This window comes from Ambystoma mexicanum, chromosome 1p, assembly GCF_040938575.1.
Source record: "Ambystoma mexicanum isolate Mex_15411 chromosome 1p, UKY_AmexF1_1, whole genome shotgun sequence".
In the NCBI taxonomy this organism is placed as follows: Eukaryota; Metazoa; Chordata; class Amphibia; order Caudata; family Ambystomatidae; genus Ambystoma; species Ambystoma mexicanum.
This window is the reverse complement of record NC_090921.1, coordinates 1,491,216,256-1,491,360,434: the sequence shown is the minus strand read 5'-3', so window position 1 is coordinate 1,491,360,434 and position 144,179 is coordinate 1,491,216,256. Positions and strand designations below refer to the sequence as shown.

General features: G+C 45.5%; 1 protein-coding gene across 1 annotated transcript; it reads left to right on the top strand.

Moving 5' to 3' along the window:
* Positions 1-43,096: 43,096 nt before the first annotated feature.
* Positions 43,097-128,412, top strand: LOC138456307 (tanabin-like). Its single transcript, XM_069607166.1, has 4 exons — positions 43,097-44,013; positions 76,263-76,387; positions 111,136-111,209; positions 120,826-128,412. Exons 1-4 carry the CDS (start codon positions 43,210-43,212, stop codon positions 126,648-126,650), a joined length of 6,828 nt encoding a protein of 2,275 aa, XP_069463267.1. The 5' UTR covers positions 43,097-43,209; the 3' UTR covers positions 126,651-128,412.
* Positions 128,413-144,179: the final 15,767 nt, after the last annotated feature.

The window sequence follows — 144,179 nt, the reverse complement described above, 5'->3', positions numbered from 1 at the left end:
ACTGGCAATATGTTGCAAGGCCTTTGCCAAAAACTGGGGCCCGCAAGGCTACTATGCTACGTACTCAACCCAATGCAGAGGGGTGATGACTCTCATTCACAAATCTGCACACTATACACATATAAAAGCCCATTTGGACCCAGCAGGGCAGTATGTATTGATACACAGGAAGATACAAAGCCAAGAGGTTTTGTTACTTAACACATACGGCCCCAACATTGATTACCCTGATTTCTAAGTAGAAATGTTAGGTCTGCTGGCACATTACCCTTTGGTCCCTCTCTTGTGGGGAGGCGATTTTAATACCATGATAGACCAGAGCCTCGATAGATCCAGCTCCAAACCCGGCAGCCGACCAAAGCAGCTCACATGCTCTATGAGGCCCTTGAGGAGGTAGGACTGGTAGACGCATGGAGGGCGCTTAATCTGAGGGTTGCGACAATATTCATACTATTCAACAGCACATGATTCACACTGCCTAATAGACATGTGGTTTATATCAAACTCACTGGTTACTCACTTAAAGGGTGCAGAGATACTGCCCAGAATATTCTCCAATCATTCCCCAGTAACGATGCAGTTGGTACTTGTTGAAGCACTAAATGTGAGAAGTGGTGGAGGATCAAACCATATTCATGGTTAGATCCCATTTTTAAGGCAGAAATGGAATGGCAAAGAGCATTGATGAGTACTTTGCTCTGAACACTGGCACCATGGATACAAAGGTGACTCTCTGGGAAGCCTTCAAGCCATATATACAAGGGGTAGCCCTTGCAATCGAAACTGGGATACTTAAGGGAATACAGAGAGATATACAATTAAGTGAGGCCCACCTGCGCAGGCTAGAGCAGGCATGCGAGACAAGCCCTGATAGTCAAATCCTAGGAAACATAAAAACGAATCTGGACCAGTTCTGGAAACATGCGGACAGGGAACTGAAATTCCTGGATAGCCTTAACCTGGCAAGGAAATATGGCGAAAGTGAACTGCCTGGCAGGCTGCTCACTAGTATGGTCCGGCAAGCTGAAGGTAGCCAAAACATCCCATCCATACGGAATGCATCGGGGGCGTTGATCCACACCACTGCAGGGGTGAGCCAAGAGTTTTACACAATTTACTCGGAGCTATATGCTAACTCTGATACTGAGACCCGGCAAGAAATAAATAAGTTTCTGGATGACCTCCCATTAACATCACTCTCAGAAAACACCAAGGTGGCCCTTGATAGCCCATTACCCCATAAGAGATATCCTGTGCCATAGAAGCGCTCCCAGCTGACAAGGCCCCCGGCACGGGTGGCATAACGATAGACTTTTATAAACTTTCCAAGTCACATCTTATCCCGGAGTTAATGGCAGTATGGTCGGAAGCCTGCTCAATAGAAATACTCCCTCCCACGCTACGTGAGGCAGTGGTTACAGTTCTGCTCAAGCCCGGCAAGCCACCTGCACAGTGCAGCTCTTACCGTCCCCTTTCCCTTATTAACTCGAACATTAAAATCTTTGCCACAGTATTGGCCTTGTGCCTGGCCCCCTATATGAAACATATTATCCACCCGGATCAATCAGGATTCGTCCCTGGTCGCTCCACGGCACTAAACCTAAGACGCCTCTTTGATATTCTGGCGCAAATAAATCCGAGGAACAGGCGGTTGCTGCTACCCTTCATATCCAAAAAGCTTTTGACTCTGTGTCTTGTCAGTTCATGTGGGCGGTATTAGCAAAATACAACTTTGGGCCAAGGTTAATTTCACAAGTAAAGCTATTATATACACAACCCGCAGCTAGAGTGAATGTGAATGGTACTCTATCCCCCAGATGAATATATGCGGTGTAACTCGGCAGGGCTGTCCACTGTCGCCCCTGCTGTTTGCCAAGGTTATGGAACCATTGGCAGATGCTATCCGTAGTAAGCATGTGCAAGGAGTCATCAGACTAATGGGAGAACCAAAAATGATTTCACCCTACGCAGATTATGCGTTGTTATTTGTATGGGACCCCGTTAGACATCTGATGCCAATTATGCATGATGTGCTTAATTTCGGAACTATGTGCAGACTCCAAGTCAATTGCACTATATCCAAACTATTCCCATTAACTGAGTCAACCAAGCCCCCTCCAGACCTAATGGGGTTCGCTTAGTCCTCGGTAGAAATAAAATACTTAGGAATAACCGTTATGCAACACAAGACCTCCCTGTACACCCGAAACATTGGAGAATACCTGCTCCAACTGCTAAATTGCGCACCTGGGCAAAAATTCCAATCATTATTGCGGATCGAGTCTCGCTTCTTAAAATGCTTGTACTCCCTAAATTGCTATATTACTTCCTCAATATACCACTATGTCCCGGAACTGCATTTTCCGAGGCAGTAGAAAAGGCAATTAATAGCTTCATGTGGCATGCCGGCGTGGTACGGCTCAAATGGGATACGCTGGCTATGCCATATGATAGAGGGGGCCTTGCCACCCCTAACTGCGAGAGGTATTGTGGCACCAACTGTGCGAGAGGTGGTAGCGCAAGCTCATTACGCTGCCTACTGGTTTGACGCAGACAAATTGAAAGGCACGCTGTAGGCAGCCGCAATGTGCGCTCGCTTATATTACCACCATACAATAAGGAAGGTGCAGATACTGATCCAGATACTGATCCAGTAATTGTAATGGCCCTATCATGGAACAAAATATGGATGATATTAAATAACCCCAGATCATAACATAGAGGCTTGCCTCTCTGGAATGTTTTCCCATCATTTCCCACGATAAATAAGGTTGACGCGCACCAATGGGCTATGGATGAAATGTGTTGATGGGCGATGTGTACGACATGGACTTCTTCATGGAATGTCGAGATTTAGTTAAGCCCCTGCGTAGGCAGACCTTACAGGGGCTGCAATGCGCTGGGCTTCGCTGGGCAATTAAGCACACATGGAATACATTTCCGGTACAACCCGCAGATGAACCACTAGTAGACACTATCTTGATGGGTACATCCATGGGTTAGGCGGTGGCTAGACTGTGTGATGTTCTGCAAAACCGAGGAGGCAAGCCCTGGATAAGCTTAGAGTGTCCTGGTCAAGGGATTTGGGGGAACACATTACGGATGAAGGCCTTTAACCCGAGGTTTTGGCTAATACAATTCAAAGTATTGCACCGGTTCCACTACACCCCTGCTAGGCTACACCACGTTTCACATATTCAACCCTCCTCATGTCCAAGATGCCACATGAATGAAGCAAACTATATTCACATGCTCTGGAAGTGTCCGAGGTTGGAAGAATACTGAGTTGGGCTTTGTGATACAATGTCAATTGTATTGAACACTACGCTGGACCCTACACCAGCCAACTGTTTGTTTCATCAACTCAAACATATACGAGGCGGTCTTCGCAAACTGACGGCCTTATGCCTGTTACTAGCAGTCCGCTGTATTTTATTGCTATGGCTCCATCCACTCTCTCTATCTGTTTCCCAGTGGCTTAGAGCAGTCACATGTGCATCAGATATGGAGGAACGTTGGTCCCATTACAACCAATTAACTGTATACCAAAAGACATACGGCCACTATTTCGTAGTTACCTAGTGTCCGTTCGTTCAGACGAGTGTAAAAGACATTGAAGACTCAACCACCAAAATATGACGATTACACTAAATGCTCAATGTCTGATATTTCTCTTTTTGTTCCCACAAACTGGATTCAATATTGATTGTACTATTGCTTCTGCATAATGTTCATCGATACCCAAGAAAGTATACATGCTCTGCTGTTGCTGCTGCTGTCTGTTGTACTTTTGTTGTAATGTCAAACACGCTCTTATAATAAAGGTGTAAAAAAAAACTGCGCATGACTCTACAATTGTTATCCTTCCTTAAACTTAACCATTTAAGGGGAGCATGATCAGTAATTAATCTGAACTTCTACCTGTTAAATAAATAGTATTTCAAGCATGGTTTAGCCCATTTGATGGCGAGGGCTCCCAATTCTAGAGTAGCATACTTCTTTTCCTGGGCAAACAGTTTCCAACTTAGAGGAGAGGATGTTCTATACCATCATGACTTTGAGATAATACAGCCCCAAGACCAATATGTGAGGCGTCAGTCTGTAAAATAAACGGTCTATTGAAGTCTGCCACCTTCAAAATAGGTTTGCTACACAAAATGTGTTTGAATCAATTTTAAGTTAATCAGTAAGAGGGCAGAAATGAAAGAGAAATTTGGAATTAATCTATAGTGGTAACCAACAGGGCCTAAAAAACCCATAGTGGAGGCCACCAGGGGACGTGCAGGTCATGGAAGCCTGAGTGCGCTCCGCTCCCATTGAGACCCAGAAAAAGTGTTCTAAGCCCCCGCTTTTTGACCCCCCCAGAGCAGGCAGCCCCTGGCCTGATGGTTCATGAAGTGATTCTGCAGAAGTATGTCCAACAATTATTGAAAATGGCCCAGCAGAAGTGAAGTTCTGTCCCGTGGCAGCAACGGACATTAAACGAAAGTGATTCCTCCAACTGGAGAGTCGAACAGAGGTAACAGTGTGCAGCCTTCCAGCCGGCCGGAGCCCTCTGCTGCACACCCTAGCTTGGTGGGGGAAGGAGCCAACTGACAGGTGAAGAAAAGGAAGGTGAGTACCCCCACCTGAAGACTCCCTTGTGCCCTTTAACATTGGAGTGGGCCCAGGCCAGAGGCCCCTGCCGCATCTGTGGTTCCCCCCTGGGGAGTGGTGGGTGTCAGTGGGCCCCAGAGCAGAGGTGAGTGTGTGGCTCCGCCTGGGCCTGTGCCTCCAGCTGACGCAACGGGCGCCGGCCAGATCACCGAGGGGGAGTCTACCCTCGTGTGCTCCCACTGTGTTTCCGGGGACTCGTGGGACCGGGTAGGATGGTGGATTTCAGCCCACCCTCAAGAGCCTGCAGCAGGTGGGGCAGATCACGATGCCTGCAATAAAGAGGCCCCCTGCTGCAGCCGAGGGGCCCTGGGAAGGCCCTCTCAAGTGTTCAGAAGTGTTTTAGGAGGGGGAAGACACAACAAGAGGCCTAGAACCTCCATGGTAAACGTAATCTGAACCAGCCAAGCAGGCAGTCACAAGCCCTCCATAGGCCATAGCAGTGAAAAGAGACAGCGGTTAAAAAGACCTTGGCCTGGCTTGTGTATTCTGCGGCTACCAGACCCATTGCTGCAAAGTACCGAAGGGGGGCTACCCTCGTGTGCTCCCACTGTTTTTCCGGGAACACGGTGGGACCGGGTAGGATGGCGGATTTAAGACCACCATCAAGAGCCTGCAGCAGGTGGGGCAGATAACGATGCCTGCAATAAAGAGGCCCCCTGCTGCAGCCAAGGGGCCCTGGGAAGGCCCTCTTAGGTGTTCAGAAGTGTTTTAGGAGGGTGAAGACACAACAGGAGGCCTAGAACCTCCATGGTAAACTTAAGATGATCCAGCCAAGCAGGCAGTCATAAGCCCTCCATAAGCCATAGCAGTGAAAAGAAACAGCGGTTAAAAGACCTTGGCCTGGCTTGTGTAATCTGCGGCTACCAGACCCATTGCTGCAAAGCCCAAAAAATATAAAAGTAGCCCCCCTTGGAGACGCAGCAACCTTAGCGAAGACCCCTAAAGTCTGTGACACCAGGAAAGTACCCGAGGACCCCCAGTTGGCCCCTAGAGGCGGTGAACAGGACCGCTACCAGGGCACACTGCAGGCGGTGGAGCTCACCCCACCACCATACGAGGGAGAAGAAGGGTTGCATGCAGAGCGGCGGGATGGCGAGGTGAGGGCCCCCTATGTAGAGGCATGTGTCCGCCTTCCTGCCCCCATGGAATGAAGAGGCAGTTCATCAATAAAGCGAAGAGCGGACGACAGACGCAGATTACGGCCCCCAGCATTTTGTTCCTGCTCTGAGGAGTATCCCACAACCACTGTGGTCCAATCGCCCAAAATTGACGATCCCGTCTGACAGGTGGCTGTCCCCCTGGCACCTAGGAGACCCTGTGGTGGGCCGGAAACTGCTTCTTGGAGAGCATCAACCCAAAGCTGAAGCTGCCCCAGTCTGGGGTGGGGACGTCTCTGCATACACTTAGGCAAGAATGCCATTCAGTATTGGCATATGGATGGGAGAGTGAAGCTGGTCGGCTTTGAATACACATTAAGGAAGAACGTGGGAGTGACCGCCTTGCCGGAAATCATGTCTTCCGGGGGAGACAAAGCCGCGGTAACCAAGAAAGATGTTGCAACACTAATGGAGGAGATTAGAAACATGAGGGTGGACATTGGAGGAAGGGTTGATAAAATCACCCAAAGGATTGATAAAATGGTAAGAGACTGGAGGAAGTGGAGCATAATCAATCCTCCTTGGACACCCTGGAGACCCAGCGCCCCAGACTCTTTAAAGTCAAATTCCTGGGATTCCACACCAGAGAGTTAATCCTCAAGAAATCCTGTGAGATTGGAGATTTGGCGTGGGGAGAAAATAAAATAATGATTTTTGCAGATCTAAGTAAGGATGTCTTAGAGAAGAGGACATGCTTCCACAAAGCAAAAGAAAAAGCAAGAAACAAGAATTTGAAATATTATATGTTTATCCGGCTATTATGTAATTGTTGTGGATGGCCAATTACACTCTTTTGTTGATTATAAACAAGCAGAAGCATTTTTGATGGTTCTGGACACTGAGCTAATGGAGTGTGGGATATTTTGACCCACTCAGCTGTGCTATGTTACATCACTTTGCTGCATTGGTGCAAGAAGCACAAAATGGCAGCGCTGACTCCTGTGCGCGCCAAGATTTCTAAACTGCATTTTTGTAACAACCAGAAAATGGCTGCACCACCCTGCCACCCACATTTCAGGTGTGGTGAAACAGAGTACTCACTGCAGAAATGTGCCAGTGTGCTCTGCAACATTTTACATGGAGCAAAGTGAAAGAGGCAGCATTACTTTGCTGTAAACCCAAAATGCCTCTTTATAGTGACACTTTCTCAATCTTAAAAGTGCTGCATGGTGCTAAATTCATCAATTTCTCATGAACCACTGTGATTAAAAAGGCCCTGCAATGCCCAGGATCATTCATTGTGTCCCAGAGGAACCGGGCCTCATTTGAATGACAGCTCCTGTAAAATGTATCCTTGAAAAATCAACCTGGCGCTTTCTTTTCATTTTACAAGGGAAACGCATCTATTTTCTTTGCAACAGTATCACGAATCAGCTGTCCAGAGAAAGACTCCAAATAGATGCCTATAACTGTATCCATGCTGCAAAACAACTCCAGCACTGAATAATAGAACTATAGCTGCAGAAAGTATATATTTGCTGGAGATGAAAACTGAATTTAAAGAAATAGTAAAATGTTCTTTTTCCTGACTGAAGGGGGAAAATCCCCTATTTAAAAGTACATTGTTTTGTAAAGGCCTGATTTCTTAGAAATGTAAAAGTATTTGTTAATGTTAAAAATACACCTATAAACTTTTTTAATTCTATAGGTTTAAAGTCAAGATTTAAAAGGAGAAAATCAAAGCTAAAACCCAGGCAAACTATATTTAAAAAAAACCTGCTCTGCCAGTTGCTAGCCCTGAGAAAGGGTGACAACTCATAACCTTCTGGCACACGGAAGGCTAATTGCTTGCTTGAAGGCTTTGAATACCCAGGACAAATGGACTTCCCAAGTCGCATCAGACATTCGTCTTTGCTCCAGGCTGAGACAATAGCAGGCTGAGACTCTCACCTGTCAAGTGTGAGGGGCAGTAAGCTTCAATCAAAAGAGAGGCCCGTCATCCTGCTTCAAAGGTATTGACATTCGCTTGCAAACTCGCCATCTCACTGATCTCCAGTCTCCAGTAACCAAAAGGTGCAGTCCAGTACAGTCCGATGACCAGAAAGGCCTAGATGATGCTGTTCTGCCATATTTGCCTAGCTGTCCTTGGTTAGACCCGATCCGTGGGATGACCAGAACCCTTGACGGTCCAAAATACTAAATTAAAGTGGACTGTAAGTATTAATAGGAATCATAGAAAACCATAGCATACCTTGCCTTACCATGTCTCATCCCAATCTCTAAACCACCCTATCCTTACCTTAATAACTTGTAACATTGTCAGAATCCTTATTGCAATTGTAACGCTTACCTCTGGGGCCCTGCCGGAGTGCCTGGTCCGGTCTGTTGGAGTTCTCTGGTCCGGTCTGTCGGCGGTCTCTAGCCCCTTGCTGCTGGCCAAAACAATCCTCTCTCTCTGCTCACTGCAGGTTGGCAACCCAGTGGTCAGAGAGATGGGAGTGGTCCGGATTAATGGGAAGATCCCAGGGCACTCTGTATGGCTAGTTCTTCTTCGGGATCTCCGGGTTAGTATGAGTCTATCCCAGTTCCTTCACTGGGTAGGCAGTTTAGCAATCCTGATCCAGTTCCTTCACTGGACCACGGCGGCCCAGGCCAGCTGTAGTGCACCAGTTTGCTTAGTCGCCTTGAGAGGTTCTTTGTGTATAAGCGCTAATCCGCACTGGGTAATGTCCCCTTGGAACCAGCGTGGGAGCGGTGTGCCAGCGTACCGGCTTCTGGGCAGAGGCTGGCTTAATGTCCAAGGAATGTCTAATGTTGTTCTTTTCCCCCCTTTCAGGTCGGCTCTGTTGTTGCCAGTGAGGACTGGAACCTTGCAGCTAGTGTTCCAGGAGCGGACGGAGGTGAGTACTGAGTTGAGGGGGGGGTTGGAGGGTGGCGTGGAATGTCTTGTACTTACCCCCTCCTTGTTCTTTGTTCTTGCCGGTGATACAGGAGCTCCAGAATGCTGCAGAAGAAGGTGCTGAACCGTCCGGAATGCAGCAGATGAAAAAGATGAGCCCCGCGGTGAAGACAAGCTGGCGAGTGATTCCAGATGCAGATGTCCAGGTTGCTGAGCCACTCCGAGTTGCGGCGGGATTCCAGGGAGCTCACACACAGCCGCGGTGTGAGTAAGGCAGTTCACTGGAAGCTGGAAACACATGGGGAACTGCTGGAAGAACCGGGTCCGTGACAAGCAAGCGTCACACTCATCCCCAGCCGGAGAAAACTCTATGCGCTGGGTGTAGCCCAGGGCGGGGATTATATACCCTGGGTCCACCCAGCACCACTAGACCACCAAGGATTCTTGAAAGGGAGGCTCCTCGGGGGCCATGTTTGATTCAGTTGAGCATCCTAACCTGGGGGCCATTTTGGAAGGGGCAGCTACCAGGAGATAACTGCTTCTTGTGCCATTCAGACACCTTTCTTGACCAGGTGCCACCAGTACTATCAGGGGAACCATGACAGCAATCCTGTCTTTGATTTATCTTGCTAAGCGCCATTTCTTTAGTCATTTTTATCTTGTGTATCTCTTAAATCATCCATCCTACTTCGAGTGATCCGACTGGTTCCACTGGAGAGGACGCTGGGGATCTGGTGTTGAAGGCATGAATCAACTATAGAGCTTACTGTGTCCCTCCTTGGTATTCTGGCCGGAATTCTCTAGCATAGAGTAAAATTATAGTAAATATTTTCTTGTCCAAACTGAGTTTCTTTTCTGTTTTCACTACCCGATTTTTCTAAAAACGGCTCTCATTCAATCTTGCATATCTTCCTCAGTTTAATAGCTAGAGACTTCCTTTCAGCACTGAATTATACCTAATACCTCAAGCTACATCCCAATCAGTGTATTTCGTTTGGTTAATTTTAGGGGGGAATCCACAATTTTGCAAAGTCTTACATGTGTGATTTTTATTTCAAATTATTTTCAACCTTCCATTCAGATTCAAAGTGTTTACTTTTGCTCAAACTATAGCTCATGATTTTGTAGTATCTTTCCAATGTTGCTCCCATAGAGATTTGCATTGATTTAAGGATTTTTACACACATTCATTGTTTTACCCAGCCATTTCCGAATGTCATTTTAAAATGTAAGATTTCAAATCTGTTTTTCTCTCTTGTTTGGGGAAGGAAGGTTGGATTCGAATTCTGTTTTCTATTCCTTATTCCTGATTACCTGCTGCCTCCTTATATCTATTTAGAATTGTTTATTTGTGGGTTGAGGAATATTGCAGGGGGAAATCCTAACTTAAGTGCTATCTTTCAAAACAAGCCAAAAGTGTTCTTTCCTCTGGTGTTTTCCTTCTGTGTTGCTAAAGAGTGAATTTAAGTGCATTACATACCTTCCTATCTGTTATTGTCACCACATTGGTGATTGCTGCTTCCTATTAAAAAGTATATGTTTGATTTGAATTTTAAATAAATAAACAAATAAATAAATACATAAATATTACCTTTACCAACCAGCCTGATTCCTGGTCCATCGTGACCTGGGGTATTTGAGAAGGGGTGTGATATGAGTGGTATATCACTCAAAATATTGAACCTATAGATATAATAAAATAAGCATTTCAGCTGTGTGCTGCATACTAGGCTGAGACCAGGGAGTATCGCCTGATTGAAATACTTATCAGATTTGGGGTTTGTGCCGTGATTTTGAGTTTGAGTTACCACCCGTGACAGTGCAGCACAACGGACTAACCTGCAGGGTAGAGACACTTTGCTTGGTTGGTGTACTGTGCTACACTGTACGAGCGCCTCCCAAAACAAATACTCCAAGACCAGGCCGGTCTGTAAAAGTAAATATAAATCAACCCCGAAATAATTAATAAAGAAATTGCTATTTCCAAAATTGCGATTCCTGTAGAAATTAGTATGGCTAGGGAGCACCGCCTGCACAAACTTTTTGTCAGGGGTGAGTGGCCAGAATAGAATGAACATGTCTGGCTGCAGGAAATCACAGAACAGGTCACTGCCATGAACCTGGATACATGGCAGGACAAGGGCCCATTACACCAAGCTCTCAGTGAATTGTACATGGCCCCAAAAGTTAAAGAGGAGCAAAGCAAAATTGCCAGATTTGCAGCCTGCCTATACCTCCACATAGGAGTGATACGGGAAAAGCACGCTGAAAACATAGTTCTGGCACACAATCAAATTGAATTACTAGAGAGAATCCAGAATCATCTAGACTCTGCAGAACAAAGGCTACTGAAGAGCGAGGAATTAGAGGCAGAATCTAGAGATTATGTCACAACATTAAAAAAGATCTGGCTCTCCTACAGAGAGAGAATGCAGAGCAAGACACCCAATTACAGGCACTAAAAGAGGAGTGTCAGGAAAGGGTTGACTGTCTGCAACAGAGTTAACAGAAACTGGCGCAACAATTAAATTATAATAGAGCCTGCGCAGCACAGATAGTTACCCTACAAAACCAGATAGAAACCTTGAAAGAGGAAAATAATAAATTAATTGTGAGAGACCTACACTCTTAAACAGAATTTGATGAGGAGCACCAGAAATCCAATGCCATCAAAAAACAAAGGGATGACTTGGCTGAATAGAGGGGCACCCTAAATCAGGAGAGGGACGCCTTAGGCCAGGAAGCAAGCTCATTAAAAACTGAGTTAGACGGAAGAAAGCTGGCCCTCCAGGAGCTCAACGGATTAAAGACAGAGTATGGGAAGCTACTGGAGCACACCAGACTGGTAGAAGGTGCTCTTGAAGAGAACACCCAGACCAAAGATGCTAAAACCCAGGAGGTGAGTCACCTGCAGCAGAAATTGGCCCAGTATTCCCAGGTCATGCAGGAAGCGCAGAGAGACAATGAGGCTCTCTGTGAAAAGAATGATGGGCTCCACCAACATGTGGCAATGCAAGAGCGAATCATTGAGACCAGTCAGGTCTTGATAGAGGAACACAAGACTCAGCTTTTTGCTTATCATCAGGAAATAGGGGCTGAAAAAGAAAGGGTAGAGAGGGACAGAGCACCCCCTGATCATCACATAAGGACCTCTGTACTTAGGGACTCAACCCCCTTCAATACCATGAACTCTGCCAGCTTCATGTCTACTGGATCATATGAACCAGGGGCCTTTGGGATGGTAGAATTCAATAGAATTGGTAAGATGGGACTGACAGATCAGCGCCCCCCAGAAATTGATAGACAGGCGTCCCTGTACAGATCCCCAAATGTTAGGGCTTAGGGCTGAGATCTCTGCCCAGGAAGACTCCTATGAGGGGAGAGTCAGGGAACTGGATCCACAAAAACACCACCTCCCAAAAGATCAGTATGTAAAATTTGGTGGCAAACTCCAGGAAATAAAGCCCAAAAAGAGTATCCTGAAGACCTCTACCCAGTTAGGGTGGGGGGGGGGTACTATGCCAATCATGGGAGCAGGGGAGAGTCAGAAGACTCTTCTGAGCACCACAGGAATAGGGAAACTAGGCCCCAACATTCTGCAAGCCTTTCTCAAGCTTGCAGAATCAGGAAGTGCCTAGAGGATCAAGAAGCCACCTGGGTAGCAGTGCCTCTGAGTCTGAGGATGAGTGGACTCGGGTAACTGAAACCAAAAAGGCAAACAAAATTAAGAGAACTATGCAAAAAGATCCCCTTAAGCAGATTAAGGCCATTGGGAGTGTTATAACCCCGTATCATAAATATATTTTGTCTAGGAACACCTAGAATTATATGAACAGATGATGGACACTTTTCATCTGAAGGACAGCCAGAATTGCATACAGTGTGTGAAGTGGACATTCTCTCCTGAATACTCCAGTTTCTTTGCGGGACTGGAGGATCAGAACCACTCAAGATGGTCCACTTACAGGGCGGCCATCTTAAAACATTTCTCTGCACATAGAAACCCCCAACAGGCTCGTAAGGCGGCCTATAATCTGCAATGCAGGGAAGATCAGGCCCCACAAGAATTTGTGCAGGAGCTCAAACGTGCCTTTGTGCAGACCACCAGGAGGGTGTGCACAGATAGTCGGGAGTTCATCACCACCTTCTTTCATGCACTCCCCAAATATATAATGACCCAGCTGGTGAGGGACTTTCATGAGAAGAGATCACTGGACTGGGTCATACAACAGGCAACCCGCATTTATGAGGTACAGATCCTGTAGATAACAAAAGCACAAACAAAAACCCCAAACCAGCCAACACCCCTGCTGCTGCTAAGATGGCGGAGGTGAAGGTTGCCCCATTTTAGATCTGTAGATGGGGGGCCTAAAAATATACCTGTACAAAATGTGTCCAATCAAGGAACCAGAAGGCCCTCGGGCCAATCCCAGACAGGCGGTAGTCAGGGAGGTAATCCCACAAATGGGACCCCTAACTCCCCATATTACATTAGCCCCTGATACAAGGGTAACAAACCCATCCTGGGGTATGTCTGGACTCCCCCAGCCCAAGGGGGGTGATCCAACCAGGTAGGTGCCACCCCAGGAAACTTTCCTCACAACTTTCCCCAGGAGGACAGTAATCCTGCAAATGCCCTGAGTTTCTTTCCCCGGTACCCTCAAGACTTCAACCTACAGAACAACCCTCCTTTCTTTCCCCGCTTTCCAAAGCCCAGACAGCCCAATCTGGGAGAGGGGAGGCCAAGGGTGGAGGCTTACCCCAATTTTCCAAACCCAGGGTACTATGGAAGAAGGGGTAGTTACTCTTCCCGTGATTCACCTAGGATGGACCAGAGACCCAGTACCAGCTGTAACGGGTCTCTCAACTGGAGCGCCAGGTCCAGAATCTGTCCCAGGATCTGGGTTGCATGTTGAGGGCTCAGCAGAACCCTCAGATGAACATGAACCCCACAAACCAAGGGTCTGGTACTCCAGAACAATGACAGGGAGGGAGCCCCGACAACTCACCGGTTACAGAGGAAGAGGCACGGGGCAAGGGAGATGTAAAGCCTTAGAGGAAGCTTCCTTCCCCACTCGTGAAAAGCCCCTGGAAAACCCAGAACCGGAACCAAAATCTCCTGCCCCTGAAAGTCTGCAACCCAAAGAACAGAGGGTGGGTATGAGAAATAAAGAACCCCAAAAGGCCCATTTTGTGGAGGTTAGTGTCCGCTAATTTGAAGGAGAGGAGTCCTCAGAAGATTCTGGAAAAAAGATCTTCTCCTTCAGGGATGGGGAGACTCCTCCCAAAGAAAAATGGGTCCCAAGAGATCCTAATGAAGACTGGGTACATGTGGGGACTGTGTTAGAATCGCACATCATTGAACCCCAGAATGATAATCAAGAAAACCACACTGCCCAAACCTATTCTGGTGACTGCCTCCAAAAAGGGGGGGGCGGCCCAGAATCAGAACCAGGGGAGCCCAAAACTCCCCAAATATCCAACTGTCATATTTTTCTTGCAGATCCCCAAGCTCACACACAGAATCATGCCCAAACTACCCCGGTATCAGAATCAAGAATCAAGAAATTGACCAACCAACTGGTCCAAAATGCACATTATCTCTGCACCCTTGAGGAGAAGGAGGGAAGATTTTATAACAGGTCCAAATACAAGGGCAGTGTACAGTGTCGGCACTGGTGCACACTGGATCCCAAGCAACACTTCTGTCAAAGAAGGCCTTTGATCAGCTGAATTCAGGAAGGGGGAGAGATACCAGATCCATCTCACCCCTATTCCTGGACAACTTCAGAACTTCGATGAGAATGAAATTCCTGTTGAGGGGACTGCGGATCTGGAAATTAAAATTGGGCGACACAAGGTGAAACACCCAGTCATAGTCGTAACGCCGGAGGGCACACCCTGTCTACTGGGGAATGACATCCTGTAAAGGTTGTCCCCCCTAACAGACTGCGTGAACAAGATCCTCTGGACCCAGACTAACCGGCCAATAAAATTAAAACATAGTGTCAACCATGTTAGTTTAAATGGCACATGCCACATGGTTGAACAAATTGAGTTTTGTTTTCAAAACCACCAAATCCCTGACATGACAGTAATTTCTGTAGGACAACAAACTGGTGATGGGAATTCCTCTCCATTTCTGAAAATCATCCTTCCTTCCAGTTTCAAGTGGCATTCCACATGGAAGAAATACTCTGAAGTTCTATACTAATTCACAATCGGAAAATCCCAATTCCATAGTCAAAAATGATGAGAAACCAGCTCAAAGTTTAGCTGACATTGAGAAGATTAGAGAACAGTTATTCATTCCTATTCAGTTAAATGAGGGGAAGGAATCTGTTCTCGCCTGAGTGTGTGTGAGCAACCTTAAGAGCTTCATCAGCAAAGCCATGTTCCGAAAATTCCTAAAAGATCCAGCCATTCCCACATTTAAATTGATCGATAAATGGGAAATGGACCTGGAAACTCCCAATTCCAAACATCTCCTGCCTAGCAGGGATATGCTCAAAATTTCTATAGGCAACAAAAGCATAGTATATAATTGTTGGGTCGTGCGAGATGTCCCTGCTGCATTCTATTTAGGCAGTGACATTCTCAATCGCTTTGCCATTAATTTGGACCTGATAAACTACAAAGCCTGGTCCCGATTAGGGGGTAATCCCATGGACTTTGATGATTCAGAAAAAGCATTTTGGTCAGCCCAATTGCTTCCGTATGCAGTTGAAGTTCAAATTTGAGAGGAAGTCACCATCCCAGGACGGACACCACCATTCCCACTTGAAGTAAAAATTAAAAGTGGACAGAAACTGCAGAATCCTGACGCATATGTTCACTTCAACGCCCAGCAAGGGCTGGGATTAAACCCAACACCATTAGTCAGTGTAGAACACAACACCATTCCAATATTGATGGATAACAGCGACCTTAGGAGTATCACTCTGGGCGCAGGCACCATTATTGGAATGGCGGTTGATGACTGACATTTTTCCATAGATTTAGGTACTTAACTGATAGGACCAATCCCCAAGGACTGTTTTGACAGTGATAGCGACAATGACATAACACCGGACAGAATCTTCACCCGGCAAGGGGGGAATTCCCTGGTGTACTCTTCCTGCCCTTATGGTAAGGAAGAGGTGACCTGTGACTTCAGGAGGGATGAGGTGATCTTTCAGGTCCACCACGACTGACTCCCCTGCCTGGAACCCTCTGTCCAGGTCAATACTATAACCAGGGACCTCTCCACCAAGCTGGAGGAGGCCGCTGAAATAGCCAAAACAGAAGTCTTTCTGGGCTTCAGGCAAATGGTTGAAGAGAGAGTCAACCTAGCAGATGCCTGTGAGACTCTGAAGCAAAAACAAAAGTTGAAAGAAGGTTTCTTAGATTTTCAAGATCTCTTTGCGGTGGAGTCATATGACTGTGGTCGCACCGAAATCCATACAACAATTCCCACGGACTCTGGTATGACTCCAGTGTTTGTGAAACAATACCGCTTGCCTCTCGCATCCATGGAGTCCCTCACAGAAATAATCAACAACCTTGAGTCCCGTGGGATAATTCGTCAAGTCCACAGCACCTTTAATAATCCGGTGCTGGGGATTTTAGAACCCAAAGGCCAGTGGAGACTCTGTGCTGACCTAAAGGAGCTGAACAAACAGGTCCACATGTCCCGATGGCCTCTCCCCTAGATTGACCAGGGGCTGGCCCAGATCCAGGGGTCAAAGGTATACACTGCCATTGACCTGATCAATGGGTACTGGACCATACCTGTCAGTAGGGAGGACCAATAAAAGCTGGCCTTTACCTTCGGGGGGCATCAGTACACATGGAAACAGACTCCCTTCGGATACATCAACTCCGGCAATGAATTTAACATATTCTTAGACAAGGCCATGTCCGACTTGGGTGCAAGGGGTAACTTGGCCTATGTAGATGATGTTCTGATCAAAAGCTCCACTATGGAGGAACCATAGCAGAAATCCGTTATGTTCTCACCCAGTTCAGGGTTGCCGGACCAAAACTATCCTTCCAAAAGGCACAGTGGTGCAGGACCCATGTCAATTTCTTGGGGCATGAGAAAAAGAAGAAGAAAGTGGAAGCACTCCTGAAACTAAAAGACCCCACAACTCTGTGTGAGCTAAGGAGCCTCCTTGGACTGACTAATTACAGTAGGAAGTTCATTGAGGATTACGCAGAGATCACAAGACCCCTGATCCATCTGTTGAAGGGGGGTCAAGTGAGAGTGGGGTCCAGAACAAGCTGAGGCAGTAAAGCAACTCAAAAGAAGCATCTCACAAGCGCCATGTCTAGCTTATCCTGTCAAAAACTAGGAGTTCTTCTTGGAGACAGGGTTCTCAAATACATGCTTGATCACAGTATTATATCAAAAGCATGACAAGGTCAATAAAGTAATCTCCTATGCAAGCAAGTCTTTATCCTCTGTGGAGGAAAAATTCAACGATTGTGAGAAGGCACTCCTGGCAACAGTGTGGACATTGAAAAATGACTGCCCATTCATCCAGGGTGAAAACATCATAGTGGAGACTCCACACCAGCAATATCTCCAAAGTGACAGAATCCGGGCCGGAAATGTGAGTAAATACAAAATTACTTCCTGGATTCTGTCAATGCAAGGCTTTCCTGTGGAGGTCAGATATGGCCAAAACAAGAAGAGACCCTCGCGCAAGGTCTGGCTGACTTGCATGATTGTGCCAGAGAAAACTGTCTCAAGTACGAAAGTCTTAAAACCCAGGACACCATGGAGGCGTACCTGAATTTCCTACACAAAGTCTATGAAGAGGACAAGTGTGAGGGAATGTCCACTGTTTATGTGGATGGGTGCTCCTACCATGTTGATGACAACGGGTAAAAGGAGCTAGTGGCCGGTGTTGGGAATGCCTGGGTGAATGATGCCCCGGAACCCTCCGCTGGGTACAAAATTGGTCCCCGTAGTAGTCAGGTGGCAGAGCTGATGGCAGTTCATCAAGCCATCCTCAATGCTGTCCAACACCAACTCCACAAACTGGTCATAATCACTGATTCAGATTATGTCCAGAACGGGTTTGTGGAGCACCTCGTTAATTGGAAAACCAGAGGCATGCTATGTGCTAACAACAAACCACTCAAACATGGCAAGCTAATACAAAATATTGGTGATCTGGTCACCTCTAGTGGGATGACCATCTACTGCAAAAAGATCAAGGGTCATTCCAGAATAGAGGGACCAGAAAAGACTGGAAATGACCTTGTTGATCAGCTGGCCAAAACCAGAGCCATCCAGGGGGATCTCCTTGAGATTGAGTCCCTGTTGTGGGAAATCCAGGTCACTGCTATCACTAGGTCCCAGACAAATGCTGACAATGAACTCTCAACTGCCCAGTGGAGTAAGGAGACCCCAGATGCTGATTTAATCACGGCTCAAAAGGGGCATCCAATCATCGGTACGTTTTATCAACACATTGAGGACCCTGAGAACTTTCCCCTGATGGATACCGGTTGCATTTGGAAAGAGGACCTCAGAGTATTGATGAAATGTCTAAAGACAGTTTGTTGGTGAGGAGGTCCATATCTGGCTGTGACCAGTGGGTGGTCCCTACTTCATTCTGAAGCCTGATGCTAAGTCACCCCCATGAGGCGGCCACAGCATGTCATCGGGGGTTTCATACTACATTAGAAATCTTGCAAGAGATTCCATACTGGCCACACATGGGGCAGGACCTCAACCAATTTTTGGAGGGGTGTCTTGTGTGTGCACAATTTCAGCCAAGATCACTCACACACCAAGCTCCCCTCCAAAAGAGGGGATGACACTACCTTGGTCAGATTTACAAGTAGATTTCATTGGGCCCGTGATTCGCTCCTCTAGGTGGAACAAGTACATGTTAACTGTAACATGCTTGTTTATAAGTGGGTGGAATGTCTCCTGGCCCCAAATTGCAAGGCAGACACAGCAGCTGCCCTGATGATCAATCACATCTTCTCGTGTTTTGGACTACCTCAAAGGATTGAGTCAGACCAAGGTAGTCACTTCACCAGCGAAGTGATGACAAAGATGTGGGAGATACTTGGGGTAAAAAGGAAAATACACATTGAATAACGCCATTCCTCTAGTGGTGGAGTTGAGAGGTACAATAAAACCACTGTGAGCATACTAAAAATGTTTGTGGCAGACTCTGGGACAAGTTGGGATATTCGATTACCACTTGTCCTAATGGCCATCAGATCTACCCCTTCATCTGCAACTAAGTTGTCTCCATTTGAGCTGATGACTGGATGAAGAATGGTGCTACCCCAGCATCTCCTCTATAGAACACAAGAGCAGACATTGATAAATGCCTCCACAACTCATGAGTATGTTGAGAATCTGAGAAAACACCTTCAACATGCTTTTGCGTATGCTCAGCGAAATCTAGAAAGATCTGCAGACAGCATGAAGACCCACTATGATCTAAAGACAACCAAAAAGGAATACCAAGTAAGAGACAGGGTCTACTTGTACAATTTCCAAAGGAACCAGACCAAAGAGCGAAAATGTTTGCCTAGCTGGCGGGGACCTTTTGAAATTGTGGACAAAATCTCACCAGTCGCCTACAGAATCTGCATCCCCAAGGGCGACTTGACAGAAGAAAAGTGGGTCCTCATCAATCAGCTAAAGAGTTGCCACCCCAGGCACACTTTGCAGCAAATAGAGGAGTCAATAGAAAACCCAGTGGGGGATATATCTGAAGCATAGGAATATTTCAAATTGTCACTGAGTGCATGAGTATATCCCAATGCTGTCATCCCGATTGGAGGACAGTAAGTGGGAAAATTGTCATAACTGGTTTGTGTTCTATTTTATAGATTTGCACTGATTATACCGTCCTTACCAAGGAGGACCTCCTCAGGGACCTGGAAAGGAGAAACCCAAGGAAATCTGGAGTGTCGCTCCAGACCAGAAAAGAAAACCTGAGAGAAGGCTGAGGGTATCACTCCACATTCCAGCCAGAGGCAGCGAGGAGAGCGTGCTGAATCATTCGCTGATGGAAGAAGGACTCATACCCGACTGAACCTGCTTTTCAAGATAAAAAAAATCCCACTTGCCCGACTTCCCCACGACTGGAAGTCCAGACGAAGTCGGGGGGGGGGAATCTGTGGGATATTTTGACCCACTCAGCTGTGCTATGTTACATCACTTTGCTGCATTGGTGCAAGAAGCACAAAATGGCCACAATGACTCCTGTGCGCGCCAAGATTTCTAAACTGCATTTTTGTAACAACCAGAAAATGGCTGCACCACCCTGGCACCCACATTTCAGGTGGGGTGAAACAGAGTACTCACTGCAGGAATGTGCCAGTGTGCTTTGCAACATTTTACATGGAGCAAAGTGAAAGAGGCAGCATTACTTTGCTGTAAACCCAAATTGCCTCTTTAAAATGACACTTTCTCAACCTTAAAAGTGCTGCGTAGTGCTAAATTCATCAATTTCTCATGAACCACTGTGATTTAAAAGGCCCTGCAATGCCCAGGATCATTCATTGTGTCTCAGAGGAACCAGGCCTCATTTGAATGTCAGCTCCTGTCAAATGTTTCCTTGAAAAATCAACCCGGGGCTTTGTTTTCATTTTACATGGGAAACTCATCTATTTTCTTTACAACAGTATCAAGAATCAGCTGCCCAAAGAAAGACTCTAAATAGATGCCTGTAACTGTATCCATGCTGCAAAACAACTCCAGCACACAAAGAATTATAGCTGCAGAAAGTGTATATTTGCTGGAGATGAAAACCGAATTTAAAGAAATAGGAAGATTTGCTTTTTCCTGACTGAAGGGAGAAAATTGCCTATTTAAAAGTACATTGTTGTGTAAAGGCCTGATTACTTAGAAATGTAAGAGGATTTGTTACTTTTAAAAATACACCTATAAACTGTTTTTTTAATTCTATAGGTTTAAAGTCAAGATTTAAAAGGAGAATATCAAAGCTAATACCTGGCCTGAAGTGGCAAACTATATTTTAAAGAAACTTGCTCTGCCAGTTGCTAGCCCTGAGAAAGGGTGGCACCTGATAACCTTCTGGCACAGGAAAGGCTAATTGCTTGCTTGGAGGCTTTGAATACCCAGGACAAAGGGACTTCCCAAGTCACATCAGACATTCATCTTTGCTCCAGGCTGAGACAATAGCATGCTGAGACTCTCACCTGTCAAGTGTGAGGGGCAGTAAACGTCAATCAAAAGAAAGGCCCCTCATCCTGCTTCAAAGGAAATGACATTCGCTTGCAGTTGGGGAAAAGAAAAAAAAAAGTGATGAAGTGACATTAGATTTCCTTTTGTTTTAAAAAAGCCTATTTTGTAACTGAACTTCAAGTCATTTAACTTTGCAGCAAGAATGAGGAAAAATATGAAAAGTTTGTCGTTTTAAATCTAATTGTATGCTCTTCCTTTGAAAACTTGGTAGAACTCATTACTGCATAAGGAACAGAAGTTGTAAAGAATAACAGATTGTGGGGAAACTATTCATATTGCGCACATAACATTTTGTACACACATGCCAGGGGTAAATGCACATCTGTGTACCAAGTTGGGAAATTGTAGGCCAAATCTTTCATGGTTAAAATTGCCAAAATGTAGCAGAAAGGCAAAACCAGGTCGTACAGAGCTTTGGATTGAAAGATGACGCACAAAATATGTAACCGGTGTATCTGATTTTCTCAGAGGTTATAACTGTATAAATATGTATTTATGGCAAAATGAGATTGGTGTTCCAGTGGCGACGGGAGGTTTCCAGTCATTGTAAAAATCATCCCATAAACATGACATCCTTTTCTGTGATCCAAACAGCGGAGAACACGGCGGAAACCATGCTCTTGCCCAATCCTAGCATTATGGGTGTGCGTAGTAAGTCTTCCCCTACGATATACTGTAGTGATGTCATTTGGCATGATAAATAAAGGAACATGACAGCACACACACACAGACACTGATTCCTGACTTTCTTCCTGATTTCCTTGTGGCGTCATGTTCCTGATTCCTTCATCCTGTTTGACCCTGATTCTAGATTTCATTGCAAAGCCAAGGCCTATGCATTGCTGAACCCCTTTTCAGCTAGGCCTCAAATTCTAAAAATCCCACAAACCCAAGGGAAGCATCCTGATCCAGTCTGGCTTGCTACTACTAGACGCATGCCTGCCCCAAACTCGCCATCCCACTGATCTCCAGTCTCCAGTAACCAGAAGGCCAGTCCAGTGCAGTCCAGTACAGTCCGGTGACTAGAACGGCCTAGATGATCCTGTTCCACCAGACTTGCTCAGCTGTCCTTAGTTAGACCGGATCCGTGTGATGACCAGAACCCTTGACGGTCCAAAATCGTAAATTAAAGTGCACTGTAAGTATTAATAGGTATCATAGAAAACCGTAGCATACCTTGCGTTACCTTGTCTCATCCCAATCTCTAAACCATCCTATCCTTACCTTAATAACTTGTAACATCCTTATTGCAATCCTGTCTTTGTGTCTTTGATTTATCTTGCTAAGCGCCATTTCTGTAGTCATTTTTATCTTGTGTAAATCTTAAACCATCCACCCTACTCCGAGTGATCCGACTGGTTCCGCCGGAGAGGACGCTGGGGATCTGGTGGTGAAGTCATGAATCAACTCTTGAGCTTACTGTGTCCCTCCTTGGTATTCTGGTCGGAATGCTCTACCATAGAGTAAAATTGGAGTTAATGTTTTCTTGTCCAAACTGAGTTTCTTTTCTGTTTTCACTACCCGATTTTTCTAAAAACACCTCTCATTCACCTTGCATATCTTCCTCAGTTTAATAGCTCGAGACTTCCTTTCAACTCTGGCTTATACCTAAGACCTCTAGCTACATCCCTACCCAAATAAAGTCTATTTCACCTTTTTTTCTTAAAAACCGTTTGGTTAATTTTAGGCGGGAATCCACAATTTTGCAAAGTTTTACATGTGTGATTTTTATTTCTAATTATTTTCAACCTTCCATTCAGATTAAAAGTGTTTACTTTTGCTCAAACTATAGCTCATGATTGAAAGTATCTTTCCAATGTTGCTCCCATAGAGATTTGCATTGATTTAAGGATTTTTACACACATTCATTGTTTTACCCAGCCATTTCCGAATGTCATTTTAAAGTGTAAGATTTCAAATCTGTTTTTCTCTCTTGTTTGGGGAGGGAAGGTTGGATTCAAATTCTGTTTTCCATTCCTTATTCCTGATTACCTGCTGCTTCCTTATATCTATTTAGAATTGTTTATTTGTGGGTTGAGGAATGTTGCAGGGGGAAATCCTAACTTAAGTGCTATCTTTCCAAACAAGCCAAAAGTGTTCTTTCCTCTGGTGTTTTCCTTCTGTGTTGCTAAAGAGTGAATTTAAGTGCATTACATACCTTCCTATCTGTTATTGTCACCACATTGGTGATTGCTGCTTCCTATTAAAAAGTATATGTTTGATTTGAATTTTAAATAAATAAACAAATAAATAAATACATAAATATTACCTTTACCAACCAGCCTGATTCCTGGTCCATCGTGACCTGGGGTATTTGAGAAGGGGTGTGATATGAGTGGTATATCACTCAAAATATTGAACCTATAGATATGATAAAATAAGCATTTCAGCTGTGTGCTGCATACTAGGCTGAGACCAGGGAGTATCGCCTGATTGAAATACTTATCAGATTTGGGGTTTGTGCCGTGATTTTGAATTTGAGTTACCACCCGTGACAGTGTAGCACAACGGACTAACCTGCAGGGTAGAGACACTTTGCTTGGTTGGTGTACTGTGCTACACTATACAAGCACCTCTCAAAACAAATACTCCAAGACCAGGCCGGTCTGTAAAAGTAAATATAAATCAACCCAGAAATAATTAATAAAGAAATTGCTATTTCCAAAATAGCGATTCCTGTAGAAATTAGTATGGCTACGGAGCACCGCCTGCACAAGCTTTTTGTCAGGGGTGAATGGCCAGAACAGAATGAACATGTCTGGCTGCAGGAAATCACTGTCATGATGCCTACCCCCGGGGTCCCAGACCAAGTCCAGCAACCCCAGAAGCAGGCGTCAAGTTATTCCAAGCAAGCCCAACAACCCCTGCTAGGGGCTATTTGGGTGCAGTCCTGGCGTCGATGGCGCCAGGCTCATATGCAGAGTCAGTCCTGGCGCCATAGGCGCCAGGCTCATAGATTTAAACTTGCCTGATGCAGACCATGCTGCAAACTTACCTGATGCAGTCCATGCTGCAAGAGCTCCAAGCCAAAAGAGGCTTGGAAGGGACTACTTTACCTAGGGACTATTTTTTACTCGAGTGGGGCTGGGGAGGAATACTTACCTGGGACTACTTTGGAGGCTATTGAAACCACACCGAAAGAGCAGCACACGCTTCGCGTTATTCTGCATCCAGCAGCGTAACGCTCACGTGCCTGCAAGTCTGCATCCAGTCTTCTGCCATGCCCACCTGAATTCCCGATCCATCGCGCCTTTGAGCTGGAAGAAAGAAGTTATTTTATGCGCGTCGCCTCGCCTGCTGCAGCGCCGCGCTGAACTCACCGGCCTTCGCAGCATCTTCACATTCCACCGCATCCTTCTGCATGTTTCCGCCGCACTCCGGCATCTAAGGGGAAGACAAGAACAGCAAGGTGAGCCAAGGGAATAAACATAGGCAATATTAGTTACCCCCCATAGACTTACCTGATTTTACCACCGGGGGTACTATTCCTCTTCACTGGTGGAGGTTTGTGACACACACACCCCTCTTTCTTCCCATTTCCATGGGCTTGCAAAGGGTGTGACCATGTGATAGTGACTTACACAGTGACATTGGGCTCCCATGAGCTGTGTGGGCAGTCTGTAGTCAATACTGTGTGGACATCCCTAGTGGGTATTGTTGTATTGTACACTGCATGGTGTATTGATATGTGCTTGTGCATCCATGTCTTCCTCCTAATTTTCAGGTTCCTTCCTCATGTCTTCACAAAGCTGTCTCCTTTGCAGATGGAGTTCATGTTGTATGCAGTACACTGACACATTTGCGTGGCAGCAACACTCTACAGTTGGAAGGGGTCGATGTGCTGGCTTATTCAGGTTGTAAGACTACCACTACTTTGACTTAGTACTGTCATGTTTTTGCAATGTTTCATGGTGTGTTGCTGTATTGTGTTGGTGGTAAGTATTTGTTCATGTGTGCTGTTTGTTATTGATTACTGGGAGCATATTGTCTGTGGGCAGTTTCCATTTGGGACAGTGCACTTTGTGACACTTGTGTCAGGTCTTGTGCATTGCTTTGTTTGCTTTCACATTGCATGACATGCCATGGTGTGTTGGGTGGCGGAGCTGGGGAGGGGTTGGGTGACATAGCGCTGTTTTCATGTTGTATTTTGCAAGGGGGTAATCAATTTAGCAGCAGAGATGTATGTCTTATAATGACACAGCATTGGTGGTGTTTCGGTAGGTAGGGATGCACACAATGTAACACTTCCAGGTGACCAATCTCAGGCTGGTATGGTTGTGACAGTTGACTGTCCCTTATGTCATCATCATTGATTGTCAGCTGGTATGTGCCAGGGCTATGTGCAGTCCACAGGGGTGTGTTGTGACTTGAGTGTCGTGTAGGCAGAAGAGGCCTCCGTCACCAAATGCCGCACAGAGAGAACTTAAAGCCACTCTCTGTGCAGCCTTTGAGGCCACAGGCGAAGATGTTCAAGTCCGGGACCGCGAACCTCTGGGACCCCACACTGCTGCAAGAAAATGCGGATTAAGTACCAAGCAAGAAACAGTAACCACAGTGTTTAAGAAAAACGGAAAGGTCTTACCAATCAGGGTCAAGGAAGAGGTAGTGAACCTAGTGGAGAGGTCCGGGACCCACGTGGACGGAGGTACCCCAAGAGGAGTAATTCTCAGTAGTTCACCTGTTAGCAGGAAGTGTGGAGCTGTGGAGCTGTGAGGCAAGAAGTCCAAAGAGCCAAGGTACAAGGTACAAGAGGGTGATCCAGGAGGCAGTCCAATAACAGTCCGTGGTCGAGAGCCGTGTATCACTGTGCAAACGAATCCAAAGGGGCAAATCCAAGAAGAGTCCAGTAAAGCAAGCCAGGTCGTTTCCGTGAGTGATCCAAAGGTGATTCAAGGTTCGTAACGCCAGACAGAATGCAGAGCACAGCTGTGAAGCAACGAGTACCCGGGTTTCCGAGTTTAAGTACTCGAACTTCTGGTCACGTGATGCGCGGCTGGGTCACGTGATCGGGCAAGAGCATCACGTGACCTTACAGTCCCGCAACGCGGAAGCTCAGGGCTAGCCCTTCGCAATCCTAGGCACCAAGGCAATTGCCAATGTAGGAACGGCCGTAACTTGACAGCCGTCCTGTTACGGACCAGGCGCGGGTGTGATCGCAGGACGTGCGAGAGTCCACGTGAGTCCCGGGGAAGGGGGGGAGAGAGGGAAGGGCGAGACGGGGGATGGGGGAGTGCCTTGGGGTCCACATGATGAGGGATCGTGACAGAACCCCCCCCCAAGGGCCCACGACCCCGTGGGCAGGAAGGGTGATCCCGGTGGAAGCGAGCCACCAACCGAGGAGCGTGGACATCAATAGCAGGAACCCAAGAGCGCTCCTCCGGGCCATAACCGACCCAATCAACCAGGTATTGCAAGCGCCCCCTGCAGACCCGGGAGCCCAGGATGGAAGACACCTCATACACGTCTGGGGATGCCAAGGACACCGGGGCAGCAGAGACGCGCAAGCGGGAAGGGGCCGGACACGGCTTGAGAAGGGAGACATGAAACACAGGGTGAACCCTCCAAGAACCCGGGAGAACCAGGCGGTACGTGACAGGATTGATAACCCAGGAGACCACATAGGGACCCACAAAACGGGGCAACAGCTTCCTGCAACCCACTAACCTCAAGTGACGGGTAGAAAGCCACACCCGGGAACCCACCGAGAAAGTCGGAGCCAACAGCCGCTTCTTATCAGCCTGGACCTTCATGGATGACTGGGCCTCACGGAGATGTAATGCTGTCTGGGCGTGGATAGAGGACAGATCCCTAAGACAGGCACTAGCGGCCGGATTAGTGGAGGCCGCAAGGTCAGGGATCGGTAGCGTGCGGGGATGTTGGCCATAGAGTACATAGAAGGGGGAGAACCCAGTGGATGCATGAACCGCATTGTTGTAAGCAAATTCAGCGTGTCGGAGAGCACGCAACCAAGAACACTGCTGTTGCAGGATCAAACAGCGGAGATATTGCTCCATCGTCTGATTCGTCCTTTCGGTCTGACCATCCGTCTCCGGGTGGTAGGCTGAAGAGAACCGGACATCAATACCCATCAATCTGGTCAGAGCGCGCCAAAAGCGAGAAGTGAATTGAGAACCCCGATCTGAGATAAGAACAGAGGGCAACCCAAAGAAACAAAAGACAGTATCAAAGAACAGGGTGGCCAGGACGGAAGCAGAGGGGATACCCTTACAGGGGATGAAGCGTGCCATTTTTGAGAAGGAATCTACCACCACCCAAATAGTGTCGTAACCCTGTACCCGAGGAAGTTCTGTAACAAAATCCATGGTTACTGTATGCCATGGTTTCGGGGGTACTGGTAAAGGGAGAAGCAGGCCTAATGGACGTCCCCTACGGGTTTTGCATTGTGTACATATGGTGCATGTATTGACGTAGCAGTCCACGTCCCTCTTCATACCCGGCCACCAACACCAGCGCTTCAGGAGGGATAACGTACGGCGTTGGCCAGGATGACCATTCACAGGGGCATTGTGCGACCATTCCATGGCCATATTGCGTGTATCGGCAGTGGGCAAGAATAGGCGATTCAGCACAAACGGGAGACCATCCTGGAATACTGGATCCCATTCTGATAGTTGGTCGGGATGCAAGGATACCCACTTGCGTACCGCGTCCACTAAGGGCACTGAGGGGGTACATAGACAAATAACCTTAGTGTCGTCTAGCATTGTGTCAGGGAATACCGGCAGAGAAACCCCCCCGGGAGAGCGGGACAACGCATCGGCTTTGCCGTGTGCGGAACCAGCCCGATGTCGGATTTGAAAGTCGAATGCTGCGAAGAAAAGGTGCCACCTCACCTGTCGGCTGTTAAGTCATTTCAGGGACGCCAAATCCTGCAGGTTTTGGTGATCAGTGAACACCGTGACTCGATGCTTGGCGCCCAAGAGGTGGTGTCGCCACACGCGGAACACGTCCATAACCGCTAATAACTCCTTCTCGGTCACGGTGTAGTGTGACTCGGGGGTGGTAAATTTGCGGGAATGAAATGCAACCGGGTGCAGACGACCCGTGGCCTGACAAGCTTGGGACAAGACGGCACCAAGAGCGAAGGAGGAGGCGTCAGCTTCCACGATAAAAGGGAGTTCTGAGTCGGGATGCTGAAGGACAGGGGCTGTGGTTAAAGCAGTCTTCAGCGAATCAAAGGCCTTCTGTTGTGTGTCAGACCAAAGAAAGGGAACTTTAGGACTGGTTAATGCGGTGAGGGGAGACACGATAGAAGAGAAACCAGAGATGAATCTCCTGTAGAAATTCGCAAAACCCAAAAAGGACTGAAGAGCTTTCAGGCTCGTAGGAATAGGCCAATCCAAAACCGCTTTAACTTTGGAGTGGTTCATGGACAACCCCCTGGGAGTGATACGGAACCCGAGGAAATCAACGTTATCAACATGGAACAGGCATTTTTCCGGTTTGGCATATAGCGAGTGTTTGTGTAAGCGTGATAATATCTCACGAACGTGTCGCACATGCTCTTCCAGAGACTGAGAAAAGATTAAGATGTCGTCGAGGTAAACCACGAAGTAGACATCTAAGATATCACTCAGGATGTCATTCATAAACCTCTGGAAGGTCGCCGGGGCATTACACAACCCAAAAGGCATGACAGTATATTCATATAAGCCGTACCGGGTACAGAAAGCGGTTTTCCATTCGTCCCCGGAACGGATGCGGACCAGGTTGTAGGCTCCGCGGAGGTCCAGTTTGGTGAAAATGGTAGCGTGTGTGAGTCGGTCCAGCAAGGGCGTGATGAGGGGAATAGAGTACCGATCCTTCCTCGTGATGGCATTCAGGCGTATATAATCAACACATGGGCGTAGATCGCCTTCCTTTTTCAGCACAAAAAAGATAGGGCTTGCTGCAGGCGAGGTGGATGGTCGTATGTGCCCTAGGCTCAAGGCCTTCCTAATGTACTCCTTGAGAGTCGTTTCCTCGGATGGTGAGAGGGAATAGATCCGCCCTGTGGGAATCACTGTGTCAGGGAGTAGATCGATGGGGCAATCGTACGGACGATGTGGAGGCAGTGTTTCAGAGGAACCACGATCAAATACAGTTGCAAAATCTTGGTATACCTGGGGAACGTCTTGCACCACTAACCCAACTACGTGTTCTGATGGTATTTCTTGCGGGTCCTGCACTGTAAGACGAGCTATAGACTGGGCAGGATTGTCGCTGGGTGCGTCTGTGGGAAGACAGAAATGTTGGCAGACGTCTGACTCAAAGTGAACCAAACCCGATTTCCAATCAATGAGGGGGTTATGTTCCTGAAGCCAAGGGATCCCCAGAATGAGCCCAAACTGCGGCATGGTGATAAGATCAAAACTTATGGTCTCCCTGTGTCTGGATTGTATGGTCAATAACAAAGGGGCTGTTTGTTGTTTGACTGGGCCCGAAATCAAAGAAGAGCCATCTACAGCCTGTACCGGTTCAGGCCTAGTCTTGGTCAAGAGGGGCAGGTTTAACAAACGGGCCAAGGAAATGTCGATAAAGTTACCCGTTGCCCCTGAGTCGATTATCAGAGTAACAGGATGCGAAATGGACGCTGTGGGCTGTAGAGTGGCTTGTACATGAATGGGCCGGATACGCCCGAAAGAGGGTGTTGGGTTCGGGGTGTACGTGGTATAGCTCGATCCCGTCCCCGGTACTATGATCGAGCTATCTGAAAACCCTGTGGCTTGTGTTTGGGACGGCGTGGGCATTCCTTAACAAAGTGACCTAAGGTGCCACAGTAGTAGCAAGCGTTATCTACCCTCCTACGTTCCCTTTCTAGAGGAGATATCGGGCTCCTGACGCCCCCGATCTGCATGGGTTCTTGGGAGGAGTCAGAGGAAGGAACTGCCGTGTGAGATGTGGAGGACTGAGCGAAACCTCCTTCCGCTCTTCTTTCGGACCTACGTGCGTCCACCTGGAGTGACAAGTCAACCAGATCCTGGAATGCAGTGGGTAATGAGGGTACTACTGATAGGGCGTCCTTCATGGGATTACTGAGACTCCTATAGAAGACTACTGCCTTCTTGACCTCGGGCCAAGAAGTTTCAGCGGAGAGCTGGTTTAAACGGGTTATGTATTCAATGAGGGAACCCCTACCCTGACACAATTCCAGTAGTTCCAGATCTCGAGACTGGACCTTGTGTCTAGTATCAAAAACCCTGGACATCTCGGTGACGAGGAGATCGAAGTCATATAAGGCCGGGTTGTCGTTCTCCAACAAGGGGTTGGCCCATGCAGCGGCTATCCCAGCCAAATGAAAAAGGGTGAATGCTGCTTTCGTGGTGGAATCTGGGAAAGCCTGAGGTCGGCACAGGAAATGCAACTTGCATTGGTTTAGGAAGGTCCTGAATTTCTTGGGATCCCCATGGTATCTCTCAGGGGCCGCCAATGGGAAAGGAGTAGGTAGTACCACGGGAACGGGGTTCTGAGGTGGGAGAATCGGAGGTGGAACGGGTTGGGAAACAGAGGGTGTATCTCCGAATTCTGCATCTGGGGGTAAAGGGTGTCTGACACTTTGTATGTTGTCGAGACGTTGATGAATAGCCGTGTTGGCTGCTGCCATATCGGCTCGTAGCACTGTAATGGCTTGGACTATAGCAGTCATGGGGTCTTCGGCGTTCCCCTCCATTGCCTACACGACAATTGGCTTCACAGTCTGTTGTGACTTGAGTGTCATGTAGGCAGAAGAGGCCTCCGTCCCCAAATGCCGCACAGAGAGAACTTAAAGCCACTCTCTGTGCAGCCGTTGAGGCCACAGGCGAAGATGTTCAAGTCCGGGACCGCGAACCTCTGGGACCCCACACTGCTGCAAGAAAATGCGGATTAAGTACCAAGCAAGAAACAGTAACCACAGTGTTTAAGAAAAACGGAAAGGTCTTACCAATCAGGGTCAAGGAAGAGGTAGTGAACCTAGTGGAGAGGTCCGGGACCCACGTGGACGGAGGTACCCCAAGAGGAGTAATTCTCAGTAGTTCACCTGTTAGCAGGAAGTGTGGAGCTGTGGAGCTGTGAGGCAAGAAGTCCAAAGAGCCAAGGTACAAGGTACAAGAGGGTGATCCAGGAGGCAGTCCAATAACAGTCCGTGGTCGAGAGCCTTGTATCACTGTGCAAACGAATCCAAAGGGGCAAATCCAAGAAGAGTCCAGCAAAGCAAGCCAGGTCGTTTCCGTGAGTGATCCAAAGGTGATTCAAGGTTCGTAACGCCAGACAGAATGCAGAGCACAGCTGTGAAGCAACGAGTACCCGGGTTTCCGAGTTTATGTACTCGAACTTCTGGTCACGTGATGCGCGGCTGGGTCACGTGATCGGGCAAGAGCATCACGTGACCTTACAGTCCCGCGACGCGGAAGCTCAGGGCTAGCCCTTCGCGATCCTAGGCGCCAAGGCAATTGCCAATGTAGGAACGGCCGTAACTTGACAGCCGTCCTGTTACGGACCAGGCGCGGGTGTGATCGCAGGACGTGCGAGAGTCCACGTGAGTCCCGGGGAAGGGGGGAAGAGAGGGAAGGGCGAGACGGGGGATGGGGGAGTGCCTTGGGGTCCACATGATGAGGGATCGTGACAGGGTGTGATTTTAGGTGAGGTAATTAGCCACCCGCTGCGTCCGGGCGCCACACCACGTGCCCTTTCCCCTCCCATGCGCAGCGGCCGTGCATGTGGGGGCACCACCATGTCCACCGGCAGGCCCCGGCGTGTTGCAACATTGTGCAGGACACATGCTGCCACTATGATCCTGCACACTAATGATGGAGCGTATAGCAGCTGCCCACCAGAGCAGTCAAAGGGAGCGAAAGCGTGACTTGAGCACTCCGAATGTGCGCACCACTTTGCCCGGGTTGCAATATGGGCTGTGTTCTATCTTACCTCGGGTGGTGTGGTGGGGTTCCGAATTGGCGTCATCATGTGGGTGCTCAGAGGGTAGGCACTGTCCCCTGGGGAGGTGGTGATGGGTATCATTAGTGGGTTTGTGACATTACTCAGTATCTGACATGCATGCATGTGCACTAGCATTTATACTCACCAAGCAGCCATGTATCGCCATGCCGCCCAGCTTCTAGGTCCCGGTTTAGGGTTGACATTCTGTAAATGAAACTGTCATGGGTGGACCCTGGATAGTTGGCATATACTGAGGTGATGATTCCCTTGGCATCAAATACTACCTGCACGTTGATGGAATGCCAGTGCTTGCGGTTTCTATAGATGTGCTCAGTTGCCCTGGGGGGACGTAGAGCCACATGGGTGCAATCAATGGCAGGTGTTCTGGGCAGGTATATGTGCCTGCGGACTGATGGGTGTGCAGTCATGATGGCCAACACCTGGTGTAGGCAGCGTGACTGCGTGGCCTGTGACACCCCCCCCCACTATAGCACTTGTCCACTGAAATGATCGAGTGGCCAAGAAGTGCAATACATTAAGCACCTTTTCCAGGGGCTCAGTGCTTAATGTACTGCACTTCTTGGCCACTCGATCATTTCAGTGGACAAGTGCTATAGTGGGGGGGGTGTCACAGACCACGCAGTCACGCTCACCAGGTCGAGTATTATGTGAGGTGGAAACCTGTACCTCCCGTACACCTGGTCATCAGGCATCCCAAAAAGGCTGGTTCTGGGTGTAAAAATTCTGGGCCTGACTATCCTCCTCCTCCTGCGGTATCCCACGACCACTGCTGCAAGGAACGGTATATTCATCTTAGCGTCTGAGCTTGTTTGACGTTTGCGAGCACTTTTATGCTGCGCGGGTCCACGTACGCCTGCTTCCTGCTGGCGTATGTGTTTCTGGATTACCGTGTCTTTTTTGGCGAACACATTAGCCCTGTTCGATTCCATGAATACGTGTTGTAGGCGCGCGAGTGGGCGTTCCGCACATTTGCCTCCTGTACTTCCCCCGTGACGCCCACATTTTCACGCGTCGCCCCGTGTTACGCCTACTTGTGTTGTGTGCGCTGCGCTATGTGCGCTTTCGCTGTGCGCGTAGCGCATGCTGTTTGAAGATGTGTGCGCCAGCGTGTGCCATGCAGAATTTTGCCGCACATCCATGGATTTACACTTGCACTGACTTCCATGAATTGCTGTGCCCGGGTTTCGCTGCGATTCGCAAGCTTTCGCACGCTTGCACGGAAATTTTCAGCGCACATTAATTCCATGAATCGGCCTGATGGCGTCTCCCCCTTCCCTTATCGCTATCAGGACCCCTGCTCTTTTTCCGGTTGTGGTTGCTTGCGCCCATATTTTGTATCCCTTAATGCGGGTTTTCGGTTTGTCCTTCCTTCTGATGTGTGTCTGTTGGAGCAGAAGAATGTCCGCTCCGTCCCTTTTGAGCTGTTTCTCCAGTTTTACCCGTTTTGTTAGGTGGTTCATACCCCTAATGTTGAAGGTTAAGATACGTATCTTCCCCATTTTGTTAAGTATTCGTACATTGGTCTCTGACCCTGACCTTGCCTTTTCTTCTTGTTTCATGCTCCCGCCCCCCCTGCCCTTTAACATTCCCCCCTAACTAGAAAACTTAAACCAAACAACTTGCCCCCGAGTAGGGCAAGGGTTCCTACAGATGCTAAGGCATGACGCCCATCGCTTCCTGCCCTCCTTACCCTCGGGGAAACTTTTTGTGGTCGATCCTATACCCCGCATTTCCATCAATTTACTGAATTCCAAGACGGAGGGTCCCTCCAGGGCCGCCGTCTCCATGTGCCTTGTAGTATATCATCCATTCCTCCCACCCCTTACGGGATCTTCATTTTGCTGACACTATGTCTTATGCCTTCATCGTTCCCTCTTGTTTTTAGGCGCTATCATGACAGTTTCTTGCGGCCTTCCTTTCCTGCATTTGATCTCCTCTGTTTGATCGTTTCCCAACCACTCGGTTGTCTCGTTTGTTCTCCCCTTCATTTAGTCTCTCCCGATTCAGCTTCACCCTCCTGGATTCCCATTATATTGAGGCCTTCTTCCCATGTGGTCACTCTTCTCTGTTTCCCCTGCCATGTGAACATCAGTCCAAATGGAAAGGTCCATTTGTAGCGGATTTCTTCCGCCACCAATGCCTTTACCAGCGGGGCCATTGCCCTCCTTTTTTGCAGGGTCACCAGAGCTAAGTCTTGATATAATTGTATTTCTTGCCTGTACATTCTTATGTGCTCCATTTCTCTTGCTTTCCTCAATATCTGCTCTTTTTGTCGATTTGAGGAGAGAGCCACCAGGACATTCCGTGGTCTTTCTCCCGGTGCACCCGATCTCTTTGGCCCAACCCTGTGGACTCGGTCTACTCCAATTTCTTCAGCTTTCTGGGCTCCCAGGACATCTCTAAACACTTCCTTCACAGCCATCTTGAGGTCTTTGTACAGGACCGATTCCGCCATGTTTTTGATCCGTATGTTGGACCGTCTGGAGCCATTCTCCAGGTCCTCACATTGTATTTCAAGGTTGTGGGTGAGTCTCACCAGATGTTCTTGCGTTTCACTAACCTGTTGAGTTTCTTCTTCGACACTCTGGATTGTTTTTTCAATTATGTCTGTTCTTTCCTCCAATTTAGCCATGTCTACTTTGATGTCCTTTTTTCATGTCGTTTTTCATAGTTGTAAATTGTTCCTGTACCGTGGATATGAATTTGTCTTGTAAGTCCTGAAACCACGCTTGCATATCCTCTCTCGAGGGTAGTTGTTGAAGAGGTGAGAGGGAATCACCCTCCCCTTTCAGGTCTTCCTGGGTTTTCCCTTTAGGTTGTGATGGGTTGTCCGATGACCCCATGTGCAGGATGCTTGCGTCCTGTTTTGAGGTTTGAGGTATCTGTAGTGCGGCGTTGCCTTTCCCTTTCACTCTTGACATGGTATGAGACTCTCCTTGGATGAGCCCGGGGCTGTGCGGGCAATCACTCCCGTGTTCCTCTATGTGGGCCGTTTCCTGTTAATTGGTGTAAGCTTGATCTGTTCCAAAGCACTTCTTCCCCCTATTGTTTGAGCAGAATCTCCGAAGGGGGTATTCCTCTTGTATTCCCCTGCTCGGGGTTCCCTGTGTGCGCTTACTATAGCGCTGTGGGAGCTGGTCTGTTGAGGTTGTGGGGCATCTATGTGCCTACTGTGATACACCTCTTCAGTGTACTTTCGCTGGACCTGTCTCTTCGCCCCCCTGCGCTACTGTGCTCCTGGGTAGCTGTTCGTTTTTGAGGATATTCCCCCCCTACAGGGTACATCCCTCTGTCTGGAGTGCCAGCACTGGGGGATCTTCTCTGCCCCGCACTCCGCACCTCTTCACGGTTTCTTGATCTCTTGTCCCCAAGGGGTCTCACCTCTGCTTCTGGCTGTTGGGACCCATGGGCGGCTCTGCTTCATCCGCCGGCTCCCCTGTGGAGATCTCCGCCTGGAGGGGCCGTGCAGTTCACGTTGACTTCCTCCCGGCGCGGACCCGTCCCCCAGTGCCCTCGGCCGAGTTCTGGACATCCCTGTCAGAGGGGGGGGGGCCGCCCCACGTAGTGAGCACCTCTGCCACCCCGGAGCAGGGGGCAACGGTGTCTCGCGCCACGCGAGGGAGATCGCCAGGTCCCCCAATCCACCACTGGGCCTCGGGCCCCTCCTCCGGTCGTTTCCCCCTTCCGCGGCTCGGGCGGGATGTCTGTGCTTTCCGATGGGGGAGGGGCAGCTCACTCCCGGCCCCGTGCAGACCGCTGCAGTGGCCCCGGGCCGTGGGGATTACTCCTGGTGGGCTTTTAAGTCGGCAGGAGGATTTTCTCACCAATCTGGTCAGCACTGCTAAGCTCGTTGTGCTTATTGTCGGCGGCCCGGGTGGAGAGCATCTCAATCGCGTCTCTTCGCCCCGGCGGCCATCTTGGAATCCCAAACCCTCGCCTTTTAAGCAGGTTTCTCCCATCCATGCACAGCCTAGGCTTTCAATCACACAGCAGGGTGGCTGGCCCTCCTTCACATCCTGTCCTTCCAGACACACAGGAGCCAGGGGTGGGCTTCAGGGCTGAAGCCCGCCAAAGACAAGATGAACAAAGGCCTCAAACCTAGCTGAACGCACAGAGAAAGACCTCACAAAAAGAAAATGGCAAAAAAAGAAGACAGGGGCATTTTGACGAATTGGTCACCCATTGGTGCTGTACTGCAGCTGAGGGCTCAGCCTGTGGTAGAAAAGCACAATGGTAGGAAAAAGTAAACCACTTCCACCAGCCATTTGAAGTGGGAGGGTAACATAAAAATGTTACATGAGAATGTATGATAAGGGGCTACTAGGTAACCCCCCAGCACTCCACATAAGATGGGGTGTGCTGGACCTACAAAGAGAAAAGGTAAGTAAAGTCAATTTCACTTTACTATTCTTGGGAACTGTAGAAAAAGGTATTTAAACCTTAGAAGACATATAAAATGGTTTCTATGTGACACTGTGCAGCAAAAGGCTGGGTGAAAATACCAAGCCACACTGTCGTTCTCCATTAGTCCCAGGATGGGGATATGGAGGTTTAAAGGTTGTAGATCGCAAATATAACAATGCTTTTCTTGAAGTATGCACAATTCAACTAGAATTCAGTAATAAATCTGTCTGTGCTTTGATTCTTCAAAATAAGTTTATATGCAAATGAATTAAACAATTGGAATACCTAATAAGAAAGGAGATTAATAGAAAACTCCATGCAATAACGGTGGGCCGTTATTTTAAGAATCAACGTATTCCCAGAGGCTTACGAATACAACTCCGCCCCACTCTATGCAAAGAGAGCAAAGAATTTGTTCATAAATGGGAGGCCATTTTGAATAAATGCTCTCTAGATCTGATCCTCCTAACTATTCAAGAATTATCCAAGAATTTACCATCTCTGAATACTGAAATTAAAGAAATTGAAAAAGAATTAGTAGGATCACTGGGGAAAGAGGAGTATGATGTAATTCTGGCAGACATTAACGCCAAACTAGAGGACTACAAGACAGAGTTAGAACAGAAGAAAGTTAAGAAGTTTAAACGTGATACTTACGACTACATTAACAAAGAGGTGTATACTTGGATGGACAAATACGGACCAACCATCCCCAAAAAATTATATAAATACACATCGGACAATGCATCCAGTTCTGAATCGGAAGCACACAGAGACTCTGAATCTATCACAGATCACCCAACGGATACAGCAAATCGCACACATAGTCCAACAACTCAAACACCCTCAACTTTGGCTTTTTTAGGCGCACGCCCAAAAGAACCTGTAGGGGGAGGACGAAATCAAAGAAACAAACCTCAGACAAGATTACAATTAAGGAAAACCTAGTGATCAACATTTCTCAGAGGTTGTTAACAAGACAAGAAGAAGAGACTTTACAGAAGGACCTCCGTTTTGTCCCCACTTACGGGACCACTCTATTTGACACCAAAATTGAGTTATATAAATTTGTGGGGAAACTCAAGTTAAAAGTTTTCTTTGATGAATTAGATACACAAGAAAAATCTACTACTACGGGTCCTGATTACAAAGAATTTCAGGCTAAGAGTGGTTTTATACCTCCCATCACTGTACCATCAATAGACATATTTCAAAAGCTTGTCACCAAAGACCTAGAAAGAATAAGCTACAAATCACCACCCTATAAAAATCTCAAACCACACGAGATGAAATTGATTAAGGATCTTTACAGCAGCAAAGATATTACAATACGCCCAGCCGACAAAGAGGGTGCATTGGTCATTATGAACACAACTGATTATGATGCTGAATGCAGGAGGCAACTACAAGACCGCGCAATCTATGCTCTTTTAGATCAAGATCCCACTACATCAATCAAAATAAACCTTGAGACGTTACTAGATAAGGCCATGGAACTTGAATTGATCAATGAACATACTCGCAAATACTTAAATAATCTACATCCAAGGATTCCAAACTTCTATACCATTCCCAAAATTCCCAAGGATCCTATTAAGCCACCAGGAAGGCCTATATTGGCAGGTATGAATAGCATCAACCATCCATTGGGCATTTACATTGATTTCTTTTTACAACCATTGATACAGAACACTAACACATACATCTGAGATAGTACACATTTTTTACAAAAATTGAAGATGACTCCTTACCAACAAGATTATTTAATGTTCACCATCGATGTTGAAAGTCTGTCCACATCTATACCGCATGATCTAGGAATGGAATCTCTTGAATGGATATTATTACAAACAGCTGAAATTCAAGCAATGGAAGAATTCATACTCAATCTTTTAAAATTCATAGCAGAGAGCTCATATTTCCAATACAAAGATCAATTTTTGTTACAGATTTCTGGTACATCAATGGGTGCCACTATGGCACCAACATATGTGAACTGCTTCATGCATAAATATGAGATTGACCATGTACTTAACAAAAACGAATGGAGTAAGAACATCCATCTATGGGTACGATATATCAACAACATTTTTGGAATTTGGCCAAGTACTGAATCAGAATTCAAGAACTTTTTTGATTACCTCAACAACATTGACAACAGAATCCAATTCACCAAGGAAATATCTAGCAGCATGATTACTTTCCTCGACGTAAAGATAGAGAAGAAAGAGACAGGGTATAACACCACCATCTTTCAGAAATCCACAGATTGTAACAATCTGTTACACCGCTTGAGTTTCCACCAACCGAGCCTGTTAGAAAACGTACCATATAGTCAGCTGCTACGAGTAAAGAAAATTGTAAGTGACCCTGAACATTACCTGTCGCATCAAACTGAGATGAAAGACAAGTTCCTTGTAAGAGGATACAAGAAAGAGGAATTAGAGCTAGCCATGCAAAGGGTGAACGTTCCGGATTGAGATACATTATTAGCAAGCACTCAAAAAATGAAGAAAGAACTTAAATCACCAATATACGTCTCAACATTCTCTATTCAAAGCAACAGAATCAAAAACACCATTAAAAAACACTGGGGTATTTTCAAGAATGACATCAGAGTACAACATCTGTTTGACCAACTACCAGTTTTTGCCTATCAAAGAAGCCGGAACTCACATGATGAGTTGGTGAGAACTAGGCTGCCAATGAAAGAATCAATCACCCAACGGAGTGGAACATATCCTTGCTTACATTGTACTAATTGTAATTTTGTGATTAAGGGTAATGTAGCATACCATCCACGCACAGGCAAGAAAATTGTTCTTAAAACTTATGGTACTTGTGACAGCATTAACATCATTTATGGAATTAAATGTCCCTGCGGTAAATATTACGTGGGGCAATCTACCAGAGCAGCTAAGACACGCTGGAATGAGCATCGCTCATGCATTCGCAATGAGAATGTAAACTCTGCAGTAGCTCGACATTGGGTTAACAAGGGACACAGCCTAACACAGGTAAGGTTTCAGATTTTAGAAGTCTTAACAAGGAATAATCCTCATGAAGATTTGGGCTTACGACTCAATAGAAGAGAGACCTTCTGGATTGATAAACTAGGGATCTTAACTCCCAGTGGTCTTAATAAAGAGATTAATGTCCATTGTTTTATTTGAACAATTTTATTTGAGCAATTTGTTTATTCTGTGGTTGTGTTCATCTTTTCTAATCAATTTAAGAAATATTTCAAGATATTTGTTTGATGTGGAAATACATTTTAGCTTATACAGTATGTTTCACCTATAGCACCAGAAACAAATAATACTTAAGCTGTAATTCAGTTTGTACCATAGTGCTGCAATCATGCACCATCGTGACTTTTCCCGGATGGCTTCAGTCTGGGACCCGAGGTGCCGCCCACAGCGACACCGCTTGTGTCTCTGGGTGCTTTACTTTACTTTCATTAATATACATTAAGAACAATATGTTTACATTAATCAGCGTAACATCAATTATTGTGATTTGGTTCGATATATTACCGAGTTCTTTGCTTTTTCAATATTTTTTCCATTTCTATTTTTTCATTTTATAAATTATTTTCACATTTGGTTCTTTACATTACACATTACGCACGCATTTTATTTGTCAGATCACACACGTAATTACACACACATCTCTTTCTTTTTCATATATATATTCCATCTTTGTAGTCTGTGCCGCGTTCCCAGTAACGCGAAGCGTCTACACACAGCAAGGTGGCCCCATTGCCTGGCCAACGGACAAACAACACAGTCAGGAACTCTCTACATGCGCACTGTTAGATGCCGAACTGGAAGAGAAACGAGTTCCGCCGGCAGGTTGGTCTAATACAAAGTGCTTATCATTTTGTTATTTCTTCATGTTATACTGAACACGGTCACGTAGAATTGACACGCAATTCATTCAATCCTCAGAATACATTGAGCAGGGGCATTACCTGCCGCCTGCATCAATATTACAAGGCAGCAACGCTGATTTCAAGGCGTCTTCACATCATTTATCAGGACTTCTTCCTGGTTTTAAACGGTCAACTATCACAATAGGTAATTGATTTTTTTGAATACATTATTTCACTCATCCTGAACCATTCACACTTCATTAATTTCGTTTTTTTGTTATTATTTTCCTTTTGGTACAGGTGCTTTGATGACATTTGACAACAATTGAATATGGTATGTGGTGCTTTTTTACATTTCATATTTGTTCATGTTTATGTTACTCTGATGATTTAACTGCACCATGTAAGACTCGCCCTGATGAAGGAGGAAACTACGAAATGCATTGGCAATTAAGTCTAACTGTATAGATAAGTTGACTAGTTCCTCACGAAGACATTATTAGTGATTTCTTTTGAAGATAAACTTCATGTATATAAACTTATTTTGAAGAATCAAAGCACAGACTGATTTATTACTGAATTCTAGTTGAATTGTGCATACTTAAAGAAAAGCATTGTTATATTTGCGATTTTCAACCTTTAAACCTCCATACCCCATCCTGGGACTAACAGAGAGCGACACTGTGGCTTGGTATTTTCACCCAGCCTTTTGCTGAACATTGATTTTTTGAGTCAGGGTGTCTCCAGACTCTTCACTGTCAGCTCCTGAACCTTTGGAATTATAATTATTTTTGCAGACTAAATTATCAAAATATGTTTGAACTTTAACACGAAGTGATTAACATAGCGGTGCCCACTCATTTTTGTTTTGCTACTTCTTCTCTGTGACACTACCCTGAAGGTGCTGTGTGTCACCAGACAAAAAGCAGATGCCTATGGAGTTTGTCAGACTCCAAAAACAGTGACAACACAAAATCCAAATGGGGTCAAAAAACACATGAGTGAGAAAAAGGTGCCACTCACTCCAGGGTTGAAATAAAAAATCCTAAATCCAGCAAAAGAGCTGGGGATCTCTAAGATGGGAGGGATTTAGCATGAAAAATGAAAATTCTCCCTAACTGTAATTAAATAAAATGATTATTCATTGAGCTTGTAACTTAAATAAATATATATTCTTTCTATACACCGGGCCTGGTTCTTGGCTCACAATTCAAGAACTTGGCACAGGTGGTGGGGGGGCGAGATTTACGTGGCTCCAGATGAGTCATCAATAGGGCCATCGCTTAAAAATGTGCACAAATTGTTGTGGGGCTCCTGTATTGGGGGCACGGAACTACCCAGGTTAAGGCTGATCCCTCAATATAACAGTAGGTGACAGTAAACAGAAGGAGGTGTTGGCAGTTGAGGGGGAGGTGGTACCATCTGTGATAGTAAATAAAAGGAGGTGGTGGGATTTGAGAAGGAAGATGAGGCTGGAGAGAAAGAATTGATAAATGGAGATCAGGTGTTAACAGAGGAAGAAGGAAAGTAGGAGGAGGTGAGAATTAAGGGAGTAGAAGAGGATGCAGGAACATCTGGAGGCAGACTGCACCAGCAGGAGAGGATAACATCAATACCGGGAATTATAAGTCAAGAAGGGATTGTAGGAGCAGGGGGTTAGGAGGAAGTGATGAGACCCCCGTAAAAGGAGGAGGTGGAGAGGGGCGTGGCCGACGGCACCCATAATGGCCAGCCTTCTTTAGTACAGCTCTGGTCGCTCCAGGGGAGTAACACAAGTTATCCTCACAGTTGTAGTCCCTTGGTTGGCCCTTTCCAGTCAGCAGCTTTGGAGAGAATGGGGCTACTGCAGGTTTAACACTGGCCCAAAACCTTTCCCACAAAAAGCGCCAGAGCTCTCTGTCCATCTGAGACAGGGGTGGTGCAGCAGCAGAATCCTTTAATGGCAGCATGCAGAAGACATGGGCCCTGTAAGGCTATTTTGCCTTTGTATGGGCTGACAGATGAGACACGCAGCATTGATACTTCCTTGAAATAAAGCTGTGTGAAATTGAGCCTAGCCTGCAACTCACAAAAGTGACTACAGATATTCAAAACCTGTAAATGGCGGTTTGTAATTGCACAGTACTTAATGAAGCACTTCATACTGGCATGTGTCTTCTTTGTAAACACTTCAGTTTTCGGCAGTTAAGGGAACTAAGCCACAGGAAGATAAAGTATTGGGCCCAAGATCACACAGTTGTTGTCTAATGATATAGTTGGGCTTATATTTATAATTGAAGCCTTCTGAATTCACATTTCTCTTATCCTGCCCTTGTCGTTTTGTCCCGGGTACTACAGCCTGGATACCCTGATAAGAATATGCCAATTTTCAGACAACCCTATGCTGTCCGAGGGCAGTACAGTAGCGATGTCTCCAGCATAACAACTTTCTACTATAACATTCAGCAATTTAACCATAAAAGATTATGAGGTTTAAGATCGAAGTTTGCATCTCTTGTGAATGAAATGCACCTTCTCGACTAGTTAAAAGCAAAATGCGCCTCTTGTGGGTAAGCTGGGATTTATATTGAAGACACTAACAATGCATGTCATACTTTCATACCCAAAAGTACACACGCATGTTCAGAGTACAGTGTGGCGCGCGTGTGTATGTCGCCACACATACGAATGTGGATATTGCATAAGCAGTAGCGTATTTTTTTTTTTTTGCAGTGACAGATTTTTAGCAGGACTTTGGGCAGGAAGCATTGATATTTAAAGCTGCGCTCAGCGCGAGGATCTACTCGTTTTGCTTTCTGTTTCGCGCTGAATGTCAAGGCCCCCCCCCCCCCACACACGCTTTCTAATGATGCCCTGCCCTGCTTGGCTGCCCATTGTAATTGCAATCAATCAAGCAAACCAACGTGCGCGTCGCTGCTGGAAGGGGTTAACACTTTCCTTTGGCTGAAAGGGCCTCCCCCTTGCAGCTGAGCCTCGGGGTATGAATAGCCCAGCCTGACTCGCTCTCAGCCTCTCTCCAGCTCCGCTGCTCACACAGCCATCCTTTCAAAGGAAACTGCCTCGCAGGGCTCGGACGAAGTTTCCAGGGACCAGGTCTGCAACTACTGCAGCTAGGATGGAGAGCTACCTGGGATCCCCGGCCTTGGGACAAGAGTCCCGGCAAATGTGGGACCTGAACAAGCGCCTGGAAGCCTACCTCTCTCGCGTCAAGTCGCTGGAAGAGGAGAACGATCTTCTCAGAGCCGAGATCCAGAGCCTGAAGGGGAGCCGGGCGGAGAGATCTTGGCGGGACCAGTATGAGGAGGAGGTGGGCGCCCTGCGAGATGCTTTGAACGACAGATTCAGGGAAAAGAACCAGTTGGAGCTGGAGAGGGACAGCCTCTTCGACGAGATCCAGCTGGTGAAGACGAGGTGTCAAAGGGAGCGCGAGGCCCAGGAAGATGCCAAGAAGGAGTTGGCCGAAAGCAAGAAAGTGCTGGAGGACGAACGGCGAGCTCAGATGTGGTTGAAGGAGAAAGGCGCTCAACTGGAGAACGAGCTGGAGGCTCTCTTTGAGGTGCACGAGGCTGACAAGGCAGAGCTCGAGCAGGAGATGCTCCACATCTCCCAGAGCATGGACACGTCCAGAGTGGCTCCCGTGGCCTTCCAGTCCGTGGAGATCGAGGACTACTCCAAGAGGCTGTCCGAGGTCTGGCAAGGAGCTGTGGAGACGTACAAGAGCCAGGTCTCCTCTCTGGAGGGCGCCCTGGCCGAGTCCAAGGAGAAGCTCTGGAAGGTGGCAGAGGAGAATCGAGAGAACCAGGCCCAGATGCAGAGCCTGGAGAAGGAGCTGGCCAGCCTGAAGACGCGCAAGCAGATGCTGGAAGAACGGCTCAACAACGAGTGGCAGCGCCAGCAGGGGGGCCTCGACCAGTTCCAGGTGCGTCCAGAAGAATCTCAGCCGCGAACGCAAAGGGGGCGGTAGCATGGCCTAGTGGGCACAACACGCGTTCGCATCTTGTGATCTTGGGCAAACCACCCCTCACATCCTTCCATTACTCAATATCTTGAAGTTGGGAGGCAGTCCCCTGGCTGTAAAGTGGCTTGTCATTCCAATCACAGCCAGGGTTATCACAGCAGCTCAGTCTTTCACCTGTTCCAGGTTGATGAAATGGGAAGAGCTTAGTTGTGTAATACCAGTACTCATTTTAGCATTGTTTAAAAATGAAACTTCTACAAAAACGTTTTGGTCTTAAACGAGTCAGTACATGGCACGAGATAAAACACAGTGGGCCTGATTTACTAAGCGTATTCCAACCGGACATTCCCATTGAAAAACACTTTTGTAAATCAGGCCAATTATATCAAGATATGTTTGCACAATTATATCCGTAAATTCCTAAAATCAGGACACTGGACATTCATTATCAGGTATTCAGTCTATAGAAACTGCCGAGCCTCGCCTTAGTGCCCAGACTCGGCTTATAACATGCCCAGTTTTCACGAAGCGTCTACTCGTATATATATTTTTTTATCTGTTTATATATGTTTCATATATTGGGGGATAAGGGATGGGCAGAAAGTGTTTTATTCACAAGATCACACATTTTAGTGAAAGAGAGAAGCAGAGGCTTTGCGGGGGGCGGGAGGTAAGGGGGCTATAGCCGCTGGTCCTTTGGTTGTAGCCCCGGATAGAATCTCAGGATCTGCAACCAAAAGGCTAGCTAGCCCCCAGTCCCAACAGTTCTGACATTAGCATAGCCCCGGGTCTTCTCCAGACCTAGCAACACCCCTGGAGAGAAGCTAGTCTTGGCTCCACAGCCGATAACGTAGTCAACAGCCTACCGCCTCTCTCCAAAGCATCATCCCTGTGTTTTATCCAAAAAACCCAGTACCAGAGTTGCCCTCACCTGTCCCAGTACCCCCCTGTCTTGCAGACATTGTATGATCTAACCTTTGACCCGCGAGTAGAGAGTGAGAGTACAGCACACACTGCAGACTGAATCGCCTTTAAGCTCCTGAAGGACTTTAGGGTGTGGCCTTGCGCTCGCATCCAATGTGCTCTATTGAGAGCCCTGTAGTCTGGACCAAACAGTGCTTGCTGTGAGCTGCAGCTGCCTTACCCGTAGCCCTAGGCGAAAGAGGGTGTAGTATAGCTGTGGGCACCGCCCAATCAACTGTTTTGGTAACATTAGTGGCAGATGACATTTTAACAACACATACACATAACAAAAAAGAAAAAAAACTGCAGGACCATTACAGATGCAGGAAACTCATCTATTAGAGCTCTGTGGGGCAAACTATATGCAGACCTCCTAATCTGCACATGGATTGCACCAACAGAAGGGACTTCACAGAAAAGGACGTTGCAAGGAGCATCATCATCAGTCTCTGATACTTGGAGGCACCATGGACGTGACTTTAGAATACGTTGCCATTAATAAGCCAAGAGACAAATAACTTTGTGGTGTAAAATACCTAAATTGCACTATTATTAATTATGAAGCAACTCTATAGTCATTAAGCTCTTATTTATGATAGCATGATATATTAACATAAGCCATGAAGTGAATCACTTACAGAGCTGCTTTTAAGACATAGGGCCTCATTCCGAGTCAGGCAGTAGGGGATACCGGGCACCGGTAAGGAGACCGGTGCCGGTAATCCCCTACCGGCCGATTCCGAGGTCCCCTAACGGGACCCATAAGGTACGTTTGGTCGGACCAAACGTACCTTACGGGTCCCGTCAGGGGACCAGGGTGCAAATAACGGGCTTGCCATTCGCGAGCCCGTTATTTGCGCTCTCCCCATTCCCATTGAGCCCTGTAGGGGCTCAATGGGAATGGGGAATGGTTTGTCCAATGGGGACTTACCGGTCCCTCCAGGGTCGGAATGGACCGGTAAGTCCCCATTGGACAACACCGGAGGCGGTACTGGTATGGGAGGCAGCCATGGAGCTAATTGCTCCATGGCTACCACCATACTCGGAATGAGGGCCACAGCGTGATTAAAATATGTGTCCAGGATCACACATGTTGGTTGAATGGTGAAACCAGGATGTGGATAATTTAAACAACTGAACACCTCTTCCCAGGATTACTCGATATAGATATTTATTAAGGTTATGCTTTGCATTTCATGTGCTTAAATAATACTTTATTTATTGCAATGCCTTGAAGCAAACCACATTGTATAGCCTTTCATTCATAATAAACTAACTTTACACTATATACATTGTCATAACAATATGTGGGGCAATAAGAGTATGGCTTTGGTTTTATTCTCCCCATCCTGCATGCAAAGTCACAACAGCATTAATGTGAGCCTAAAAAATCCCCCTGGGTGTTTAAAGCCATAGTAGTTAATTCTTTAAGCATGCAGCATTATGCAACCCCTCGCTTCTGATCACCAACATTCACATTTCTTAAGAGACAAAAGTCTCTGCTAATAGTCCCCCCTCCCTTGCAACAGCGCCTAATGGCTCCCAGTGTAATGCTGTGGTGCCACAGAGCAACGTGTCAGTTCCCTGGGAGAGCCGCCCTGCTGCCTTGAGCTCCGTGGTTCATTGTCCTGCCAGAAGGACACTTTTCTCGTTCGGCACCCCTTCCAACGGGAGAGGTGTCCCTCTCCCAAATGTCCCGGTCTGGCTAGCGAAAGAGCGGGAGGGTGGGGGAGGATCTAGATCGACTCAGAGGCACTGACTTGTCTGCCTGTCATTATTTTTCTTTCAGGGGCAGTGTTGGATTTCAGAGGCACTCTGGCTAGATTATCAGAATCGATATCTCTTGCAGCGCAAGGCAAGGTTTCCCACCACGAGCTTTGCTTTAACACGCCACCATTTTCTGATTCCTGGGTCGTGCAACATAACTATAAAACCTGGAATTCATTAAATTGATTAATTAAAGTCCTTGATTGCATCTCAGAACACTGGTTGCGACTGAGTTGTGTGGTTTCTCAGATTTAGCTTGCCCGCAACTTGGACTACGCCAGGGAACCCCTAAATATCCCCTTTCTTTCTCATGGGACGGGGCGGTGTTTTAAGCTCTCTGTAGCCCGGCACGCTTCCCAATCTTAGTAAAATCTTTAAATATTTTATTTCCCTAATGGGCCTGGGCCCTTTGAGAGTTGTGTTCCTGCCCGTGATGTGCTCCGAGCTAATTGCCCATCTGGCTCCCTTGCGTATGCGTGGCTCTAGAGCAGGAGAATACATCTGTGCTCTCACAGGAAGTATCTTTCAGAAATGGCTCCTGGCGGTGAAACATGCACACAGTATTCCCATACTGTAAACAGATCCTATGTGGCTGAAATGACAAGTCAGTTTATTACGCCCAGCTGTTTCATTCAGTCACTGTTAACGGGAAATTGTATTTTAGTACATCCTGCTTTAAACACTCCCTTATTTGCCAGCTAGGGGGTACTGAATGCCCTGGTATATAAGTGGGGCTCCTCGACCCCATACAGTTTAGTCACTTTAGGGAAACACGATTGTAACTCGTCACTTGTTTCCACTGACATAGGTGCAAGGCGACTGTAGCACTCAAGAAAACATCTCAGTAGATACAGAGGCCACGCCTTCTCCATGGCAGGCAGCAAACCATAGGGGAGCCACATTAGGACTACCGAATGTTGCAGACAGTACCCAGTGCTGGGCACACTCTTTCTGGGGCTACCCATTTGCATATGATTAATACAAGAGTCAGGCTAGTCCATGATCAGACTGCAGGAATGTCTGACAGCCCACCGCTTCCTCTGAAAGGTTCAGTGATGCCTAGATTACTTACTGCTACTCCCATTCCATCGAGCCCTACTCTTCCTCGTACCAGTCCTTACCTTACAAGGCATTCTGCCTCAGGGACAGGCACCCCGTTGAAAATGGGAAAACTGAAAAAGAACTTGAGTTGGCCCTCAGACGTGTCACCCCTAGAGCGTGGGGATAGTCCAAACCACCAACAATGTGAATCCAATCGGTAATACATAGCAGTACCCATCCTGGGAAAGGAGGGTGGGTTGTGGTCTAGGCCGAAGAAGAGTAGGAGTCAGTGTATGGGATTTCTGACCCTGTCATTAATTTCTTTTTAAGTGGAACATCAACTGTATGAACTGTTGCTCCCCGCTTTTGTTTTTATTTCTATCCCCGAAACAGGGATAGAAATTCGTTTTTCTTTTTTTTTTAGCATTTCACTGTGAAAGGTCACTGTGAAATTCACCTGTGATACATTAGTTATGGGAGCGTGCTTGTGGCATTGATGCCTACAAAGGGGCTGGCGAGTGCATCTTTAATGCTGTTGTCGAGCCCTGAGATGTGCAGGTCACCCTTTCAAGATAAGGCGACCTGTGAATTTCTCAAATAAAAAGGTGCATCTTCTGCCAATTAAAAAAAAAAAATCTGGAATTTATGAGAATCTGCTCAATGTGTAGTATCTGACCTGGTAATCTCCATGACACATAGTCCAAATCATCAAAGTTCCAATGTTCACTTGACCAAGAAGGAAGCAAGATATAGCCTCCCTAAATCAGACTAACTTTCTGTGATCTTTCATTTAAACACACATTGCCAAGAAGATCCAAACAGCATGGTACCAACTTGCGCTCCTCTGCAAAGTCAAGCCTTTCATCCCTGCTAGAGGTTAAAAACAGTTGTCCCACATGAACAGTTGTAACACCCTACTCGGAGGACTCCCGGATGTCACCATAGCCCATCTGAAAGCCATCCAACTGAAGCACTCCTCATCAGAGACTGAGAAAATTCAAACACTTCACCCCCATCTTGAAGGCGCTGCAGTGGCTACTCCTTCGAGCATAAATCATGTTCAAGGCTGTCTGCATCCCCCACAAAGTTGTTGCAAGCAAAACACCACTCTACTTGGCCGTGAAACTAACCATCCCAGCCACAAGATCAACAGCCTGGAAACAAAGAACTGCAAGAGGGGAAAAACAAGTAAACAGGCCTTTCCAGCCATGCACTCTGTCGCCTGAATAGGTTGCCAATGCAGATATGTCTGCCCCCGACCCTACACTTCATGAAGCACCTAAAGCCTAATTTATTTTTAAAAAATCTCACTCATCACTGATCGCTCCACTCACCCCTATTCTCCCTATCTGGAGTACCACACCATGCTCCCACATCCATCCCAGCTCCCTAGCTACCTCTACACCCCACTTGTAACCCCTGGGTTCATCCTCTTCGTACAACACTCCGTTGCATACCAGCTAGGTTTGCGTTTTATTAATCCCATTCATACATAATAATAACCTACACTAGGGGTGCACAACTGATTTTGACAGAGGGCCAAAAGTACCTTACATGAGGGCTATAGTGGGCCGAAAAGTAAAAGTGGGCGGGGCGGTAGGCGGGACATGTCAGGAGGCTTTTTCAACCCCCAATTTGTATTAAACACATGGAAAAAGATATGTTTTTGAGGGGTAACGATTTTTATTGCATTTCAAACTTACATTTTGTACTACACATTTTCCATTGCTATCATTTATTTCTAACTGTGCCTGTTTTAGCTTTATTATTGAGTTCACTCTTGGAGTGCAACACTATGCCCCATGGCTCCCATCCCCAACCAAACACTATGCCCCATGGCCCCCTCACCCCCAACCAAACACTATGCCCCATGGCTCCCATCCCCAACCAAACACTATGCCCCATGGCCCCCTCACCCCCAACCAAACACTATGCCCCATGGCCCCCTCATCCCCAACCAAACACTATGCCCCATGGCTCCCATCCCCAACCAAACACTATGCCCCATGGCCCCCTCACCCCCAACCAAACACTATGCCCCATGGCCCCCTCACCCCCAACCAAACACTATGCCCCATGTCTCCCACCCCCAAACAAACACTATGCCCCGTGGCCCCCTAACCCCCAACCAAACACTATGCCCCATGGCTCCCACCACCAACCAAACACTATGCCCCAAACACACTCAAGCATGCACCCATACAGACCCGAACCCCCACCCCCCCAAATCAGCACACACACAAACATGCACCCATACAGACCTGAACCCCCCACCCTCCAACTCAGCACACACACTCTCAAACATGCACCCATACAGACCCAAACCCCCCACCCCCCAGCTCAGCACACACACAAACATGCACCCATACAGACCCGAACCCCCCTCCCCCAACTCAGCACACACAAACATGCACCCATACAGACCCGAACCCCCCACCCCCCCAACTCCAAACCCCCACCCCCAACTCAGCACACACTCAAGCATGCACCCATACAGACCCGAACCCCCCACCCCCACAACTCAGCACACACACAAACATGCACCCATACAGACCCGAACCCCCCACCCCCCCAAATCAGCACACACACAAACATGCACCCATACAGACCCGAAAAATCAGCACACACACAAACATGCACCCATACAGACCTGAACCCCCCACCCCCCAACTCAGCACACACACTCTCAAACATGCACTCATACAGACCCGAACCCCCCACCCCCCAACTCAGCACACACACAAACATGCACCCATACAGACCCGAACCCCCCATCCCCAACTCAGCACACACACAAACATGCACCCATACAGACCCGAACCCCCCACCCCCCCAACTCCAAACCCCCACCCCCAACTCAGCACACACACTCAAGCATGCACCCATACAGACCCGAACCCCCCACCCCCCCAACTCAGCACACACACAAACATGCACCCATATAGACCCGAACCCCCCACCCCCCCAACTCAGCACACACACAAACATGCACCCATACAGACCCGAACCCCCCACCCCCCCAACTCAGCACACACACTCAAGCATGCACCCATACAGACCCGAACCCCCACCCCCCAACTCAGCACACACACAAACATGCACCCATACAGACCCAAACCCCCCACCCCCCAAATCAGCACACACACAAACATGCACCCATACAGACCCGAACCCCCCACCCCCCAAATCAGCACACACACAAACATGCACCCATACAGACCCGAACCCCCCACCCCCCCAACTCAGCACACAAAAAACATTAAATCAAAACATTCATACACATCCGACACACATCCAACACCCCCCCCACCCCCGCATCTCAACATACACACAAAATACATTCAAATACAAACATTCACACCCCCCCACATCTCAACATACACACAAAATACATTCAAATACAAACATTCATACACATCCGACACACCCCCCCACCCCCGCATCTCAACATACACACAAAATACATTCAAACACAAACATTCATACACATCCGACACACCCCCCACCCCCGCATCTCAACATACACTCAAAATACATTCAAACAAAAACATTCATACACATCCGACACACCCCCCCACCCCCGCATCTCAACATACACTCAAAATACATTCAAACACAAACATTCATACACATCAGACACACCCCCCCACCCCCGCATCTCAACATACACTTAAAATACATTCAAACACAAACATTCATACACACCCCCTTCCCCCCATACACACACAAACATAAAGCAAAACAAACCCGACACACAAACACAAACAGACCACTTACCGTAGACGTGCTGGAAGGCAGGCAGGTAAGCTGGAAGTCGCTGGAATCGCACTACGGCTGGCATGGTCCAAGGCTGAAATGCCTTCCGGCATCAAGCCTTATGGACCACGCCAGCCGTAGTGCTGGCCCTCCATTGGTGCAGCACACACGCATTTCGTGGCTCGTAGGAGCGACGTGATGCGTGTGTGTGCTGAGCCAATGAGGGCCAGTGTTTTCACCGGCCCGGAAGTCAACAAAGACTTTCCTAATGGCCGCCCTCCATTAGGAAAGTCTTTGTGCCTCGCGGGCCGGTCAAAAGGGCATGGCGGGCCGCAACTGGCCCGCGGGCCGTATGTTGTGCACCCATGACCTACACCTTAATTACCCAAACGGAATTGAGATACAGATAGGATTCTCAACACAGGCCTGTCTGGAGGTCGCCTCGGTAGTACAATGTTGTGCTCCACATGCAATGCTGCTATTATAATGGATACACATTCTGGAGTTCATCACAGCTGCAAACCTCTTGAAAGATGGAAGATCTAACAACAAGGTGCAGAATTCTCCCACTCAGTGTGCTGAGGAAATAGCTTTTAAAAACATTGCCTTTGCTGAAAGCCACATACTTGGTTCTAATCGCAGTGGCTTGAACAGTTCAGTATTTCAACTTCAAAAGGTAGGTCCTACAAAGTTACTAGTTCTATTTTCCAGGGACACTTCAGCCAAATAGTGAAGTAGACACCTGGGAAAACTCTCTCCTTAACTCCAAACCCCAGCACTAAAGGAAGGGTCCACAAATATACTAATTCTCTTTTTCCTAGGCTGCTTTAGGGAAAGAATGAAGAAGATGCTTGGTTTACTCTACCATGAGATCCCAAATATTCCAAGAACTTTGGATTTCCTTGATAGCAGCCAGTTTGTCTTGAGAGGGCATCGACACACTCACAGGACACCGCCATGAAGAAAATCTTTAACCTTTCCTGGAAGCCAGGATAAGGGAGCGAATAGCTCTTGTAACACCATCTTTCAAATACATTCTGATGCTTGGCATAGGAAGCCAAGGTATATGACTTGCATGAAGCCCAAACTTTCAACAATATGTACACAGAAATCCCCTAATACTTCAGGCTGAGTCTACAAACCCTGATGTGTTCCCTTTGAAGAGATTCTGGTTGCAATACAAAAGACTCAATTGAAGATAGCCAACATTGCAAGATACATGTTTCTGGTGGTGCTATCCCTTGAAAATACATAAACCATATCCTTTTTGGCCAATAAGAAACATACGAATGATCAAGACTTCAGAGTCTTGGAGGCCACTCATGATAGGAAGGGAATCATGACTAAGGGAGGAAGAGGAGGCAAACAACAACTTCACCCAAAAGATTCAGAGCTAGAGAACGAGTCCGGGGCAGCAGGATACCCTCTAGCAGTCGAGCAGACCAACCCCAGGCAGACTGAAATGGCAATGCTCTGCTGGAGCACTATCTGTGTCCGAGAAATGACACCAAAGATGTAAAAATGTAGCTCCACCTGGATGTTGCTACCACTTGGAATTTAGGATGCTGGAAGGCACTGTAGGTATTTTCAGCCCCAAGTCCAATCTTCAGTGCAGGGGATGTTCATGTACATAACCGGGACCTTCCTTGCCAATTAAAAAACACCTTTGTGGTTTGTTTAGCTTGATCAGTATTGTTATACCACTGATGTATTTTTGGAACTACTCCTGGCCCACCAGGGCGGCCATCAGTCTCCCCAGTTGGTTGATTTCTTGATGGCAAACTATCATGGGCCTTGGACTTGTCTAGCATTGTTCTGTATTCCATCAGACTTGTAGCCGGTGTCAGACTTCTGGACCTGGCTGCCGATGGCTGTGAATGGTTCTGTTTTTGGCCAACATTTAACAGCTACAGTGATGGCTGATGTTATCAGAAAGGGGCTTAGTAATTTGATTAGGATGGCAAACAATACTTAACAGAATCCTAACTAGAGGTAGGATATGAATATGTGGCCATGGAATAACCACTGTGCAGGTTGATACATATTAGCAGACCTCTCGCCCCTAATGGGTAGATTCAGTCTGCTGTCCTGATAAAGGTTCCAGGTGACACCTGCACTTTGATACTCATTCCATCTGTAAACACACTAGGCCTGTGCTGGTGTGCACGCCTGTGCCAATAAACTTCCATCATTGAAAAGGAGCCAGGCGACTCTTGCCTATGTTGATCAGATATCTAAATTCTTGCAACCCCTAGAGGCATTTGATGCTACTGGGACATTTGATGTGCATATAAGCCAATCATCCAAGTAGGGGGTATTCCAGAAGCCCCTCTCCATGCATGATATTAACTTCTTTGGCAGGGATCTTGGTAAATATCCTTAGAGCTGTTGTGAGCCAAAGGGTAGGACCTATAACTGGAAGTGACAGACTTTTACCAAACATTGAAGGTATCATTGATGGTCTTGATGGACCATAGTATGAAGATGTGCATCTTGAAAATGTATGGGTATCAGGTAATTCATACATACTGCTGCTGTCAAATGCTTGATAGTCAAAATCTTGAAATGTGGAATCCATTTGAAAGTATTCATGTTCAGCAGAGGTCACCGACAGACTTCTGGACCAGTAACCAGTAACATTGACTAACATTGATTCCCTTCCTGTTCCTCATTCATCTAATGGATCTCTTTTCACTTCTTTACCGATGATCATGGGATCTATATGTTTCCGCTATGCTCATTCTTAGACCAGGTTTGGTGGAGACAATAGTCTGTAATGCCAAAGGACATGGTTTGGAAATCCTGCTGCATCCAACCCAGTAATAGAGCTTTGACTAGAGGTCAGATGCCAGACCACTAATGGCATCCGATCAGATGATGTGCTGTTTGAAGGTCTCCTAGTGACCCCCATTAAAGCATTAGGGGCCCACGAATCAACCCCTTCATTAATTGTTGCATTGCATGTAGATGTGCACGTAGATCCTGGAAATGGTACAATAGGAGTTTCTGCAGCCTTAGAAGTTTATGTCATCTGTGTCCAAAGAACCAAACAGAACCAATTCAAACCTCCCATGAGCTTCACACTCCCTAAACTTCCCTGGAGATGTATGGCTCATCAAAGGAATTCAAGGCGATTTGGGGTGTGGGAAACATCTCTGGGAATCCTTAAGACTACCCAAATCTCACTTGTAGATTTTCAGGCACCTACAAACCATTGTTGGTTTTGACCCATAGTTTCATAACCGCCTAATGAGGAAAAAGTGTTGTGTAATGTAGGATTTCAGGGAGCAAAAAGGTGATGCACATAATTGTCCACAGGCTTATTTTCAATTATCCCACTCACTGCACTCCCATATCTAAAGCAATGGTTAGGGGGTGCCATGCACACTACTAGCACTACTGGCACAAAACATGCCCACTTGGGATCTCTTTGATTTTTGCAGTGATGCTTGTGTGCTGAGGCATGGGTGAACAGCTCAGCCACACTTTTGCTCAGACTCGCTGAAGAGCAGTTGTGTCAGAGCAGGCCGAGCGGCCTCTATCAGGGGATCCTATGGCAGTGGATGGCCGTCAGGCCACAGATTTCTCTGTGTGTTGTTGCTACGGAGGTTCGGGAAAGGGAAGAAGGCTTGTTAGGAAGCACAGAAAGGAGGTGGCGTCTACACCACTACAGCACTTGTTGATCAACCGTCTAGCGGGAGGAGGCCCCTCCCTCTGCAGTGCCATGCTGTCTAGGCTCCTGGGCTGTCGGGCAGGCTCTTATTGACATGTCCAGGCGTCACTGGCTGGGTCTGTCTGCCCTGCACTCTCGACTGCTTGCTCCTGCTCCAGTCACATATACATATGGAAAGATACCATTCGCTCTGTCGGCTGAGGACGGCGGTGTCGCACTGCAATCAGAGGCTCCACCAATGCTCCGCACACCAACACACCGGGAGACTCACACCAGCATAAAGGAGTGGGTATGAATAGGTGGAATACATGGGCAGCTTCGTCACCTCAGGGAATACTATGATCTGACCGGGATGGGATCAGCACAGAAACAAATATGGTTGGTGAAGTGGTTATGATGAACACTTTTTGAGAAAAGTGTTGAGATTGATGTGTGAACATGTAATATGATCATTATATCACCAGTACCCAAGCTTAAAAAGGATGTTGCAACTAGCATCCTCATTTTGCATCTGACCTTCAAACCGAAGGAGTGAGGCTGTCTCTTGTTTCGTGGGATTTTCTAGTGTGTGATGATGATGTGTAAGGAAGTCCTTCTAATTATGAGTCATGTTTTCTTCTTACCACTTTTGCTCCTGGTATTTTAAGGGTGGTTTTGTGGGTGAGGTAGTGAGAGTAGAGGGAGTGGAGCTATTTCATTGACTGTGCAAGGCAGGCCAAGAGGTATCATTGCGCGCAGGCCATTGCATGCTTGGTGTGTGTGTTTCCATGCTTTTGTTGGTTGTTGGCATTCAGCAGCATGGAGCCCATTACAGGCATGGGTGTCACTGTAGTGTTTGTGCTTGATGTGTCATCCGAATAGTATGGGGTGTAAGTGTTTGTCAGGCCTCAGCCCATTGCTAGCATGCAATTATGGTAGGTAACATAGGGGATTGTAGTTGGTGGTAGATGTAGTTGGTGAGGAAGTGATTGATTTGTCTGATGCATGTGTTGTGTGGAGACTGTACGGCATTGGAAAAGGTGCTAATGTCAAGCTGCGTGGTTGTCTGTAAGGGTAGGATTGAGAATAAGATATTATTCACGTATTAAAGGTGTTTATATTGACTAACAGTACATGGGTTGATAACATTGCAAGAAGCAGCAGCCTTGCATCAGTTGCCGGGACCACACCATAGAGAAAAAGATCTCGCAGCACTAGCATGACAGCGAATAACAGTGTAGAGTCACATAGAATCTTGAATTGAGTTATTGCGCGAAACACATGTTTGCAGAGTTTGTGTTATGAAACATAGTGATTTGGTTTGTTAAAGGGCATCATAGCTAATAGATCACAGGTCATAAGACTTCTTAATTAGGAGAGCATCGGTGGATAGGCCTAGGAACTGTGGTGGAGGTGGCTAGAGTCCATGTATCCAGAAGCAGGTTGTTAAGCAAATGCACAACTCGATGGGCAATCTTCCAGTATGCCTGTGAAACGGCCTGTGTAACCCTAATGCTCCCATCGTAGAGATAGCCCCTACCTTAAAGTAAGACTCAAAGTTGCAAGAGCTGCCCGACTGTTAGTCCCAATGCAAGGCCTTCTAAAACCCTCTGCATTGCAAAACCCAATGCAAAACCCTCTGCATAGTCCACACAGCTTTCTGGGGCCTGGGTCCAACATTCCTTCAGCTATCCCTCTGCAAATAACTCCCCTCTCGAGCCCTCCGCTCCTCTACCTCTAACTCATTCAGGGTCAGTCGTTTTGCAAAGAAAACTCTGTCTTCGGCTGGGGCCTCCATCTGGAACAGCCTCCCTGCCACTATAAAGCTTGAGGAGAACCATCTCTGGTTCCGGAAGCATCTCAAGACCTTCCTCTTTGCTTCTGCCTTCGCTCCCCCTCTCCCCTGCTGATCTGTTCTCTCTTAGCACCATGCACCTGGCCACTCTCTGTCCTCGAGGCCCAGGTACCTGCTCACCCTGCCACCCTCCCGCACTGCCTCCGGGCCACCCCTTGCACTGGGGTCTGTATCTGTACCCATACAGTTGCCCCCCTTTTCTTCCTGCGCTTATCAGACCTACCCAGTCTGCTGCCTTAAACCCAACACTTGCCACTTGCTGGCTGCACTACCATTTTTTGTTGCCTTTGTTATTTATTAATGTATTATTATTTATCTGTTTCTCCTTGCTCCGCACTGTCCTTTTCTCTCTCTTCCATGCACTTTTCCCCCTCCCCCTCTCCCATGCACTTGCACGTTCTCAATGTCACTGGGCCCAGTAAGATCGTTGTTTGGTTCTCCCCTGTTCCCCTCCCCAAGTGTATGAGCGCGATAGAAATAAAATATCAACTCAGTTCAATTCTAGCATCCTTGGATTGGTAGTGATATGAAAGCATTACCATCACGTGGTGTTTTTGTAGATAGTGATTTACATTTTGTTTGTTCAGACCTGGCAGGTGGAGCTTGTGGTCATTAGCATTAGCATCATTACTTCTGCCATTAACTCTGCCCGTTACACTTACAATAAGAGCGATTGAGAACTGCTCGTGGCTCTCAAAGCCAGCAAAGACATGGGCGTTCCTGAAGTAGACATTGCATCTCTGCTATGCTTTCATTACTTTCAAAGAAGCACCCAAGGTAATCTCAGCAGCATGACTGTGTCCTGATAGGATTAAACGTGGCTCAGTAAGGAAGTCCAGAAATTGCAAAACGTGCACAGTTACTGGGAAAGATTCTCGCGACAATCAATTCAAACTCCAATTGTCCCAAATACAGGCCTCAAGCCTCAAGCTAGAAATATGGGGGTCATTTTTGACACTGACTTGTCCATCCCGCAAGAGAATTCAGCCACAAAATCGGACATTTATCTCTTCCGGCTGTCGCCAGGAATTCTCCATTTTCCAGTGATTTTTCAAAGGATGTACCTGCTCCCTGCCGTAGTTATGCCCGGGCTTGACTATAGCAATACATAAAAAGCGAATCTCCCTGCCCAAATGCTGTAAAAACTGAGGAGAGCCAAGAACTTTGCACCCATCTTTTCTTTGGCACGAAAAGCAAGAACTTTATCATTGTGCATTAAAGTCTCAAACCATGATGCTAGCCCTGAACCACAAAGCCATTCATGGCAGGGGATCCATTGACTGACTAGAGTACTACCACTAGTCACCCAGGTGCCTAAGAATGGCTTCCCATTAGCTGTATATTCACGCCTGCTGGAATATACTTGTGGCCGGAATGGGGAGGGTGGGGACTGGCTCTCCATCTCTGCCTCATACCTGGTGGTGTGACGTTCAGACGAGTTCTGAATAGCCACTTGCTCCTCACTGCCTGTTGATCTTAGACTTTGCTCTCCATACGCTCTCTCATCCCCCTTCTACTTTCTTCCCAGCCTTGTCCTACAGTGCTCTCAGATTACCCGATGATGTCTCTGAGAGCTGTACTATAAACATAAACAAATAAAATATGTAGAAATGTCCAGAGCCGAACCTATGTGCACAGAGCTTGATTGTCGTAATTGCTTATTTGCACAGGAAGGGCCCCTCATTAATATTTCTACAGATTTTCTGCAGGTGGCAACATAAACATGTAGACAGGAAAAGGCTGGGACCAATGTTACGGCCTTTGTTGTGTATGTGTTAAAGAAGTTGGTGCAATGCTATAGGTGAGAGAGGACAGTCCAAGGACACTAAACAGGGACACCAATAATCACAAATAGACAACAGCCCATTCATCCTATAACCTTCTTTCCCAATCCCCATTTGTGGACATTTTCTATTTCATTTTACCCACCTACTCGACATAGTGTCATCATGGGAAAAACGAAGCCATTTCCCAAACATTTTAATCCAGACATACACTGTTGCACCATGTCAAGGAGGGACGTGATGGTCCCAATGCCCAAACTACACTAACGTGTTGGTGGAGTTTAGCTAGAGTCAATACAAAGTGCAGGGCACGTTTTTTAAAAATCATTTGTATCGTAAATGTTCACGTCTGCTTGGCCCCTCGTGATCATTATTTTTAAGCTCAGTTTCTTAGCGAGATGAAGACACACCTTTGCAGCTGCCGGAAGTATTGAAAAGCAGGTCTGAGATTTGCCCTGTCACGAAGATGCTCTAGGTCTGGCCCGCCCAGTCGAAGAAACTCCACACTAGTCACTCACGCCGAAGTGTCATGATCCCCGGGGGAAACCCTTCTGAGGGAAGTCACCATCTTGCCCATCCAGGCATCCGCCAGCACAAAACGGCAGAACAAACCCAAAATTTAATGTAACACAACACAACAACAAGAAAGGGTTCATTTTGGTTTCTGCACTGCAACTAATGGTCAACATTATGTATAGTAATTTATGAAATTGTAGCACAATTCGCTTTACAGAAATTGAAACACCTAAATCTGAACACATGTTTCTCTGGCGGTGTAATTGTTTCTGATGCTTTGAAGTGAACTGGGGCTGTCACACTGAGATCCTGCCCCTCTCTCATATTTGGGTTCCTAGGTGTCAGGTGACAGAAGAACTGGGAAAAATGTTGGCACTAATTTAAAACTCAATTTTAAAAAAAGGGAACTAGGATGGAATATAAATACATTACTTCAGCCAAAAAAGACCAAACGTCCCCCTTTCATATTGCCGATCACACAAGATATAGGTTTTTATTGCTGCCTGCGGGCATAACCGGGTGCGGGAACGTGCATATTAAATGTGTGGGCTTCATGTCCCTTACCCTGTCATTGTCGGCAGAGAGTCAATGGCTTTCTGCTCATTGCTATCCCAGTCCCTACCATTTCATTCAGTCATTCATTTTCGTCATTTGTATAGCACCTTTCACAATGGGTATGGTCCCAACGCACTGTAGGTTGAAAGCCCTCCGAAGGATCGAAGTCCAGAGTAAGGGAAAATAGGCGGTGTTAAAATGCATGTGTGCATGAAGCCGTTAAATGTTACGAGGGGTGGCCAGGTTCTGGCTAGCCACCCATGTCTATTGGTATGTGGCTTGGTGGAAAGAGGTATGCTACAGATGTGTATGTGTGTGCAAGCTACAGTTTGAATTTTTTGTTGTGAAAGTTAGCTGCATTCTTATGGCAGAGGTGTTGTGCAAAGTCTTTTTTTCAAGACGTGTGGCAGGAGGTGCCTGCGGAAGTGAGGCTGTGCCTTCGGCTAAGATCTGAAGGGGTGGAGTGCAGAAGGAATAAATATGTTAGTCATACATTATACATTGCCCACCCCCTGAACTCCATCTAGGTGCAAAAACACTGGATACCCTCAACATTCATACAGGTTCAATACATTGCCCACACTCAGTGCTCCTCTAGGAGCGATACGCTGTCCAAACCTGGGTCCGTTCAAGTGCAATACATTGCCCACACTCAAATACATAAAATATGATACATTTCTCACCTCCAAACAATCTAAATGCCACTCGTTGTCTAACTCCCAAATCCATCCTGGTGCATCTCATTGTCCAACGTCAAGGTCTGTCCAAGTGCGATGGGTTGCCCAGCCTCAAAGCCATTTAAGTGCAATAACTTGCCCGCTCTCAGACTTCTTCCAAGTTAGAGATTCTGTATGCCCCCATGACTCTGCCGGGCGCCCTACCCTGGCTACTCTGATGAAGAGGCTCAGGGTGAGAGAATGAGTAAAAAAAAAGGGCAGGAGTGGGCTCAGGGGATAAAAGCAGTGAAGCAGAGTAGATGAATGGAAAGGGCAGGAGCGCGGGGCGCTACCGCTGGCACGTGTTTGTGTGTGTGGGGGTGGCACGGGTGTTAGTTTGCGGGAGGAAAGAGCCTTGTTTTGTGGATCTTCCTGAAGGCGAGGTGGTCCTCTGTCAAATGGACAGAGAAAGGGAGCAAGTTCCAGATGATAGGTGCTAAGACAGAGAAGGAGGAGCCTCCTAGTCTGGAGAACTTGAAAGGGGGGACTACCAGGTGTGCTGACCCTGACCTGAGGGATCGGTTGGGGTGGTAGCGTGTAAGTCTGTTTTGGAAGAATTCGTGCCCTTTCATCTGGAGGGCACATGGGTAATGCACATGGCTTGGAAAGTGTCCTGTCGGCTGATGGGCAGCCAGTGGAGCACCCTGAGTCCGGGGGAGATGTGATCTCTAGGGGAGAGTGCAAGGAAGAGACTCGCTGGTGAGATTTGGATCTGTTGGAGCTTTCTGAGTTGAAAGGCAGGGGCGCCTAGATAGAGGGAGTTGGAGTAGGCTAGGCGAGAGAGGTTGATGGCCATGATTGCAGATATTCTGTGAGGTATGAGACACGGGGAAAGATCTGCTTGAGAATGCACAGGTGGAAGTGGCAAGATCTGGAGACGGCAGTAATGTGGCGAGAGAAGGTTCGGTCCAAGCTAATGGTGCATCCCAGGTTTTTGACTGAGGAAGATGCAGAGGGTGGGAGTCCTAACGATGGCGTCCAAGGGGTAAATTGGGGGGTTGTCTGTATTACTGCAAATCAGGATTTCGGTTTTGCCAGGATTGAGGAGGAGGTGGTTGTTCGTCATCCAGCGGTCTATGTTTGTGAGGCAGCAGGCAAGATCTGGGAGGAGTGAGGTTGGGGATTTGGGAATCTTGAGAATAATTGGCGTGTCATCTGCCTAGTTGCAACAGGTGAGATGGTGGGAGCAGATGAGAGAGGGGAGAGGTTGAAGAGGAGGATGGATAGGGATTAATTATAGCTAAGAGTGACAGCTGGAAGATGGGCACTTAGTAAGCAATGCCACATGCAAGACACAGAAGATAATGATAAGCGGAGTGCAAAGGGAGTCTCAGATCATTGGGGGGGGGGTCCCTTTCCCTTCATCACAATGGCTGTTATTGACTCCCTTCAGTTGCCCACATTCTACTACTTGACTTCAACTTTGCCTTCTACAGCTGAAAGCATGAATATGTATCATATTTTCTCATTGTTACTCCTGTATTATGGATTTAGTAAAGAAACTATGGCCCGTTTTTTTGAGAGCATCTATATAAGTCTTAGGGTTAGGGTTTGAGCCTCCTACAGGCTCTGCTTGAAAGATTCGATTAGGTGGCCACCTCGGTTGACCCAGTGTTCAAACACATGCCAAACGTCTCGGTACAGGACAGGAATGCAGAAACCTAATCAGAGTTCGTTAACAGAGCTTAATTGTGTGTGGTCGTGTTTAAGTCAGTGGTGGAACTATGACAACCAGAAATAGTGCTACGATGCTATGTGCCCCTTTCGTTCTGTAAGGAAAGTGCTGCACGCTCAAGCCAAGCCCCAGCCCTGTCTAACTCTATCGTCTTTGTCAGTCATCGTTGGTATAACGTCCTTCTCTTGGTCACTATCCGTTCTCTATTCACCCTGGTTCTGCTATCCAATTTCCCTGTCAGAGGTTCAAATCTCCCTGGGAGCACAGTCTCTGATGGAGGGATGCAATGTTTTTTTTTAGCTTCCATTAATGACAGCAGAAGTACATGAAACTGGGTCCCTCCCCAAGTACAAGGATAGGGTCCTTTGTTCCAGGCACAGAACATCGGCCCCTTAGGTAAGGTTAGGTGTACAGTGAACTCTTACCCCACACCCGTACCCAATGCCAGTTTCAGATGCTCCAGAGCTTAAAAGAGTCTCCGGGTTTTCCTTCAGCCTCACTGCCGCTTCCTTGCATACTGTCAGTCAGATCTGGATCCCGGGGAATAGACGCCTGCACCCACTTCCTACAGTCCTGTGAGCACACCATACATGTATCTCATCTGCTCTTGTAGGTAGAGGGGACAACTTTTAAATACGGTAGAAAATGGCTTCAACCAACTACCAACATTAGGGAATGCAAAAAAGTTATTAAATCACCCATCCAGAGTCTTCCAGTCCCATTTGTAAAGCAAGATGCCCAACCGAGTTCTAGGTCTGTCTTTCTCCAATCCTATATATGGTGCAAATCCTGTAAACACTTTAAAGTAGCCATGCAGGAAAATACTATAGAGCGACAGAGAGACAGATATTACATGGCCAAGTTAGTGGCCATGTAGTTATGGTTAAGTTGCTGTTTCCATCGGAAGAGCACTTTTTGGGCGGCGTATAACTTCGCTCCCCCCTGGGCGAATCCTCACCAAATTTTGCAAAAAAAGTATATGGCCCACTCTGAATTTTTTTGCAAAGTTTGGTGAGGTTTGGTCCGGGGGGGCAAAGTTATAGGGGTCCCAAAACTTCTTTTTTTCCCATAGACATAATGGGGAAAAAACTTTGCTCACGCCTACAGCCCAAACCGCTGGATGGATTTACACCAAATTTGCAGCGGGAGCGGCGGCTTGGTCCCGAAAGCGTGCTTTTTTTATTTGGTGTGAATCCATACAGTAGTTTTTTAAAAAATGAAAAAAATGTAAGTGAAAAAAATTAGTGATATCTGAGTCCGCTTCGCGGACACACTTCCCTTTTCGCTCCACGGACAGGAGGGGGATTAGGCAAGCGGCTTGCGTGATATCCGTGGACATCTGACGTGCTTTCCTATTGGCTGCGGTGAAGCGTGCAGTGCGTCGTATTGTGAGAGACGCCCGCCATCTTTGTTTATCGTTTGCATCAGAGCGCTGCATAGTAAGCTCCATGTCTTCCTCCCGTTCCTCCCACCCCCCGCTCATGCCCTGTGTCACCCTCCTGTTCCCCCCACCCCCCGCTCAATCCCTGTGTCTCCCTCCCGCTCCCCCCACCCCCCGCTCAAGCCCCTTGTCTCTCTCCCGTTCCCCCCCACCCCTCTGCTCATGGCCCGTGTCTCTCTCCCTTTCCCCCCACCCCCTGCTCATTGCCCGTGTCTCTCTCCCGTTCCCCCCACCCCCGCCCATGCCCTGTGTCTCTCTCCCATTCCGCCCACCCCCCGCTCATGGCCCGTGTCTCCCTCCCGTTCCCCCCCACCCGCCGCTCATGCCCCGTGTCTCTCTCCCGTCCCCCCACCCCCTGCTCATGGCCCGTGTCTCTCTCCCGTTCCCCCACCCCCTGCTCATGCCCCGTGTCTCTCTCCCATTCCGCCCACCCCCCGCTCATGGCCCGTGTCTCCCTCCCGTTCCCCCCCACCCACCACTCATGCTCTGTGTCTCCCTCCCGTTCCCCCCACACCCCACTCATGCCCTGTGTCTCCCTCGTGTTAACCCCCACCTCCGCTCATACCCTGTGTCTCCCTCCTGTTCACCCCCACCCCCCGCTCATGCCCCGTGTCTCCCCTGTTACACCCCACCCCCCGCTCATGCCCCGTGTCCCCCTCCTTTTCCCCCCACCCACCGCTCATGCTCCGTGTCCCCCTCCTTTTCCCCCACCCGCCGCTCATGCCCCGTGTCTCCCCTGTTCCACCCCACCCCCCGCTCATGCCCCGTGTCTCCCTCCTTTTCTTCCCCATCCCCCACCCCCGCTCATGCCCCGTGTCTCCCTCGTGTTACCCCCGCTCATGCCCCGTGTCTCCCTTGTGTTACCCCCCACCCCCTGCTCATGCCCTGTGTCTCCCTCCTGTTCCCCCATCCCGCGATCATGCCCCGTGTCTCCCTCGTGTACCCCTCTACCCCGCTCATGCCCCGTGTCTCTCTCCTGTTGCCCCCCACCCCCCGCTCATGCCCCGTGTCTCCCTCGTGTTCCCCCCACCCCCCTGCTCATGCCCTGTGTCTCCCTCGTGTTACCCCCACCCCCCGCTCATGCCCCGTGTCTCCCTCCTGTTCCCCCCACCCCCCGCTCATGCCCTGTGGTTCTCTTGTTCCCCCCACCCCCTGCTCATGCCCCTTGTCTCCCTCCTGTACCCCCCACCCCCCGCTCATGCCCCGTGTCTGCCCTGTTACCCCCACGCCCCCGCTCATGCCCTGTGTCTCCCTCGTGTTACCCCCACCCCACGCTCATGCCCCTTGTGTTACCCCCCACCCCCGCTTATGTCCCGTGTCTCCCTCCTGTTCCCCCCACCCCCCGCTCATGCCCTGTGTCTCGCTCGTGTTACCCCCCACCCCCGCTCATGTCCCGTGTCTCCCTCGTGTTCCCCCCCACTCCCCGCTCATGCCCCGTGTCTCCCTCGTATTCCCCCCACCCCCCGCTCATGCCCCGTGTCTACCTCGTGTATCCCCCACCCTCTGCTCATGCCCCGTTTCTCTCTCATGTTGCCCCCACCCCCGCTCATGCCCTGTGTCTCCCTCGTGTTCCCCCACCCCCTGCTCATGCCCCGTGTCTCCCTCGTGTTACCCCCCACCCCCCGCTCATGCATCGTGTCTCCCTCCTGTACCCCCCCACCCTCCGCTCATGCCCCGTGTCTCCCTCGTGTTGCCCCCCACCCCCCGCTCATGCCCCGTGTCTCCCTCCTGTTCCCCCCACCCCCGCTCATGCCCCGTGTCTCCCTCGTGTTACCCCCCACCCCCCGCTCATGCCCCGTGTCTCCCTTGTGTTACCACGCACCCCCGCTCATGCCCCGTGTCTCCCTCCTGTTCCCCCCACCCCCGCTCATGCCCTGTGTCTCTCTTGTGTTACCCCCCACCCCCCGCTCATGCCCCGTGTCTCCCTCGTGTTGGCCCCTAGCCCCCGCTCATGCCCCGTGTCTCCCTCCTGTTCCCCCACCCCCCGCTCATGCCCCATGTCTCCCTCCTGTAGCCCCCACCCTCCGCTCATTCCCCGTGTCTCCCTCCTGTTCCCCCCACCCCGCGCTCATGTCTTGTGTCTCCCTCGTGTAACCTCCTACCCCCGTTCATGTCCCGTGTCTCCCTCCTGTGCCCACTCCCGCTCATGCCCCGTGTCTCCCTCGTGTTGCCCCCACCCCCCGCTCATGCCCCGTGTCTCCCTCCTGTTCCCCCACCCTCGCTCATGCTCCGTGTCTCTCTCTTGTTCCCCCACTCCCGCTCATGCTCCGTGTCTCCCTCCTGTACCCCCCACCCCTCACTCATGCCCCGTGTCTCCCTCCTGTTCCCCCCACCCCCACTCATGCCCTGTGTCTCCCTTGTGTTACTCCCATCCCCTGCTCATGCCCCGTGCCTCCCTCGTGTTACCCCCAACCCCCACTCATGCTCCGTGTCTCCCTCGTGTTCCCCCCACCCCCGCTCATGCCCCGTGTCTCCCTTGTGTTACCCCCACCCCTCGCTCATGCCCCGTGTCTCCCTCCTGTACCACCCCACCCCCCGCTCATGCCCCGTGTCTACCTCGTGTTGCCCCCCACCCCCCGCTCATGCCCCGTGTCTCTCTCCTGTTGCCCCCAGCCCCTGCTCCTGGCCCGTGCCTCTCCCCTGTTCCCCCCAGCCCCCCGCTCATGCCCCGTGTCTCTCCCCTGTTCCCCCCACCCCCCGCTCATGCCCCGTCTCACCCCTGTTTCCCCCCACCCCCCGCTCATGCCCCGTGTCTCCCTCCTGTTCCCTCCACCCCCCGGTCATGCCCCGTGTCTCTCCCCTGTTCCCCCCTCCCCCCGCTCATGCCCCGTGTCTCTTCCCTGTTCCCCCCACCCCCCGCTCATGCCCCTTGTTTCTCCCCTGTTCCCCCCACCCCCGCTCATGCCCCGTATCTCCCCTGTTCCTCCCCATCCCCCGCTCATGCCCCGTGTCTCTCTCCTGGTCCCCCCGCTGATGCCCTGTTGTGTTCTCTTTATACACCCCGCCTTCCCTTTCCATGGTGTCCATCCTGGTAAAAGATCGGGACGGCGCAGGCGTTCAGGTTTGGGAAGAAAAATCTTTTTTTTACCACCCTGGGTTCCCACTTTGAGAACCTAGGATGCTAGTGGTCTTCATCCATTGAAAAGGACGTTATGGTTACGTTGCACTAATAAAAACCTATGAAATTCAGTAAAAAAAGTGTTAAAGGGAAGTTATGGTTAAGTTGCACTAATAAAAAACTATGAAATTCAATGAAAAAACTTTGTTAAAGAAACGTTATGGTTAAGTTGCACTAATAAAAACCTATGAAATTCAATGAAAAAACATTTTTAAAGGGACGTTATGGTAACGTTGCACTAATAAAAACCAATGAAATTCTGTGAAAAAACATTGTTAAAGGGATGTTATGGTTAAGTTGCGCTACTAAAAACCTATGAAATTCAGTGAAAAAACATTATTAAAGGGACGTTATGTTTCCAAGTAAAACTAAGCAATCGTAACTCGCACCACCATCATGCACTGGTAAGCCTAACACCCAGGACATCAAAGATGACATCACAAATGTCATTGATGACATCACTGATGACATCACATGTGCATTTACCTTTCATGAAAAGTCTGTACAAGGGATTCTTAGTGTAATGTTAATAAAAAAAGTGTAAAGGATTTTTGGAATAAATATCATGTGCTAATTAGTGCATTAAGCTATACATTGATATAAATAGCATTCTATTATTAAGTTCAATCCAGTATACTAAGGTACTCATGTAGAAACATAAGCATTGGCCCTCATTACAACACTGGCGGTAACCCATGGCGCTATTAGCACCATGGTTGCTGCCGGTGTTGTAACGAGTCCACCAATGTTCAATGGGGAATTACCACCCCATTCCAAGGTTGGCGGGGCGGTAATTCCCCATTGAACATTGGGCCTTCCCCATTCCCATTTTTGCCCCATGGGACTCAATGGGACTGGGGAAGGCGGTAATTACGGTACCGCAAATTGCGGTACCGTAATTACCTCGAAGGTCCCTTTGCGGGTCCCTACTTTAACGGCTGGTCCAGACCAGCCGTTCAGGTCGGGTCCCGCAAAGGGACCTCGTAATTAGGCACTAAGGGGTTAACGGCACCGGAGCCTTTTACGGCGCCATTAACCCCTTAGCGCCAGGGTCGTAATGACCCCCATTGTGTGCAGCATACATGATGGAGGTGCAATATTCATAAGCTTGCCATGTTGAATAGTGAAATGATAACTGTTTTTCTTATTAGAGTTTTGCGTACTGTGAAACATGTGATAAGTAGGTAATAAAACCCACTTACTACATAATTGCATTATTATAGACAAAACACAAAGAGCCAACACCACATCCACATACAAATATGAGTATATACAAGGAAATAGAAGTTAAAAAAAAACAGCAGTAGTAGCAGAAAGTGTTCATAACCTAACTGATTACCTTTATGCAGAGAAATTATTTCTCTGTTTCTAAGCTGTTATATACATATATATATATATATATATATATATATATACATATATATATATATATATATATATATGTATATATATATATATATATATATATATATATATATATATATATATAACATGATGTGCTTGGACCCTAAGGTAAATAGTGTGAGTACAACATATAAAAATAGGAGCATATACAGGGAAAGTACAGTAAGAAAAAAACATCAGAACTATCAGACAGTGCTGATAACTCTGATTATTTTAATGTACAAAAAGGATTGCTGTCTTTCAAGGTTGTGTCTTCCCCTATGTATATGTTTCATATGATATAACTGGACCATAAGGGAATTATTGTAAGAATATACTTGAAGGATAAGTCTACATATATAGTACGGTTACAATTCTTAGTTCCTAACTGTTACTGAAGAAAAACATGTTGCCTAGATATGTCAGTAAAGAAAAAAGGGGGAGCCAGACATGTGATGTCATCAGTGATGTCATCAATGACATTTGTGATGTCATCTTTGATGTCCTGGGTGTTAGGCTTAGCAGTGCACGATGGTGGCGCAAGTTAAGGTTGCTTAGCTTACCATAACTTGAGAATTTCAAGGGTTTTTCGGTTTTACTTGGAACCATAAAGTCCCTTTAACAACGTTTTTTCACTGAATTTCATAGGTTTTTAGTAGCACAACTTAACCATAACGTCCCTTTAACAAAGATTTTTCACTGAATATATATATATATATATATATATATATATATATATATATATATATATGTATAGTGTGGCTGCCATACTAGAGCTGGGCGAGTCCCACCTAGGGCTCTGTCCTGACCCCTCTCTCGGGCCAGGGCCTGCCCAAAGCAGGGACCGGCCACGAGCCCCACTGGGTGCTCGCCCACTCCTATTTAAAAACAAAAAAAAAGTGCCCGCGCCTGCCTTTATTTCGGCCACCTGACCCAAACTTAGCCTGCCCAGCAGAGAATGTTCTTCTCCACCACTCTCCTCGCTTCCTGCATCCAACAGCTGTTAACCTCTTCTGCCACAGTATCTCTCAGCGAAGCTTTTTTACCACGGCTGCACTGTGCTGCTGTGATGCCGCGGACCACAGTCTGTCCTTTTTTCTTAGGTTATTCATGTTGTTGAAAACCTTAAATTAGTGACTTAAAGCAACTTATTGTTTTGCATGTCAACATAGCAGAGGCATCACGGATATAAACACATTTTTTAATGGGCGCTTTGCGTTGCTCACTTTAACTAGCACAGGTGCTTTGCGAGCACATTGAGTTGGAAATGTTCCATCATGCATATGAAAGGCTCTGCAATTGATAAAAGAAATGTGTTTGCAAACTGAGCACCTTAGCAGCTTGCAGAGCCATCGAGGCTGTGTGTGTGTGGCTGCCTAACTGGGACCTGGGAAACATGCAGTGCTTGAAGGTCCGGCCTGAGCCAATTCTATATTTGGCTCAGGGGAAAGAAAAAGCATCAAGGACGCGTTTCTTGAGCCTTAGAAGTAAAGGTACACTCTATAAAATTAAAAGAACTAGTGGAACGGCACCAATGATTTATACTACACTTCCATCTCTGAATGTCGGTGAATTGCTGCCCCCTCTCCCACTTTTTGCAGGCACAGGCTTCATTAACACTGTCCAGGAAAATGCAGTGGGGTGGAAGGATAGCTCAGGGGCTACGTGTTTGTCTTGGAAGCAAGATAACACAGCGCAACACAGGTTCAAATCCTGATCATGTGTTTAGAAACCACTATCGCTGGCATTAAGCACGTTATAAATAAACAAAAAAAAAGGTGGAGGGCACATTATACATGTCCTGCAAACGTACTTAGTAACAGTTGAGGTCACCATCACTTTATTTATGAACTCAGTACTAAAGAATAACAGGGAGTGTCCTCATTTTTATTCCATAGCTGGTAAGTTAGCTCATTGGGTTGAGCGATCATTGTTGTGATCTGTGTGTGATATGCAGGTTCTCATCATGGCAAGACTAACTCAGCCTTTCATCCTTCTGAGGTAGATAAATGGTTACCAACTTCGGTACACATTTATCGGAATGCAAACATGCTGTATGTACAGCGCTTTGGAGAAAACCTTTTGTGCAGCCATTTCCCGGGCTCGGCCCGTGGTGGGCTCCTAGAGCCAGCTTTGACCCCCAGGCTCAGCCCTGGCTCGGCCCTACCTATGAAATCTCTGCCTCCCCCACTTCTATTCCATACACAACCACATTATTGTTTGGATACGGAAGAGGCCCAGTCTACCACAGAGCCAGCCAAGACCCGATTCTAAAGGGATTCAAGTGCCCATGCTATAGGCCACATAGTACAGGGACAAGTCCAGGTAATTAGGTTGTTGACTGAGGTAGCAGTAGGCCTCAGTTCTTCTCTTTGCTTTCACACTGACTAAATCGTTTGATCTTGAGTGATGCTCCCTAGATTGCATAGAGTCCAAAAGCTGTTATTAAGCACTATCAAATACAAAACCTACACATTTATATTTAAATATCCCGTGGTAATGCCAGGCTGAACCTAGGTTCTAACAACCCTTCCTTTTGGTCTACACCTGCTCCCACAGCACATCAGAGGTACGTGGGCCAAGAATGGGGGATGGCGCGGGTGTGACAGATTGAAACTGCAGAAAGCTCTCATGCTTTCACAAAGTTTCGATGCCCTGCATCTGATCTAACCTCACATTTAAACCACATGGCCTGTGAGACTAGTGCCTTTCTGAGCAGCGCTGCAATCGGTGGTATTGAGAATGCAGGCAATCAACCGATGGACACTCAGCTGCCAAACCGAGGCACACTGGATTCGACAGCCCTGACCACGGACGTCTACGCTGTAGAGGCTAGCAGACCTGAGTCCTGCTTAAACAGACTTTAAAAGAAATAAAGAATCGCTGCTGAAAATGTTCCCTAAAATGCAACTGAGGCCGCCACCCCCATCAATGGCACTGACAAAGGGTGAAACAGTCACAAGTCCTCATACTTCCTTCCATGGCTACAAGGCTAATTCGGTTATGGCGCCTAATTCAATTTATACTGCACACATCTGTTCCAAGCACATCAATATTGCTACAGCTGGCTATCACTCATCCAGTTCTTCGGCCTTTTGTGGTTGTCTCGACAGATATTGAGAATTATACTTAACCCTTTATGTGCTAAATGCCTTTGCTGCCTATCCTCTCCGATAACTCAATCCCCAACCAAATTCTACTAATGCCCCGCCTCATAAGGTAAAGAGAAATGATAGCGATACCATATTTCAAGTCAGCAAAGCACATCACCTATTAATATTCCAGATTTTGCAAGTATCCTTTGACAGCTCTCCAGGGTAACTGGAAGCTGAGTTTCTGGACTCAATTAGCAGATGCATTAGCTAATGGACCTTAGTTCAGAGGGCCTAGGGGGCAAATTCGCCTTCAAAAGGTCAGGCGATTTATGCAGGCAACATTGGCAACGGAATCAGAGTGCATCGGGCAATTAGGTAAGTCATCCTTTTATCGCTGCAAAATGGTAACGTGGGACTGACAACAATATATATTTTTTAAAAAGAACATCGAATCTTTAAAGTTAATACGACGGAGAGAATCCCCCACACAGCTTTCTGGAACCCTTTATTTTTTAGGCTAATCCGACTATCGAGACGCAAGCAGAAGCTGTGTGCATGCAGTGCTAAAAAGTGACTCTACTCCAGAGACAGACATGCCTCGAAGGTTTTCACAAATCACAGACTCATGTCTCCCTCTCTGGTACTCTTCAGAGTGATGCGGTTAGAGCGCATTAAGGTTTACAAATCCAGACGGCTGGCTGATCCTTAACAAAGACAACGCCCCGTCAAAAATATGTATTCCAGATGATCATGTCAGCCGGTCAGAAAGCACAGCCGCTGGAGTGCTCGCTTTGACATCCGCGCAGCACCTGCTGGCGCAGGTTCGAATCCCGGCAGACTCTCAACCTTCCGAGGTCGATAAAGGAGCACCACACAAAGCAGCGCTCAGACCCCTAAGGGTTCGTATCGCTATAAAAATGCGAATTATTATTGTATACCGCACTGCCATAGCTAGAACGGAACATCCGCTTCTGCCTTGATTTTCATGACAAAAGCCGAAGAAGCTAGAAACTAGTCTGGGGTTTGGAGGGGGTACGTATGTGCTGCTCACCTGCCAACGCAATACATGAGGATTTGCTCAACATCGAATCTTTGCAAACCAAGCACAGTGCTTTTATTCTGGGCTGTGTCTCCACATGCATGTGGTATGATTACATTTAAAAACGGAACCTGCGAGTACCCTGGTTAGTTAAGCTATACATTTAAGGTTTCAAGTTGTCCATATGGCACATCCATATTTGGTGCCACTCCATTTTTAGGGCGGTGCCCAGGCATTTAGGTCCCCAGGCTTATCTGGCATAAGAGCCAAGCCTTGACTTGGACCCATGTGAAGCAGAGATGATCTAATTACTTGGCTAGAAGCACATCCTCGGCTTGTCGTCAGCCTCGACCTAATCTATGGGTTTAGCACTGTAAAGGAAGCCAGAAATAGAAGCTGAGTAGATGTCTTTGTGAGGGCTATTTCTGACCTTATCAGCTTTTGGAACAAAGAGCATTTTTTACAGCAGCTGCTCTTACTCACTGACATAGGAGGGGTCCGATTCTGAAGGTCTTTAGGCCATCTGGCAATGCATGCTATTTCCGGCCCTTGCCCACTTCAAATTGTTACATCAGGGCGATTCACCACTGTGCTATGAACCATCTGCACACTCATTTCAAAGCCTGTTGCCATATGGAGTGCACTTAATTATTATTTTTCAAACACGATCATATACCCAACGGGGCTCAATAATGTGCATGACTGGTGGGGGCTGTAGTAGGTACAATAGCGTGCACCAGATTTGATAACATAGAAAGCTAATGACTTCCCAAACACAGCTCTTGAGTCTAGTCGAGCACCTCCCTGACAATAGTGTAATGACCCCTCTACCTGGGCTAGATGCAGTTATCCAGAATTTAGAATGAAGGTTTATTCTCTGCTAAATATGGCCTGTGTACCGGGAGCTGGCCTTTCTGTGGCCTGAAATCATTTCTGAAACTCGAGCTGCCTTTTGTCTCTAAACACATACTTTTATGCAGTTGTTAGCTTGCACATGAACTTGCAAATATACCGAAGGTCAGGGGAGAATAATTAGAGATCAGGGAACCTAATTGGTAGCGAGTATGTCTTTTCAAACATTTTTGTTAACCGATTTTGGTTAAAATATCTTGATAAGGAAAATGCATTTCAATAATGTTCCAAATCTTGGCCCTTCCCTCCAAAAAAATACAGGAAGGGAACAGAGGTTAATGATGTTTGGTATAAGATACAGGTTCGGTAGTGAGAGCGAACGAGGGACAAGCGAAGGGGGTGGGTGGTCCTCATTTCCTATTCACATGCTATGGACCAGAATGACTTATTGGAGAAATAGTCCTCGCCCACTGCCATTCCGCCCAAGTGCGTGATTCTGATCTTTGCTTCTGTGTCCTCTTCGATTGAGTGGAATTCGCCGCAAACTGAGAGGCTGAAAATTGCAGTGCCAAAGAGTCCGTAACAATTTCAGCCAATCAGAGGTCGGAAATCTTTGTGCATTCTGTGGCTGAAACGTTCATGTGGCCAAAGTCGCCAAACTGACCACAGTAAAAATTAAGAATGGAACCTCCAGGATGACTGCTTCACTGGTGGAGTGGAATGGGGGGAAGGATTCCGAGAATTCTATGGTATGGGGGAACACATTTCCAATTAATAAACCTGAAATATGTAAACCACAGCTAAATAGCGTAGACACCTCTTGTTGTCTTGAGGCTAAATCAAACACAAGAGGCATTCTTTCCATTTGTATTTTGTCACATCATACCATTATATTCTCTAAAAATGCCTTTGGAAGAAAGTTAAGGAACCCCAACAAGACAAATCACACAGATTTTGGAATATGGTGATAATTTGTCTACATATAAGTGATGGATTCTTTGAAATCATCTCAAAGGTGTTAATTTGAAATAGAACTTCCTTTTTTCTTCTTTCTCTTGTTTCCTTTACCTTAATCCATAATTTGAACTGTAGTACCATTTCGACGCATGCTAGAGGGATGAATACATTATGGGTTGTATTAAAATACAGAAAATGTAGTTACATGTTGTCGGCCAAGAAACTGGTTGTTCTCTTTCCAACCTCAAGATTTGACCAGTCTCACACACACACACCATTCATAAAATAAGCAGAATAGAAATTGATAGGCTGAAGGGGGAATCAAATATAAAAATTGGCCCGATTGTATTATTTATTTTGTGTCTCACACACTACAAAATCAACATCTCTTAGCCACTTTCCATACGGATGTTGGCAAGTGAGTCACCAATAGTAATGCTATCACAGAATGGTCCAGCATATTAAGCTCTTGTTCTGTTGATCTCTAGGCGATTTGCATGGTGAAATATTGTAATAACCAGCAGGAATCCACATTAGCGGTGGGGCTCCCCCATTAGTGGTAGGACTTTGAGTTGCATAAGGGAGGCAGCATTGCATATGTCTTGGGGAAGTCTGTTCCATATTCTGGGTGATATGGTGCAGGAGCATCTGTTTGCCCCATACCTACGTATGTAGCTGTGCACAGATTACGCTGATGTCAGTGGTCATATTGGTCTTGTACAGCATGAATGTATTTAGACAGAAGGTGGGAGCAGGTCTTTGGGAATAATAAACCTCAATTGAATTGATTTGCCTTTCAAGTGAATTTGTAAAGCTGAAAGTCGCCACAATAACTAAACATGTTGTTTCTGAAGCTTTTTTGTAAAAAAAAAAAAACATTTCAGAAATGATTCAGCTGACCAAATTAACAAGCACAGCCAATGCCAACAATTTTGGCTTTCGTATAAGCATGGGTTAGGAACTGCCATAACGGTGTTAACTGGCCGTTAATGGTAGCCATTGCAAAATGGTTGAAGTACCTGGGCATATGATAGCAGTGCCTGGCAAAGGCTTATCTACTACCTGCATACAAGGCAAAACTGTTGGGTTTGCCAATACTTGTTTTTAACAGGACTATAATTTAAGGACACATGAATAATCCAGTGATTTACAGCACACTAGGTGAACACATTGTAGCGCATTTAAAATCCCAATTACGCTATTAACTCTGAGAAGACTGCTTTGAAATGAAACAGGCAGGTACTTACATCACACAGTTTGATATTACAGCTTTATAAAGGTAGCTAAAAAATACCCATTGTGAATGGGTTTTGAGTCAGGGGTGGAGGGGGGCATGATATGGGTGGGATTGGCCATAGGGATTAGCACGGTCGTGGGAAGCCAGTGGATGGATCCATAATCAAACAACACCCAGAAACTGTGTGCCACTCCTCACAGCCCATTCCCTCCCTGCTCCACCCCAATGTACTAGTTTGGCCTTATAGGGGGTGCTTTTGCACACGCCAATAGCCACAACCAAAAATCAATCCTTTCCATCACCCACACGCAGGCAACATGCTTGGCCTACTGAACACCAACATCCAGCAAAAACTAGAAGACACGCAGCACACGCACACCTACATGCAGGCAACAGGAGCTGAGACCCGCCTCTCCAAGCCAACTCAATAGTAGCCTTTGCTTTTCTCTTTCTTCTTCCTTTAACACAAACACAACCCACCATTTTTCATGCAGGACTCAACATGCAAATACCCGATACAAGTGCAGAAGCTTCACTCTAATAAAACCCAGCATTGTGATGTAAAATAGCATAATAACGTTCTGTTTTTAAGATCAATTAAACCAGGTTGGCTTCCTGCATTGTACAACCTTGGATAGCAATGGTGCTAGGCTCTTAACTTAATCACGTGTTTTATGATGTCATGATGGAATTCTACCATTGCTCCCTCATGGACGAGAAGAGCCCACACGGATCAGTACATTGAAGTAAGATGTCGCCATTTTAGACTCACAGTGAGCCTTTTTTCATGTCTCCCTTGCATTTCTAGCTGGATGTGGAAGCTTTGGAGGAGGAGAAGGAGGCCATGAGGGTCCAGATCGCTTCTGTCCTCGAAGATCGGCAGCAACTCATGAACTTGAAGTTGTCCCTCAGCTTAGAGGTGGCTACTTACAGGTAAGCTTTGTCCTGTCATCAATATTTGGAATTCTACTTAATGATTTTGCTAGCAGTTCAGCAGCAAGTTAATGAATAACATTAACTTACTTTTACTTTATCCATAGTAATACTTAATTCTAATTTAAAGAAGTGCCGGATGCACTGCGTGATAAAACTACACTAAAAGGATACTATTTACAACATTTTGGGCAAGAGGCCCTGTTATGGAGGAGGCTTAAATGAGTCTATTGTGAGCTCGGCAAAGGCATACAGAAGAGTTTTGAGTTCCCACAAAAGAAGGAATGGAAAAATGAGAACAGCTAACTATCAATCTGGATAACCATGGCAATAGGAATATCATTGCCTTTTCGGAACCATATAACCTAGAAGCCTCCTCTCCCGCTAACTGAAGCTGTAACCCCGGATGTTGACGCGACCCTAGCAAGCCTTTCTCTATTTTCTTATGGAATACACGCGGGTTTACACACTGATGATAGCGGCTTATTGGATGACATAGATAAGCTGGTTATCGGACACACTGGAGATAGATGGAAGGTAAACTATTCACTCTCTCAGAACTAAGGGACCTAAAGTGAGGCTCTGAGGAAGTCTTGTCATTAGTGTCTGCGACTATATTACTATTATGACCACTGCTATTGGTTCAGATAGTGTACTGGCCGGTGTTCTAAGGTGGGAGGGCCTGACCGGCTGAAATCGTACACTTTTAGTGATGTATGTATATCAGGATCCACCCAATAACATCAGTAATCATTTGAAAACCATTGGGACTAGAGGAAAATGATTAGAGTTTTACTATCAAACCCTGATATGGTTATGCAGGAACTTTAATGCCAGAATACTAGCTGACCATTAATTAACTTGTAATGTTGACATTTTGTCCAGACCAGCCGGTATTTTTCGGATTATAAAGGACTACCGGCATGGGCTAACTATGTTGAATGGGGAATGTCCTGGAGATTGCCCTGGCAACTTTGCTAGAGTAGCTGGGAAGGAGGGCTCAACCATTGTTTACGTCATTGTTGGTATAGCCTTGTTTCCTTTGACCGCGGACATAACAGTGCAGATATGAGAAGAAAGCAGTCATTTTCCACTACCCACGGTTTTTCATGTGGATACTCCTGAATCAAAACCAGATAAAAATGGACATGTTAGAATTAGTACGGGGCTAAATAGAATTTGCTGGAATTCCTATAATATTGAAAAGGCAAACAATGCCACAATATCTGGACTCAGTGCACTTATGCTAAATAGCCATCATAACTTTATTAACACTGGTTACTCCAAAGGTGCAGAGGAATTTATAAAGAGCTACGCGTTGTGAGACCAGGACAGGGATACCTATCATTAACTCCAATCTTAACTATTCACAGTGGTTTGATAATGATATACATAGAGCAAAACGCAACCTGAGGCATGATTTAAGAACCATTACTGGCATGAATTTGCTTGCCTCAGAGATTGCCTCGAAAGTGCTGTCCAGGAAATCATCCTATCAGAAATGGCTTACAGCTCAGTTTTGTCAACTTGACCAGGCCCTGTGGCATTATTTGGCAACATGTGGTAATTCGAAAAATGATCAGGCTTTCTGACTAATTTAAATAGCAATAAACCCATGAGAACAATAGTTAGTGGGGTCTCACAGGCCAGTTGGATCGCCCATATAATCAGCACCATAGGTTCAAATGATAACGAATGTGGCAATTTTAACACAAATATATACAAATGGCACTATCATCTCAAAGTAGACCAACTGGAACGTACTATTAAAACTTGCAAACCTTCCCGGGCACTGGTCCTTGATGGTATTTGTAAGTTTCAGTTGGAAATGAACCCTTCTCTATGGGCTAAAACATTGCATTGACTATTAATACTATTAATACTATTTCCTTGTACTTGGACAGACAGTACTATTGTGCCGATCCATAAAAAGCGGCCTCGAGACCATCTTTCCAACTACAGAATTCTTGCGCCTGCCAACATCTCTCCTTGAGTTCTACTAAATGAACTATAACTGGATTGTGCGTTATTCTTGCAGTTTCGCACAAATATACGCTTAGATTAGCAGCTTATATGGAAAAGTGGACACCACAGAATGTCTCATTATGCAGGGCTTGTGGGGCGCCTGAGGAGTCAGTTGGTAATTTTCTTCTTTTTTGCTCAGGCTATTTGGACCTGCGAAAGTGGTATTTACTCCCGCTTTTTAGAAGCAAGAACATCAGGTCGACCATAGAAGCTGTGAATTTTTGTAAATGCACTGATGATTTAAATTTGGTTTTTTATGTATCTAAATGTTTTTAAGGCCTGGCTGAGTAGAAAGTGGGCCTCATCACGAGTTGGGCGGTAACGCCGGTGCTAATAGCGCTGGCGCTATCTGCCCAGCCGCCAAACCCACCGGCACTATTAGCGCCGGATCACGGGTTTGGCGGATTTGGAAATCCCCATTCCCCATTGAGCCCATTCGGGAATGCCCCATTTGGCTCAATGGGGAAATTTCGCGCTCATACCGCCGGCGGATTTCCCGCCGGCAGTATGAGCACACATTTTTGGCGGATTTCCCCCCAGCTCAGAGCTGGGGAGAAATCCGCCGAAGCCCTGATTTGGCGGACCCTTAAATCCGGCGGTAATAGCACTACCGCCGTATTTAAGGGTTACCGCCAAACTTGTAATGAGGCCAAGTACATTTTAACAATGATGTGAACCCTGTTTATCTTAGATTTCAATGCATTTGGATGGGTATTTTTCTCTGAAACCGGTCTTATCTGTGTTTTATCCTAATTTATTGTACTGCTTTTATGGTTTTACGCCCAAAATAGTTTTGTTACAACAAAAATGGATAGATGCATTTAGTATTATATCCTACAAATCAAATGGGTTTTCGTAAGAATTATAGTACTTTAGATAACAGGCTAGCATTGGTTACTACAGTTGAGATTGTATAGAAAACCCGTAACCAGCCCACTAATCCGACTCAACCAACTAGGAGCGTTGGCAGACTGGGCGCAGACATGCACGGGACTGAAGCAGAGCTGCATTTTAGCCCCTACTCCTTTCAACTTCTATTTGACAGACCTAGCTACTCCTTTTATATCTGCTAAGGCCTGTCCCCCTCAAATAGGGGAAAGTGTCGTACAATGGCTGGGATATGCGGATGACATTGTCACTATGGACTATACCCCAAATGGTTGCAAGCTCAATTTAACCTACTGACAGCTATGGGCTACAGAATAGCCTAAATATATATATTGAAAAATCCAAGATAATGGTTTTCCCTTCCACAAAAATTAACTTCAAAGAATTTAAGTGGATCCTTAATAAGAGTACTGTGGAGATAGTCGTAGAATACAAATATTTAGGTTGCATGCATCAACCTAACAATGCAGCTTCAACATACTCAACTTAAAGTCCTACAGCAAACGGGTGCAGTCAGAACTTTCACATACAAACATGTGGGTATGCAGTTTATGTTTATGTTATGTTTATGTTTATTAAGTTTATATAGTGCTTTAATCCAAAGCGCTTTACAGTATAACAACACGGTATATAATAAATACAAATACAAAATAATGAAAGAAGCATATTTACAATCATGAAACAAACCAGTGATACAATATGTAGAACAATTTACTTAGAAGAAGGGGGAGGGGAGGGGAGAGGAGGTAGATAAGGAAGGTTTCGATGTCTGATTTGAGATCAGCGGGAGCGGGAAGAAGGGGGAGTGAGGGAGGGGATAGGAAGGGGGGGAGTTGGGGGGGAGAGAGGTAGGGAAGGAGAGTCTGGGGGGAGTGGAGAAGAAGGGCTTTCAAGGAGGAGCATAAGGATGAGTAGGTAGGGGTGGAGCAGATAGAAAGAGGTATGGAGTTCCAATGAAGGGGGCCCAAGAGTTGAAAGGAACGGAAGCGTGAGGAGGCACATGGGGCTGGATGTACAGTGAGGAGGTAGCGATCAGCTGAGCGGAGAGAGCGGGCAGGAGAGTAAAATGAGAGGAGGGAAGAGAGATAGGGGGGGCAAGATCATGGTGAGATTTGAAGACGAGACAGAGGAATTGAAATTTTAGTTGTGAGAGGAAGGGAAGCCAGCCAAGTTGAGAGAGTGAGGTAGAAATCGAATATCGAGGGCCAAGAAGACCGAGAGTATGGATAGAGGAGTGGTAGATAGATTTTAGGGGAGTCAGATGAGAGACCAGGAGTCCAAAGAGGAGAGAAGAGCAGTAGAAGAGGCTGGAGAAAATAAGGTAGGAGATTAAGAGTTTAGAAGCGTGGAAGGTGAGTGAGGAGCGGATCTTGCTGATGTTGAAGAAGTGGTGATACAATCGTCAAAGAGTTAATACAATCGTCAAAGTCTATTGCGCCAAGATCCTCCCAACAATCACATATGGTGCAGAAATCTGGCCCACTAAATACAGAAAACAAATTGACGCTATTGAGAATAAATGTTTGAAAATGCTGCTTAAATTGCCACCAAACACACCGATAGAATATGTCTATTTAGAATTCAAATGATGCCGATTTAGTTCTACCTTGATTGCGAGGAGGCTTCATTTTCATTGGACATGTGCTAATGCTGTTTCAGGGACTTTGCTTTATCTGATTGTCATGGGCTATATCTCTCGCATCCCATACTTCAAGGGATGTACTTTGGACAGCCTATATGCAACCAATAGTCTCTAGAACCACCATATTTGTGGCACTACAAATGATGGAAGCTATAATATATCTATAGTTAAACAAATGAAAATGTGTGGGTTTGTTTGTGCCTTGGCCAAGCATTGTTCCTTATACAATACCACACTGTTTCACCAATGTGCACCACATTTTGCATAGTTACCTGTTAGGACCCCTAGGACATTAATGGCTACCTGACATTTGGACACCCCACTCCTTTCCCCGGATTTCAGCAAAACTCTGAATTTATTTGTGGGTTTGTGGCTTGGCAAAGAGGTGTTCCTTATACAATCCCACACTGTTTCACCAATCTGCACCAAATTCTGCATAGTTACCTGGTAGGACTCTCCGGGCATTACTGGCTACATAATATTTGGACACCCCACCCCTTTCGTGGATTAAAGCACCTTCACACAATGGTTGCCTGAAATCGGTGAAACATCAATGTGGTCGTAGAAGGACCGGTCCTCAACCTTAGAAGGCACGATTTCTGGGATATTTGCACCGCAATGCACCACAACGGACTGCACCACGCCAGGATGAGGCAACAGGTGGGGAGAGAGCACAGTAGGTCTCAGCATGCAGCAGCACACCAACCCTCACCTTCCCCCAACATCTGCTCAGGGGCATATCAGCCAGCCACTCATTCCCATTCTCAGTGCAGTTTACTTTAGAGTGCAAAGCACATCAAGCGATAAGCGAATTGGAACAGTGACCTAAAGCATCATTGATTTTCAACAATTGATGAGTGTTGTCATGTCTGTCGACAGAGGCCATTCAGAGAGCAAGTACTTTTTGCTAGTCACTATATAAGAATGACAAAATAAACTATTGCGTGTTTTGACAACGAACAGAAGAACATGGTAGATCTGTCGACAAAGTCGAATAGCACCTACGTTAAATACTTCAGCTTGACTCCAATTTATATAATTTTATTTCCCAGTAACATCCTCTGGAGATACCTGAAGAGTACATTAAATCTGGGTAACACATGTGAGATTATTGCAGCCAGATTAAACATTCCCAGAGTGGAGCACACTTGTAAACTATGGTGGGACAATGTACTAGAAAACATCTAATGGTTCACTGCGACAGTCTGGCATTGTTACATAAGAACACCCTACTTGCCTATGGCAATTTTGATTCAGATCATCTTATCCCAAGCAATATTTGGGAACATTAAATGGTGGGCAATGATAACCATTTCATATATCATTTTACTAAATTTTGGGTCGCGATTGAAAATATAATGGATTAGCTCACCTAAATTATTTGAATTTATATGAATCTTTTTCTCTTATGAATTTGTTTTGAACTGAATTGCATAGTCCATGCTACTAACATGTTTCAATTGTCGATGTATTAATTGTTGTACTTTATGATTAAAATGTCTTATTGTTTACATCATCAATAACAAAATACAATTAATTAAGGCAGAGCCTTGTTGGGGGTGCATCTTCAACAGTTTTGATAATATTCGGACATATGCCAGAAAGCCTTTTTACACATTTTAAAAATGTAGTTTGAGTATCAATGGCACAGAATGCAGTCTCGAAAAGAATCCACAAGGAAACGGGTGTCCCAGATACAGGGCACAATAAACTGCGCACTTTCAGCATTGCTTGAATTTCAAAAGGTTCAGTCTCGTTTACTGAATTGTCTGCAGTTAAGTAAGACATGAGATTATGCAACAGCGCATATTTTGATCCTATCACCCCAGGAAAAACTGTCTCAAAATGGAACAGGTCTTGTGAATACAATTCCTGTTCTGCAATCAAAAAGAGAACTCGTGTTATGCAATGTTCATTTTGAAACATCTCTTTCGTGAAAAGTGAAATCTAAAGCAAGTTCATCCGTACGTTGCTTGTAAAATCAAGATCACAGACACACTTCTGATATTTCCTTAACTTTTTATTAACTTAATTGTAGGCTCATTTGCCCACAGGATGGGCCCGTCTGTGTGGGCCTGAAGCAGGCCTTCTCCAGCAGCCATCCTCTCTGGAGGACCATGAATCATCTCCAGAAGCTCTCTGGCCTCGTGCCTCCCGATCTGCCCCCATCTAATGCCTGGTTGATCTCTCTCTTGCAGTCATTCTCTCTCATTTCTCCCAGTGGAAGGGCACCATGTGATTGTGCATGGCACTAGATAGCTCATTACCAGCACTGTTGGTTCACATTACATCAGCTCACAAAGTGTTCTGTAGACTTGATACATACTGATACCTAGCCTAGACATTTAGAAAGAGGCTGCTGCAGTAGTCCAGCCTGGAGAGGACCAGAGCTCTGGAGACATTGAGCTTCTGGGGGAAGGTGAGGAAAGGAAGAATGCCTCTGAGGAGGTGGAGCTGGAAGTGCGACTTCTTAGTAAGGTCCGTGATGTGAGGGGTGAAGTAGAGAGCGGATTCGATTTTGGCCTGAAGGGATGGTGTGGGTAGAGGGTGCAAAGTGGGTGGCCAGCGGGTAGGCGGAAAAGAGGACACAGGTGTCCCAATGAGAAGGATCCGTCTTACTGGCATTGAGACAGAGATCGTTAGCTGCACACCATGCGTGAATGGCGGACAGTTTTTATTGGTTAAAGTCTCTAACAGAAGAGTATATGCTATTTCTGAACGTCTATGAAAATGGTAAATGCACTTGTCTTTTCCTTGGCAGGATTATGCTACTATCCCATGAACATACACATTTTCTGCAATCCTTTTTTTCTTGTTTTTTCTTTTAGCCATGCCACTTATTTTTCTTGGAGGCATGGCATAAATATAAACACACATTGGCAAAGCTAACAGTTTTGGCTTTTATGTAGGCCTGGGAGAGACATTTTCTAGGCCCTGCCATGATTGTACTATCTGGCTATAAGAGGGCAACAGCTGGCAAATTGTGTTAGCACCGGGTATATTATGACAGTGCCTGGCAAATGCCAATATAATGCTGATACATGAGCCAAACAGTTGGCTTTGCCAATGCTTGTTATTAAAAGGAATCCAGTACAAGGCACAGATGCAAGGACACATGTGTTGATTTCAAATCAAGTGCCTGAAAGCACACTTGGCTGAGACATTGTTATTACACCAGGAGCTGGTCTATAATTGCAAATATGCCATTCCCTTACATTGGGTTGCTTAGAAATAACATAGGCTTCGCCTTAAAAGTATAGAGCTAGCTTAAAGAGATCCTGGGGGAAGGGTGTTTTTGATGGACAGGGACATGTAGTGGTTTAGAATGGTCATAGGGAGTAGAATGACCATGAGAGGTCAAAGGGTGGATAAATATCTGAACAATACCTGCAGCATGTGAGTGTCTCCCTCAGATCCCATCTCTCGCCTAGCTTCACTCCCAATGCCAATAGTTGCGGCTTATAGACAGCACTTGGAGCACCTCTGAAATGCCAAATATTTCATTCTGGAGCTCTCAAGGTTCAAGAGGCCTTGCGCGAAAAGGCAATGCATTCCTGTTTTTTTCCCTTTGGATCCTGGGTCTTGTAGTTTTTACTTACCCATTTAAAATTTAGGAGAACTACAAGAAAACAACCAGAATTCCAAGCAAAAACCAGACTGGCCACAGGAAACCCAAGAGCTTTGCGATTCTGGCCCGCCTGCCACTTTAAGAGAGTTAGGCATTTGAGCTCAGATGGAAATGGATGCGCTGAAAAGTACTTCAAAAAATAATTTTGATTTGCCTCTGTCTCAAACCAATTGTTAGGGTGGTATATTGTGATTTGACCCTTCGCCATTTTCCCTTCCAGTACACCACTTTAGTGTCGAAAACATGGCAAACTGAAAAAAAAGAATTGCTGTAAATATTTCAGAAAAGGTTATGGAAAATCCAAAAATATGACCTGGGGCCACTCAAAAAGCAGTCACTGAGAAACACACGCATAAGCTTAGACAAACTAGGAATGGAGCGCAGAACACACATAAAACACATTTGCATTAAACTATTAAATAATAAAGGAAGTGGAAGTATTTACCTTTTGAAAGCTGTCACGCTGCAAACATCCCAGTCAGCAAAGTAACAACATTGGTTACAAAACAATTATTACCTTTCCAAAATCAATATCGTGGCCTTTCATGCATCCTCCACAAAAAGGTTTGGACCAATAATTACCAAAGACATTCAGGTAACGAAGCCCAGGCATGAATAAGACATTTTGATATTTCATTGGCTACAGTATATTTATTAAGAAAGTCATGACCACTTAATATATGGTCCGATGTAAAGAATACATTCACGCAATCAAATGAAATGATGATGTGCAATGGGCACCACCTCTTTAAAGCTGTTCATAAGCAATCACGAATCAAAAGGTGTTCTTGTACCCAGATAACATATTTGCCTCAAAACATTTTAATGTGGGGAATCTGCCTTATGTAATATTCAAATTAAATCACATTACTTCACACCTCTCATACTGCCCTATGTCAGAAGTGGGTAGCATAGGAAAAAGAGATACAATGACTGGCTTTATCAGGGCTTGTTTTTAACAGAACCTTAGTGCCTGCAACAGAGTGAAATCAACGGTCTGGAGGGACACTGGTTTTCGACATTTTTATTTCACTAGTCGTGCATTTTACAGCTGCAAGTAAGCCAATTAACTCTCAGAAGACAGCTTAGAAACAATACTGCAGGCCAAACATTGATTTCACTGCTTAATAAAGATAGCTCAAAGAGATCCCGGGGTTTGGGGTGTGGAGGGATGTTTTGGATGGAGAGGGGCAGGTACTCGGCAGAAATGGCCATAGAAATTAATATGGCCATGGGCAGTCAATGGGTGGGTAAATAACGAAACAACACCTACAAGGTGTGTGTCCCTCTTCAGATGCCATCTCCCTTCCAGCTGTACTCCACTGCAGTCGTTTTGGCTGATAGTGGGCACTGAGGTGCCACCTTATAGCCAAAACATAAATACTCCACTGCATGAGGTGCCTTGTACTATGCTGCTGAATGAGCTCCAAATAACAGACCCTGAGAACAATGGATTAAAAGTGTGCACCAAGAGGAATTTGACTGCTCAAATAATAAAATACCCAATATTTGGTTTTGGAAAATGTTGGTGGTGGAGCCACCAAAATATCACCAAAACCATTGCTACAGAGAACAGTGAGAGTAAAGGGATACCAGAAAGGTGACGTGGTTAGAAATGCTGTTGCATCATCGTCCGACACACTAAATGTTATTTCTTGTTCCAAAACGCCAATGTATGCCAATAGTGGCTTATTTACCTAAGGAGCGCTGTACCATGTCATGGGACTGTGTCGCTTTTAAAGCTGGGATGGCATAGTGATCTTTCTTTTCGCAGCCAGAGGAAGTTGGGCTATATTTAGGCTACTTTCTTGGCCCCGTTGGGCTACATGTAGGTTTCCCTATCTGGATACTCTTACCATAGCACTGATAATTTTTTGGAGAGGTGAAGTACCATTGACAACATACAGATATTCTCATAAGAAAATTATGAGGACATCTGTATGTTGTCAATGGTACTGCACCTCTCCAAAAAAATAAGTTATGAGGACATCTGCAGGTTGTAGTTCATTGGATAAGTGCAGTATTATAGACAACATACAGGTGTCCTTGCAAGAAATAACATTCAGATCAAAACTACAATATAGGACAACGACCAAAGGCTGCAATTATACCTATAACCAACAGATGTCACTCCCCACTTGTGCAGTCCGCCCCACCCCCTTGCGCTATCCTGCCTCCCCAGTTGTGCTGCCCCACCTCCTCCCTTGGGCTGCTCCCACACTTGTGCTGTCCTTTAACCCCTTTGTGCTGTCCCTCCTCCCTCCCTTGCAGTGTTCCTCCTCGCCACCCCTTGTGCTGATGCTCATTCCCCCTTTCACTGTTGCACCTTACCCCCTTGTGCTATTGTTCCATCTCCCTTGCTCTATTGCTCCTTTACCCCCTTGCACTGTCTGTGATGAGTTGCGATCTGCCAAGGGTGTGTAACCCCTGGCTTTTTTGATTTTTATTAAATAATAAAATGATGCAGGTAATTCCATCCCTGAAACGAAAATCTGCTAATCTGATTCCCCTTTCATGACCTCTATTCCATAAGCATAGTGTATTTGTATTTGTATACTTATATAGCGCACATAATGGATCAAACCGTATAGCGGCGCAGCTGGAACAAAACATTTGAACAGAAGCAGGTCAAGAGTCAATGCCAAGGCAAGGCGGAAGAAAACAATACTTTGAAAGGGCCCCTGTCTGAACAGGAATGTCTTCAAAGCCTTACGGAATTGATAATGATTCGAGTAACCTGATTTCTCTAGGAATCGAATTCCACAGCTTTGGGGCAAAAACTGCAAATCTTCTATCTTCCCTTGTTGTGAACACTGAAGGGGGGATTGCCAGAAACAGACACTCACTAGATCATAAATCTCTCAGTGGTTGATATCGTTGAATCTTGTCTTGCAGATATATTGGTGCTAAGCCTTTCAGGCATTTAAATACAAGGCAAGCCACCTTAAATCTAATACGGTCTTCCACTGCTAACCAGTGCAAAACATGACTAGAAGGGGAAACATGAGCTGGTTTGCCCAACCTGAAGATTCATCTAATTGCTGCCTTCTAAGCTTTTTGAATCCTCTGCCTCTGTTTATGTGAGATGCCCATCAGCTGGCTATTGCAGTAATTCAGCTGTGCATTTGTCATGGCGCCAACCACAAAGGCGTTATCATCCCTCGGGATGTACGGCAGTACCTTCCGTAGTAATCTCAAGGAGTGATAGACTGCCTGGACTTTCGCTCCAACCTGGCCTACACTGCCCAGGTTGTCCTGCCAGATACAGCACAAATGTTTAAACCTTAGAAACAAAGCTGAGGTTAGAGCCTAAAAGGGTCAGGATGGACTGTTCTTTGGCAGCATTGAGCAGATGTTTTGGTCCAAACAGAATAAGCTCAGTCTTAGCTGCGTTCAGCTGAAGCTGATTTTCAGACATCCATTGACTCACTTCATCTAAGCAGCGCTTGAGTTTAGTAAACACTTCATCAAAATTAATAGTCCTGATGAAGATTTGGGTATGGTCCGCATAGGAATGAAATCTCCAATGACGTCTCAGAATATCCATCAAGGGGCGCATATACAAGATAAATAGCAGGGGTGAAAGGGAGGATCCCTGCGGGACTTCACAACACATCTTGATGGAATTTGGGAGGAACTTCCCCAGCCTAACCTGCTCTTGACGATTTGTCAAAAAGGAGTCAAACCAGTTAATGGCGTGATCTGAGACCCTACCCACCTCCCGCAATCAGTCCAGGAGAATACGATGATTCACTGTATTCACTTGTGTCATGTTGCATCAGTTTCCTGATTTGCAGCGCTTGCTCTCCCAGTGGCACAGAGCAGGTAAATAGACCACAGGTGCCCTCTTGACAGCAGCATTGGCACATACTTCTCTGGAATGCAGGGGCTGCATTTAAAATATGCACCCTTGAACCAAAAACGACATAGACATAACCTTGAGGATGTTGTCCTGGTGGCACATAAAACTGTAAACATAAGCCATACCTGAGTTAGGGTATGGTGGCTAGCATCTTTCAGAGATATCCCAGGCACATTACATTGATGATTTTTCACCTAGGACAGCCACTCCACAGGACGCGGCCTGGGAACAAAAACCAAGAGGCACACCCATTCACAGAGAGCCAGGCCTCACACCCCAGGGGCTGCATTTCTAACAGCTTTTAATCCTATTGCGAGTTGAGAGGGCGCGGTTAGGATGAACTATAGAGGGATCTGTACAGTTTTTAGAGGGTTCTGCCATTTTGATACCTCTTTCCCTTTCCTGTCCCCTCCACCTCCTCTGGAGCAAAGCACTTTGGGTGTGCCATCATAAGGGCAAGATCCACTCACTTCAAGCGCATTAATTGGATCCCTAAAGCAGGCTAGCTTTACTCCAATCCCTGGGGGCTTTTACCTATAAATAAAGGGGTCGCCCACCACTTCTTTTAATCATCTTGGGAATCATCTGGACTCATCATGAACCATCCTGAAGATTTCACTGGAACCTGCTGAGAGAGCAGTCCTTTCTAAAGTTCTCCAGTTGTGAGGTGAAGGCAGGTGTTCCAAAGCAGAGATCAGTTCTGTCCCCTAACCATTCCCAGGGACCATTGGGGGTGATATGCTGCTGGAACAGGACCTGCCTCTCTGCAAGCCACAGTTATACGCAGGACATCTGTGTGTTGGAGGACCCCTGCAGTTGTGTGCCAGACTCACAGCAACCTAAGAAGTGAACTGCTGCTGGAACAAAGACCACCTCTCTGCCGGCCACAACAGTACACAGGACCTCACTGTGTTTAAGGACCCCTGCAGCTGTGTTTGGGTGGACAGGGCAAAGGACTCATCTTGTTCCTGAGTCCCTGGATTGGGACTCCAAGCACCCTGAGAGCCAAGAGAGCCAGGATCCTAGAGCATTTCACCATTGAACTGCTTGGAGCATGTTTCAAGAACTGTTCAGCACATTTGAACCAGCAGGACCCTCCGTTGCTGCCTTTTGTTTTCTCTCCTGATCTACGACAGCGCAAAGAAGACTGGGTTGGCACTGCTGAACCACCAAGAACTGCAAGAAAGGTACTATTGACTGCCAACTGCCCCTTGGTCCATTTTCTGGCCCAAGAGACGGGTTAGGTCACTTCGAAACTTTTTTGCTCATAAGTACATATCCTTTTTCAAGAACATTGTTGCTTTTGCTTGCCTTTCACCCCTGATTCATTACCCAGAGTTATGTTACGTTATTTTGATTTATACCGTGTACCAAAACCACCCAGGGTCAGTCTCCAGGAGCACAGGTGGCTCTGCGAGAAATAGGACAGGGTTGGCTAGTCAGGGTAAAAGGATGGGATAGGTCCAGAACCATGAGAAACTGTCATCTGTGTGTGTTGGGTTGTAGATGGGTTGATTGCGTGCACTGGCTTGTTGTATCCATAAGGGTGAGGCCCAGTGTCTGGGTTGTTTGTTGTATGTGAATGTCTGTTATGTTGGGTGTATGTTTGTGTATTCTATGTGTAAATTGGCTTTTATTTAAGGTTATGGTTGTGCGCACTGGATTGTTGTGTCCGTAGGGGTAAAGTCCAGTGCCTGGGATTGTTGTTGTATGTGAGTGTTAGTTATGTGGGGTGTGTATTTATTTGTAGTTTGGCTAGTCTATGGGCTTGTATAGTACATTGGAGGTGTGTAGGAGGGGGGCAGGAGCGGGGTGGTTATTACATTGGGTACTCTCAAAGTTCTTCTAGGTGGCTAATCTAAATGTGATGCACAGCTAATCTTCACAAATCTATCTAAATGTGACGCATGGCTAATCTTCTCGAGTAGGATGTCTGTTGGCTAATGGCGTCCCTGGCCCAGAGATAGTTATGGCAGTCACTGGAGAGGAATCTCTCGGAGCAGTGCAGGTGAATGCCCTTGAGGGCTGCGGTCCCAAGGTTTCCTCAACCAGAGAGTGCCAGGTACTGGAGTCCAAGTTAGCTCCCTGCCTGAAGTCCCCTGAGGAGCCTACTCTTGCAAGCGAGGACTCAATGGCCACTGAGGTGACTTTGCAGCACCAGATTCAATGATCTCAGGGTTGCCTACGAGCATAGAGGAGATACCTGACATGGCGGACAGGGAAGTTTCAGACCTGAAAGGCTTGCCAGAGCTGGAGTAGTGTTCTCCAGCTGGAGGCCCTGGTCAGGTTGACATTTGCCAGGAACAGAGAGACTGTCCCACTCTGGCAAGTCTGTTGAGGCAGAGAGAGGAGCAGGTGCAGGACAGAGGTCCTGAACCACTCTTAAAAGGGGAACAGAGAAACCACAGCAGGCCGCTGCCTGCCAAACCAGTTTCCAATGGTAAAAAAGCTGTGTCCCAGTCTATGGAGAGGGAAATAAAAGCCTAATCATCTCAGGAACCATTGGTGATCTGCTGCTGGAACAGGACCTTCCTCTATGCCAGCCACAGTGGTACCCAGGACCTCACCATGTTGGAGGACCCCTGCAGTTGTGTGCCAGCCTCCCCGTATTTGGGAGCATGAGAAAAGGACTCTTCTCATCACTGAGCCCATGGATTGGGACTCACAGCACCCTGAGAGCCAAGAGAGCCAGGATCCTAGTGTTATTCGCCATTGAACTGCTTGGAGCGTGTTTCAAGAACTGTTCAGCACATATGAAAAAGCAGGACCCTCCGTTGCTGCCTTTTACTTTCTGCTGATCTTCACACAGAACCAAAAAGTCTGGGTTGGTGCCGCCGAAACAACAAGAACTGCAAAGAAGGTACTGTTGACTGCTAACTCTTTACCTAACTTGGACTGTAGAAGTATCTATTCCCTCTCTGTTGCTCAGCTCACCCCCTCTTCCTATGTTTTGTTAGAATCCCTTTTCTCTAGTATATGGTATCTCTGTCTCTGCCAAGCAGATGTATATATATATATATGTATCATGTAACAGGTTCGCAACAACGCCCATATGCCCATGGGCTTAGGCGCTTTACAAATGCAAATAAATAAATAAATGCTCCCCATGGTCCATTTCTAGGTCCTAGAGACTGGTCATGTTAAAATGCAAGGTATTTGTTTTGAATCAAGCAGCATTATATCTCTGTTTAGAAAGTACTGCTGGGGACAGGCCCTATTGCCATGTATACAGTGGCAGAATATAGCCTGTGAAGGAATAAAGCTAAATAAATCCATATGTGAAACTTGCCATTGATAGTTTTTCGGTCCAACACCTGCTCTATCATTTATAGAGATTAAATATTCCCACGTATTTGTTATGCAGGATATTTCACACCAATTTATTTTTCATAGTTCTTTTTTAGTGGCCTCAGTTTTATCAAATAATGAAATTGCGGCATGCTTGGGATAACATGATTTTCTCAATTACAAAATTTTGGTTGGGCTGGAAGCTGGAATTAGAGTTCAGGGATGTTTTACGGAGAGGATGATATGAATACAGCCAGCTTTAATTGGTCATTACTAAAGGCGGCAAATTACCAATCATTGCAGAAAGGCTCACCACCCAAGAATAAGATCAGTTTTGATCTTGTCCCAAAAATTGGAAAACCTGTCAGTTGCTGATTTAATGCAAAGTAGTGAGTCAATGTGTGCCTGTTTCAAATCAATAGCAGATTAATTAACTATAAAGACAGTATGGATACAAAGAAAATGGCCTAATATATCTACCACTAGCTGGGCAGCACATATCTACATATGAGTTCCATACCCATGTAGAAAGGACCAAAGGCAGTACATTGATCTGCATTCTGGTCAGAAGGTTATACTGACTCAGGGTATTTATCCACCAGCAGAAAATTCGGGCCCAACATAGGTGACACAATTGTAGGCAATGATTTCCACATTTCAATCTCCTCTCTTCCCTACTTTTAAAGTTTGGACAATAAGTGCTTTATTCTATTCCTGTTGTTATTTGGGAATGTATTTTAATAAACAAACCATGCACCCAGCACTACTTTCTGTTATAGTGCATATTGTATTGTATTGAAGTCATTCATATAGCACTTTTCCCATTTGTATGGCCTTAAAGCGCTTTGTGGTGGGATCGCCCTCGGAGACCGAAGTCCAGGTATGGGAAAACGTTCTAAGAGTAGACTTTAAAATGCGTGTGTGCATTTGGCTAAGATTAGGATTTAGGGGGGCTGGCTTCGCTCCAGTAAGCAGCCCAAGAGGTCATGTTCGTGGGTGGGTGCTGAGGGTGGTCATGTTATGTTATAACATTTATATAGGGCCAAAGCACTACGGCATCCAGCTGCTCGCTCACAGACAGGAAGAAATACAGGAAAGATGGCCGGCGTTTACATAAACAGTGTCGTTTTCAAGGATTTTCTGAAAGCTACGTGATTCGTTTCTTCTCTGAGTATTTGGGGAGGTTCATTCCATGCGTATGCCTCAAGCAATGGAAAGGAGCGTCCATTACCCCGTACTCTCTTGACTTTAGCCACTTTCAAAAGCTGAGCAGAAGTGGATCGAAGGTCTCTAGTAGACTTATGTATGGAGACATTTTCCTTCAGATAGCTGGGTGCAGATCCATAAATGCACTTGTGACAAAGGGTCAGTAGTTTGAAAGAAATACTAGCTGATATAGGCAGCCAGTGCTGCTCCTTCCTAGCGAAAGTAGTCAGCCCATTGCGTTCCATACCATAGACAATGCGGACAGCCGCGTTTTGGATTTTTTGCAATCTAAAAATGTCTTCTTTACTGGCACCACCCAGTAAGGCATTGCAGTAATCCACACGTGGAAGAATAACATCCCTAACCAGTTTGGCGAGATTGTTTTTAGAAAGAATGATAGAAGCACTAGTGCAGGAGGCTCAATGTGTACCCAGCCAGGCCGAATTTGTCGTAGGTTATCGCTGTATTATAATGGCGTTTATGCATACCTTAAACTCGGAAGGAGTTTATCTTCGATGTCGCTATGTCAGATTTTTCTGGCACTATGGGCCGGCTACCCCTAAGTCTGCCAGGGCGATAGGTTGGCTGTCCAAGAGCATCTTCTAGTAGGGGTAGGAATGCTAGCATGGAAGCACCAGGCTAATGGGATTGCTCCACCCATACCTGCCTACATTTGAAAATCAAAATTCCTGAGATTTAAGACTCCGCCCATTTGCACACGGCTCCGCCCACACGCCCCGCCCACCCGTCAAAAAGGTAAACTTGGTTGTTGTAGCCTTCAGTTTGCTTACTATAGTATTGAAAATAATTAATTCAATGCTATAGTAAGCAACATGTCATTGATTTGAAAGCACTATTATTGCTGTGGTGGCGCCCTCGGTGTGCTTACTATAACATTGAATGAATGATTTTCAGTGCTATTTCAAGCAAAATGAAGGCGGCGCCGCAGCAGAAATAATGCTGTTTCAATCCAATGACATGGATTGAAAGCAGCATTATTTCGGCTGCTGCTCCGACTTCATTTTGCTTACTATAGCATTGAATGAATTATTTTCAGTGCTATGGTAAGCAAAATGAACGTGGCACCACCGCCGTAATAATAGTGCTTTCAATCCAATGATATGGATTGAAAGCACTATTATTATAGTGGTGCAGGCAGTGGGCACGAACATTTCGCGCCGGGTCCCGTCATATTCTCCACCTGATTGGCTACCGCGGCAGCCAATCAGGTGGAGAATATGACGGGACCGGAAAGAATCTCAAAATTCCTGAGATTCAAGGAACTTTTCCGGAGACCCGGAGAAATGCTTGAAATTCCGGAGTCTCCGGAAAAATTCCGGAGGTTAGGCAGGTATGGCTCCACCCGACCCCTGAGATATGTTAGAACCATACTTAAGATGGGAGATGATCTGCTGAGTCAAAATGGCTTGGTCAATTGCCCAAAATGCTATTCATAGACTTTGGATTGCATTACACAATTATGTAAGGTCCATTTTTTGTATACAGCAGCGGTCTGTGTTGCCCCTGGCACGCCCAGTAATGGCCTGAGTCCAAGATGCTCACCTACACCTACCCTTTTGCTGATAACCTTCTCTACAGGAGATTTATTGGCTTTTCTCTTGGCCCTAGCATTTGTAACCACACTGTATACTCTAGCACATACAAACTATACCTCTAAAATATAGATTGAAACCGTTCAATTAATACAAAGAAACAAAAGATTTCACAAGTCTAGGGATGAGATGCTTCCGGCGTACCAATCCCCCACCTCTCTCCACCAGCCTAAACAGTCACACACAGGTACGACGTCAGGTCCTTTCAACGTTTTTAGGTGAAAGGGCACTAAGACTCAAGGGGCCGTCAGCAAATGCCTCCATGTTGGCAGTCAGCTTTCTTATGACACAGCAATATGCACGTGCCATTCGTGACTTTAAACGTGTTGCTTTGCAGGATGCGCGTTACAAGCTGAATGTGCTTGAGCCCTTCAGGGTTTGGCCTACCTGTGGCCTCTGTGGAACCCTTTTACTCCGGTTTCTCAACATTATCACCTTGTTGACAATGGATTGATCGCTTCTCAGTGGAACTTTAGTGTTTCAGCTCCCTGCTGACCGCCTGTCATAATTTGCACCTGGCTGTATTTCTTTATCTCTATTGTAATGCATGTAGCCTGCTGGCGCTTCAGACTGTTCTCTGCTCTAAGGAAGGAGGGTGTAATGATCTAGGAGGGTGTGTAGTAGTAATCCTTTTCTTAACAGAGGGCCCCCCAATCATCATGTTGAAATGGGACACAACAAGCAGTGACACCTCTTCAGCCGGCCCTGGTCGCGCATATATTAAGTGTCCACCCTATTAACACACAGGCTTGAAAATGCTGTATACGTTTTTGAACTGTGGCCTCGAACTAAAATGCTGGGTTGCTCTTGGGTTGAGCTCAGGTTGCACAGTCCTCGCGTTTGATTGTTCCCGCTGTCATTTTGGCGGTTGGCGTAGTCTCTGCAGCCTGTAGGGGCCCTGTAGGTTGACTCTGGTTGGCTGTCAGGCCCGCAGTTATCTGCTGGTGTTCATAGCTCCTTCCACGGTGGCAGCTTTGAAAAGCACCGTTTCCTGTCTGCTGCCGTGCATTTAGGATCAATGTATGGCATCCTCCATGGGCGGAATTCAAGGGTGCCGAGAATTGTGGTTGCTGCAGTGCCTCTTCACCCGATTGGGCCCTCAGGGGCTGGCGCTGGCAGGCGCTCAGATACCCCCACCCCCTCCTCGGAGGCAGTTTTAAAAGGCTCTTCGCAACATTCTATTGCTTAAGCACATAAACATCAACTGATGCTGTTGAAGTGCTGTGTATGGTCGGGGCGGTCTCTGTCCCTGTAGTGGTGTTAGTTTAGCTGCTGGGAATTCATGAACATGCGTCTCCCACGGTTAGTGGTAATTTCTTCCCCTGGTGAGAAGTGCATTGGTGCTAATTCTATATCACCAGCAACACTCAGTGCTCAGGGCAATACCATTGAGATTTCTGCCGGGGTGGGGGGAGGGGAGGCAGTAATCGCAGCTGGCAGGAATGAGTAGTCAGTCCCTATGCATCTCTTCCCTGGTGTCAGAATAACGCAACTCGCCAATAAAGGAAGAGCCAACTTGCAGTAAAGGTCAGAGGTAGAGTGTGGAAATACGCAGGGCTGAGTTAGACATTTGAATTGGCGCAGGTTGTGAATGTGTATTAGGCCCCGATGATGACAATAATAGTATTAATAATGCGAATAACTTCCCTCTTTCCCTCCTCAGTGCTCCAAGCACCTGGCGTCACTATCTGGACGGTAACCATATTTTAGACCTCGGAAAGGGCCGTTTCCCCATCAGCTAGGCGCCAACACTTCCAGGAGCTAGGCACACAAGGAAATCCGCCCATTATGCTTGTTGTAATGTCGGATTAGGAGTAGGGCGCTAATGGAAATATAACAGCTCATCTATGGCGATGGTACTAACGGCTTGCGGAACGCTTACAGTGGATAAAGCCAGGACCATTCAGGAAAAATAGCTGTTTTAAAAGCTTTTTTGGGGCGTAAATGAAAAAAAGTGAGAGTCGATTCAAGGGCTTCAAAGAGAGAAATGAAAAGTGTGAACTCTATCTTTTGTCTGTTCTCAAACTCCTTGCAGGTCCCGCTCCCCACCTTCCTTCTACATTCCATCCTCTTCATGGGAACTTTCTCGAAACTCTCCCTGAAGGATTTCCCCCCTCCTTCTTTTTTTGATTAAAAACGCATTCTTCCAAGGCGCCAGTCCTCCAGATGGCTCCTCACAAAAGTGGGACGGTGGTTGATTAACATGAGAATGGAATTGGGTTTGCAGAGGGGGTTGGGAAAGGCTCGTCATTATGTCATCCCTCCTTTGGTGTCACTGGGCATTAATCCCATTATGGGAAAGATTGACACATCCCAAGGACTTGCGAGCACATACATTGGACTGTGTGAGTGCGGCCATGTGGGAGGGAGAGGTGGGGGCAGGAAGGTGAATGTTGGCAAAAAGTGAAAGAATAGTGTCTTCGGTTGGGAAAAGCACGTGGGATAAAAGTGTCTGGACTCAGCGCATTCCAGAAGTTTCTAAACATAGGAGACCTGTTTGCTGATACTTTTTTTGCGCTCTGTGAAAAAAATTCCCTCCCCAAATTCAGTCAATACTCAACAAAAGTAGTGGACAGCCATTGTGATGTGTGATAGAAAAGCTACATTTTCCATTCCCCTCTTACATCACACAGCCCGTAGCCCATTATCGCGGGATTCCAGCACGGATCAAAGCACATGCAGAAACAGCAGGGGGGTGTTCTCATTTTTAACTGAGGAACAGCCCGTTGATGTGAGTGCAGCCAATGAAGGAAACTTTTGTATAACATTGTCAAAACCAGCAAAGAAGATACAATAAAAGAAATCAATGAAACAAAGAAATTCACATTTGAATGCAGGATTTTAAAAATACTGTTCAAAATGGGGCAGCAAATTGATTGAATTGGAAAACTGAATTGTTTCACTGGTGTGCATATTTCTGTCCTGAGCAAAGTACATTCAGGGTTCCTTAGTGCAAACGTGGTGCCAAATAATTCGTTTTATTATCAAAAAAGCTTGTTTGCTTGTTCCGCCTCAAAGAGTTAGTTGATTAACTGCTATGTTGTGTCCGACTTCCACTGGACGCCACCAGAAACTGTTTATTTTTCAAAATGCCTTGTGCCCCTATTCTGACGCCACAGCAGAAGATGCAATGTCCAATGTTAAAGCCTCCTCATTTTCAATAGCCGCCCGTTATTTATGGCCTTGGTTTAACGAGAGGAGGGTCAATATTTTTTCAGACTCTGACAAACTGCATGACAATCTCTGTTCTGAGAGATTTGTGTGTGTGCTAGCTGATAAGAATACACGACTTGTCTTTCAGTCCTAATAATAGTACTGGTGTAATGCTGGCAGTAGTGTCAGTAGAATCACTTCTGAAAGTAGGATAAGTAGTATTGCCTCAGAGAGTCTATTTGCTAGATATGCCATACAGAAGTTATCAAAAGAAGTGCATACACTTTGGACAAGATGGCTTACACCGGCAAGTGGGATGGGGGAACAGACGTGATACAAAGCCTTAATAGCAGATACGTTTATGGAACTTTTGTTCTGTGTTCCAGGAGGCCCATATCAGCCAGCAGAATAGCTAAGGGGCAACAGGTTTGTCTTGGAAGCAAGACAATGAAGAGCAACACTGATACAAATCCTGGTCCCGCGCACTAGGAATGATTAATTAATGAATACTGTTGCCGTGGCCCGCAATGTGTCTGGGGAGTGTGAACATCCTTGGAAGAGACTCTTATGTCTCAATGACTTTGACCTTCAGGGCTTCTTTGAAGTCTCGCAGATTGCACTTTTCCACTGGTAGTGGGCTGCAGTGCAGGGCATCCAGGAATGCAATGAATGTGCACATTGCATTTGGTGGCTTCTGGGCGGCGTGGAGGCGCTGTGTTGCTGAGCAATTGGAATGATAAGGATGAGAAACTTAACTAAGGCCCTACCTTTTGCTAATAAGTGTCCTGCATTGTGCTTATGCTATAAAGCAGGGCCTGCCCAGAGCATTTTGAAAGTGTTGCATGAAGTAATCTTGAGAATTGTTTCCAGGGGGTTAAGACATGCTGTGGGAGGCCGATGATAACACTAATGCAATATGCAAGTGTGCTCAAGACCAGGCCATTGATCTGCAGAGTGAAGTGGGAGGGGTTTTCGAATTTTTCCGATATTAAGGGGGGAGGGAGGGATAGATGGCTGCTGTTGCTTTCATGCAATGAAAGAAAACAGAGGCATACACTTATGTTGAGGACACCAAGGTTATTCAATGAGGGATAGGAGGAAAATAGAATGAATTAGGGAAAGGTAGATTATAGCTGCTGTAGAATAGTTCAGGAGTTGAGAGCACTTAAAATTGCAGCAGCTGTGAGGGACTCTTTGATCTTGGCTAAGAGAATGAAAGGATGAGGTAGTCTGTATTGTAAACCATGACTTCAAACAAGTTTGAAGTCCTTGCTTAAGTGACCAGTTTTCGGAAAGAAAGAAAGAAGGAAAGAAAGAGAAAGCATACCCCTGTTTTCCAGTGAGCGGCTCTCTTCAGGTGTCAAAAACACAGATCTTTAGCAGCCAGTATACGTTCCGAATATGTGTTTTTGCTGTTGATTAGTATTCTAGTAGGGAAACCCTCTCAATGGCTTGCAAACCCTTCACTGAGCAAAATATGTTACAGCACCCAATAGAATAACTAAAGGAGGATAGCTCAAGTCCAAGGCACACACCTTGGGAACAAGCTCATGTTTTCCGTCATTGGCCCGATAATTTGGTCAGTTCAACTCCACCCTTCATCCCCGCAAGCCCCTCACGATCAATACATTGAGTACCACATTGTGGGTAATGACATTAATAATTAATATTCATTACGGAGCATTCGGAAAAAGGATTTTCTGTGATGGCGGCACCATATAAAACACCAGAATTGTTATCATTATTATAATTGTTACAGCATTTAATTTGCCTGTTGAGCAACTCACTAAGAAGAAGACCATACTAATGCAAAACCCCAAGTCCATGGGAATCAAGACATATAATAAGTGTTGGTATTGCATTATTTCCAGGATTCCACCTATCTAGTTCAACCGAACCATTTGTCCAAATTGACAATGTATGGATATCAAAAGACTCTGGTTCGGAAAGTGGCACGTTTCTGTCTCCTTCACGAAATTCATTTCATGACAATGCTTTAGTTGAAGTCAAAGTAGCTTGCACTTTTCCTAATCTTGCATCTGAGTTTGAATTCAAGTTCTAAGTTTGTATTCTGCTTTGCCGCCCTACTACAAGCCAGGGACGTCATGTCACCAAAATGCCAGGGGTAGCGGAAGTGACATCACACGACCCTTGACCCCTGATTACATCACAGGCAGAGGTGTCATTTAACCCCACCCCCAAGTGACATCACAGGAAGTAATGGCACACGACCTTCAGATTTTACAGATGCGTCAAGTGCCCGTGTTTCCAGGTGCTCTCATTTCAGCCAGATATAAGAACCGAGGCACAGAGGGATGTGTGATTTGTCCACGATCACACATTTGGGGAATGTAATTTTCCCGATTCGATGTGGGGTCTATATGTAAAACATACATAATGCAGTACTTGTAACAGGGTAACCGAAATCTCTAAAGCAGGCTACAGCTAGTGTATGAAACCTCTATGTACTCGTTATCTATGGCGTTGCTGTGTTAAACAACCCAAAAAATGCACTGACCAGGGGAGGCGTGCACTGATGTTTACCCAGGAGCAAAATGCTGCACGAGCAAGACCTGAAAATGAAATCATTGACCAGGAATTAGTATCAACAACATTGGGCCTCATTCCGAGTATGGCGGTAAGGGATAGCGGCCACCGGTAACGAGACCGGTGGCGGTGATCCCTTACCGCCATACTCCGAGTTCCCTTTGCGCCCTCGCCCTTAACGCCTGCTTTGAGCAGGTGTTAAAGTCGAGGGCGCAAAGGGGCCTCCAAGCCAATAACGGTGACCGTAATGAACGGTCACCGTTATTTGCATCTTCCCCATTCCCATTGAGCCCTATGGGGGCTCATTTGGGAATGGGGAAGAGCCTTGGTGAATGGGGAATTACCGCCCCGCCAACCTTGGAATGGGACGGTAATTCCGCCATCCACCAAGGCGCTGCCGGTCCGGGTACGGCGTCAACCAAGGCGTTAATATCGCCATTGGTTAGCGCCGTACTCGGACTGAGGCCCATTGTATCTACCTGCGACAGATTTCTGATTCCTGTATGCGAGCTGCGAGGAAGCAGAGGGAGAAGGGGTTGGAATTAAACATGGCATTTGACATGTGCAACATTTCACGGTCAGCTACAACACCAAACCCTAACTGAGCGTCTCCCCGATCCAGCCTTTACCGTGATGGGTGATGACTAGAACAGGGACCTACAAGACCTGGTGTGGTGGGGAGCCCCGCACCATGGGGCCTGCGAGGGCCCCCGCTACACCAGGAGCTTCCGTTTAAAAAAAGATAATTGAGGTCGCAATGGAGTCCCCAGGGGTTGCATCTGCAACCCCTGGCAACCCCCAAATGATGTCCCTGCTACAAGCCACAGGAACATGTAATTCGGTAAAAATCACATAATATGAATTGCAAGTTGCACAGTATCTAGTTTGGTGACGTTTGGTGTTGGGGTGACTAGTAAAATGTATATATGTACTTCATAGTTCTATTTACGTTGCAGCATACCGCCAAATGCCCCTTCAGGACACCATGATTTTAAAAAGACAGGGTAATAAGCAGCCAAGTACCAGACTACTGACCTTGTAGGAACCTAGAGGACCACGCACTGTAAATGTGCCATGCCTGGCACCAAAACGCTATCTCCTCCACTGTATTACACTCTTGCGTGGCACTTTAATGCATGTACTTTGTAAACTGAAAATGTAACTACCTGAACATCAATTGTAACATGTAAATATTATTACTGTATGTATCTTATTAAATGAAAAATGAAACCACTTAAAAGGGGATGGCGATTGGGAGGAAGGCCAAGGTACGTAGCTCAGCACAAAGTCACATTCCATTTTCTATGTAGCCAGAGTAGGAGAAGGCTCTATAAAGAGGGTGGAACCTGATCACTGCAATTCATGTCATGGAAGAGCCAATTAGTATAATCAGGTCATTTTGTACGGCCCCATGAGAAGTCTTAAACAACTATATTCTTTTCAAAATGCCACATCCTCATGCTGTGACGTCACACCAGAGGATTATGAAATGCATAACCAACTGCTGTGATGTCCTGGCATGTGGATACAACCCTTTCCTTTCTCCCTTTAGTCTCCCAACAACTGAGGGAAGCAGACAAGACCAAGCATCCCAGCCACACGAATCCGGACTCCAACATGCCTCTCCTTTTCACCACCTGCAAAACTGGTCTGTGATGAAGGCCCATACTTGTGGATGGAGGATGGTACTGGGGTGATCCTTGAGGCAAGGGCTGCCACCCGTTAGTGAGGCAGGCGGAGGAGGAGGAGGATTGTCTCTGGGGATCCCCAGTTCATCCATAGCCTTGCATGTGCACACCACCATATAATCCATGACACTCCTTTGCAGCTTAGTAGAGGACCACCTAGAGGGTAGCCCAGCAGAAGAAAGGTGAAGGGGCAAGTGGTAATTTATTTTGTTTATTTACTTAACACGAAGAAGGAGAGCGCGTTTACGCACAAAGGAACGAGAAACAGCAAGTGGAGCAATCACTTTGCATGGTGCTGTATGGGAGGAAAAGTGATACATAGTCACAAAGTGATTCAGGGGTGGATGTTACAAGTTAGGATATGAAATGTGGATAACACCTGTAGACAAAAGGCTACCCCCAGCTGGCAGACAAGTGGGCTACCCACCCAGACCATCCACCATCTCCTATGTTACTACACGATGAGTGTCCAAGCCTTTTGTTACATCATTTGAGTCCCCCTTGAAATTCTCGAAGCAGTCCCTACTGGTTCCTGCGATTAGAGAATATCCATTTGCAGGATTGCTTCAGGAGAAAGGGGCTGTGCTACCAACTGCATTTGCTTGAAAATCCAAGCAGAAAGCTGTTTGCTGTCGCTACAAGTCAATAAAAGAACGTAGGGAAAACATAGTTTATTTTCGATTTTATTGCTTCATCTCGACTTTTAAACATCAAACTAATTAGCCACTTCCCAGATCAGCAGTGTTACAGACTTTCTTCGGTGGATGCTGCTGAGTGAAGAGCCTGTGAGGGGCATTCGGCCAGCAGAATAATAATAATGTAATGTCAACATTTTCTTTAATAATGGTGGCACCTCCCGTGCAGTATTTATCGCAGCAGACCTCTGTGAGAGAGGGCAAAAGTGCAGACATTGCAGGAAAAGCAAATAGCATCTCTAATTAAACTAATTCTGAATTCTAAAAGGCATAATTCTGTCGTGAAAATTGTGGCTCTATAAACATATAAATGAGGGAGTTTAGCGATATATTCACATCCAGAATTTGAGCAAGCAGATTACGGAACTGTGTGTAGTTTTTGATTAAATTTGCAGAATAAAGTATATGTGATCTCCTATTCAACACTGTAGAACGATATCTGATGTTCTGCAAGGGGTTGGTTTGTCATTGGATCTTATAGAGCCTCTTGGGTCTAAGGAGCCTGAAAGAAATGGTTTGGGGTGGGTTGGGCTAGAAAGTTAGAAGGAACAGAGCAAGTTGCTGCAGAGTTGACGGGTGCACATTTTCCTCACCAGAGTCTGCTCGGGTCATTGATTGATACATTGCAATCATCCAGTAAATTTTACAATTCACATGCCTCAAGGCGCTATTTACTAAGCACAGGACTGCGATCTCACATTAGTGTGTTCACTGTAAACTCGAGCTAAAGAGCTATCATTATCCGTTGTTTTGGATATGCGCATGATCTGAAGTGTAATACTTCTTCCAAGCTTCAAGGTGATTTTGGAGGCACAGTATCCGATGAGAATTACCCTGGGCATACCCTGGGTCCGGTATGTTTGGGATCGAGTGTATGTTTTTGTTGTTACATAGTCCGGGATCACATATGCATGCTGTGAGCTTTGGGATTGTGTTCACGGGTGTTTGGCCTGGAGTGTTGTAGTGTCTTTTAGCACTAAGGAAGTATATGGTGTTAGTAAGGGTGATTGACGGAAAGTTTACTTTGTGGTATTTGCTTTGGGCAAGGCACAGCCAAGTGGTGCTTCCACGGGTGCCTTCTATCCATCTGCTCAACCAATACCCTAGGCATAGTGTAAGACAATAACGGGCATACAAGTATGAATGAATATGGCATGTTTACATTTGGAATCTTTTAGCTTTGTGATTTGCAATTAACTTTACATTGAATGGTGAACAGTATAACAAATCAGCAGAATATAGTAGAATATCTTTGAACAGTTCTGTCGGCATGGTAATGCTGTTTTTTAATTGTGACTGATTGCAATGTGATGTTTGGTTGACTATGGTGGTAGCTAGTGGTTTCGTAAATTGAACACTTCTTGTCGAAGAAGCAACTGGTCCACATAGAGCACTACGTCTTTTCATTTGGCTCCATTTCTAACTCCCTATTCAACTCTTAATGGGTGCCCAATTGTATTTCGTGTATGAGGGACCCTTCCGGAAATCTCTACGCATAGGCATTAAACCTTTGTTTTCTGTATTGAAGAACTACTCAACCACAAGGCGTTGCTCAAATCATTATCACTAGAGAGTCACAACCCCTCGGTCAGATGGAAGTGCTACGACCCCCTCAGAGACCTGCTGTTACACCTCCCATGGGATGATGTCTATCACCTCTATCTACAGTGATCCTCTGGGACCACCGTGGCCTCATCCATGCTTATGGATGCCACTCCTGCTGCTGGCTCTATCTGCTCTGCTCCTTCAGTGATGGGTTACTCCTCTCACCAAAGCAAGCTTCATTGGGCCTCTGATCCTGCTAAATGGTCAGTCACTTCCAGCCTCTGCACCTAGACCCTGCCCATACTCCTCTCCCCTGTTGAATTGTGATGAAGCTTCTTCCAGTAGTTGCCTTGTGTCACCAACCTAATGTGAGCCAGACCTCCCTTCACCGACGCACAGCCAAGCCTAAGGCTTCTGCACTCACGGCCACCCTGAAAGTTCTGCAGCAATAGAGCACCTGCTATTGGGTGCGTGTCCACTCCACCTTTGATGCACCTACTCCTCTGCACCTGGGGCCGGCTATGAGTTGCTAAGCCACAAAGACACGATAGAAGGCACCCGCGCTAGTGGGGGCATTTACTGAGTGACTCAGACGTGGACGTTTTAATCTACTCCAATGGCCCTTGGGAGCGCGGAGGTTAGGAATCTGCCATGCGGCACATCAAATCACACCTGCTGTGGACTGCAGTTAGTGCTCATTAGCAAATCTCTGCATAGGAATGGTTATTGGTTCACGAAGGGGTGATGTTGATTGGTTTGGAGGGCTGACCAAAGGGTGACATTTGTAACATTAATTTGCCCCCACAGAGCACAGTCACTCCCCTGTTTGTCCCGCTACCTGGACCATGAACTGTTTTCACATGGTCACTTAAGTGTTGCCAGACAACTCATGGGCGTCAACTTTAGTTTGCTAGAGGTTGCAGCTGTAATCTATAAGGCCACCATTGCGACTCCTGTCCCTCCCACTGTACCAACCGTTGCAGAAGGAGTCGCCGCAGCAGAGAGCAGACGAGGCAAGCAGAGGGCCATCAGGCGCATCCAGGCTCTGTTTGCAATGGCTTCCAGCGGTTGTCCCAGTCTTTGCTGTTTTGTTTTTGTCTGCTAAGTATACGATGGGGCAAGAAGTCATTACTTGTACTCTTCCTGCCGCATCCCACTAAGCATCCTTATCCTCCCTATGATGGGCTAAATGAGGCCCACGGGTGGAGGGGATGATTATTTTCCCGCTCGTCCTCTTCACTAACCTCATAATCCCCCGCCCGCCCCCTTTACACGTGTTGAGGGCTTTAGCAGAGTTAATTTTTACTTTAGTGACCTGATCTCATTTTTTGGACCGAGCAACCTAACAATTGGATAATCAGTGAACTTTAACTTGATTGTCAAAGGAACCATTTCTGAACTTTGTAATGGATCAACGTTTTGTGTTTTTTGCACCATTAATAAACAATAGAAAATTTCAAGTATTGCATTCTGTTTTCTTCAGAAAAAGCGCAACCAAGGACTACTTACTTTTCACTTGTTAAGATGCTTATTTTCAGGTAAGCCATATGAGGTTTTCAGTTGGATGAATGCCTATAGGTATGGTGGAAGTATCCTAGAAAGAATAAGGAAGGATGAGAGAACAGGATGAGAATGTCTAAACATCTTGAAACTACTATTTTAAGCCTCTGGCACTCCAGGCACAACCTATTCTAACATCCAAAGTCCAAATGTGGTAGCCAGCACAAAGTTAAAATGTTAGCTTTATGAGTGCTCCTTAACCTCTATGCTAGCCCTAAGTTTCAAAAACAAGCTGTTCTTCAAGTTTGGCCAGCAGAAGTGTTTCAATGGCCATCCCTATTCTACTAAACAAGCATAGATGCTCCCATCTCTCAAGAGTTTTACTCACAATGTGCCCCCCTCAGGCATTTTCAACTTTCCTGTAGCACTTAAAGTTCTCACTATCCTTCATATAGTACTAGGCCAAGCTGCTGAGCATTCTTCTTTTAGTTCCTCTGGTACCTCGGGTTCATTGTGTAACTATTTTCCCCTCTTTTTATGTGGTTATACTACTTTTTCCTAAGGTTCATTCTGAGAGGAGTGTTTGGGGCTTGTGGAGTACCTTGAGCAGGGCTGGACTGGGGACCAAAAGAGGCCCTGGAAATAAAGTTCAAAGTGGCCCTATATGACACATTTTCAGCAAGCCCAATGCTTTTCCTATGAGAAAATTTGGAAATACCACAGAAAAGAGGCCCAGGGTGCAGAGGCCCACCGGGAAATCTCCAGAGTTCCCTAAAGGCCAGTCCACCCCTGACCTTGAGGTGTAGCAGGTTTAGTTGGGGGAATGGAAAAGGCTAAGGGTGAATCCTAATACAAATACCGGAAACATTTTACATGAACATAGTATAGTGGGAGGTAATGGTGGAGCATGGGAGGTTGATGTGGGTGCAGGTGGCAAAGATCAGCATTATAACAAGCGGCTGAAACCAAAAAAGGGATGGGTGCAAGGGTTTGAATACATGTGAACCACTGGCATTGCCCTGGGTTACCTGCAACACCACTGTTGTTTAGCCCGCCTGAGCCATTGCAAAAGGTGTCCAGCTATATGCAAATCAGTCAGGTACTGTCAACAATGGGAGCAGCCCAGCTTGAGCTGCCATGCCAGGCCCCCCCTGCATGGAAATACAAGCAACCCCAGGCACGTTTTGGCTTTGTTGGGCCTCATCAGGGAGCAGTAGCTTGGTTCCCTATGGCAGAGCGAGCAAGGGGTCTAGGTCTGGGCATACCACCCCTCACACAGGGAGACAAACTATAACCAAAAACATGATGGGTGGAAGGTTTTGAAAACATCTCAAACACAGGCACTGTTCTGGGTAACCTTCCACACCACTGTTTCTTAGCCCATCTGGCCATTGCAAAAAGGGCCAAGCCATATGCAAATCAGTCAGGTACTGACACATTTGGGAGCAGCCCAGCCCTAACGGGTAAGCCAGGTACCCTCTGCACGAAAACACAAGCAACACCAGACATGTATCGGCCTCATCAGTGAGGTCTATCCGGGTTCCTTATAGGGTAACTAGCAAGGAAGACACCGATGAGGACACCAATGAAGAGACTGCTTGTATATACATTTGTTTAGGTACTTTAGCAGTTATGATGTTTCAGGTTTATGAAATGCACTGTTCACAAGGGGAAGCAGATTATCTCACTTTTTGTAGGATTTTTATGAGGCAGTGTCTTGCAAAGATGACCCCCACCAACTGCGTTAAGTTTCTCAACTTTATTTCTAATAGATTATGCTATATTTGTGAGAAGCCCTTGCACAGAGTTCCATGGGAAGCTTCCATCATTCTGACCATCACCAACCAACTTTAATGCACCAGCATTGGTTGCACTTTCACCAGGCTGCTCAGGTTCCATATCTGTCCTTGCTCTGTGTGCACGGCACCCCTCGGAGTCCACACAGATACATAATACAATATACAACCCTTTCTCTTCACCACAGATTCAGTCTGTAAGGAGGGAAGACGTCAGGTCTTCCACACCACTGTTTCTTAGCCCATCTGGTCATTGCAAAAAGGGCCAAGCCATATGCAAATCAGTCAGGTACTGACACTTTTGGTTAGTTCAACAAGAAGACATAAAACAGGGATTGCCAAGTCATGTTAAAAAAAGTGATTTTTCATACATTTCACAGTAATATTCCCTATTTTGAAATATCACACATCCCTGTATAATCATCATGGATTTTAACATGCATTTATAAACATTTTTTTTTAAATATTATTGAGAGAATAAAGAAATGTTTCAATTGCTGTTGAAATTTGAAATATACTGTTTACATCAGATTGTTTTGCTACACTGGGGCCTGTTCACACTTTTAGAGATGAAGTTCCATTTTACACTGGGGCTTTCTGCATTTCCTGTTTTCACTTTACATTGGTTAAAACCCGGTCTTTTGATGAAATGCATTTAAGGGCCGATATGGTTCCTATGCTGGTTTAGCTTGTCGTAAATGTTGCAACATGTGTCAGGTGCTGTGTCTTACGTGTGCAGGTGACTAACTGCGTCCCACAGATGGCCCCTGTTTGTAGCAATAAAATAAATTTTACACAAGTAAATAATCAGAAAGGCACTATTCTGCCCCCTCCCACTTTGAATTCAGGCAGTCTTCATTTGCCTTTGGTATTCTTGCACTGAGCCAAAAACCTCACACTTGAAAGGAGCAGCGCAGCGGCCCACCGCAGCAGAGTCCCGCAGGGTTGCATCCTCTCCCCATTGATCTTCAATCTATACATGGAGCCACTGGGAGCCCTCCTAGCCACACACAACATCCACATCCACCAATGCAATGACAGCACACAGCTATACCTCAAGAATTACTCCATCAAAGACATCCACAAGCACAAATCCTGCCTCTCACTTATCCAGTCTTGGATGTTCAGTGCATACTTGAAGCTCAGCCGCCCCAAGACTGAATTCTTATTCCTCACCAACAACACCGAACAACCAGACAAACAGATCTATCAACCATGAACCCTGAGGGCTTCATACCCGAGCTCATCTCCTGCGCCAAGTCCCTCGGGTTCCACATTGACAAACACCTCACCTTCAAAACACACATAGCTAAGACAACTCAGACAGCTTGGTATCAGCTCTCCCTCCTGTGGAAAGTCAATCCCTTCCTCCCACTGGAAAGCCTTAGATCCACCATTCTAGCACTGCTCTTATCCCACCTGGATGCGGGAAATGCCCTCCTCAAAGTCCTCCAGTCATCCTCCCTTGTGCCACTGAGCAGTGTCCTACATCCGGCCGCACACCTCATGAAGGCTCTACGCAGACACAGCTACATCACCTCTGCCCTCAACGACCTTCACTCCACTACACGCACAAATCACCTTCAAGTCCTGCTGCATCATCTATAAGGCAGTCACCCTCAAGTCACCCAGCTACCTCACAGAGAAACTCTGCATCTATGGCGGACAGCACACCACCAGAAGCCAGGACACGTTCAGACTTGAAATTTGCCACAGCAAAAAGGAAAGGACCAGAAAACAAGCCTTCTCTGCCTACGCCCCAAGACTATGGAACCTCCTTGTCGTCAACATCAGACTCGCCCCCACGCTCCTACAACTGAAGACCCACCTCTTCAAGGAGTAACTCCTCCTCAACACCTAAGCCATCACATCGCCCCCTCTAGATACGTCTGCCACTCTCCTCCCCGCCACTTTGTACAGCTGTACCCTTCCTCTCTGCCCCTCTGTATCCTATCCCCGCTCTATATTTGTTCTGTTGTTACCTCTGAAAAGCACCCCGTTATGCATCTGTTCTGTTGTATACCTCTGTAAAGCGCTCTGTTGTGTGTCTGTATTGTTGTATAACTCTGTAAAGCGCTCCATTGCTTCTCGAAGATAAGTGCATGCTCTATAAATACCATAATAATAATAATAGTCATGATAATAATATTAGTTTGATTATTGGAAACAGTTTGGGTTTCATTTATCTTCACAGGTGTCCCGTCTCCTTGCCCACTGTCCCTTGGCCTCAGCACGACCCACTATACTGCCTCTATCTTCCATCTTTATTACCCTGTTGTCGATTTGAATTGTTTCTTCCTGACTGTGATCATCTTTTAATCACAGTTCCACCCTGATCTTATTGTTGGCAGAGTGCACCAGGAATTGGTCTCGGTTTATCACCAAAGTTGCACCAGAGGGCCAGGTGTCTACTGTAACGTGATCTTCTACTGATTTCCCTTACTTCCTTCTCACGGTCCTCCAGCATTTGACATGACCAGCATAGGCATTGAGAGTACTTTTCTTTGGAGGCCTCGATGGAAGGTACTTTTTATGTCTGGTCCTGGCTTGCCGTTCCCGGTGCATGCCAGCTGGCGTTCATCACTGTAATTTTGCTTGAGAATTCCTTAACCCCATCCTGGGAAGATCAAGTTTTCTTCCTCCGCACTGACACAAGGTCAGTGTCGCTAACAGACCTCATGATGTTTGTTACTGGCAGGGGGCTCCCATTTTTGGTTGGATGTGTACGATTGGTGTCAATGTGGCAAAGACGATCCACACCAACTTCGGTAGGTAACTCATATTTATTTCAAGTAGATTGGGTCACTTTTGTGAAAAGTCCCTGCACAGAGTTCGTTGGGTAGGTTACCCGTGTCAAAAAGTGGAAGCACCCATGACATGGTGCCTAATACTGCAGATAGAAGAGATAATACTGCAGAAAGCATAGAGGATGAGTAGAGCATGCAGGATTGTGCATAAGCAGAGGTGGGAAGGGAAGGAGGCATACAATGCTAGGCCAAAGACAACGATGGCCCTGAAAAGCAGACTCACAGTAAGAGGATCGCTATCTGCCAGTTGCCAAATTGAGGAGTTTTAGAATAGAACAGAGTTTGCTGTAGTTTTCTGAAGAGATTAAACAATATGATGCCATTTCACCTGATGGACGATGGAAGGAGCCAAGACTTAGGGGTTTATGAGTTATCTGTAGGGTTGCAGGAACTTTCCCACAAGTGATCAGTGAACAGTCACAGGTCATCCATGTGGGAGGCTGAGACATCCCTTCTTCCTGCCCACTGAATGTTTCTTCCTTCAATCCTCCATCCCTTTCTACACTCCTGTCCTACTTTGTCTTTTGTGACTGGTGCTGGATGCTGTCTTCACCACTCAGAGCAGTTCTGTAGTTTTTCCTTTTCTACTGTGCATGGGTGCCTGCTCGAGAAATATAAAACTTTTTACTCTGTTATGTCTACCACGGTTACCATGTCATCATGTGGTCAAAGACTGTGTCATGACACCTCCGCTACTCCTATGATTGTAATACACTGACTACAATTAAACACATTATTTTCCGTTGCCACGAGTCTTGGCTGGAGTTAAATGTCTATAACCTTGCAGAGTGTGAAAGTACTTGATCAGGCTTTGACATTGGCCTGAGAGCTGAACATATTTAATTCGTATTGCTTTTTATTTTAGGACACTTCTGGAGTCTGAGAGCATGAGGCTGCTAATGCCCTTAGCAGACAGCAAGCAGCCCTCTCCATTCAGAGGTAAGGTCGTCTTTCACTGAGGAACTATATGTGGTTACAAATGCAAGAATGACTGACCAAAATGGCAAAAACCTTTATACCATAGTGCACTTTATTGGTACACATGTATGTTTTTGTAACTTGATTAGGATATGTTTAATTAACTATGACTAATTCAAAAGGTATGTGGACAGTAACCTACAAATCATCTACAAATCACAACTCGGAGACCAAGGAGGCCCATTACTTTTTCCCCCCCAAAATGTTTTTTGATAATACTCAAGAAGTCCAGCTCCACTAAATACCCAAATAACAGAAACATTGTAACAGTTAAATCATCAATCCTTAAAGAAATGCCATCAGATTTCATAAAATACCACAAGCACCCCTCTTTACCCCAAGTAAGGGTGAATCATCAGATATGGCTCTGGTTGTCTTTTGCCATATGAGAGTTGTAAACCTGTCTTGTGGTCCTGAGGTTAGAAAGGATGAAGCGAAAATACAAGTGTAAGACACTAAAGAGAAAATCATTCCTTATTAAGCTACTGGAAATTCCATGGTTTATTTAAAATTGTTTTACGTTTTACCTACAGGTACATATACATACATTTCTAATAATTTGCAGTGTCGATGAATTTTCCCACTTACGTTACAAAAAGGTCTCCTCCTCCCCTTCTCTCTGCCAGGCCCTCTGCAATGCATTGGCCTCACACTTTGCCTTCAAAACCCAGGACATCCTTACCACCCTTGCTACTCACCCTCACAACCCGTCCCACACCCCAACACCTCCATCCCACCTCCCCCATCCCTCCTCCTTCTCCTCCTTCACCCCTGTCACACCGGAAGAAGTTACCAGAGTTGTCCGCTCCCTGAAGGCCTCTTCTAAGCCGGATTCCCCCTGCTCATCCTGGACCATCAAGGATATCATTGACTCTATTGCACCTGCTCTCGCTGATTTCTGCAATCACTCTTTCATCACAGGATCTTTCCCTCCTCCTTCAAGCACTTCTTTGTGCGCACCCACTCCTAAAAAAAACCTTCATCAGATCCTACCTGACCTGCCAACTACTGCCCTATTTCCATCACCCCCTTCCTGGGGAAACTGCTGGAGAAGTTGGTTTTGCCCCAACTCACTCACACCCTGTACTTGTCGGTGGTCTCCACAACCATCAATCTGGATTCCGAGCATTTAGAGGCACGGAAACCGCTCTTCTGAACACCTGTGAAGAACTGCTTGCATCTCTGGACTCCAACTCCCCAGCTGTCCTTATACTTCTCAATCTCTGCCTTTGACACAGTCAACCATTCCATCCTCATACAAAGGCTCCACAATACCCATGGTATCTCGGAACGGACACTGCACTGGCTGACATCCTTCCTTACTGACCGCTCTTCCCAAGTGATCCTGGGCAACTTCTCCTCTCGTACTTCCGCCTCCACCTGCGGTGTGCCCCAGGGTTCTATCATTTCCCCCTGGATCTTTAACATCTTCCCTGCTCTGCTTGAATGCCTCATCTTCTCCTTCTCTTTCAACTGCCAGTGTTACACAGATGACACACAGCTCTCTTTCAAACTCCCTGCCGGCCCTCTTGCACCCTCCATCATTCCTGACTGCCTATCTGCCATCCAGTCCTGTTGCACCGCCAGTGGTCTCTGCCTCAATGCCTGAAAAACTGAGATCCTTCCCATCGGAACACCTGCTCCCACCTTCTTCCCTTCACTCTGGTCTTCCACTTTGGGCTCTCCCCCCTGCGCCCTCTTCTGAAGCCCGAAACCTTGGAGTCATCTTCGACTCCTCTCTCTCCTTCTTCCCTCACACTCAGGACATTGCCTAGAAGTCCCACTTTCAGCACTGCCTTCTCAAAGGAATTCTCCCTTTTCTCACTTTCCCCAATGTGACCCAAACCCTGGTTCTCTCTAGACTTGACTATTGCAATAGCCTCCTCCTCAATCTACCATCTTCCACTCTGTGACCCCTCCAGTTAATCCAGAATAGAGCAGCAAGACCTATCCTTGGCCTTAAGCCCAGGGACTGCATCTCTCCTTCAGTAAACTGGCCCCGAGTTGCTGCACGGATTATATTCAAATCCCTCTGCATCATCCACAAGGCAATCTGGGCCCAGGGACCACACTATCTTCAACTTTATCTTACTAAATACTCCCCCTCTAGACCACTACGCTCCTCTGGCTCTAACTCTCTGCGTGTTAAACGTTTTGATAAACAGAGGGCAGGTGGTTGTTCGCTTTCCTCAGCTGGCTCCCTCCTATGGAACAGCTTCCCCCCTTCCTATGCGCCTTGAGCAGGATCTTCTTAAATTCCAGAAGATCCTTAAGACTCTCCTCTTTACCTCCTCCTTCCCTTCTTCTCTCTCCTGCTAATTCCACAGTTGCTCCGATTGATGTCCTGGGCCCTTATCATCCTCGGGGCCCTGACCTCCCGTACCCAATTGGCCCAGTTCCTGTCTATCTGCACTTGCACTTACACCCTCTGCCCTGGTGGCTCGCACTTACACCCCTTGCGGCTCCAGGCCGTGTAGCACTCAACATTCCTAGCACTTCATCTGAGGCTCACCCATGAGCTCAGACTCTATGGCACTGACCCCCTGCCCTCTTCCTTGCTGCACTTGCACATTCTGAGTACTTACAAGGGGTTATAGGTCAAAGGTTTGAATCAAAAGGTTCGAATTACAGTAGGTTCGAATCAAAAGGACCGAAAACAAAAGGTCCGACATTTTTATTTTGGGGGGGTCCCCCCCAGTCCCCTTTTTTGTGGTAAAAACCCCTTTTTTTTACCTACACGGAAACCCCCAAAAAAATGTATAATTAAAAAAAAAATCGAACCTTTGGTTTTCGATCCTATTGACTCTCACCTTTTGCATTCAAACCTTTTGTAATCAATCCTTTAACTGGACACCCTTACAAGGCATAGTAGGATTGTCAGTGTTTTCGTCTTCCCCCCACTGCTCTTATATATTGTGTTTTAATGTATTTCCCACTCCTGCTCCCTACCTTGCCCTGTGGGCACTTTGAAGCAGTATTTTCCTATTGTATAAGCGCCTATCAAGCAAACAATACATTACATCAAATCAATACAAATGTGTCTTAATATACATAGTCCAGGTAAAAGATTTTACATGAAGGCTAAACAAATTAAAACAATTTCAAATTCATCATCAACAAAGAAATAGTACTTATAACATATTACATATTACCCAACATCAAAGACAGAAAATACATTTTAGAGAAAGCCAAATCACAACTTCATTCAGGCCACTCCTATGCATACGCTAACACAGATATGAGAGTACTCCAGGTGAGGTAACATATGTAGTTGCTTCCAGAAAATAGTTCCGACAATCCTTCATAGGTCTCATATAGGTCAACTAAGGAAAGAGCACCTTCTCCTTAATTCAGCACATTCCCACAGGTAGATATTACATGATGGGAAATCTAAGCGCACTACGCCAGAAAGTATTTAGAGCCTCTAATGTTGGGCAATAACAAGCTACAGGATTTCAATGTGCTGTACTGAGAGCTGTCCCAGTCTCACTTACAAAAACTGCTTATGAAAAATGGACAAGAATTTTCAAGAAAGTACATATGTATCAATAATTCCCACATACGATATTATACGTAAATGTGCGTGACACACAAGTAAAATATCTTTCCTGTAATTCCACTAATACTGCAGCGACTTTAAGAATACGTTCAATTTTGTCCTACTTTTTGTCGACGCCTTCATTTCTTCTTGAACCTGAAATATGGCAATAGGGCCCTTAGTCTGCCATAAACCAGGGTGGGCCTAAATGATGCAGAGCCCAACATCTTGGCAAGAATGCTGTGTGTAACATGAGCACGTGAGTGTGCAAGATTTTCAACTTGGTTTGATCTCTGCAAATGTAATTCCAACTCCAATTAAATAGCTACTGAGTACAGACATTGGACACATTTAAATCTCTGTATTGTCCTTCAAAAGTGCACAATTGCCCTCAATCAACTGAGACAACTTGGCAAACAACTTGCCCCGTCCTTATCAATCTAAATCTGAGGCACATACTCCTCTGGCACAGTAGGAGCGGGCAATGTCGGATATCCTCAGCAAAGTGCCAGACCTTGCAATAAGTAAGAGGGGATGCAGCAACAGGAAACGGTTTGGTACTCTAGCTCGGACTGCTTTTAGAGATGGAGAGCAATTATCACGAGCAGTACCCTAGTTCAATGGAGAAATCATGCTCTTATAAATATCCCATATTTACATAGCAATAAAAACTGTCGTTTCTGTTAAAATTGACATAATCGGCATTGGCTTCTATAGAAACACAGTTAATAAAATCTCTTAGCACAAAAAATTTGCCACTGACTTAGATGCTGCATGGACCCATTTTATAGTTAATAATTCAATAAATCACCCTCCTTATTACATTTTCGAAACAATCGAAAATGGTCCAAGGTATGAGGCCACAGCTACACTCAAAAGGTATCAATAAAGAATTGACGGATGACTCCAAGACGTTGCACTCTGAATTGCAGTGATACAGTATAAACGAAGATGACTCACAAGGAGGACCACATTTTTTCACACACAATGTTTGACCCTCTTCCTATGTTTGTTTGTTTCTCTTTTTTCTTTTTCGTTCTGCTTTTTTTGTCACTGCATTCCAATCTTTCTGCTTTGTCTCTCCTAGCTGTAAACATAACGTTCTACCCTCATTGGGTGCAATGTTGTAATAACAATAAGCCCGCCCTGCTCTGGCCACTACCAGATGGTAACATCCCCTGGCCCTCATTAAATGAGATAGGGATCAAAACTGATGCAAGTCAAGGGACAGAGTGCAAGGATGTTATGTTTACTGTGAATTGTGTGAGTCATGAGTTGGTCTGGATAATTGTCTTTGGCTTCCAAAGGCTTTCCTCCATGGTATGTTTTGGGACTGTGGCCTTCAGGTATCACAGTGCAACACAGGACCTTTTATTCACTCAGTCAATGTCTCTTGGGACCTGTGCAATGCTACGAGTGTCTTTCTGATGGAAATCAGGTCCCATTAGTCATTGAGTCTCTTAGCACTCATTTATTCAGTGCCTCTAATATTGTTGACCTTCTAGTCCCACAGCTCAATATGGCTCTTAGCATTCACTTGGTCAATATCCGTTGGACCTTGACTTGAGGTTCCAGTGTTCATTGTATCTCTTAGAACTCAATTGTTAAATATTCCTGTGGACCTTTTACTACAAATTCAAGTGTACAAATGTTGGTAGTGTTCTCCCAGAAAACACTGAGAACATTCTGTGCTCTCTTAGAACGTTGACTTCAGATTTAGTTTTCCATGGGAAAACGTGAGTTTTGCATTCACTTTCGCAATGTTCTCGAGGACAATGTGACTTCAAGCTCCAGGATGACACATTTTCTCCTATGTTCACCTCCTCTGAGTTTCTGGGCTTTGTAACTTGGGGGCTAAGGATTTTACCCCTGATGCAGCCACTAATCTAAATGAGTCTGTTTGGGGACCACACGTTATGAGGCTGTTCAATGATGAGTTGCCTGGGTGGCAGGTATGGGACTTGCCCTCTGCAAATTGTATCTGACTAAGGTTTCTGGGAGGAACTCTGAGAAGCTCCAAGATATACCACCAATCCCAGCAATGGAGATGGCCTCGGCCTTTGTGAGCCAAAAGGTTTGTAAGAATAAAGGCTGTAATGCTATTCTAGCAGATTACGTGTGATGCATTCCTGCGTTCTGGAGGTCTGTCCTGGTAAGCTGTTTTAATGCAATTATCAGTACCAGCTGAAAAGGGAAGGAGCTGATTCCCATCTTAAAGAATGAACTTATAGACAATCCTGCTCCTCGCAAGCCTGTCTCTATTAATGTCCCTTTTCTTCCAAATGAAATATGTTAATCAAAAAAGAGGGATACTTTACTGGCCTTGTTTTGAAAGTCATTCTTGACTCTATCACGTGAACGGTTATGGGATTCCGTGTGCAAATCTGGGCTCAATCAGGGTCTAGTGGGACATCTGGTCAAATATTACAGCGCTACTGTTGGCTTTGTGAGGTGTTGCTCCATTGGTAAGATCACCAAAGATTTCCCAGTACAATAAGTGGTCAGGCAGGGTTGTGTATTGGCACCAGCACTTTTTAATATCTTTTTGGATGGCATGAATGACCCCCTTGGGTGGCTGCAGTGTCCCTGTAATTTTATTTGTGGAGGATGCAGTCATCCCTTTTTTTTGTTGCTGAGAATAGGCTAATCTCCTTATCTTATGCATGTTGCTGTGAAGGAAATAACTGGTGATACATGCAGATAAAAAGAAGTTTATGGTCATGGGCTTTAGGTTAGCCGTGTGGCACAGGAAACTGGTCGAAGAGACTACATTCCAGCCGGCGCTGTTGTTTGATTATCTAGGCATCAGACTTCTGACACATGCTTTCTAGCGCCACTAAATAGGTAGGAACAGGTTCTTCTGAAACAGAGCTCATTGTGCATTCCAGGTTCAGGGGCATCTCTGCAGATATCCATTCAGCAGCCTACAAGGCAAGGCCCATTGCTGCTCCTGTTTATCAAAGTAACCTCTGGGGTCTCTCTAGGTTGAGGCGGTTGAGCGTAGCAGAACATGTTTTTATGAAATCCCTACTGCATTGTTTTGCCTCGAATAAAGATTGCTATAAACCTCATTTGATAAAGACTTGCCAAGGAAGGATTCATGTTGGTTTATATGAGTGCTTTTAGAGTAAGATAATAAATATGCGGAATGGGTTTTCTCTAGTGTATTGGAATGTAAACCAGCATGATTCAAATAAAGATAATACAATATGTTTTTATGGGGCCGAGGGAGCAATTTGTACCCAAAAAGCACTGGTATTTGCAACGTAATGTTACTATTGCAGTCAGGTTCCCTCCAGAACTGTTTTTCTGTATGTTTAATTTGTGGAATTTCATCACAGCAGGTAGTACCGTAGGTGACTTTGTGCTCTACCTTTGTCCTCAAGAACGAGTAGCAGCACATATATAACAGTTTAGTAAACTCATTAAAGAGTGTGGCTATATTTCCCTAAATTTCTTTTTTACCTGTGGTGGAAATGCTCAATACCTATAACTATCCTAACCCCGATGTTTTCAGTATTCTGTGCCTATCTTTGGGTGGGAACATACCTTGCACCCAAGTAGTCCTAGAAACTCCCTTCCTCTCTCCATTGTCAGGTCTTAGTTGGGTTATTTGTGTTTTTCTCTTTCCACTAATCCTCCTTGTCATCTCTTGGCGCAATTTATTTAGTCAATCTGATTGCAAAATTGTGCTAAGCACTTGAGGAGCCTGCCCCCTCCCAACTCTTTCGTGTCTGCAAAATATCATTATTGACGCATTCGCGAAATATGCCCTTAGCCATTTCCGCCTTTGCGTTTGTCCTATGGATGGGCGCGCTCCACATATTTAAGTGGGAAAAGGGTACATCCCTGACACATGTCTCCAGTAATGATCATGGACTTCAAACCCTTAGCAGAAATAAACTGTGGGCAGCTAATGTATACACAACACTGAGAGACTGGGAATTTAGTGTATGGGGGTGGGGGGAGCACGCATCTACTGTATTATGATCATTGGAGCAGTGTATCTTTTTTTCAGAAACAAAAAGGTCTTTCAATACAATGCAGCAATAACCTTGACAGTAGCTCCTCCTTTTGTACCAAAGGAGCTCCTCTTTTTGTGCCAAAAGACTAACCATTAATCCTTTGTTATCAGCTCCCTGAATTTAATTTCAATTCCTCCTCTCTGCCTTTCCGTAGGTTTCCCAATCATTTCTCCTGTTCCTAATTCTGTCTCCCGAAATCCCGCTTATCTCATCTTTTCCTCCTCACCCACATGTGCTGCTTCTATTGTTCCCTCCACCTTTACTTTAGTTATGCACCTTTCCTCTTCTTGTCCTCATTTCCCCACCCTGACTTCCACCCATCCAGACCACTACTTTCACACTCGCCCCAAGACCGCGTAGTGCAGTGAAGAGACAAAGATGTGACTTGGAGATGCTAAATAAACTGTAAATTGTTTGATGCAAACAGATGAGGTGAGAGTATGGCATTTGGGAAGGACAATTCCTGTAGAATGCTGCCTTTGGAGTCCATTGTCCGAACACTGGCCAGAACTATTCACCAAACAAAGGCAACGGCTAATATGGTCTCACAAATGATATTTAATTTTGAATCAGGCACGCATGCAATATCTGTACTTTACAAGGTGATAGTGGAATCCCTCTTCTTCCCTATGTGATGAAAGCAAGTGCCTTGGTGCTCTGGACTTGGGCACGGAGCTCACAGGGGTGCAGTGGAACTTAGTATGTAACCTAGCCAGGTCCAGTCACGGAAGCTATATGTGTACGGTGATGTTATGTTTTAGTGATTAGCAGAGCACACATACTCAAGGTAGAGGATTCATGGTGCCGAAACCTTTGGATGAGACACAAGAGAGCTGAGGTAACAAAACTTTATAAGACATTTAAAAAAAGGTTTTCAGTTGTCTCCAAAAGGACAGATGATTCAGGAAGGTTTAAGGTGCCCAGGGATATGCATCTATATGTATTTGTGATATACCTAAATTACCCGTACCTCACATATCTTCCGTCTAACAGCACTCATACGTTTGATTTGCCAGATAAGCAACTTGTGTCAGATGTCCACACAATAATGCCACATTCTGTTCCTTAGTGTAGACATTTCCTGAAGTTCAGCAATTTTGTGAGCAGGTGACAAGTTAGCTGAAATAATCATCAGAAAAGAGGGCTTAGTAGGCCGTCTTCTCTATCTGTTGGTTGGATTATATTCGGAAAATAAGTGGAAAAAGCTTTAAGCAAATTCACAACCTTTGCTTACCTTCTTAGTAGTATCAGGATTAGAGTGCCAAAAAAGTCCTGAGAAGGTCTGATACACCCGACTGAAGGTAATGATGCAATGGCATAATCCAAAGTTTAGTTATACGAGGATTTCAGTACAAATAATTGAGACTGCGGCATCCTCTTTAATGCCTTTCCTTAATGCCCCTCAGTTCCCCCAAATACATAAACCCTGTAGGGGTAGTCACAGAATGAGATTGATCTATACATATGTTTGCGCTTATTCAAATGGCCATAAATTCCAAGCAGTTCCTGACATGATGGTAATGAGAAATAAGGTAGAGGGATTGAAACATTTCTGCTCCCCTATGCCCTGGCTCAACTTCATGTCAACACAGGTGTTACACTGGATCAATGGTTCTGTTCTTTAATGGACTCAACTAGGTGTAGATACTTATTAATGTGTTTCTGTTGACTCAAATTACAGTAATTCTCACTGAGAAATACTTAGTGACCATACTAATTTGATCATTTCTTCTTATGAATATCGCTAGTGTCTTTTTTTTTAAATGTAATGTTTTGAGTTCAGATGATTTTATTCTTCTTGTCAATCATATTTGTTGCAATTTATATTGTTACGAAAATAATAGATATAAAGAATATGAAAATATAAGGTTGGGAAGTAATAAATAAGCAACGTCTTTCAGTGAGTACACTTTTTGTGTAGAGGGGGGTATGAGATAAATTAACGTTTTTTGCGAATTTGAATTTCTGCAGAAAAGTACATATGCTAAATATCTCCTGGTGATTATATTTTCAGATTCCAGGCTGGAGTTTACCAGCAGTCCAATCCAGCTGATGTCTCCTGATGTAAGGAAATATTCCGCCAGAGACACCCGGTTAATGTCATCCAAGGCACAGAAAGGAGATAGTAAAGCATTGCTGCAGAAGAACAGTCATAGTTTCCCAACTGTAAAAATTGGCACTTTAACAAAAAGTCCACGTCCCATCACTGTTGAGGCTCCAAAAGTCAACCTAAAGTTCCACTCACAAAACCTGGCAAACGCCAACGCTTCTGGCCCTCAAATGGGGACCTCAGGTCCTAAAGACAGAAATGTGAAGTTGACCTTTCCTATGTCCAAGGAGATCAAAGCAGACACCAAATCCTTATCATCTGGTTTAGCTAAATCCAATGACCATCCTTCGATACAGGTGGAGTCAGACATCCTAGAATGCAACAATGGTGTTATGGAATCTGAGTCACAGCAAAAACCCAAAGCGAAAAGTGACAACATGACAGATCAAAATAAATCGAAGGCATTTAGCATAGAGGCTACACAGAAGACACTGACAGAAGATTACGAGGTCAGTGAGAAGCAACTTGAAAGTGAAAACTCACCATTGAAGGAAGCTATATTCATCAAAGAGGTACCTGAAGAAGGATTAGAAGGAACAGAGATTGCATTTGAAATTAGTGGAAACATTTGTGCTGTTGATACAAAAGTGACTAAGGGAGAATCTACCACTCTCAAAGCAATGGGGGCCACCTTTGACATACCTTCCAGTGTGACCCATACCAATGAACCTTATATTCCAGGTCTTCCCCATGTAGACACCACACTGGAAGTTGAAGAAATCAAAGATGAACCTGGGAAACTAACTGAAAACAGTGTGGAAGCAGACACTGGAGCCTTAAGAGATGTCTCATCTGATCAATTGCTACATCTGGAAGATCAGGCTGGAGTAAAATATACAGAAGAGACTAAGGTCATCAAAAGTACCCATCACGAAAACAATAAAGAGGCCATTTATGAAGAGAACCAGTTTTCTGGCATTCTGAGTACAGTTGAAAAGTTTGATATTGGGGTAAACGAAGAAATGCAGTATATTGAGGACTCGAAGTGTGAAAAGGAAGAGTTGCAATTACTGAGCATGGAATGTAGGGCAGGGTCTGCCATGACTGTCAAACCTGCAGAACATCTGTTGGAAACAGATCTGCAGATGTGTTCTGAAGCTGAATGGAATGATAATGATAAAAATGTGTATGGAAGTGAACGAGGCATTCCCCAGGATACAGTAAGTATACTGGAAGAATCTGATATTATAGGACCAGATAGCGAGGTTAAAGAAACAAGCGGTTTACAAATGACGGAAGATGAAAACACGAGAGAGCTTGCAAGTGCAGCAGAGGACACTGAAGATTATGATGTTGTATCAGATGTTCAAGAGAGCATGTTTTTCAAAACTGAACCATTATCTACTGGTGATGCAGAGCTTACAGAAGTCACCCTCAATAAAACCAAGGAACAAGTGGCAGGCAGGTTAATATTTGAGCATGGTGAAAAAGAGGAAGACATGTTAACTGATACAGAGGACCTAACTGAAGAGCTAGACAATGATGACAGGGTTGAGATGGTCACAGAGTATGAGATTCTCAGTGTGAGAATTAATGAGACTTCAGGTGTGAATGAAAAAGCTTCAGAAATTGAAAACCCCAATCTAATCGAAGATGCTACAGAAGAGGAGATAAATACAGACCAAGAAAATGATACTTGGAAAAATGAGACCCTTGATGCAGCCGTTAAAATTGTGCAAGAAGAAAACCTGTATTTTGAGAATGAGACGAGGCATATCAATGAAAAGTCTTTTGAGTTGGATGACTTGAGTCATGAGGATTTGGACGAGAAGGTGAATGCCTTCATTCAAGAATCTGTGTGCATAGGGCAAGAAGAGCAATTGATGTGTCAAGGAGAACCTCTACCAACAGAGAGTGAATTAGCCAACACCACTGAAAGTGAAACAGAGCATTCCAAGACAGAAGCTCTCAGTGAGCCTTTGCCACAATCACAAGGACCAACGTGCAGTGATGACTTTATTACAAGTACAGACAAGAAATACAGTAACAGTGAGTGGGTGGACACGTTGGATTCAGAATGTTGTGACCTTATCACAAAAAGTGAACCGGAAGAATACCAAACTGAACCGATTAAGCTTGGCCAATACATGCAACTTGGCAGGGACATTGTTCAAAACGTTGCATCATATGAATTACTGGATACAAATGAAGCGCAGCAGGGAGACACAAACAATGCTCCACCTACTAGCAAAGAAACATGTGAGGATGAGATTGAAGTGTTAACTGAACCTCTGGTGGAGGACAGCTCTGAGTTGCCCAAAGGCGTTGAGGTGCAAGAGCCAAGCGATGAACAGGCGGGCTTAGAAAGTTACACAAGAGGACCAGAGATTAATCAAAAACAAATAGAATATGCAGAGTCTGGAGATGCTATTGACGAACAAAACAAATTCTCTCATGAAATGTCTGAAAGTGATAGTTGTGATGTAAACAATGAAGAATTAGAATTTAGCAAAGACTATTTACTGGAGGAAACCTTGCCAGACACTACACCACTGCCCAGCTATGATGACGAGGCAGAGATTGTGGCTTTGCAGACACAGGAATCTGAAGAGGTTTGTACACAAGTGAAACAAGAAATAGAATTATTAAAGGCAGAACAACTAACTGAACATTGTGAAATTGGGCAAGATATAACATTTGAAAAAGAACCTACGCAGAAAGTTGTGACAGATAAATATGAGGGTGCAAATGAAGAGGAGCATGATGACTCAAATAATGTTGTTCCAACTTTAGAAGAAGCTTTAGAACATGATGCCATTGTTGATGATGCTGTAATATATCCCAAACCTTATTCTGAAAAGCATAATGCTGAATTACAGGAGTCTGATGAAGAACAGGAGGTGTCAGAAACCTATATTGAAGAACCAGACATTTATAATGAGCATACCAAAGACTCTGTGTCGAAAGACTCTGGTTCCACACTTCCCACATCATTACAGAATTTCACCCAAAGTGAAATTTGCAATGCTGATATGCAAACATTTGAAAAAAACAAAGAATATGTAGTTGAGAATTCTTTAGCAGACAATACCACACTACCGAGCCATGATGATGAGACAGAGATACCAGAATTTTTAGATGAGTTGACTGTCACTAAAACTGAAGGAGATGTTCTGCTTTGTGATGAAAACAGTATCAAGCTGCAACTTCCATCTGAAGTTGAAGTTTCTGCTTGTGGGAAAGTCCCCCTACCAGAGATAGATACAGACTTCAATCAAGCTACTACAGAAACAGTAAAAGGTGATGACACTGTGGCCATACATTTTCTTTCAGGCACAGAAAGTGGAGAAGAAAAAATACCCACAATCAGCACGCAGCAAGATTTTAATGCAGATGAGAACAGGTTTACAGATGAATCCGAAGAAAGGGATATTTCAGCAAATGTTCAAAATTCAAAAGAATTGTTTGACCAAGATGAGTCCATAGGAAGAGACACCCAAGAACATGAAACACAAATGCCAACTAAAACAGATACGAGGCCTAGGCAAGAGGAGGGGCAATTTGCAGAGGTAGAGGATGAATCACCCGGAGACATGGAGGAGTATATTGATGAAAGTGACACTCTGAAAGCAATTGAGATGACAGATGAATACCAGGATAAGTTTGAATGTGACAAATCTCATACTCAAGGACTTGAATCAGAAAACAGTGCTATTTATGAACAGAATGAGTGGCGCTCTGAGGATGTAGCTGTTGAATCATCTGTAAATGCCGAAGATGATACTGAAGAAATAGAATGTCACAAAACAAATGAGATGCACCATCTATATCAAGAAAAGTGTGAAGGTGATGAAACAATGACTCATGAACTTGAACCAAGTCCAAGAGCAAAACAAGATGAAGGGTACTTTGAAAATGCAATTGTGGAATCACACGAGGATGACAGAGATGTGACTGAGGAAAGTGAAGCTTTTATAGAAAGTGAGATGAGTGAAATAAATCAAGGAACATTAGAATACAATCCAATCGAGGCACACATACTTGAATCAGAAATGCCAATAAACACAGTTGCACCATCAATAAAAGGTGATGGTGAATTTGAGGAAGTAGAGATTGAATCTCTTCAACAGGCCAAGGGGCTAACTGGAGAATGTGAAACTGTCCAACCAAGTCAGGTGAAAGACTTACATCAGGAAAAGCTTGAATATGATGAAACAGAAGTGGAAGAACTTGAATCAGAAATGGCAACAAATACAGACAAAATATCCGAGCAAGAAGATGGGCACTTTGACAATGTTGAATCACCTGACTTTACTGAAAAAGTAGTTGAAGAAAGTGATGCTCTCAAAGCTCATTCCATGATAAAAATAGTTCAAGAAGCATTTGAAAATGATGATACAGAGAACCATGGTCTTTTAGCAGAAATGCCAATAGATACAGTCACACCGTCAAAGTGCAATGAAGGTCATGTTGAAGATGTAGTTGTTGAATCACCTGAACTAATTGATGAGATAGAAGTTCTCAAAGCAAGTGAGATAATAGATGTGGATCTGGGCAATGATGATTTGGCCTTTGGATTAAAGTCTGAACCAAAAGTCACCAGCTCAGAATTGGATTTATTGCCCGTAATAGAAAATATTCCAGAGAGTGCCTTTGAACTAAATAGTGCCCGAATCGTTGACACTGTAGACCCTCAGACAGATTCCATCTTCATCAATGAGTATACCACGACAAGCAAAGAAAGCCAGCCAGAAAATGGCATCCACAACCAAATAACTGTCACCAATGATAGTGAAGACATAACTTCCTCTGATGAAGAGTCTCCAAATGCAACAGAAATGGATGATAGTTTTGAGCATAGTCTAATCAGAGGACATGGCACAAATCCTGAAAGTGTTATTTCTGAAGCCGGTGAAAACATTGAAGTGCATGCTCCCACAGGATCCCAAGAACAGGAATGTGAAAAAGAAGAGGGGGAGAATGCGATAAGTTCTCAGAAAGAAATGCTATCTAACAGTGCAGATCTGTCTAATAATGAAGCATTTTTAAAACCGACTGTAGACTGGTTTACAGACCTGCATCAGGAAAGCACTGAAGAGAAACTAGGCTCTGCTGATGCACTGGTTGATGAAACCATAGAAGGGGAAAATGAAAGGCACTTTGTAATAAAGCCAGAGAATTTTGTGTTGAACGCTTTGCAATTTACAGAGAAATCTCACTTTTTAGAGGAGAACGTGGATGAACATAATGGAGTTTATGAAGAACCTAAGATAAATGATCTGTCGGAGATTGCGAAAGAAATGTTAAATGGCCATTCCAATATAGATGAAATGGAACAAGTTGAATTCATTCATCAAAAGAGCCCAGAAAAGATAGAAAGTGACACAAAAGGGGAATATGACAGTGACTCATCTGAGGGTGTCACATTAAATAAGCAAAACATTTTTCCCTTTACAAAGTCAGACAAGAGCCAGAGTCTTTTTCAGACACTTCTTGGAACATCAAATGAAAAAGAAAGCACAATAGTGAAACAGGACCATATGTTTTCCTCGGAGGAAGAGGCGTCCCATGAAGAAGATCAAAACGGGAACGGCAATACCCTGTCGAGTTCCTACGCCAAAGGGACGAACATCGACGACCAATTTCAAACAATAGCTGACGCTGAATCGTTTGAGCAAGGACAACATCACATAGGAACAGACCAGCAGCAAAAAGAGACAGTAGGCAACGTATCAGGTGTCTTGGGTGTACACAGCAATGATGATGCCTGGTCATCAGGCGATGAATGAATTGTTTACCCTTTTTAGCTACTGATCAAAGTTCATTTGAACCTGTCTGAAAGGAAAAGGGAAATTGCTTATTTTTGGAATCATCCCTCCAACAATAATAGAGTGTAATGACAATCCACGTATTTACAGGCTCTAAAATGAACCTGAATTCAATCCAGAAATGTGCACCTGTTGCTTTTAACTGCAAACATGCATTTCGGAGGACTGAGGACGTTTTGAATATGGCAGAGCCTATTTTGTAAGTAGTTTCAGCAATTGAGAACCAATTCCATATTTGCTAATTAAATGGAAGAGCACACATTGTGACTTAAAGTGAATTTGCACTACTCATCAAAATGAAACCAGATTCACAGCGAAAGCACGAGGTCCAGATAAACCAATTTAGGATGATATGTAAATCTGTGGTTTAAAAGCCTAAGGTGGAAATTGGATGCTGAAGGTGGTAAGAGATGCATAAGAGAGGAGGAAGTCAATCGTGTAAAAGACACAGGTGCCAGAACCAAAAACTCCAATGTGGAAACCTCCACGGATGAGATGTGCTTACATTATTTAACATGTGAGTTTCGATACAACATCCAGATAGTTGTTAAACCTTATGGATGACCCAGATCCTGCTTTCGAAGGATCAATAGCTTTTTGAAGTCGTACATCTTTAATTTGAAAGTTCTGGTACCCAAGAGTGAATAGGAGATGTTGTTAATACATTATTTATGCTGTTATTGGTCACAGGGAAAACCATATTACTGTTGGTTTTTCTAATCACATATTTCCAATTGGAACAGTAGACGCCTTTTATTTTTATGGTACTGCAGGTGTTATTCTTCATTTGAATGCTTCAACTACCATCTTTTTCTGCATCAACACTAAATGAACTATTTAATTTTTTAGATATCTTTAGTTTATTGAATGATCATGTTGACATGTAGGCTATTGTTTTCTTTATGTTTATTTATTTTTTATGCAAATGTTTTTTCAGTTTTACAACACAACAGTTCTTTTTACTATGTGTAGATTAATGTTCTTTTTCTGTTTATTTTTCACATGGACATTTTGTTTTTAATTTTAATTCCCTGTCTTTATTTATAATTACAGTACAAAACAGTGCTAAATCTATAGTGATTTTGCACAATTCTTTTAGAATTTCTTTTTCTTTCAGTTTCCTGGAGAATTATGTTGAGCACAGCTGTGCTGCACTTTTGGATAGCTTAAACGTTTTCCTTGCACAGAGTAGAGTGCATGTTTTGACTTCACTTGTTTAACGCAAACGCAGTGGTGATGTTCTGCTGTAATGAGAACGTCAGATAACACCGTGGCAGTGATTATGGCCTACCTGGAATGTTTCTGCACATGGAATTAACTACCAGCTTTCAGCTCCCTGCAAATGTACCATCTTCCTTTTTATTTATGGTTTCATGTTTATGGAAACAGATATGTTTGGCTAGTGTTAACTCACAAACAGGTTTAAAGTGGCAACTGGAAGTATGCAAGAGTGACCTACAGTTCGTATCCCAAAGAATGATGAACTCTCAACCATCTGCGGTCATGGATGTGGATACTCCGGTAGTATTCATTCTGCAGACACACTTCTCTGAAAGTAGACAACTGGAAGTGCATCTTCATTGTCTAGCTAGAATCCGACATTCTTCACAAGTGCCCTAAGTCTAAAAACTGACAAATAACTAGGCGGAACATGTACTTTGACCAAGTTATCCTGTGCCTTGATTACAATTTATTAAAGCAATCAGCATTGTTGTGTTTTGGATTTCTTTGTTTCTTTGTCCTTTCTTTTTGGAGCTATAAACAGCTGTGATCGATGAAGGAAAAATAGCACCCTTGGTGGACATGTTCCTAAGGTAGGAGAATGCAGTGACGATTGATATACGCTATGTCCGTTGGAACCCTGGGGAGCCTTGACCAAGGCGTTGCATCATCACCCACTCTTTCCCAACAATGGGGTTCACTGAGGCTTTGGCAGAATGTGGCAAAGAACACAAATGCCATTTCACCACTTCAACATCTGCAATATCCAAATTCGAAGTACAGTGAGCGACAGATACTGACGACATAAGTGAAACCCCATCGAACAGTCAAAGCCTGTATGCTATGGATTATAGGTTATTCTCATTTGAAAACCCAAGGTTGGAAACATCAAAATATGAGAATGAAACCTAGAAAATAAAACGGTGAAAATACACCTTTTTACATACTTTGCATTGCTATACCTTTAAACTCGTAAACATTAGTTTGAGAATATGGATTATAGTTATACATTGTATTTCTGAATGCTATGTTTAAAGTGTCTTTCCTTTTGCTTCACATAATCCAGCCCCTTATCTAATTTTTGTTCCACCCTGTAGTCACAAACAAGCTTTAGGGTGAGCTTCTCAATGGTGACCTGGAACTGTTACATGGCGCGTAGCCAGCAAACCTACTTAACGTATATTTAAGTAGGCTTCACTTATGCTTTAAACTGATGTCACAGTATTTTAGATTTGAATAATGGTTTGGGGGAAGCCCGCTGAGCACACGCTGACTGTATATCCGGCCAAACCCTTTGCTATTGCATCCTATGGTTGTAAAATCGTTTAGCTTAACCACATCAAAAAGCAACTGGGCACTATTAACAGTTGTGATGAAAGGACCCTGCACCTGCACTCCAGTAGTTGTTAATGTGGAGCTAGAAACCCAATTTAGAAGAAACCCGGTGTTTGAACTGTGGTGGTGCTCTGAAACTGGAGCTGTTCCAAGGTTACACACACTTTTACAAGCAGTGTGTCAAGTCAACTAGATGCTGATCATCAGTTAACACAATCATTTTCATTTAATTTAATTGAATATTGGCTTAGTAGCACAATATAATTAACATTGCACTTCTACATTTCACAATGCTTACAGCAGTCCGTGTAGGTACAGTTTGAACACACAAGTAAGTAAACTGTTTGTAGTGACTACTGATGAAAGTCACATGACGTTCATTTAAGTAGTTCAGATACAAAAGGGACTATTCTCACAAATATGAGATCATGGTTCATGGTCTTCTTACCGTACTAAGAAGACCATGGCAATAATGCATGATGCTTTGGCAATAAGCCAGGGAGCTTATTGCCAAAGCATCATGGACCTGTCGCTAGACTCACCCTGGTCCTGCTGCTCGCCTCCTCGTGCTGCTCCTGATGGACGCTTTCCAATGCTCAAACACTTCTCCCCTTACTCTCCCTCTTCCTTGACCTCCTGAGTACCTTTTTTCTCGTTTTGTTCCCTTCTGCTACATGGCTTCTCCTGACTTGGCCTCTGGGCATGACCACTGTGACTACTGTTGAGGGGGATCGATGAAACCCATATTCCCTTCTCTCTGCTCCTGACTCATTTCATGAGTGAACTCTGCCGTCACCCCTGTTTTTTTATTCCACAGGAGACCCCCTGTAATCCCTGGTTTCATTTTAAGATACCGAACTCAATTTTCCTGTTCTTTTGAAACCCCCTGCCACCCATAGCATGGACCCACCTCACCCGTTGATATGATGAATCAGCATTCTCAGACCATAGAAAGCAAAATCGTTTTTTCTGGTGTCTCTTTATTTTACCCATGAAGAGCTGCTCACATCCCTGGACTCCAACTCCCCGGCTGTCCTCATTCTACTTGATCTCTCTTCTGCCTTGGACACTGTAAACCATTCCATCCTCATACAAAGGCTCCACGATACCCTTGGTATCTCAGAACGGGCACTGGAATGGCTGATCTTTCCTAACTGGTCGCTCTTCTAAAGTTATCTTCAGCACCTTCTCCTCTCCTACTTCCTTCTCCACCTGTGGTGTCCCCCAGGGATCTATCCTCTCCCCTTGGCTCTTTAACATCTACCTTGCTCAGCTGGCACTCCTCATCTCCTCCTTCTCACCCAACTTCCAGAGTTATGCAGACGACGCTTGTTAAGATGGCTTTCTGAACTCCGACCTGGTGGGCAGAGGTTCAGATAGCCAGCCTAGTTTCTTGGAACAGGGTAACCTCTGGACAAGCCAGACCAATCAAGGTAGCTATGGTCTGCGGTCAAGACTAAGTCTCAGGAGGGGTGAGGGTGACTGAAAGACCTTAATGAGCACATACAGCAAGGACACTTACAAATTACTCCCAGACAGGCGTATACATCAAAAATATAAACACATTTATTACAAGGCCTTTGTAACTCAACACATAGAAAAAAAGAATCACAGCAATCCTACTAAACCAAAACAACACAATCAATACAAGATATATACAAGACCATTGGGGCCTAAAGGGTTAAAGGCACAAAATATATTCACATCCTAGAGGGGAAGGAAAATAGGCAGTGCAGATAGTCTTTAGTCCCCTTCAACATCAAACACACACCTAACTAAGAGGCAGTCCAAACACTAAGAAGAGAGGAGCCTTATGCTCAATAGTACATGTAGTGCAGGCGCACCCGGTTGTTGCAATGGGCAAAACGGGGTCTCTTCAGGGGTCTCTAGCAGCTCAGGAAGGTGGGTGAGGCGATGATGAATAGATTCCCACTATTCAAGGAGGGCCTCCACTTAAAGGCAGAGGTGATTCCAAGGTTCGGGAATAGTTCGCTAATTCGCACTAGCAGTGGAAATGCGAGGGACACCCAGAGGGCCACTTGTGCGTAATAATGGATGGAGGCGCTAGGGGTCACCTGTTAAGGTTAGGGTTACTCACCGGCTCCAGCCGCACTCTGGACCAAACTTCGCCAGTCGAGTCCACTTCGGTTGTGGGTTCTACTGCGGCAATATGACAGCTCTGCAGCTTTCAGTTCTGAAGATACAGTGAGGATTCCCAAATGGGACAGTAGCGATTACTCCGCTCCTGATGGATGGATCAGGCCAGTTTCACTGCAGCAGGCTTCAGGGGCAAGAGGGTTACAAATGCAGCGCACCTGCAAAGATCGCTGCATTGGCTGGGCAACACGGTAACCGCGCTTACTCCGGTCCTGGCGCACTCATCTCACTTCAGACCTGGGAATGCCAAGTGTTTGAAATTCTGTGTGAGGGTGCTGGGGACACAGAGCTAGCAGTATACCAAGTTTCGAAGGCCTCCTTGAAACAATGGCAAAGACAGAGCAAAGGTCCTGCGTAAGCTGGTCAGCCCACTGGTTGGCCCAGGGGCACTTCCGAGAAGGCTTAGTTGCAGGTTTTGTTGAAGGTGCCGAGAATAGTTGGTCTCACTATTCTAATGGGTTGAAGCATCTTTGCAGACCTTCTAGGATGACCAGATGCAGAGGGGTCACACGGGGCGACAGCGGGCTCAGGGTGACAAACCTTCCAGCGGTTCACCAGCGGTTCCTCGACTCAGCTTCTTAGTTTCAGGATACTTGGATGCTATCCTTCGTTCAGTGAGAACTCCAGAGATCGACATGGTATGGGTGTTTTCAGCCTCCTCTTATCCAAAGTTCCCTTCACGGCAAAACAGAGAGGACCCAATGAGAGATCTGCTCACAAACACACACTCCATACGTGGACCAATCATGGACCACGGTGGTCCCAGTCATTCACAGCACTCCAGACTCTCAGGCACCCAGGATGTGTATTGGGGACAGACACCCCAGACCACATCCTGGAGGCACACACACAACGCATGCAGAAGACTGTGAAAGCTTGGCGTTTCGCAGGAAACTGCATGTCCAAATAAGGACTGGCCCGGGTCGACTCGACCTGGGGGAGGCAAAGGGGCAAGATGGCCAAAGTACAGGACAAAGAACCTTGTGGCATGACCTTTTGGAGCCAGGCCACATACTCGTGCCAAACGCGGTTAACACGGTTTAAATGGCAGGAAAAGGTTAAAATGATATGAAACGATAAGCTGCCACCAGCCCTGTCCATGACACATCTGCACATCTCCCAAAAAGTCCTACGAGACTATCTAGGGTCTTTGTAATTGACTATGAGACTCAAGAGTTGTTATTATTATTATTATTATTATTATTATTATTATTATTATTATGTGCACTGTACTGTAAGGTACATTGTGCACTTGTTACATGTTGCAGAAAAGTTGCAACATTGCAAGAGGACTAAGGGAAACAAAGTCTCCCAGCACTGACTGTCTTAAGAGCATGTCAGTTTCCCCATAAAAAGTGAGCGAAAGCCCAGAGGAGTGAAGGCTGTGCACCCCTGGCAAAGTCAGACTAAGGTGGGTGTTTAAACAGCAGCAAAAAGTTTGGGGGTGTACAACTAGATGGAAAATTACATATAAAATTAAATCTTTCCAAACAATGCTGAACTCTTTTTCAGACTTCCTGCTGACTCTCTTGCACCTTCCTTCATCCCTGACTGCCTATCTGCCATCCAGGCTTGGTGCACTTCCAATGATCTCTGCCTCAATGCTAGCAAAACTGAGATCCTTCTGATTGGGACCCCTGCTCCCTCCTTCTTCCCTTCTCTTTGGCCTCCCACCTTGGGCTCTCCCCCGGCTCCTTATTCTGAAGCCAGAAACCTTGGAGTCGTCTTTGACTCCTCTCTTGCCTCCCTCACACTGAGGACATTGCTAAGAAGTCCCACTTTCAACTTTTCCTTCTCAAAGCAATTCTCCCTTTTCTCACTTTCCCCCAGAAGCTCAATGTTTCCCGAGCCCTGGTTCTCTGTAGGCTTGAATATTGCAACAGCCTTGTCCTCAATCTCCCTGCTTCCACTCTGCAACCCCTTAAGTTAATACCGAATAGATCAGCAAGACTTATCCTTGACCTTAAACCCAGGGACCACATCTCTCCTGCCCTAATAATTCTCCACTGGCTCCCGGTTGCTGCACGGATTAAATTCAAATCCCTCTGCATCATCCATAAGGCAGTCTGGGGTCGGAGACCACACTATTTGCAACTCCCTCTTACTAAATACTCTCCTTCTAGACCTCTATGTTCCTCTGGCACCAACTCCCTGTGTGAAAAATATTATGCAAAACAGAGAGCAGGAGATCATTCACTTTCCTCAGCTGGATCCCTCCTATGGAACAGCCTCCCCCGCCTCTGCGTCTTGAGCAGCACCTTCTCATGTTCCAAAAGCACTTCAAGACTCTTTTCCTCTTCCTTCCCTTCTTACCTCCTCTGCTAATGCCACAGTTGCTGTGATTGGTGTCTTGGACTCTTATGCATCCATGGGTCCCCTGACCACTCACTCCCAATCTCCCCAGCTTCTGACTACCTTCAGCACTTGCCTCGGCACACCCTCTGCACTGGAGACCCGCACTTTCCACCCAACGCGGCTTCTGGCCGCATAGCACTTGCCTCACCTTGCACTTCATCTGTGGCTCACCCTTGAGCATGGACACTGCAGCACCTACCCCACTGCCCTCTTCTTTGCTGCACTTGCAGGTTCTGAATACTGAGAAGGCATAGTAGGTTTGGCCGTCCCTTCCCCCACTGTATCTTTTGTATACGTAATTGCACTGCAATCCCATGTACCCTAGCTGTTGCCCTGTGGGCGCTTTGAAACGGAATTTACTTGCTGTATAAGCGCCTAACAAGCAAACAATAAACTAAACTACGCAGGCTAAACCATGTATTTAAGAATAGAAGAGCGAAAACCTAATTTTGAAACTTTTTCTTACATTTTTGATTGTATGATTGATCTTTGTAACAGACCTGAAAAAGGGAGTATCAGTCTCCCAAATATACATTTCATATGAAATATTCTGTGTGTTCATGTTTTGGTTATGGGCTACTGCATAGCTATGAGCCCCCTGCTGCACTGGCAAACACTGTTCTGGCGTGTCTCATTGAGGGTGATGGAGGTGTTTTATAATTAGTCTGTGACTTTCAGTTGAACGCATCAAAGATAAGATGCCTTATGGTGTTTCTGAGTAGCTGATCACTAAGCGGACATCAATTGTCTGCGCAATTAATAGCGCCACTCCGACTGAGCGTATTGCAGAGATAAACCGGCAGCCTAAGCTGAGAAAGATCCAGAATGCTAGGTCTGGTAGCTGCTGTGCAAACTCTGTGGGCACCATCACGGGTTGGGCAGAGTGGTAAAAATGCAGCGGTCACGCTATTACCGCTGCATTTCTACTCCGCCCAATCCTGAGTTTGGGTTGAATGTTTAGCTGGAGGTAAATCTTGCCACTTTCAGCCCATTTGTGGCACTATTAACGCAGCACTATTAGCGCTGGCGGTCATGGTGCCCACAATGCCCCAATAGGAATGGGGATTTACCACCGCCCCCGCAACTCGGTATCCGGCGCTAATAGCGCCAGACCAAGGTGCGTTAATGCAATTTTTGGCCCGACTTGTGAGGCCCTGTGTGCTCAACATACATAAAAACTCAACTTGAACATAAAACGAAGTAAAGCATGGAGCGTAATAAACACAATTTAACTATAGAGGAGCTGGAAAATAAAGAGAAGTGGGACGAAGAAGGAAATGACATATGAGTTGAGCAGAGAGATCGTTGACTAGATGTAGACATTGGAGGAAGGTTGTGTTTCTTGGTTTTCTCAAACTTGTAAGCATGCTGGGAGTTGCAGTTTGATCAGTTTGCTTTTCTGAAATCCTCTTTTAAAGTACAGCTGAGCAGTGGCAATAAAGGGAGATAAGCATAATGCGTGCATCTGTGCCTTTAATCGAATGAAGTCTCTCTGCACTCATTTAGTCTAGCTAATAGTCATTGGTTTCGTGTGTTTCTCAGCATTCTCTGACCTGTAGTCTTGCACCCATGATGGGGAAAGCTACAGATAAAAACTACTCATGCATGACATATGAACTATATTGCAACATGTAGTATATATGACTCCCTGTGCTTACAATGTAACACCCTAGATACATCACACAGATGTTCCACTCCGAATTGTAGTACTAAGAGGTTATCTGCTTGTTGATCTAAATGAGGGGCAATGAATGTCACACCTCCTTTTTAAGAGTTAAACCTTCGTATGTGGCATGAGCATTATTTCCTTGTTATTTTGCATCTAGACAATCAAATTCACTTGCTCTGAAGATGTTTCCATACTGGTGAGAATACTGCATGCTCTGGAAATGGGTGCTTGGTTCCCTTCCTACCTCACTGACAGATACTAGCTTATTCAGAGGAGCTCCAGCAGATCTCAGCAATGCTCGCAAACTGCAGAGTACCACACAAGTCTATCCTATGTCCACTCTTCTTCAACCTCTTCATTTAAACTCTGGGGTACCTCTTGGCTAATCTTAAGATCAGGATCGACCGGTAGGCCGACAACACCAATCTCTGCCTAAAAGTCAATTTGGTCACTAAGACCTATCAACTAAAAGTGGCTCTCCTTATAAGCATGGAGGTCAAGCAACTACCTGAAACTGTACCCCACAAAGAATTCATCATCCTTCCGGGCTCTACCAAACACAGTCAAATCTAGAAGTGGCTGATGGAGTGAAACACAATGTCTTCTCTCCTCACCTCACATCCAGTGATAAATCTATTGAATTACTCATCAGCCTTTGCATTAAAGCCCTATGTGTAGGAAAACATAGGGAACCTTGTACCAGGGATCTCTCCTAAAGGTCAAACCTATCACCCCTACCAGACACTTCAAAAATGTCGCCCAGGTCCTTGTTCCTTGCCTGGGGTACTGCTGTGCTCACCAAAGTTTGTACCTCCTTTCTTCCTCCTTTAAAAGCTGTCCAGCAGTCCAGACTCTTCTCCATCACATGACAGATTAAATATGACCACACCACCCCAACCATCAGAAAGCTACAATGGTCGCACGTCTAAGCCCACAATGTCTTCAAAATAGCTTGCATGACATACAAAGCAATGACAAAAAAGTTTAATCCTACCTGGTTGAAAACTTGCTATCTCTGGAGCTCTCTGCAGCACCAGAAGCCATAACGTTGTCAGAATAGAATCTAGGAGAACAAAGAAAGAACCAGAAAACAAAGTTTCTCCTGCATGCCTCAGGTATCTAGAATGACATACCCACACACAGTAGATTGGCCCCATCTCTCCTGCACTTCAGGAAAAAACAGAAGAACCTCCTCTTGACAGGACACATTTTAGCCTGTTGACGCCCTCAGTGCACCTGTTTTTCCTTTCACCACCTCACCCCCTGCTCTACCCTTTTATTTGCTGTTTGTATTTTCAGCCACTTTTTTGAGCAGCACTCTGTTGCTTGCTAACTTGGTTTGCATCATACAAATCCAGAAGCAGCTGGTGACGTTTATTCCCTGGGGTGTTGAAAATATTCACCACTAAGGAACGCTTATGACCAAGCACATAGAGGGAGCACCCACCAGTGAAAAGATGGTCCTCCACCCGGGAAATCTTTTAAAAAGAATGAGTTAAAAAGTGGCACTTTAGGGCACACTTTTTGTGAAAATTGCGTATAATGCCATACAACTTACAATTGTTTCTGCACGGTTATGCAAGAAAAATATCACTAGATAGTAAGCCTACAAAAGTACACAGGAGCATTTCCCAATGCATTTTCATGATTCCACATCATACGCCAGCATTCTGACAATGTAAAAGGACATTTTCATGCAGACTGTGCTAATGTATGCCAGTATTGGCACTATAAGAATGCATTCATGCTGGCTGTGCCAAATAATAATAAATACCACTATTGCCACTGTAAATAAAACATATGTTCGCTGTCATGAAAGATCCACATAGCCATTAATTTATTTTGTATCAACTCTTTTTATTTTCATTTTCAGAAAAAGTAACCATAGTTTCAAACAACAAAATATTGCACAATGTGGTTGCCCAATATCTTCGCTCCCCACCTCTCCCCCGCGTCACCCTTCATCCCAGTCTCTGTTTAGTCCCCACTGATCCTTGATGCCTTTGTCATTATAGCGCCCATTCTTCACTCCACATAGTCCTGCCACTTCCTCCGTATTTTCATGTTATTTGCCCTGCATCCCTCTGCCACGGTATGCTATCTTTTCCATACTACGGCAGTTCTACATTCCCACCTGCACAAACATTCCACTCCGCCAGAAACATACGAAACTCTGGTCACCAATGGTAATCAAACTGCGCAACAGAGCCTTGTGTCCCCCCTTCAGCAAAACATGCAGAACATTAATTTAGCTCTCTTGCCTGTAAAACAGGACACTCACTCTCTGGGGGTTCTTTTTTCATTAGTCCTTCAAGGAGACAGACAACACCCAATTTAACGTACCAAAGTGAAAGCTAAAACATGAAAAGAAAACTTTTTGTTTCTTATGCAGAAAACTTACTTTTACATCACACCGAAGGTATAATAATTTTGAAAACTTGTTTTTTTAATTTGGTAGCGTTTAACTTATCTTATGAGATGCTGTGCATGTCCCTTTCTCCTTTCTTTTTTGTGGAGGGTGGAAGGTATACACCTTGTTTCTTTTTAGGTTCTGGATTGATTTTATTGTGCTTTTCTATTTCAGTATTTATTGTTTTGATTGTCTAAATTGTTGACTTATGTGCGTTTTATCTTTTGTATGGTTTTTGTGTAAAAAAACGATTTTTCGGCTCCAATACATTAATAAAAATAATTAAAAAAAAATCTTTTTGAAAACTGTTCCTGCTCAAACAAGTTTATTATTATTTTGTATTTTATTTAAGTTATTTATGAAGCGTGATCCTTATCAAAATACAATTATCAGAGTGCTGTACAAGAATAAATAAAATACATCAATGCATTCAGTTATAAGTATAAAATATTTCAAAAATACTTAGTCCAATCCAATAGCTACCGACAAAACTAAAGATGAAAGATTACTATCAATAATTAAAATAACATCAGCGCTCTGTGCAACTTTGTGAAATATACAAAAAGACAAGTTGAATCCTGCCAATACAGTTTTAAACAATCAGTTCCTCATTTAGAAAAACAGAAGATTTTCAATTGTTCTCTGGAGTCACTCAAAGATAAAGCAGTCTGAATCGACAGTGGGAAAGTGTTCTAAACTGCTGGAGCTGCACATTTTGGTTCTGGGTTTCATCTTTTTCACCTTAGGAATTACCGGAACAGGTTTACTCTAATTGCTTGAACTCTGATTTCGTTCAAGAACATGACGTTTTGAAGCAGGATTTGAAGGCCCTAATTGTATGTTTTGAACATTAAGCCTCCTAACTTGAAGATACATTCTTCAAGCGAAAGCCAGTGCAAAGATTTCAAGATTGGAGACAAAGAATCACATGTTCTTTGTCTAGTAATGAGGTTAGCAGCAGCATGAAAAACTAGCTTGGAATACCAACAAAAAAATATGTTTCCATCAGTGTGAGACAGGACCAAAGACTGAACTAGGCATCGAAATGAATTTGAATAAATATAGTCTTGATCCTGTGAAGATGAGAAAGTTGATAGCGGGCCTGTTGTACTTTTTGGAACCTCATTGATATTTTCATGTCAATCAAAAAACACAGAGGTTTAGGTAAAGGGGAAGTCTTAAAGCGGTATTCCCAACAGTGAGTGAGGATAGCCAAGATTTAGATTGTCATTATTATCAGGGCTGAAAAGTAAAAAATTCTGTTTTCGAGTTATTAAATTTTAGATGAGCTTTTTCCATCCAATCTTCTATAGCTGATAGATAACAGCCCAAATGAAGGACATACTGACGTACGGTGACCCCAAAGCTTAATACCAAGCCCCCCGTTGGTTGTATGCTTAGATTGAAAAGTAGGACAGGCAAAAGGAAACCGCGTGGGACACAACAGCGCACCAGAAGGGGATAGGTCTTAGCGACTACAATTTGAACTATTTGATGTCTGGGAGAGAGGAAACAATGGAACCAATTTAAGACCACTCCATCCATACCCATAAAATGTGACATGATGTCAGGCAGCTTTCGGTGGTTCACAGTTTCAAATTCGGCTGAAAGATCGAGCAATGTCAGAAGGCAGGGGATCCGAAGAATATCATCAATCCAAGTGTAGCTGTCTCAATACTATGATTTGCTCTAAAACCGAATTAAGGTTCCAACAATTTGCTTAAGAGATAGGCCTCATTACGAGTTCAGCGGTGCAGGCAAAAATAGGTGATAATTCTGTTAATGCCACTCTTTTGGGCTGTAAACAAATAACTGTTGTTTTTGCGTCACCACCGAATTGAAATGGGAAATAGAGGCAGTACCTCCACTCGCAGGAAACATTGGTCTGTCACTGACTTTGCATCCCAAGCATGAGATGTTTGAAAATAGCGTGTTATCTGTCTCCAGGAGAATGTTGGCAATGTTCTCCAGATCACCACAGGAGCACACCTTATTGGAGTAACTTACAGTATGTACTGATTGTATTTGTCTGCTTCTCTGGCTGGGGAGGCATACCCATGCCGAATAGCAGACATGATAACTGTAGCAAAGATCTTGGTGAGAGATTCTATACCATGATTCGGGGCCCCGGTTACCATCAACAGGGATCAAGGGAAGCATTTAATCAACCATATCATTAAAGCCATTCTCACAGCCTTGCATTGATCACACCAACCTCAATCTGCAGGGGCAGTAGAAAGACAGAATAGTGCCATTAAGACATTTTTTCTAAGCTCTGTCAAGAGACAGGGATGAAGTCTCCAGACACTTCCCTCTGGTTTTACTTTCCATTCATAGTGCACTAAACCACAAAACTGACACAGAGTCTTATTTGGGAGGCCCATTAAACTACCATCCTCTCCTCCAGTTAAAATGTCTCATATAAATATCAGCCAGACAATGTTTTACTCTATGATGAGAGATTGATTTAGTCTGTCAGGCATATCCACTTGCAGGTGAAGGAAGCACTTCCAAAACTCCTGCGGAGGTGTGCCATTCCCTGAGACCAGGAGACAGTGTGATGGTCAGAAGTTATCAGTGAAAGTATGCTCTTGCGGCCAGTTGGAGGAGGCCACTGTAGATGGTCCTGATCACCAACACAGTGGTCAAGGTACGCAAGATTCCTGGTTCTATGTGATATTTCCCCATTTTAAAGGCAATCAGCTGTTTTGTTTTGGCTTTAAAATGCTGAAATATCACATACTGCCCCCTCCCCAGGCCCACCCACAAGGTGATCCCTTCCCCACCCCCACTCTCTGTCAACATCACTTTTCACAGATGTAGAAAACACAGCCCCTCTTCTTCCTCACCTGATAAGCAAGGTTCCAGCGAAGGAATCTTCTTTCTTCTCCTGTTGAGGGTCTCCTTTTTTTTAGAAGGTGAGGTCTGGCATGGTAGGAAGCCACTGTGTCTGCTTCGAATAGGCAGATGAGATGCCTCGTTCCTGGAACAGCCGGGTGTATGGGGAAAAAGCCTTCTGGCACAAAAAACCCCAGAAGATTGCAGGTAACCGTATTACTTTGAGTGTCTGGGATGATGGAATCCGGGTAGATGGAAAATATCAGCCCCTGAGCGGAGTAGATAGTATGAAAAAACCAAGATCTAATGCCAAGGGACAGACTGGATCATGGGAGAACAAAAACCAAAGACAGGTAAGGCAAGAAAGAAAACCGGGCCGATGCAGAATAGAAGAGATGACCCAAGATGTAGCAAAAGGGTAATCGGCAGTCGTATGGGAAAAGAAAAGCGAAAACGCCAAAAGGGCAAGAAGATAAGTGAGACAGGACCGAAGGCAAGAAAGGGGAGACAGCAGCCGAAATGAGAGGAGAGAGCAGGCAAAGCAAAACAGATTGGAAAAAAAGGCAAAATAGGAGGAAAGCAGCAGGAGACAGACGGGGGCGAGCAGAGTAGCTGGAGCCAGATTCAACCATAAGTAGGTCAGGCAGAAGCAGAAAAGTAGGCAGAAAGGCAGAAAGGAGAGCGGAGCACCGCTAAGAGAAATGATCCAGGAGCGTAAGAACAAACGGGGAAAGCCTAATCAGTTGCAACGAGTCGACCACCGGTCACTCAGTGACTGAAAGCGAACCAGTGGTGGCCATGTTGATAAAGACTAGACCGCGTCCAGAGAAACGCTGAGGAGCGTGACGGAGTATTCAATGGAGTCGGCTCCTCCAGCGAGAAAGCAGCTTCCAACTCCTGGGAAATGTGACACTCTCTGGTTGTCTTGTTAATTATGGGGGTTTAACCCCCCTGAACACCTCATTTTACCACCCACCACCCCTTCCCAGCACAACACACACTTACCCCCCGCACATACGTACACAGACACACACACACATAGACAGACACTCACCTGACACTCCTGCGATGACTGCTCTGGGGCTTGCCGTGCCTGTCGGCCCTGCGCGCACTCAATCTTTTTTTTGGGGGTAAAGTGAAAACTATTTTTTCACTTAACACCAAGTTTCCTCCCTGGATTCACGCCTATCATTTCAAGCATGCATTGATGTCACCAAGTGAGTAACCTCGGCAAGAAATGTTTGTTGACTATGGGAATCTGCTACGTTGTTGTCTTATGTAGTCTGATCCTCTCTTCAATGGATTTCCAACCTGTTCCAACACATTATGGGTGAGAGAAAGCATTTAATCCGTCACAAATGGTCGCAACTTCAGATATTGAATCCTGTCCCTGATATTGAGGGAGAAATATTGTAGTATGGCAAGGTGGGCCTTGTGCTTTTAGTGGAAGCTGGGATTGTGGAGTAGACCTCTTTCTAGGATTTCTACCACAGCCAACATAGAGTTAAGTTCCTCATGCATGTGAGTCACTTCCTAGTTGGCTTTTAGATGTGGACTACGCCAGTGCTCGGTCTGGCGAGGAGCCATCATATACGGCCCATAGCCACAGTGTTGAATGCTGTTAAGGTGAGAAAGAATTTCTCTGAACCAATTTTGGAGGCTTTTGAAGTACCTGAATTAACATATGTTTCTGATTGAACACAACATTAATCATCCTTTTTAGATTTTTGAAGAAGGGGTCAGTGGATGCAGAGGCAGGTGCATTGGTTCAGGAATGGGCCATTCTCTACAGAAGATGTGGGCGGTCAGAGCCAAAAATGTAACTATGACAATTATACCAAATTAGTTGAAATACCTAATGGGTTTCATCAGGTGGCACTGCCTGGCAGTTGAAGAATGTAGGAACAAGAAAGTGAAATGGGAGAGAGTTTTAACGATGACAATGGCTTGTTTTGTTATCTGGTGATATTCGATTTTAAGAACAGCATGGAGGCGACGTGGAGGTGTTCAAATGAGTCACAGGTCATATGTGAATACAAAACAGGAGAAGGTAATAAATCACGTGCTTTGGTCCAATATTTCCTTTCTCGTTCCATGCAAGCAAGAGTAGGTTTTTATTCATTGTGGTATGACACAGTCAGTTAGATACATAGATACATAGGTCCGGGTTCTGTTATGTTATTCTAACTATACAAAAAAACAAATGAGTGTCAAGCTACCCCTCCCTCTTGTGTGAATATATCTAGCCACCTGTGGACATAATGCAGGTATATTCAAGTTGCTGCAATTGAACTCAAATCTTATTACTGGTAAAAAATATATTTGTCTTTTTATTTCTAATATATGCATTTAATTGGTCTATGTAACTCACAGAGAATTATGGGTAGTTCAACCACCTGGAAGTCCTGCCCGGTATTTAACCTCTGTCCCAGGGACACCTCTGGATCTATGGCTATGGATAGGTTCCAGTTGGAAATTATAACCCTTGGAACCTCCAAGGCTGTGATGTCTTAGTAAGTAAGCAAGAATCTGGTGCTTCAAATGGGTAATAGGGTCTGTTGGGATTGATTGGTGTCTCACAGACATAAAATATCCAGATCAAGGTCTTTTAGCCCACAGAGGTAATGATGTTGGTAACACTGCCTTTGGAAATACAGTCTAAGTGGCCTAAAGTATTGCCACTGTGGTTTGATAATTTGTTGCAGTTATTGCCTGGGGTTAAAAGGATTACTAATGTGAAAAACAAGTGTTAGAAGTTATATATAATCAGGACAAAAAAGCCTTCCATATTGCCCATCACACCGCCACTGTATGTACTTCATATAATGTCACATGTTCTGTTGGTAATTAATTAAATGACTGAGAAACCTTAACTCCCCACTGCTGCGTGTCTGACCCTTTTCATTATCTTCCTATTCGTGATGATATTCTGCTGCTGCAGATGCTGCTGTAGAGAAAGTGGAATAGCGACAGTAAGTAGCGCTGCCATGCCCAGGTCGAAATTGGAGCCTGAGCAGATGTATCCCATCCTCATGATGCAGAGGCTGCATGAAAAATCAATGCACTTACAGGCTAGGATTGAGAGCTTGATGACTATGCATACTAAATGCCTTTTAATGTTTTAGATTGCAATATAGGAGAACAGTAAAGCCCTCTGATCTCTGGCCTGGACCCCATAATACAATGTAGTGTAATAACATGACTAATGCTTAAAAGGAGAAAATATAATAATAATAATAATGATGAAATACATAGTTTCAATAAGAGCGCAAAAGGGGGAATGATCATTCTTTAAATAATTAAATAAGTGAACTCATGAATGTAAATAAGGGGGATATGATAATGGTGGGGGTGGGGGGTTTCCTTTTCAGGAGCAATGGGAACTCCCCAGATGAACATCAGCTCTGAATGCCCTTTCCTATGATAATATGTGCTTCATGTCCTTAGTTCTTTTCTTTTTAGCAGACATTCATTAGGCTTCCCTTTCCCCTCTTGGCTGAAAGCA

Coding starts and splice junctions, on each gene's coding strand:
- LOC138456307 (XM_069607166.1), top strand. CDS start 43,210: ATGGAGAGCTACCTGGGATCCCCGGCCTTGGGACAAGAGTCCCGGCAA. Junction 76,388..111,135: donor TTAGAGGTGGCTACTTACAG/GTAAGCTTTGTC, acceptor TTTTTATTTTAG/GACACTTCTGGAGTCTGAGA. Junction 111,210..120,825: donor GCAGCCCTCTCCATTCAGAG/GTAAGGTCGTCT, acceptor TTATATTTTCAG/ATTCCAGGCTGGAGTTTACC.